Here is a 139,453-nt window from a genome sequence, read left to right as displayed (position 1 = left end):
TTACCCCTGCTCCTCCTGCCCCAGGCCTGTTCCTGTCCTGCAGCGGTCAGCCCCTCCCCTGCCTGCCTCTGCCTCTGCCTCTGGGCCCTTCTCTGTGGTGCGGAGCCGAGTGTGAGCAGCAGTGTCTGTTCTCCCCCTCCCAGGTCTCTGGCAGAAGGCAGTCCTGGAGGCTGCCTGGATTTCCCTGGATTGTCAGTCTGTGCTGTTGGGGGCCAGCCCCGCAGAACCATCCCGAAGAGAAGGTGCCTTCAAGTCCCCGGGCAGGAGTTGGCGGCAGCTCTTGGAGTCTCAGGGGACCAGACCCGTCCCTCCGGGGCACAGGTGCCCTGGGCTTCCCTGCAGCCCCGCACACGTGGGGAGCCCTTCCTGCCAGGGGTGGAGGAGCGGGAGGTGGGGCCCCGTGAGGGAGGGCGCGGTGGCTGCCAGGCGCACTTTCCGCACATTCCCGGCCCAGCTAGCTGGGGCACTTAAGGGAATGCAGAAAATTACTTTCCCTGACACAAAGAAGGCTGTGTTATTTAAATTTAAAATGACAACGGGGGAGGAAGAGGAACACAGGCAGCTTTATGGAGAACAACCAGACCAGGGAACAGAGCCCAGATTCCACCTTCTGAGACATCACTGGGGCTTGGGTGGGGGTGGGGGGGCGGTTCCTCCCCCCCCCCAACCACCCCCCTACCCCACACCTCGGTCTTCAGCTGTGACTGTACCAGTGAGAGTCAGGCACAGAGCTTCTCGGGCCACTGAACCCCGGACTCTCTGTGGAAGCATCACTTCTTTGTTTCCTCTCTCTGTCTCTGTCTCTGTCTCTGTCTCTGTCTCTGTCTCTGTCTCTCTCTCTCTCTCTCTCTCTCTCTCTCTCTCTCTCACACACACACACACACACACACACACACACACACACACACACACACACACCCCTCACTTCTCTCTTGTCTCCCCTGGTCTAGTTCACGTTTTTGCCTGCGGCAGACGGCCTGGAACAGCTGAAAGCAGCCCGCAACTTCCCTCACACTGAGGCGCCTCATCAGAGAGCGGCTAGGCCTGGCCTGGCGTTGCCCTGAGGGGCCTCGGCACAGAGACAACCCAGAGTTAATTAAAGCCTGTTCCTTGCAGGGGGAGGGGTGCCCTGCTGGGGCTGCCCAGCACCAAGGGCCTCCGTCCAAGGCATGGTTTGGGGGTCAGCCTCTCTCTTGTCCTCCACTCTGCTAGACCTTCGGGGTGAGGGAAGAGAGAACACAAAGACAGTTTCCCCTCAGGACAGGTGCTGTGGGGGGCACGGGTGCTGACTCCGGCTGGATTGGGGCCCGGCTAGCCACTAGCTGCATCTGTCACTTCCCCTGGCAGGGACAATGGATTCTAGTGTTCCCACAAGGGGGTGAAATATGGCTATAATATATTACCATAGCATGGTGGAGGTTTATGAGGGCAGTGGCCTCCCTGTCGACCAAACCAGCCCCATATCCAAAAGCACGTAGAAGGGATGGGCGGGCTATCCCTAGGCCCCAGTATCTCTCTGTGATGTACAGACTCGGCCTGACAGCAATGCTGATTGCAGGCTCTGGAATTTACAGCCGAGAGGGGACAAGGATTCCAAACACAGTGACAGCAGACCAGGGGGGCAGAATCGCCACAGGGCCACGTGTAAAGAGCAGCTGACCAAGTTAGGGAAAGTGGACCTCACCTTGTTGATCCACCCCAAAAGAAAGGAAGAAGCAGGGCTGGAAGAGATAGTTGCATGCCCACATTCTTAGCAACACCAGCCAAGGAGGGCTGGAAGCACCCCAAGTGTCCATCAGCAGGAAAGTGGAAAAACAAAATGTGGTATAACCTATAAGGGAGTTGCAGACAGCCTTCGAAGGGAAGGATATTCTCACACAGGCCACAGCACCGATGGCGCTTGAGAAGTTTGGGCCCATGACATAAACTCATCACAGGACAGGTGTGCTGTGTGCTTCTACTTACATGAATCAGATGGCCCCGGGTGGCCCAGCTCACCAAGCGTCTCATGGTGGCAGGCAGCGGCTGGAGGAAGGGTGACAAGAATTATTAGTTTCAGCTCTGCAAAATGGAAGCTTTAGAGATGGTGACAGTGGCTGCAAAGCAACCACTTAATGCCACACAAGCACTTGCATATGGGGAAGATGGTTCATTTCATTTGTGTATATTTACAAAAGTAATATAAAATACTTGTTGAGTCTATGTGTCCAAAATGTGGCCCAAGTTTGAGAGAGACTGGGGTGGGGAGGCAGCGGCTCAGCTTGTCTGGGGCAGACCGGGGTCTCCGTGCCTTTCTGCATGTGTTCACTAAAGGAAGGCCTGTTCCCGTGTGCACACACCTTACCTGTCTGCTCTCTGCACAGGGCTTCCTGCCGCCTCCTCTGCTGCTCCCCATATGCACACTGGTGCCTTTTCTATTGTCCCTGCAGAACTCAAGCTTCCCCAAGACAGAGATGCTGTTTTGTTCTCCGTTCTGTCCCCGGATCCTGACATGTTCTAGGCATTTACAGAAATTGAAGAACGCAGGTTCTCTGGCCGGCTCACCCCAGCTCCCCAATTTGCAACCTCCGCTGGCAGCATGTTCACTGCTCAACTTTGTCTTTCTGCATTTACGTCATTTACGTCTCCCAAGAACCTGGCCAGGAGGTGACATCCACGGGAAGAAGGGTGTTGAGGATCTCGTTCAGCGTCCCAGCTAAATAATATCTATTACCCCTCTCCTACCCTACCAACTTGGCTTTACACTTTCAATACCAGGAGTATGACAGATGGCGGATTTGGAGGGGAGAGTCAATTTTAGAGAACATAGAATTCGACTTTAAAAATAGAATCATGTTTCTTTATTTCCTGATGATGAGAGAGATCATTCTGTGTCAAAGAGTCATAGCGGGGTTGGGGGGGTGGGTTGTGGGGGATGACAATGCCCAGAGTCAATAGAAATGAAAATCAGGAGAACTGGTCTTCAGCAGGAAGCTTGCCACTGAAGGGAGGGGGAGGGCACGGGAGGGGAAATACTGTGGGAAGTGGTTACCTGGGAGCAGGAGCGTATGCTGGTAGGTGGTAAAGTGGCATGCATGACACTCTATCAGTGGCAGGATTGTAAACTACAGTGCCTACAGGAGGAGGTGCCTGACAGAGAGACAGGATGGGGTAAGGTACGGTGGGAGGGGAACTAGACCCTGGTGAAGGGCAGTGACACTGGTGACAGGATTGGTGTTGGAACATAGTATGTCTGAAACTCAATCATGAATCAATTTTGTGAATCAGTGTCTCAGTAAAAAAAAAAAATAAAAGTAATGGAATCATGCCATTTTTGAGGTGGAGAGGACAACAGGCTTGGGCTGTCTGATACAATCTCCAACACGGCGGTGTGGGGGCATTGCCCTAATGATACCCATCCTTGGTGACAAGGACAGATCTCTGTGGTCCTCTCAGGTCTGCTCCACAGAAAGCCAGGGCCTAGGAGAGGCCTCTACAGAGGAGGAGAAGGGTGTCACAGAGTCAGGGAGGACCCAGAGCAGAGACCCAGAGCACGAAGGCAGACACCCACGATGAGATGATCTTTCCTCTCAGGCCTCCTGGGTACTTGGCCTCTGGTCTCCAGTGTTCTCATGAACCAAATGCTCCCAATTGCTCCTATACATCAATGTGTTTGTTGAGAGGGAGGGGAAGGGCCCCATTCTGTGCTGCTGGGCAAAATTGGGGCATCATACAGTGCCAATAATTGGACAGTTGCACTCTAGCCCTTTGGGCCATTTTCCTGAGCTCAACAGTATGTTTTAAAGATTTAATTCATTCCTTTGTCTACATAAAGTCAATCCTAAAAAAACAATTTTGAGTAAGAATTCTATGAAAAAGCCAATTTCATAAGGAAAATGGCAATTTGATTTTTCAGGGTAATCTAGTTAATTCCCATGAAAAGTATCTCTGTGACATTACTACTATTTTCTTATGCTATGAATTCAACTGTTTGAACAAGAGAGTCTCCAGGATGGAGGTTGTGAGGCCAGCACCTCTACAACTGTGGGTGCAACCATTTTGCAGGTCATGAAATCAGTGTAGAACATGATCCACACTTCAACTTGCAATAGAGTTGAACTAAAGAAAATAGATGGGGCTGGAGCAATAGCACAGCGGGTAGGGCGTTTGCCTTGCATGCGGCTGACCGGGTTTGATCCCCGGCATCCCATATGATCCCCCAAGCACCGCCAGGAGTAATTCTTGAGTGCAAAGCCAGGAGTAACCCCTGAGCATTGCTGGGTGTGACCCAAAAAGCAAAAAAAAAAAAAAAAAAAGAAAAAAGAAAATAGATGTCAAGGGTATACAAGGCACTGGTTGGAATCTACAAGAAGAAAACATCCAACCCCATCAGAAAATGGGGTGATGTAATGAATAGAAACTTTCTCAAGGAAGAAATATGGATGGCTAAAAGGCACATGAAAAAATGCTCTTCATCACCAATCATCAGGGAGAAGCAGATCAAAACAACTATGAGATACCACCTCACATCACAGAGACTGGCTCACAATCAAAATAAAAGCAACCACTGTTGGTGTGGATGTGGGGAGAAAGGGACTCTCCTACACTGCTGGTGGAAATGCCGACTGGTTCAGCCCCTTTGGAAAACAGTGTGGATACTTCTCAAAAAATTAGAAATTGAGCTCCCATTTGACCCAGCAATACCACTCCTGGGAATATATCCCAGAGAAGCAAAAAAGTATAGTCAAAATGACATCTGCACTCAAATGTTCATTGTAGCACTGTTCACAATAGCCAGAATCTGGAAAAAACCCGAGTGCCCGAGAACAGATGACTGGTTAAAGAAACTTTGGTACATCTATACAATGGAATACTATGCAGCTGTTAGAAAAGATGAAGTCATAACCTTTGCATATAAGTGGATCAACATGGAAAGTATCATGCTAAGTGAAATGAGTCAGAAAGAGAGAGACAGACATAGAAAGATTGCACTCATCTGTGGAATATAAAGTAACAGATGGAAGACTAGCACCCAAGAATAGTAGAGATAAGTAGCAGGAGGTTAACTCTATGGCTTGGAAGCTGGCCTCACATGCTGGAGGAAAAGGCAGGTCAGTCAGAGAAGGGAACACCAGGTAAAGTGTGGTTCGAAGACCCGCTTGGGAAGGTAGATGCGTGCTGAAAGTAGACTATAGATTGAACACAATGGCCACTCAATACCTCTACTGCAAACCACAACACCCCAAAGAAGAGAGAAAACAAAAGGGAATACCTTGCCACAGAGGCGGGGTGGAGGGGATGGGGGGTTGGAGGGATACTGGGATCATCGGTGGTGGAGAATGGGAACTAGTGGAGAGATGGGTACTCGAGCATTGTATGACTGAAACACAAGCATGAAAAGTTGTAAGTCTGTAACTGTACCTCACAGTGATTCACTAATAAAAAAAAATTTAAAAAGAAAAGAGAAAAGAAAAGGAAAGGAAAGAGATCATGTGTGATGTGTAGAAAAGAGAAACTGCTCCTTCCATTGTACAGAAGTAGGTCTGTATCTGTTGTAATAGCAAATTTTGCTTCTTATTATGAGTCCTACACACACACCCTCCCAAAAGGTGAAAGCTACTCCCCTGGTCCATTTTCCATAGAGTTCAATACTCCTCTATCGAGCCAATGCTCAATCATTCCCTAATTCTTGAGTTAATTAAATGCCCATGGTCAGGAGGGCATATGCTGAGTCCTGGGGAAACAAAGATGAATGGAAGCCTGTGTTAGGCAGGATCCTGGCAGGAACCAGGTGGCACCATCTAAGTGGGTAACAGGAGGAGGGTTTCATAAAGGCGCCCTTTATCTTCTGTGTGCAGGGTATAGGGAAACCTAAAGAGATGGCTAAGTGCAGAACCTGAAGCTGTGGTTCAGCGGGTCACAGAAAAGTAAAGTTAAATATATAGCTCCGCCTGTCTCTCTCCCATTGTCTGGCCCATTAGCCCAGGGGCCCAGTGATGCAGTCCATGTAGGCTAGCAGGGTGCAGAGACAGGGCTGTGAGTTACTGCATCTCGGAAGGGCTTGACTCTAATTCACCCCTTTGTCCACATAAAGCCTAAGGGTTAGACTAAGGAAGGCTGAAAGACAGAAAACAGAGCACATCGGTCTAGCAGCCTCCCCTTTGGGAACTACCTTCCCAGCTTTCCTCCTTGCAGAGGGTCGGTCCTAAGTGACCCACCTCTCTTTGCTGTAGGGACCAATCAGAGCGAGCCTCTATTCCCTGGCCACAGTGATTGACCCAGGCCCTTAGGTCTTCTCTGAAAAGTGTGCATGATTTTAGGTAGCTGGGAGAACTGGAAGTTAAAATTATTGACTCTCTTCCCTCGGGTTTGTGTAAATGATCAACTTGTGGGAGGAAAACTGAGGCAGAGCAGAGACAATCTTCTTATACTCCTTTTGTTTAAGTTGGAAGGAGACAAATTCCCATCCTAGCATTGTCTTGAGATTGTATTATATATATAATATATGTAATATGTATTATATATACATATGTGTATATACACATACATATATATTAATTGAATCACCATGAGATTGTATTTCTTTATATATATAATAATTTTTTAATTGAATCACCATGAGATACACAATTACAAGGTCGTTCATAATTAGGTTTACAGTGTTCCAATACCCATCTCTCCACCAGCGTACATTTCCCACCACCAAAGTTCCCAGTTTCTCTCCTGACACCCTTCCTACCTGCACAGTCCCACTCCCCTCCTCAGCCTGCCTCTATGGTTGTATTTCTGCCCTAGGTCCCAGGCTGAGGAAACTTTGTGTACAAACATGAGGCAGTAAGTGCTTGAGATATTACAGGAACTGCTATGTTTATGGCTCAAGTGCTGGTCAGGAAGGGGTGCAGAATAAGGATCTATTTCTGGGCTCTGTCAGAGGGCAAGTGATCAAGGATTAGTTACAGATTTTAAGCAGGAAGTGACTTTTCAAAGAGATTTTAAACAGATGTGCCTTCTAGAGAGGTCATCTAGAAATCCATGCTCAGGGCCTAAGAGAGAGCACAGGGCTCAGACGAACTCTTGAGATGCAAGATACAGGGCTGGGATACAAGAGGTATTGAGAGGGCAAAAGTTAGTGCCAATGGTTTGAGTGAGAAAATAAATGATGGCAAAACAACCTCTTCCTATATTTTTCTATCTCCTTAGAGGCCCATTCACCATTTCCTGAATGTGGTTTGCCCATCTCACTGAGAAGACATGGAAGCCAGCAATGAACAGAATCATCCAGATGCGGCCTGGTTCAAGGAGGAGAGGGCCACACTTTTGTGAATGCAGTCCATAGGTCCTGTGAATCCTCTCGAAAATTATTTCACAATGATGACTCACATGGAATACATTATTGTCTAACTGAAGTCCTTTTTCACATAGGCGCTGACTCATTTTTTATGGGGTAGTGAGTATTTTTACAAGTGGGTAATTATTTTTACCCACCAGAAATGCAATGCTCTACCATTAAGCTTGGCAAGTTTTCCCTTTATCTAAAATCTCTACATCTCCCATCTGAGTCCAATTTAAGTTAAGTATGACATGAAGATTCTGGAGCAGATATTGTGGGATATGCAAGAAAAGGGCACTCTATTTTCTTTTCCTCCTTTCTTTGTTGGTGGTGGGTGGTGGTGGAAGACCAGATCTGCTGGTGCTCAGGACTTACTCCTTGCTGTACACTCAGGGATCAATCCTGGAGATGCTCGAGGGACCATATGGGGTGCTGAGGATAGAACCTGGGTTGACTGCATCCAAGGCAAGCACCCTACCCACTGTACTATTCTTCTGGCCCAAAGACTCTATTTTCAAGTAGTTTAAAATCCAGTGATTGAGATATAGATACATGCAGATGTGTTGCTTGTATATGTTGTAATGCAAGGTTTTTAGATCAATCTCTAGTTGTGAAATAGACATAGTAAACAGTATGGACTGTTTACTATGATTTTCACATTTCCAGAATATTTACCATGGCATTCACCTTAAGATTTTCATGGCTCAGCAATTCTGAAAGCTTTCACCATGCGAGTGTCTACTGCCTGTCTGCTGTATCCTGTCTGAGTTATTGCCCTTTCACCTCTGTCATCTTTGCCCCATAATAAATATGTTCCCTGGATCGATGAGTTTGTGCCATCCTCTCTTTTTTCTACTCTGCACTGGCATGTTATTTCCAAACTCTCACTCATTTCTACAGGTCTGACTTACAGGCAGCGTTTACACAAAGTTGATTTCCTCTCCAACAGGCCCTTCATTCTTTTAATGTCAGTTCTCTTAAACTTGCTCTTTCAGTAAACTCCCATCTTAGTTCTTATGACCCAAGATTTTCTTCCATGCTAGAACACCCATGCCATTAGCACCTTGCATTTCTCCCAAATTACCCTCTCAATCCCAACTTGAATCCCACCCACCAGGAACCCCGTCACCGGAGGGTACCCCCTCTTCTGGAGATCTGGGGGAGAACCGCAGCTCTCAGGACAGGAAATTGCAAAAGTGTGAGTTTTCCCACTCCACCCTACATCCTGAGCTTCTGCAGCACTCTGAGGAGGGTGGGGTCCAGGGAAGGTGCCTGGGCACTGGAGAGAAGAGAGACTCCATCAGAATGGGCCTGGAGGCCAGAGGTAAGAGTGGTTGGTGGGAGTGGGGAGTGGAAGGGGGAGCAGAGTTTCTCAGAGGCGATCACATCCGAGAGATACGTCATGTGAGGACATTTACTCTCTGATTAGCCCTCAAGGAAAACCTCTGTCTGCCCCATCTGATAGAGGAGAAAGCTGAAGTTTAAAGAGAGCCAGAGACCGGTCCAGGGTCTGGGCATCATTGCCTCCATCTGGAGTGTATTGCATCTCTCACGCCACTGACAAGATTCACAGATTCGACAGAGGCCGAGACCGAGACTGCTGTGATCTGGAGAACGTGGGCCCGCAAGCACAGCGGCATGTGCTGGAGACCCCAGTCTGGACCCTGAGGGTCAGACCGTCCTGCTGTGGCTGTGGGGTTCCCCCAGCCATTCTGACCTGGCCCTCTCCTCGCCTGCTCTGCACTCACCCTGGACATTGCCCTTACCCTGTTCTCCACACAGACTTGCCTGTGAGGAAGAGGGAAGCCTTCCAAGCCCAGCAAGGGAAGGACTAAAACCCGCCAGAGTGAGTGCCTTTCCAGCCACTGCCTTTAGGACTCTGGGACAAGCCAGAGTGATGATGCTGACCTACCATTTCCTTTTACAGTGACAAACACATTTCCGCTCAGAGACAGGGGGCAAGGGTCAATTGTGGCTCCAGGTTTCCTTACAGAATGTCCTATGTGGCATGAACAGGGTCCATTTGTTCATGGTTTTATTGGGGCTGCTCATCACATAAGGTGTCTGGATACATTTAAGAGAGGATTTCTCTTTCAAGGTTTTTAGCCCCAAGAATGTTCCAGCAACTCTTCTGCCTCAGCTACTCAGAAACAGAAATCTGTTCAGGGGTATATACAGCCCTCTCTGAGCCAATTCAACTACTCAGAAGGTTTCAGCCACCACTGAAGGACCAGAGAGATGCAGAGGTTAAAAAGCAGTAGCTAACTGTTCTTTTCAATTTGGTTAAGGGGGGCCCAGGGGATGAACACGTGGAAGACAGGGCTTCATGCTGTGGGCTTACTTCAACCACTCCACACCCAGGAAGGTAAAATCCTAACTCTGCTCCTTTCCAACCTTTTGCATCTAGGAAAAACAAAATGAAACCCAACAGATGACTAGTTCTGGTTGTTTTCCTAAGGATCTGAATCTTGAGAAATGTAAAAGCAAGGGTACCAATGAAGCCGCAACATTTTATGTCTTGGATATCAATAGTCTGGCTTTGGTGAGTGCCTCAAATGCCTCCCTGAGTCTGAGGTGTCAGAGTGAAGCATTACCATTCATGGTGGCGGACTGGGGCAGGCTGGAGACGCAGGCCAGCTCTGCAGGGCACAGTCCCCTGAATTGGTTGGCTAGTGTCAGGGGGAACACAGATATGAATGAGCAGAACATGGCAGTGCGTTTCAGAAGGAGGTCACAAATGAACCTTCTGCCCCATTCCCTCCCATCAACACCATGTAGAAATAAAGCTCACACAATAGTATCAGCACACACGAATATACCCAGAGCTAGTTCTGACCAGCAGGCATGAGATAATCACAGATCATCACTTCTGAACTTAGCTGCCCCTTACAAGTGGAGCTTCACAAAATGTCACACACCCATTCAGCACATCAATTGTCACTGCACAGAAAGCAGCAGACAGCTGTGTGGGGAAGTCCTTTTTCTCCTATATTCTTTTGCAGCTCCTTCAAAATCAACCTCAAAGACTGGCTCTGGAACACCCCCCTCTCCTCCCAACGTGCCGCCATGATTGGAAGCATTCTAATCCTCACCTACTCCCTTTGCTGCCCCTGGTTCCCATCCCAACCCAGCGCTTTATAACGAGCTCAGTTGGTGCATGGGGTGGGGGGTGGGGGTGCCAGTCAAATCAAAGGTCTAAAACACCCTCTGTCTGAGACACACTAAAAAGTGTCTCTTGTTTTCTCACATAGCAGGTCTGAGTAGTTCCGGGGAGGGGAATGGCCCCAGGGAAGAGGCGTCCTGCCCTCCATCCTTGTTCAAGCCCAGGCAGCGGTTGTGCTGTCCTCAGCATGAGGGGTTCAAAGGCATGGAGTCTCCAACCAGTTCGCTGAGGAGAAAAGATAAGGGTTGGTGGCTCCAGGGAAGTTTTATGAATCAGACTCGGAACCGAACAGAGAGCATTGCTTACCACCCCCAACCCCCCTAGCCTCTTTTTTTTTTTCTTTTGGCTAGGATTTGATCAGAGGACTTGCCCAGCAGCTAAGAAATCTGGGTGATATAGTCCATATGCCCAGGGAAAGATGTTAGGTTTCAAATATACACTTCATCCTCTTCCTCTCACAAAATTCACTCTCTCTTCCCAGAGGCAGCTGCCCAGAGTCCCACCCAGCTTCTGCTGCCTTCTGAGTGCCCAGGACCTCGAGGAGAGGCACACACCCTGGGTATACGGTTCCCACAAGTCTGGAACTAAAATTTTCTTCCTCTCTGCCAATAGTGTACAACGTGGGTGATGGGAAACACGGGGGAAGGCAGTGGAGCCTAAGGTTGGCACCAGTCCTCAGCGGTTCTGAAACTTGCACATCAGGCCTAAGATGACCCTGGATTTAGACTCTGATTTTAGACCGGATTCAGACCTCCTTGATTTAGACTCTGATTCGGCTCCCATGGAAGAAACTCCAGCACTGGAGCCCAGAGCTGGCTCTGGGTTGTTTGCCCTCCATGGCCTTGAATGAAGTAGGCGCAGGGGAGAAGGTTCTCTGGCACCGCTGCACATCTTAGAAGTCTCCACGATGGCAGCCAGCACTTGCCATGCAGGGACCTGAGGGCCATTGGAAGTTTCCACCATGTCTGGTTGCGGGTTGTTGTTTGGCTTAGTCTGGACCAGTGTTCTCTAACCTTGATACCTGAGGCTGGCCAGCACCTGATCAGTCTACAGGCCGGCATTTCTAGCCACATGGTAAACCAGTGGTTTTCAACCTCTCCAACCTGTCGACCAGCACTGAATCATGGGCCAGTGGTTGAAAAATACTGGTTTGAGAATGATTTTCTTGCCTATTCCTTTTCTCAGATACCTGTATTTCTTCCCTGTTTGTAGCTGATGGATTCCAAGCCATAGTAGAAAGACCCAAGATACTTTTCCCGAATGAGACTGTTACATTTTAGTACACTGTCTTACTCCATAGGACCATCCAGAAGGCACCTGAAACCTCAAACAGCTGTGCGATTCTGTATCCTCTAATTCATCTTTGCTGATGAAGTGACACCCCTGCTTTATGTAAAAAGTCTTATGGGCCTTGGGGCTGGAGTAATAGCACAGTGGGTAGGGCGCTGATCTGGGTTCGATTCCCAGCATCCCATATGGTCCCCTGTAGGATTACATATCCTCAGGTAGTTTAGGTTTATTGGGTTACTTCCATTACAGTGCTCCCACTCCTCTTTATTTGTAGTCTCTTTCTTAGTGTTCTGTTGACTTGTAAATATTGTTTTTCTCTTCTCCTTGAGTCCTTTGCATAGTTTATTCAGAGCCATGTCCTTTTTGTATGGACACAGGAAGACTTAGCAAATGCTATGCTTTTGTAACCTGGGAGTCATTTGACTCTACATGATAATTTCCTCCTGGGCATCTGTTCTCTCAACCTAAGCCTCAGCTGCCCTTACTTCCTATCACCCCCAAAAGCAGGGTCCTGATGAAGGAGGAGACGGACCCAGGGCAAGTGGTGAGTTGTGTGCTACCCTGGCATCGAGATGGGCCTGGCCAAAGTGCCTAATGCTTAACTATAAGTTAAGAGCTTGATCATGGACAAATGTTATCATGATCCAAACAGTGATAACTAGATTTGGACCCTGCTAGGGTGAGGAATAATTAATCTGGCCTGAGTGCTGTGGTCTGAGTCTGTGGCAAGATGTTGCCAGAAGAGCTGCCTTGCAAGCCTCAAAGTATCTCTTGCTATGTCCATACAAAAATAACTAGTATTAAGATGTTAATAAGTGTTTGGACTAAGGAAAGAAAAAAAAAAAACCTTAAGAGTCAGGAAGGGCTTTGGAATGCCCTGCCCTCAGGAAGGGCTTTCTTATGTTGATTTTGCTACCAGGCTGGGTGTAGCCTAGAGGGCAAGGTGGGAGAGAGAAGTAGGAGGAGAGACAGAAGCGAGAGGGGCTGGAGTTGATGCAGAGAGAGGCTGGAGCTGGGAGTGCAGGAGATGAGAAAGATGGAAGACTGAATATACGGTAACTAATCAGCAATCAGCTTGGTCCTCGTTCTTCCTTCGCCTGTCCTCCTTAACCACGGCCGTCCCGATCCAGCCCATATACAGCGGTTCCAGAGCACCGAACTCGGGCGGTGAGACAGAGCGAATGCACGCGCCCCTCGGTGAGCCATAGTTTTTTACAGTCCCCCAAGCAACGCCAGGGGTAATTCCTGAGTGCAGAGCCAGGAGTAACCCGTGCATCTGAGCATTGCTGGGTGTGACCCAAAATGCAAAAAAAAAAAAGTCTTCCAGGCCTTTATTGGCTTACTAGTCTTATTTCCAGTGTTTGGAATCCAGTTGCAGTGGGCTTCCCCAATACTAGCCAGCCTCAAATATCTGGACCTTTCATTTCCTTCCCTCTTCTTCCAAACTCATTCTTTTCTGAGATCACTTTTTCTTTCAAGCCTTTGCCAAGCACAATAATGAGCCACTGCTCCCAAACACTGCTCCTGTGAAAAACATATCCACCAGGCTCGTGGCGGCCCGCGAAGACATCACAGACATCACACGTGGGTCTCCGCTGCTCAAGTCTCCATCAGTTTCCTCACCAACCAACCATGATCAGTGCCACCTATCTTAGGGTTCCTGGCAGCAGCATTCTCCTTTCTGTATTAGCCTCGGCTGGCTACTGAAGCAAGAGGATTCTAAAATCCTGGGCAACTCGCATTCACATTCAGTGGAAGGAGAAGGAACACAGCAAATCACTGGAAGGAGTTTCTGTAAGGTCCAGTTTGGAAGTGGCTGTCCAGTACAGCCTGCAGCCCATGAACTAAACTGGGCTTCCTGGTCACACCTAACTTCAAGGGAGTGAGAGCTAACTGAGCTACTGTCTTGAAGGAGAGATGTGAAGTCTTTCTTTTTTGTTGTTGTTGCTGTTGTTGTTTGTTTTTTAGTGCAGTCCACAACGATTAGAAACCAGCATTAGGGATTGACTTTAAACTTGACTGAACAAATGTTTTCCCTGGAAATTTGTGGCATGTGTGATGTAACTTTGTAGCATAGGCAGTTGCTGTCCTTGTCCCTAAAAGAATCTGCTACAAAATTTATTTGTGTATTTGGGGGAGTATTACACCACTGTGACAAAAGTGCTACAGATTTAACAAAGAGTTCTCATAAGAACACCTAGAAACATTTCCCCCAAAGAGTTCATCTGAGGGGGGCAGCAGAGGGAGGATTCATGTGACACCATGTAGGGCCAACTCACCAGGGAACAAGGCACTGCCTTTACTTTAAACAGCTCCTGGGCTGTTCCGGGAGATAGGAGCAGTGGCTTGTTCATGGCCAATTCTGACATGGAGAAGGTACTCAGTGCTTTCTGGATGAATCAGCACAGGAGTTTTCCAGATAACCAGTGTCTACTTTCTCTAATGAAGAGAAGTGGAAACTTTCGGCCTGTGGACCAAATTAGCACAACAGGTGTTGCTTTTGCTCTGAGATACCTAAAATTCAGGAATTTTCATTTAGAACCTGGATTTTTGGATCTGGACCCATTAGAAGCTCTGGCAACACAGTGCCTGAATGCTTGCACAGGGACACACAGATGAGGGGAAGTGGACAGCTGTCCCACGAGAGGGAACACACGCAATGCCACTCTCTCTCTCCCACATGCCACTCAAGAGCTCCTCTGTCAGACCCACGAGGCTTCTGTGTCCAAAACACCTGGTTCAAAGCACAGGTTAACGATGTCAGCTAGCAGCAGTTCTGCACCTTTTAAAACGGCAGTAGCTGGGGCTGGAGCAATAGTGCAGTGGGTAGGGTGTTTGCCTTGCACGCAGCTGACTTGGGTTCGATTCCCAGCATCCCATATGGTCTCTTGAGCACCGCCAGGGATAATTCCTGAGTGCAGAGACAGGAGTAAGCGCTGTGCATCGCTGGGTGTGACCCAAAAAAGCAAAAAAAACAAACAAACAAACAAACAAACAAAAACCAAAAAAAAAACCAAAAAAACAAAACTAAAACAGCAGTAGTTGAGGATAAAGCCTGAACATTAATCCCAGTAACTGGACGTACAGCTTTCTTCCACAAGGAAATTGATAATTTTTAAGTATGGATTTATAAATCTAAGTATATCTCTGTATGTAAATATCTTCGTGTTCTGATGATAAAACTTTAGCATCTACCTCTCTTATAAATGATAACTCAAAAGCTATTGTTCGAGTGGGCACCAGTAACGTCTCTGATTGAGAGACTTATTGTTACTGTTTTTGGCATATCCAATATGCACGGGTAGCTTGCCAGGCTCTGCCATACAGGCTCCATACTCTCGGTAGCTTGCCGGGCTCTCCAAGAGGGGTGGAGGAATCGAACACGGTCGGCCGCATGAAAGGCGAAAGCCCAACCGCTGTGCTATCGCTCCAGCATTCAAAAGCTATTAGAAAATAAAAATGTCACACCTTTATTCCCCAAATACAAAAATATATAAACAGGAACAAAAGAATTAACGCCCCACAAAAAAATATATTCAGGGGCTGGAGCGATAGTAAAGCAGGTAGGGCACGTGCCTTGCATTTGACCAACCTGGGTTCCATTCCCAGCATCCCATATGGTCCCCAGAGCACCACTAGGGATAATTGCTGAGTGCAGAGCCAGGAGTGACCCCTGTGCATTGCCAGGTGTGACCCAAAAAGCAAAAAGAAAAAAAATTGTATTCAATGCCTGACATTCCTTGAATATTGCTCTGACCCATCCCTGTGCTTACTGCTTTACAGCATTATTTTGACAAAAGTCCTACACAGAGACTATGTATGCCCATATTTAGGGTGAGAAAAAAAGATCAAAGACAGCAACCTGTCCAAGCTCATTTTGCAAGTAACTGGAGGAGGCTTGGACTAAAATCGAATTAACCTGAGCCCAAGTTAAACATGCCAATAAAAAATGACCCAGTGGCCCCCACAGTTAGAGAGGTCATCACGAAAAGCAAGGCTAAAGACTGCAGCATCTGTCAGGGCCGAATCTTTGTGTTCTGATTCAACTCCTTACCACAGAGAGAAAACTACTCTTAGAGGCCAACCCTTCTTCAGAGCTGGTTCCTGCAGGACCAGGCTGGACAGACAGAAATCTCCTCCTTTAGTCCCAAACTCTTCTTCACATAATGCCACAGGAAACCCGCCGCACATTTGCTTCTCCATTTTCAAGCCATATTACATGAGATAGAGGAAACTTTATTTTCTTTGCCTCCAGTTCTTATCTCTGTGCCTCTGGTGTCAGAATGGATTTGAAGTTGACATATGAAATTTGGCCCTGATAACTTCAACTACTTAAACCTTACAAAAAAAGGAAGGGCAGGGTGGGATTTATTGACTTATTGTAATCATAATTATTAAGCCTTCACACAGTTCTTGTACAAATTCAAACTTGATTCTAGCATGGCATATTCATCCCTCATGAAAAATAAAATTTTGCTTTTAAATTATGCAAGAAAAAAAGCACACTGCTGAATTACAAATATTGTCAATTCAACAGAAGGCGGACATTCAATGAAGCCATATAAGATCCCTTCTGTTTCTTCAGGGCTGCCACTGATGATGTCATGGGTACCCAGTACTGGCCCAACATTCCATTCACCTTAAATTTCTTCCTGCTCCATCAAACACCAGGGCGACAGAATAATCCATTATATAACAACCCACAGGCCAACAAAGGCTATACAAGTCTGTGAACAAGCTGTAAAGTAATTTTTTAAGTTAGGATATCCTTACATATAAGTCAACCACTTAGAAACGTGTAGTAATTACTAAAACGAGGAACATGTATGAAAAGCATTTTTGATTTTAATAATTATTTCACATACAACATCCAGCTCCCAAAATGGCATGAAAGTTTCACATTTTTGATAAAAACAAAGGCCCAGAATTCTCTTAAATAATGGAAAAGGAGGTTCTCCATTATCTTAATGATACATTGACATGTAATTTCTCAAATTTTTCCATAATTAGCACCTTTGGTATTAAGGATCTTCAATTAAAAACATTAAAGATGATATGGCTAGAGATTTCTATTCACTATATATAGATATATATCTTATTAAGGAAATGTAATGACTACCTAAGTATCCCTTTATTTAAGTGAAGGTTATGTAACCTTCAAACTACTATGTCAAAGTATTTTTTGTTTTTATTTTTTGCTTTTTCAGTGTCAGGGGTTGAACCCAGTGCCTCATCCATTCGAGAATGAACATTGGGCCACATACCCTCCTTGACAAAGACTATTTTTTTTAACTCCTCCCCCCATGATCCCCAAACCATCTGTATGGCAACTGCCACCAGCCTATGGCGGCCAGCTGGCTCTTATGACAGCCACTGAGGGTTGCAGAGCCAGTGGTTTTGGGCTCAATGACGCGGGCACCTTGTCCAGTTCTTCACAGAAAGGGCCAGTGCTTCATTCACCTGTCACTCTCCCATCAGCTCAAGAGCAGAGAAAAAGAGAATTCAAGGAAAGTTAAGTCCTTGTCCAGCAAGGGCTTAAAAAACCTTCCAGCTCAGGAATGTGCTGCTTTCTCCCAGGTGGAAGATGCCGTTGCAGTATCCTGGGTCAGAGGAGCGCTGGCAAATCCACTCATCGGCTCCCCTGCTCTGCGGAGCTCTAAGTCAGAAGAGCATCCTCCTTCCCAACCTCCAGGCACCAATTTGCTTTAGGGCATATTTCAAATGCCCACCTATTCTTTTTAAAAACAATCTCAGGCATCCACGGGAGAAAGACTCCCTTCCTCGTCTGGGCCGGCTCGAATCATCTGGCTTTTGCTTGGGCCATCCTGGGAGTTGGAAAACTCATTCCACACCAGGAAAAGCCATCCAAGCCCAAAGTGATCAAGCTCTCAAAGCGACTACCATCTTGTCTTTCCAACCTCCATCTTCTGATCCAATACGGGCTTTTTGACCACACACAAAAACACACCAATTCACCTCTCCGCCAGTAAACTTCCAAAGAGGAGAGTTCTCGTGGACTCCTAGACTTTCAGAGTCACCGGAGGAAAGGGGGACTCTTGAGCCATCTCCTTCAATGACCCACGTCAGCTCTGAAGGGTGAAGCTACGGGTCCAGGTCACAAAACTAGCCTGAAGAACTAAGTTCGTGTCTCCTTCACTGTCTCTTTCCAATGTTGGCTGAAATAATGCAGCCAACCTCGAGTCAAGCCACTGGAACCCCTGCTTTGTCCCACTCTTTTAACTCCCCCTTCAGGATCTGCCTAGTCAAATTGAAACTGCTTTAACTTTACTTGGAAATAGTTGTGAAAATGACTGCAATTATGTTAACACTATAATGTGGAAACACTTGTTTATCAACATTTTATATGCTTTATTGAAAGTTGACAAGTGCAACAGTTAAATACAGTGACACCTTACAACTGTGTAGAGAACATGCACAGAAACATATGCATATAACTACTATACAGGTAATATGCAGAAGCCCCTACTGGGAAATTCATTTCATTAGCTAGAACTGATCATTTCTCAAAGTATTCAACCAGCTCAATCAAAAGACATCAGTGAACAGGGATTTAACTTCAAGATATTCAGCAGCTAGATTACACAAAGTGACTAACTGTGCCAAATTCTTAAAATTTCTTTAGGTGTGGCTTTCTTCTTGTAACATTTTTTTAAATGTAGATCTCCTATATAAAAGACACTTCACACCTTTTTAGACAGCCAATGAAACATCTAAATTTCAATCTGTACAACCTAAATAGTAGTTACAGGTCCTCTATTGTACAAAATAGTTACACTACATACACAAATATACAATAAGCAAAACAACCTTCATGGTAAGATAGCCTGGGTCCCAGCTACCTGTCACCGTGTAGTCACTCTAATAGTTTTGTGTCATCCACTATTTCAGAAAGAGGCACAGTACTATTTTTTTTAATGGGTTCTGGTGACAGTCGTCAATTTATACGATGAACTAAGGTTCCCCTCATTTTAGGTGAGACTATGCATCAGTCTTCACTTTCACCCCCCTTTCAAGTTCCTCCAGGGGGAAGAGGGAGGGGCCCCCACGGGCTTCAAAGCCCCATGTAGAACACTACATGCGAGCAGGAGGGAAGGCTTGGAAGTGAGGGTGGGGGGCCGGGAGGGGATGGAAAGGCACACAGCTCCTCAGCATGAATGAAACCATTTCTCACGTATTTGCCAAGCTGCATGAGGTCCCAGTATATCCATGCTAATTCTCTGCTTAACCTTTAAATCACCCAACTAAGAAATGTCTTCAAGCCAGAAGCATATGAGTGTTTAATACTGGAAAAAAGAGATAATGGCATATGTCAGTCTCACGTCTCTTTCGCAGCGAGCAATGAAATGGGTGAGTGTGGAGGCGGGCCGCCCCTAGTCCATCTTCTCGGTCGGTCAGTTCCGGTCAGTTCCGGCAGCAGCAGCAGCAGCTCTGCGGGGCATAGGCAGCTATGCGGTTGGTCCTGAGCCCTGGGATGCTGGCTGGGCGGGGGGCTGTGTGGTCCCCTGTGGCTGTGTGGTGGCAGGGGGGGAGCCAGTCTGCAGCTGGGCCTGGAACTGGGCAAGCTGCTCAGGACTGGCCAGGGTCTTCAGCAGATTGTTTTCCTGCTCCAGCTGGGAATTTTTCTCTATGAGTTCTTTGATTTGCTCTTTGAGGACCTCCACTTCCTCTCTCACCGCGTACATCAAATGGCTTTTCACCAGATCCTGAAAGGGAGAGGGGTGGGGGTAGGGGGTGGGAAGGGTTTTACTTCTTAGCTCCTCTTCCAAATTCTAAGAAAGGCATCCTTTCTGTTGGTCTCTCTACACCCCCGGCCTTTTGGAGATCATTAGGAGTCACTCGAGGGATAGCTGCTGCTGACAACTCCAACTGTATGACACTTCAGTTTAATGTCGAAGTGGTCAAGCTTGTTCAAAGGCTAGGCGTCCTTTGCAGACGCTAGCAATGAATGTCTACAGTGGGCCAAGAAAGCTGTGCTTTCTAAAATGCACAGGACTCGGTGGGGCAGGGGGGTGTCTCACCCCCTACCCCCACCCTAGGAACCTGGCCAGCAGCCCGCAAGAAGCAGGAGGCCAGAGCAAAGGGAGTTGCTTCCCCGCCCCCAGTCCCTCCCCTCCTCCCTCCACCCGCTGGACCGCCTCCCTCAGCACCGGCTGCAGCCAGTTCCTACAGAACATGTTGCCGCATTTTCCTCCCTCCACCCCGGCCACCCCCCCCCCCCACTTTTCGTGATTAAGCTGACATCACAGAAACCTGGGCAGACGTCGCAGCCAATGGGGGCTCGAGTTATTTATAGCTCCGAATTAAAGGTTCGGAGTTTGCCTAGCAACAGTGGGCAGAGAATCCCGTGAGAAGAGCCACAGGCGCTGCTCCAATAACAAAGAACGGCCAAGGCGGAAATAAAAAAAAAAAATCGGAGAAATCCAGGCAGAGGCAGAGAAGACAAAACTTTTCTCTGATTCTTCTTCATTGTGCAGCAGCCCACATCACTGGGGGTTCCGCCTGTGCTGGTACTGGGGGCCCACCCTCCCCCCACCTCACTTCTGCTGCCCTCCCCTCCTCCCTGGCTCCGGCTCCCCAGAAAACCCTAGGATTCTAGCGGAGTGCAACATCTCAAGATGTGCCCACGGCCACGACCCGAGTGTAGCAGCTTGGCTAGCAATTTGCTGCAAAAAGCGACCCGATCGTCTGTGCAATGGGTCTGTGAAAGAGAACTGTTGGTCCTGGGGCTGGCGGCTGGGGGCGGGGGTCCTTGCTCACCCAGCAGCCCTGGTATGTGGCTTCACGCTGGCAGAATGGAGACTGCCGGCATTTCTAAATGCATGGATAGCAACCATCATCTAAGCTGGGGGGAGGGGGGCGGGCACGGGTACCATCCCAAGGCATCTCGCTTTTTTGTACAGTGCCCACATTTAATACAAATGAGCTGGAATCAGTACATACCATAGCTTGCTCGATTTTGTTGTCAATAGCTACCACACTTGCACCAGAGGAGCTGGAAAAGAGGGGGAAAAAAATCGATAAATGGAATTTAACCATTCAAGAGAAAAAAGGATCTCCTAACTGTGGTGTTAATAAGCATCATTTCACCCCCTATTCTTTAGTGCTCTGTAATATATTACCCATCTGAACATACCAGTTCCTCGATTAACACATCTAGACATTTCCCTATTTTTAAGGGAGAGAAATTACATAAGGAGGCTAAAAGCCTGTTCCCTGAAGATATGTACAAAAAAGAAAGCTATTCTAAACATTTCAAAAAGCAACATCCATGTCACCATAGTGTCTCTGCAATGGACAAAGGAATTTGCCTTGTCTATCTTTTACCTGCATCGTTATAAGTATCTCCCGAGTAAATTTAAACTATCCCAGTTGACATTTACCTATTGTCAAGTCTCACAGACGCGTTTTCAGTCCCCAGCAAAGATGACAAGAAAGAAATTGAAAAATGCCTCAGTTGGTAAACTCCTAGATCCATCGCCACTGGTCTACACCATTGGGATTTCATGCAATTGCAGCCAAAAAAAAAAAAAAATACACACAAACACCGTCGCGGGGGGGGGGGGGAATAAGGGAGTACCGGCGGGCGTTATTTGAGTTAGATTAAAAAAAAAAAAACAAAAAACCAAAAAGAGATGTAGCTTTCCGCAGCCCAGGAACAGACAGAAACCGAGTCAGCCCTAATCTTAAGAAACCCGGGCTCCTAAGGTTGGGCCGTGCTGGGAAGATGCGGAGGGCGCCGCGGCGTGCGGAGAGGCCTCCTCGGGCTGCCCGGCTCGGCTCCACTAGCGATCCACCGGCACGCCAGCTCTCCCGGCAAAATATATGCAGCGAAGAGCCGCCCCGATTGGCCGGCCCGCCGCGGGACCCGCCCCTGCCTTCCCCGCCCTCCTCCCCGCTTCCCGGCCCGCTCCCTCCCCCACCCCCACCCCCGCCCCCAGCCTCGGGCCGTGCTCCGGGTGGGCTGGGCCGGGCCGCGCGCCACGGCCGACACCGCCGCGGCCCGCGCCCGTGGGACCCCCCGGCTGCCGCAGAAAACGCCAGGGGCCCCGAAGAAAGGCTCGGGGGACCCCTCCACACACACACACGTGCTTACGTTTCAGGGAAGCGGACCCTGGCCCCGGAGCTGCTGGTCCCCGCGGCGGCCGATGGGCGAAAGCTTCCTATTTGCAACCAGAACCGTCGGGAGAGCTACTGGGCATGCCCAGTCCCACTAACGACTCGCAGGAGCGCCAGTCTCGGTTTCAATGATCTGGTTCTTACAGGCAGCCGTAGGGAGGATTTTATAGGCGGTTTTATTTATAAGGCTAATGACCGCAATGCAAAAGTACTTAAAAAAAATAGTTTAAGAGAAAAAAAATCATTTGCTTTTTTTTAAAAAAAAAAAACACCAAAAACCAAAACACTAGTTTTCCATGAATGTATTGAAACAAAATCTTTATATATCCTATGCTAGGTTTACAGAAATCCACCACATGAAATCAAATGCATCTGCTCCCAAATGCCCCCAGAGCCGTTAGCTTTTAAAAACTTCATCTCCCCGTTTTCTGTTTATAGTTAGGAAAGTTCAATACGTATATTTTCAGCAAATCCCTAAAACAGGCTTTCTCAGTTTTACATTTTTCAGTTAATCCCACAGGTTGAGTAGACATTTTCAGTAAACCCCTAAAGCAAGCTTTTGGAAATTAAATGGCAATTCCTGTACGACGCAATCCTAAGAGCCTTCTGACATCAGAAGGATTAATACATTGTAAAGAAAGTATCTCACCTTGAAGGAATGCTGTAAAGTGTGGATTTCCCCCTGTTGTTTTTTCATACTAACCAAATTCTTTTTCTAAACCAATATTGTTGGTTGTTATAAAGTTATAAATAGCTAAGCCGTCACATAATTACTCCTCCTTATTTAAAATATTTGCAATTAAGAATCTATTGGGACGACAACACAATAAAATCTTAAGGCCTTAAATTTTCTTCTTATAGATTATAAAGTCTACAATTCAATACATTTAAGATTTAACCGCTACAACACTGCCCTCTAATGGTGTAATCTTATAAAAACAGACAAACTGCCAGAGATCACGCTAATTCAACAAGCCGTTATCATAAATAATTTCAACATAAAAATTAACCACAGAACATAAACATGAATATATTCTATTTATACACAGAGGTTTGTAGTTTCTCAAATAAGAATTCTTCAATATTTTCCTTTAATTTTTCAGATAACTGCCAGAGACTTTTAGACATTCTTTTAAATTGACCCAGATTTGACTGAGGGAGCATTGTTTACAACAAATGTCCAAAATTAATAGGAACCAAATCTTTTGAATATGGAAGATGGTGCAAGGAAATTCTATTTTGTATTTAAAACCAAGTCTTAACTATAAAGCAATATCATTTTTAAACTGTAAGGCTCATAATAGTCTCCAAATTCTAAGGTTTTGCTTTTGAATAAAAAAATATTCAAAATGCGTTATATGTTATCGTATTTATAACAAAATGTTCAATATGGATTATATCCTGCTCAAATTTTGAGGGCGGTTACTCTTCTTAGTAAAAGGAAACAAAATGCGACCTTAGAAATCATGATGTGGGAAGCAGGCTTGTAGCCCGTGTCTATGAATGCTAGACAGGATGAATACTTTTTCATAAATGTACATATTTTAAAAGTTGAATTTATCATAAAAGACCTATCTCTGTGATTAAGTCATTTACATATTTTAGTTGAGTGCCAACTGCATAGAAATAAGTTACTAAAAGAAATGCCATCTTAAGCAGTAAAAAGGAAATTTTAGAACACAGCTCTGTAGTCATGTAAAGAAATGAACTTAAGACTCCCAGCTGAAGTTTTAAAAGCTACTGGCATTGACTAAATTGGTTGCATTTTCATTTCATTCATTTTAACTGATCATTCATTATATTAGGCTATAGAACTCAGGATTGGGCGTAACTCCCCAAACCCCAAAAATATAATGAAAATAAAATAGAAACCAGTTTAAGCACCATGGTTGGCTTAACGCAGAGGTCTATGAACTTCTTTGGCCCTACAGCCTGCTTTACAAGAAAACAAAATCCTTGCACCCTCTAGAAATCTACCTTAAGCAAGCAATCAAAAGCACCCTCCAATTACACTCCAGGTTCCTACTACCCTGTTGACAAGTCCGTCCCCAGCTCCTGGACTTTGGGGAACTGGGCTGGTAACACAGGGGGTCATTATGGATATCTCCACTATATTTCTACTTTAAATGAAATTGCAAACAGAAAACTCGAATAATCTATCCTTGAACATCAGTGTGTACTGATCTGGAGAATCTGCCAGGCCAACGTATATGCAAACAAACAAAAAGTCTATTTATTTTCACATTTTTCATATAAGCACTGTAGCACTGCAGCACTGTTGTCCCATTGCTTATCGATTTGCTTGAGCGGGCACCAATAACGTCTCAATTGTGAGACTTGTTGTTACTGGTTTTGGCATATCAAATACGCAACGGGTAGCTTGCCAGGCTCTGCCGTGCCGGCGGGATACTCTCTACACTAAACTTCATGAAGACTGTATTTTTAATTTTAGATTTCTTTGAAACTGAAAAGATGTGTTTGGATGTATGGCAAACAAACTGAAGCAAAGTTTCATGGAAAAACCTGTAGGTAGGAAATGGCGCACACAGAACTAGAATTACTTTCAAGCATTTCTTTTTGCAAGACAAAACACCTCTGAGTCCAAGAGCTTAACAGAGACTACTTGGCAGTCAGAGATGTTCCCCTGATTCAGGAAAGCTCTAATAGACACCAGTGGTCCTGGTTATCTCTGCTCTGGGCAGAGATGAGGTCTCTCCAGAGTGGACAAAATGACACAAAGCAAAAAGCCTCGAAACTTGAGACTGGGTTGTCTGCTCTTCTTTTGCCTAAAAGCCTTGTTTTATTTACTTATATTTATTTATTTATTTATTTATTTATTTATTTTGCTCTTTGGGTCACAGCCCGCAATGCACAGGGGTTACTCCTGGCTAATGTACTCAGGAATTACTCCTGGCAGTACTCAGGGGACCATATGGGATGCTGGGGATCAAACCCGGGTCGGCCCGTGCAAGGCAAACGCCCTTCACACTGTGCTATCGCTCCAGCCCCTAAAAGGCTTGTTTTAACCTGGATTCCACTTAGTCAATTCTCCATCCTAGTAGTGAGCAAGCCAGGACCTGAGAGAGGGCCAGGGCAGGGCCTGCGTGCTTCTAATCAGTAACACTCGCCATTCTCTGGAACACCGTCGGACTACTGATGTTGTTACAGCCGGAGGCCAGCACTGCAGAGGATAACTTATCCCACCTCATCCCCCATCAAAACTCCTTGCAAATCTCTGTGATTCCAGTCAGGAAGCCTGGGCAATATCACACTGTACTTAACTATGTCCTCCTTGTCTAGGAACTTCCAATTCCCTCCTTCTTCCTTCTCTACTGGGAGGGATGCTGGAAACTGGTACCCCAGGTTAGCAAATGAAACCACAGAAATATCAGTTGAAATGGAATTATAGATAGACCACAAATAACAAGTTACTGTTGGGTTGCCCCAAACATTGTCAGAAGTGATGCTGAAAAAGACAAACAAGAATAAGCTTTTCCATTCAACAATGAGTTTCAGAGAAAGGATAGAAGTCATAGTTGGATAAACACAACAACAACAAGAAACAAAACCCAGAATAAAAGAGAAAGAGAATGCTGAGGAATAAATCTAGGCAAGTCAATGTCATAGTGGGTTCTCAAAACTGAGAGAAAAGTTATGGGAAATAATTTATGTATTTCCAGAACTGAAGGGCTAGTGTGCAGATGAAATGAGATGACTGTCACCACAATATGTGAAAGCACCTACGTCAGCGTACATTATGCTGTACAACCAAACTCCAGAGTATTCTGGGCTAGAGAAATGGCTCAAAGGGCTGGTGTAGTGGTCTTCATACTAGAGGCCTAGGTTCGATTCCCAGCACCTGAATACCACTGGGAGCAACCCCCAAGTCAGGAGTAGGCCCTGAGCACTGCTGGGTGTGATCCCACCCCAATCCCACCCCCTCAAACAAATAAAAACTAGAACAAAAATCCTAAACGTTCCAAACAGAAAAATGTAAATTACAAACCTAAAGAAACTAGTATCAGGGGCAGGAGTGATAGCACAGCAGGTAGGGCGTCTGCCTTGCATGCAGCTGGCCTGGGTTCGATTCCCAGCATCCCATATGGTTCCCCGAGCACCACCAGGGGTAATTCCTGAGTGCAGAGCCAGGAGTAACCCCTGTGCATCACTGGGTGTGACCCAAAAAGCAAAAAAGCAAAAAAGAAACTAGTATCAGAGGTGAAGGGAAGAGCAAGGTATACACCAAGACTATAAATGTTTTATACACTTATTTTAAACACTTAACTACAATATACTTAAAAAATAAAAAGTAAAACAAACATGTGATAAAAGTACAAGGGTCAAGGCAGTAGGCGACCCTGGTTCGACTATCATATATGGTCCTCTGAGTAGAGAGACAGAAGTAATCACAGAGCACTGCCTAGGCGTGACACAAATGTACACACCCCCAGAAAGTGTTTATGTGGAGGTGGGAGAAGGGAGGACACATATCCAGTGTGTTCAGACCTTACTCCTGGCTCTGCACTTAGAGATCACTCCTGTTGGGGCTCAGGGGACCATTCAGGGCGGCGGAGATCAAACCCAGGAAGATCTGCAACACAAACACCCTGCTATACTATCACTCTGGCCTGCCAAAAAAGGTGTCTAAAGTGATCCCAATCTATTAAGCGTAATAATAAAACATCTAACATGGAAATAGAAAGAAGAATGCTAAGATATTCACTGCCTTCTGGAAACACTGCTGTAAGGTGGGGAGAAAGAGAACGGACCTGTAGAGGCGGTTCCTCCATCCCAGACTGAGAAAAAGCCAATGGCTGCAGCAGGTAGAAGGAATCACATAGAGTGGGGAATAGGTGGTGTTCCTACCAGCCTGAGTGAAAATAAAATTTGTAAACACACTGCATCAAATATTCAGAGCAACATGACCAACAGAGTGGGAAAAAAAGTCCTTTGACTCAGGAATGTTTTGGTTTTATGGAAAGTAATTTAAAAGCAGCCTTGAAAATTGTTTCCAGGTAACTTAACTGTGTCCCCAAACAAAGCTCAAAGATGTTAAATAAAATACAGTTAGCATCAAATACTTCAATGTTTGGAGTCCAACGGAAAGCACCAGGCATACAAACCAGCAGGGAAATGTGACTCATAATAAGAAGGAAAATCAATCAATCAGAATGACCCAGATATGACAAAAATGATATAATTTGTAGAGAAGTACATTAAGATAATTATTATAACCACATTTTATATGTTTAAGAAGACAGAGGGAAACATTAGCATATTAATTAGAAATATGGAAAGCATCAAGCAAACCCAAATTAAATTTATTAAGATGAAAAATACAATGCTTTACGTGGGATATAAAGAAACATAGTGGGGGAAATAACAATTGCCCAAAGACAGTGGAAACAAAAATAAAAGAATGAGAACTGGTATTCAGCAGGAGACATGCCCCCTCAGGGGCTTCAGGATAGGACAGGGAGGGGACAATGATGGTACTGAAGGCAAATGTTCAACCAGAAGGAGAAGGTGGTGCTGAAAGGTGGTAAAATATTATGCATGAAACCTTATCAGCATCAGTACAGTAAACAACAGTGCAAAAACATATTTTAAAAAGTGTCCCTCATAGAGGCAGACTTGTGTATGGGAAGCAAATGGTGGGGTGGGGGAATTAATGGGCTGAAGTGAGCGCTGGTGAAGGGATTGGTGTTGAAACAATATATGCCTGAAACCCAACCATAAATAACTTTGTAATCTCACAGTGACTAAATAAAATTTTTTTCTTTTTTTTTTTTTGCAAAAAAAAAAAAAAAAAGAAAAATACAATGCTTGAGAAGAAAAATATATTTTCATGAGACTAGAGGCAGATTTGACAGAGCAGAAGAAATATTAATGCAAATTAGCAAACTATCAAAATAAAACAGAAAAAAAATGAAAAGAGGAACAACCCAATACAAAAAGAACAAAGAATCATTGTACAGCAGAACAGTACCAAGTAACTAATTATCTCTTTAGTAGTAAGTCTCTAAAAAAGAGAGAATATTTAAGAAAATAGCTGTTTTTTTTCCATTTTATTAAAACGCTAAATGCATAGATCCTAGAAGCTAAACAATTCTCAAGTGAGAGAACTATGATTTAAAAAAATATAACAAATGTATTCCTAATAGTCAAGCTGCTTAAAACCAGAGAGAAGGGGGAAAATCTAAAAGGATGCCAAGGAAAGACCTAGCTGATCCAGCAGCAACAAATGGGACGATGCAGACTTCTGCAGGAAGGATGAAAGCCACCTTCGGGCTGGAAACAACAGGAGGCAAAAACACGGAACGGTAGAAAATTACCAAGCCAACTAACGGTGCTGTGTCCAGTGAAAATATTGGTCAAAACTAAAGGCAATCACTCTTTGACAGATCCACAAAAGCTGGATGGATTCAGTAGAGGCAGACCTACACATGGAGAAAATTCTAAGTGCTTCAGTAAGAAGGAAAGCGACACACATGGAAACTGAAATCTACGTAAGCAATGAAGAGCTTCAGAAATGGTAACTGTGTGGTTGGATGCAGTTTCCTGTCCTCCGATTTATCTCTTTAATTCGCTTTTAAAAGCTAATGAATTGTTTAAAGCAAAATAATAAAAATGTGTGTGTGTGTGTGTGGGTGGGAGGGGTGGGCAGGGACTGGTTATTATATACATTGAAGTAAATCCAAGACAAAAGTAGAAGGCCAAGAGGGCCAAAGCAAAGTATGTTGTTGTATTATTTGAAAGAAGACTTGGATAAGTTAAAGCTCTACATATTTCTACAATGAAATAACTGAAGTAGCTAATATAGAGTTATCGCTAATAAGTCAACAAATGAGAAACTGAAATGGAATCATAAGAAAATGTACCAGCTACAGTATGGGAGAATAAATGGAAAAGTAGACTAAAGAACAGAATGTGAAAAAACAAACAGTAAGATAGCAGAATTAGACTATCGCAATAATCACATTAAAGTGAATGATCGTGAATGATATTAATACAAAGGTAGGTGGAGGGATAGAACAGGGGTTAGGGCACTTGCCTGTACTTCATCAACCCCTATTCAAATTCCCAACACTCTGTGCTGTGTCCCCCAAGCACAGAGCTAAGAGGATCCCCTGAGAACAGCTCTGTGTGGCCCACAATCCTCCCCGTCCCCCCAAAAAAAGTGTATGGAGTTTGACAGACTGGGACTAAAAAGAAAAAAGCAAGACATAATTATGCACTGCATTTAAACTATAAAAGTACAAATAAGTAAAAGAACAGAAGAAGATAATACATTTTAACAATAACCGAAAGGATGCCAAAGCAAATATATTGGTTGAAGCAGACTGCAGAGCAAAGGTCATTTTACAATGAATAAGAGTCATGCTTTCAAGCTGTCAGCAAAATAACACCAATAACAGAGTGTCAAACACACAGAAGCAAACCAGATAGAACTGTGGGGGGAAATGGGATAGTTCACAATTGAAATTTTTGTTGACAATTCTCTCTCAATAATTGAAAAAAATCAGTAAACAAAAATAAGAATGTGAAAGACTTGATTATTACTGTCTGCCACTTTAGTTTCAGTAGAACATTCTATTTAAAAACAGTGAACAATTCTTTTCAAGTACACAGATAATTTTCTCTTTACTGAAATAGACCATATTTTCAGTCATAAGTAAAGTCTCAATAAATTTAAAAGGATTCAAGTCATACAAAGTATTTTCTCTGAAGGCAGAGTAATTAAATTGGTGATCAATAATGCAAATTATCCAAAGTCTCCAGATATTTAGAAATAAATAAACATGTCTAAATAGTTTAAGGGTCAAATAAATAATCAAAAACAAAATTATGGCATATTTTAAACAATGAAAATAAAAAAAAAACATGACATATCCAATTTGTCCCCCAAAATTTAACAACATAGATGAAATGGAAAGATACCTAGAAAAACACAAGCTACCAAAACTCACTTGATAAAAAATAAACAATTTATAGCCTGAAAAGTGCAAGGATCCCAAATACCAGATTTTAAGACTTTATACACAGGTATTCATTCTCATTAAGAGAGTGTGGTATTCACCAGAGAATGCTCCAGAACCCAAACTGAGCCGATAACACCGGGGTGCCCCAGATGGAGAAGGTGCAGAATCCCCACTTTCTCCAGATGGAATCCTGGTGACACTGAGCATCTACTAACATGGCTCCGGTATGTGCGGACCAGGACTATTTCTCCAAACCCCAAAGCCACGCGCCTATCCCGATATATAACAAAATGTTCAGGAATGGCTCCTTCGCCCCTGAACGGCCATGAGCCCAGAGGCACACAAACCATTCTCAGAATGCAGCGGTTGCCGGCAGAAATGATCCTGGACCGTGAGTGAACTAAGCTACAGCCCCGTGCAGCCCCAGAGGGGATGGGTTTTTGTCCCTCGGCCTTTCCCCCTTTGCAGCAACATGGCGACTGCTACCTTTCAGAGCCAACTGGACAAAGAGGTAGGAGCTTGCAGTGATGGGGCACGTAGGAAATCTCAAGATGGGGGGAGTGGAACTGGCCCTGCTCCCCGCCCAAACAGGACCCCAAGCGGCCGCCTATGAACGGCGCCTCTGCTCCTGAACAGCCATGATCCCAGAGGCACACAAACCAATCTCAGAACACAGGAACACAGAGGCTGCTGGCAGAAATACCTCTGGACTTAATTACTAAAATACCATAATTCCAAAACTGTGTGGCCACTGTTGCAGCCGTGCTACATCGTATGCTCTTCATTATCAGCAATAGAAAACAAATGATCTAATGATGCCTTTTCGGCAGGTCTGACTCTTGGGAGAAAATTCCAAATAATAATAGTGGGTTTTCTGTTGAAACACTGAATGTAATCAAAGTAAAGAGAGAGTCAAGTAAACTGGTCTCACAGTGATTCAATTAAAAAAAAAAAGATAGTGTGGTATTGATAAAAGAGAGTCATCTACAGCAATAGAACAGAAGATAGATGTCACCAACAGACACATATGCTAAAATGATTTGACAAAGATATAAACATACTCAATTAAGAAAAAGTCTTTTCTATAACAGCGCTCACAGACATATAGCAAAAATAAATCCAATTTGATTTATCTTCCTTAGCATCCCACCAAGCACTGCCAAGGGTCACTCTTGGGCACAATACCAGGAACAGCCGCTAAGTGCTTCTTGGAGTGGCCCCAAACTCCCTTCCCTATAAATAACGTGCACAATCTATTTTTTTAAAGAAATATAATTTAAATTTACCAAAGACAAAAATGTAAAATGCAGAATGATAAAACTTTTATAAGAGCATCAGAGAAATCTTAAGGAACTTAGATTAAAAATTCTTAGCTATCACACACTGATCACTATCAAAATGAAAGAATTTGGTTTTTGAAGGAGTTATAAGAATGAAAAGATGAAAGCACAAACTGGAATAAAATCCTAAACATCACATGTCTGACCGAGGTCATCTATCTAAAATATACAAAGAACTCTTAAATCTCAAAAGCAGGAATACAAACAACCCAATTTAGTAAAAACTGGCCAAAGGATATTTCATCAAAGGAATTATATGAATGATCAATAAGCAGAAATGCAACCCAAGTCATTATGAAGTACCATTAATATCTACCTGAACAGCTACAAAAGTTTTAAAATTTAACTTAAAAATACACTGAAGAGGGGCTGGAGTGATAGCACAACGGATAGGGCGTTTGCCTTGCACATGGCCGACCCAGGTTCAAATCCCAGCATCCCATATGGTCCCCTGAGCACTGCCAGGGGTGATTCCTGAGTGCATGAGCCAGGAGTGACCCCTGTGCATTGCTAGGTGTGACCCAGAAAGCAAAAAAAAAAAAATACACTGAAGAGAATCTAGGATTATTAGAATGCTCACAATACTGAGGGTGGGAATACAAAATAGCACAATTACTTAGCAAAAAACAGTATAGCAGTTGATTATTAAGTTACACATACTTTCCATAAAAATGAATTATCCCAATCGAAGTTACTCCCCCAAGAAAAATAAAGGTGTTTATTCTTATAAAATCTGTTTTGTATGGCTCATAGTCACTCAAAATTTAAATGGCATCTACTGGAAAATGTATAAACTGTGGTACATATGTGAAATGAAACACAGTACTCATAATACTCAGCAATTAAAACAACAACATCCGGGGCTGGAGCAATAGCACAGCAGGTAGGGCATTTGTCTTGCATGCGGCCGACCCGGGTTCGAATCCCAGCATCCCATATGGTCCCCTGAGCACCGCCAGGAGTAATTCCTGAGTGTTGAACCAGGAGTAACCCCTGTGCATTGCCGGGTGTGACGCAAAAAAAAAAATAAATAAAAAAAAAATAAAACAACAACATCCAAACTACAAATACAAAAACAATAAGAACGAATTTTATTTAAATTGTGGTATGTCAAAGGAATCATACTCAAAAGGCTGCAAAGTTTGACTCCATTTATAGGACACTGTGGGAAAGTCTAATCTTAAAAGGGACAGAAGTTGCCACAGCTTTCCTGCACAAGGAGGGTATTTAGTGGGTGATGGAAATGATTCATACCTTAATGAACACAGATGATGTTTGTTAATACTTGCAGAACTGTGTACTATAGGGGCCAGGAAAAACAGTACAGGGGTTAAGTCGCTTGCCTTGCATCCTGCCAACCCCGGCTTGAATCCCCAGAACTACATATAGGGCCCCTCCCCACCTCCAAGCACCTCCAGGGGTCTCCCCACCGAGAACCCCCAGGGATCACTATTGAGCACAGAGCCTGGAATAGCCCCTAAGTAAAAAAAATTGTACTGTGTACCAAAAGAACAAATTTACTGCAGATATATTATACTGTATACTGTTATCCCGTTGCTCATCGATTTGTTCGAGCGGGCACCAGTAACGTCTCTCATTGAGAGAGTTATTGTTACTGTTTTTGGCATATCCTATATGCACGGGTAGCTTGCCAGGCTCTGCCTTGCGGGCTCGATACTCTCAGTAGCTTGCCGGGCTCTCAGAGAGGGGTGGAGGAATAGAACTCGGGTCGGCCTCGTGAAAGGCGAACGCCCAACTGCTGTGCTATCGCTCCATCCATTATACTCTTTAAAAATGAGAGGAAGGCCAGAGAAATAATACAGGGGTTAAGGGACATACTGCCCTTGTGAGACTCCAGATCAATCACCAGCACCAAAGGGTGCCCTGAGCCACACACACACCCCTGAGCACCACTTGTAACACACACACACACACACACACACACACACACACACACACACACACACACCAGGAAGAAAGAAAACCTATGACAGCCTCTAGGTAGCAAACTGAAAGCAAAAAGTTAATAAGAATTGCTAATACATTTTCTTATATGTTCTATTTGTTTTTTATACAAACACATTCATCTCTCTTAACTGTGGTGAAGCCATTATAGCCCATAACTGACCAATGTAAGTATTTTTCAAAGTAAATTTCGGTTGCCTTAAGGATTTCACATGTTGTGAAAACAGATTCCCCAGAATATTTTGACCCTGCAAATCTGAAACAATAGCTACAAAACAATTCCCCTTTAATCCTTCCCCCAATGCCAGGACCTACCATTCTACTTTGAGTTTCTATTAATGAGATCACCTGTACATATTTTATATTGATTAAAAACATTTTAAAGTAAAAGGAAAATAAACCATTAAAATCCAAGGAATTGGATTTTATAATCCATGGAACTGATTAATTTCAGAGACTTAAACATGCCTATTTTACAAATACTTCTTCGTAATCAGATGATATGTATATCTGGTTTAAATTTTAAATTATTTTTGTGCTTAAAGCTGTGGAGCTTACTGGTGGTTAATCTGCAAGAGAACAAACTCAGATATACTGATACTCCAAGTTCCTCAGGACCCAGACTAATGTTAAAAATAAGGACTTAGATATTGAATGGATTTCAAAAATCCTAATAAAAATGCAAATAAATTTAATTATAACCTTTAATTTCTTCATTATCCCCTTTTCCGTCCCTTTTCTACTGCTGTTGGGATGCCTGGGGTTGGCTCACTTGGTTCTAGTGCTGGGAATCATGGCAGTACCAGTGATCACCAGGGACAATTCGGGGCTGTCCCTCATGACTGGGACACTCGCCCTCCACCAAGCAGAGTATAATCTACAACTCCCCACACCTATAATCTTCTATTTTTTAATGCCCAGAAGGACACACTGTATATGTGTCTTACAAATGCACTTAATTCTATACTGTTCTCTATACTCTTCTCCACCTGTAGAAACCAGAAGTGCCAGAGTCAGCCTCACATATTCCAGGTATACATTTATCCAGTCATATATCCAGCCAGCATTACTTTAAAATCACTTATGTAAGTCTGAACCAACTTCTAAGTTCTCTCATTCCAAAAGGATGCTTACATGCTAAAAATGACTCAGAGCTTTAAGCAATAGGATTCAAATGATTAACGTTCTTTCCTTCATAATTTTTCACCTTTGAAAAATAGCAAGTTCCAAGCTATAATGCCCAAAAGTAGAGAGAGAGTGTGGGGAATATTGTCTGCCATGGAGGCAGGGGGAAGGCGGGAAAGGGGGGTATACCCAGGATATTGGTAGTGGGGAATGTGCACTGGTGGAGGGATGGGTGTTTGATCACTGTGAGATTGTAACCCAAACATGAAAGCTTGTAACTATGATTCAATAAAATTTAAAAAATTTTAAAAAGACAAGAAAAAATAGCAAGTTCCTTAAAGTCAAATTTCTTCAAAAATGTCTAATTGTGCTTGCTCATTTGTTGTAGGTTGTGAAAATCAGGAGTCATGAACCAAAAGGACATCAACATCGGACATCAGAGATGAGAGCTAAATGATACTTTACACAGAACATCTGAAGAAGTAAAACGTCATCCTGATTGTAATTTGCTATTTTAAGAAGCTCATACAGGTGTCACAACAAAAACAAATACTATTTTTGCATGCATAGCTATGGGAAGTAGATGCTTTGACCTCCTTCTTTTACTTTTTAAAAGTAGCTAGTTATGGTAAGGTCATTTTTCACGTAAAGATAGCAATGATAAGCATTACAACAGGTCCCCAAATGTCATTTCATTTAATGTTTCATTGTAATGTTGATGAGAAATAAAAAAAGTCCAGCAGATGTTGAAGGAAATGACATTTTCAAAGATCTGGTTTTGTTATTTATCCTTTTACATAAAGCTTCAGTTTTGATGAACCTATGTAGGACATTAATTGAGGAAAAATTCAGTTGGAAGTACACTGGCCATTATTCTATGCCACAGAACAACTTAGGGTCATTGGTTGGTGAGGGTCATTTAGCCTCTTTGGTGAGGCTAAAATGGCTCAAAGAAAAAGTTTAATTATGAAGGTAAAGATCTATTCTAGAGTACTGTATACTATTTAATTTCTAATGCAGTAGAAACAGGTAAACCATTTAACAAACTGGAATGATAACTCTTGAGGTAGGGACATAGTGTTTTGATAAAGGGAAGTATTTTCATATTATGATCTCTTTGGACACCAATTCTGTGACTTTAATAGGGCTGAGGTTCCTTTAATTGCTCTACTCAGAGCTAAAACAGACATTATGAAATAATCCACTTCTAATGTTCTTATTCTGCAAATTCAAAATGGAATTTCATTGTATATTTTACTCAAGATTAATCTAAATAATTCTGGAATGGAGCATTCACTGGGCATGGAGATCAGGAGTTCCAGGTTCATACTAGAACAAAATTAGTAACCATTTAAAGCCACCCATTTTCCCAAACAAATCTGAAAGATGGCAGTTCTTGACACTCAAGAAGTGCACAATTCATTTAATATAGTTAAAACTGAAACCTTTCCTAAAACTAGAAAATATTAGAGTTATCAAGGTCAGACAATTTGAGAAAATTTGTATTTTAAGTATAATGATTTGGGGATGGAGCCATAGTACAGTGGGTAGGGTATTCGACTTGCACACAGCCAACCCGATTCAGTCCTGAGCACCCTGTACAGTCTGCCAGGCTCTGCCAGAAGTGATCCATGAATACTGAGCCAGGGATACCTGATCCCTGAGCCAGGAGGAAGTTCTGAGCACAGCCAGATGTGGGCCAAAATGAATAAACAGTAAATAAATTAAATATACCTGTTTACCAGATTACTAGGCTTGTCTGTCTAGTGAAAAAACAAACAGAACTGCTAATTGTATGCTTTAACTTTAATAGTTTTATTATTGGTTTGAAGTTAAAATACAAAATAATTCATCGTGGGCTGGAGACAAAGTACAGGCCTTTGACCTGTACATGGCTAATACGGGTTCAATCCCTGACATGACATATAATCCCCCGAGCACTGCCAGGAGTCATCCCTGAGCACAGCCGGGTGTGGCCCAAAACCAAAACAAATAACCAAAAAAAAAAAAAAAAAGAGAACAATAACAACAAAATGACTCAGCTAATTGAGTCTAATGTAAAAAAAATGAAAGTTCATTCCACTGCACAAATTTACTATATAGACTTTAAAGTTAAATTTTGAACAAAGAAAGATGTTCTACGAAGGTCATTAAATGGTATCAGAGACAAAACAAGGCATAAGTTACATCTATTATATTAAGATAAACCTATAAAAAGTACATAAAACTGAATACCTCAAATGTATATTGTGAATAAAAGTTAATTATAAAAACATATCCTTTACTAAATAGGAAGCCAGTTAGGCCACATTACAAGATTAAGAAACAATTGAGCATCCTGGTGTGAACCCTACCAGGAGTGACTCTAGAGCACAGAGCCCCACCAATCAAGAATCCTGATGCTGGAGAGATAGTTACAGGGTTAAGGTGCTTGCCTTGCACGCTACTGACCCCAGTTTGATCCCTGATATCACATAATCCACAAAGCACTGTTAGGAATGACCCTCAAGTACCACAAAGTGTTTTACCCAAACCCCTCCTCCTTTTACACTGAAAAACAAAAATCAAGTTCTACCTCTTTGGATAATTTAACATACTCATTTGTCTGTTTCTACCTTCCAGCCATTAAAAAGTCAGAGAATACAGTTTTAAACACAAAATGACAGAATAAGAAGGAGGTATGTCAATATCAAGAGCCGTGGATGGCAATCATCACAATGAAACTCAAGCAAGCCACTACTTCACTAAGTTCAGAAGATCCATAATACACAATGAAGAACCAAATACTGCTATACCACATGCTTCTTTAGACACAAAGTTAGGGCACGATGTCAGTATATGTCAGACAAACTCTTATCCCATCCCAGTCTTACACAACTGAGTAATGAAGCAAGGCCAACATTCCTCTAATACAACCAACATTGATTTTTAAAAAGGGAGGTAGGAGGAGAAAATGTAAGGAAATGAGAAACTTTCAAGACCCTGAAAGATTACATGTTAAACGAATAAGGGAGAGAGTGCCATTTAAGCACACTAACAGCCATGATCCAGATACACAAATGAATCTTGGGAGGGAGCAGCTACAGATGTCTCTTCACCCTGAGCCAGGCTGATATCATGGGGGCACCTTGGAGGGGGACAGGTGTGTCCCTCTACCCGCCTCAAAAGAACCCCAGCACCTGCAAACTTCCCGAACCCAATTGCTGCTATGCTAAAGGCCGACTCTCACAGGCTCTCCCCAAGCCCCCCCCCCCCATGCATGATATTGAATCCGCTGAAATACCCACATACTCGTGACTGAAATCTCCAGGCTTCCTGAGTTGTGAATGCCGCCCCCCCCCCTCATCTCCCTGAACTTCAGCTTTCCTGGCTGTCATGCTCATGAACTGCCTCTGGACGCCATTTAAGTGCATTAACGACCATGATCCAGATGCACAAATGAGTCTTGGAAGAGATGAGCACACTACAGAGGTGCCTTCGGATTCCAAAATCACCACCCAGTTAGAAAAAAAACCCCACAAATTTAGCTGCAAGTCTAGAAACCTATAAAAAAAGTTTCGTATTCTTGGAGTGACATCTTATACAATTATGTCACTGATATACCAAGAAGTAGCACACCACATTTGATGGAGAGTAAGGTTAAAAACAACCAATCTTGATTAAAAAAATAATATATATAAGTACATATATATGTACGTAAACATATATATATATTTGCACATAAAACTCAAACCCTAACAACATGCTAATGATCTCTAATACAGGGACTTAATGGCTCCAAGATAAGATACAACAATTTTCACACACTTTCCTCTAAGGAAATCTCTTTGATCATTTTTAGTCAATTATTCATAGCAAGCAATAGCATCTGCTTTTTGGGCTGGCTTGGGTAGTGGTGGTAAAACTTAAAATAATGGCAAGTGGGACTGGTGCTGAAATACTGAATGTAATTGATTACTGTGAACAACTCCTTGAAAATAAAATTTAAAAAAATAATAAGGGATAATGTAATGTTGGAACATTATATGACTGAAACCCAATCATGAACAACACTGTAGCTGAGTATCGCACTGATTCAATAAAAAAAATAAAAATTAAAAAAATAATAAGGGAGAAGACAACAACATGGAACCAGGGATAAATACAAAAATTCCAAAAGAGCTCTTAGAAATGGAAATAATGCTTTTATGACAGCATGAAAGAAAGATCACTAGAATTAATCAGAAATAATGAATCAAATGAAATATATCAGAAAGCTAGAACAAAATGCAAAGGAAGGAAGAATAAGAAAAGAACAGCAGTTTGGAAGTTAGAAATAGAACTATCATATGGTATAGTGATTCCCCTCCTTGGTATCTGTCCCAAGAATACAAAAAACAGTAATCTGAATATATACGTATGTATATACATATGTATGTATGTATGTATGTGTGTGTGTGTGTGTGTTATACAGATGCCTTTATTGCAGTGCTATTTATAATAGCCTGGAAACAACCCAAATACCCAACAATGAAAGGATAAAACAATTTGCATATATATGCCACATATATATACACATATATACACACATACACATACATATACATATATATCCAGTTTTTTTAAATGACTTTTAATGGGAAAAAAAATCTCAGTTACATTAGTGAAAACTGTAGTGTGAAAGAGGAGGACTGAAATCAAGAAGACTGTACTGTGATGAAAGTGGCTTTTCAGCTAAGTAATGCTGGAGATGAAAAGAAGTGGATGAATTTGAGATCTCTGTATAACTGGTATAACTGGTGCAACTCGGTGATATCAATTAAAATATGAAAAGAAAAATTAATGGATCTTGATATTTGATTAAATTGTGGAGCTTTATTTTTTAAAACATAAATTTCTTGAGATGGTGGATCGGAGTGATAGCACAGTAGGGAGTGCGTTTGCCTTGCACACAGTTGACCCAGATTCTATTCCTCCATCCCTCTGGGAGAGCCCCGCAAGCTACCTAGAGTATCCTGCCCACACGGCAGAGCCTGGCAAGCTACCCAGGGCATATTCGATATGCCAAAAACAGTAACAACAAGTCTCACAATGAAGATGTTACTGATGCCTGCTCGAGTAAATCGATGAGCAACGGGATGACAGTGATACAGTGATACCCAGTCATAAGAAAAAAATCTTGCTTTTTTATTATAGTTTGGATGAAACTGGATGTTATCATGGATGTAGGTCATGACCTGATGTAGGTCAGAAAAATAAGAAAAATAGCAGACAGTCTCATTCATATGTGTATATAAAGAGACAAACTAAGGGGATAAACAATGGTCAACAAAAATAAACCTTTAGACTCTGTCAACCGAACTGAAGTTACCAAGCAGGGGAGGAGAAGGAAGTGCAGAGAGGAGGGAAGGGCAAATGAGAAGGGTGAGAGGAGACTAGCATTTGGGAGGGTACAGTAAGATTATAGATCTAAGGCCTAAATATTAATACTTTTGTCATCACGTTATCTCGGTTTGTAAAGAAACAGCAATGCTAACATATGATGGATCAGGCTGCAAGCAGAGCAGAGGGGAGAAAAGTATCACAAAACAATTTGAGAAAATTTCCTAGAACTACAGATCATTCTATTTTAAATTAAAAGGGCCTATCAAGTACAATCTGTTCTGTTAGAAGGCTTGTTTGGAAAAATGCAAATGTGTTCCAACACAATTTAAATGTTAAAGAACAATTTGAGCATAATGTGCATTTCACATTTTGCTTGTGCTGGGGCTATCAATCAATCCTAGGTGAATGCAAAAACAGCTTCCAGCTGAAGCGCGTTAACATACACACCTCTGCCTCAATATTCTTCAGCAAACTCTTAACTTTTCAATATAAATGTTGACTTTTCTCTAGAGAAACCCAAAAAACAAAACCATAACTCATTCAATGTCCCAAATGTCGAATTGCCCTGGTTCAAATAACGCTACACTGTAAGCATAGGAGAAGAGCTTTATGTATTGCGGTGATATAGAAAAAGACATTTGCCTTTTTATTTTGGTTTGGAGATCACACCCAAAAGTGCTCAGGGATCAATCCTGGCAGTGTCTGTGGGACCATATGTGGTGCCAGGGATGGAACCAGGATTGGCCCCATACAAGACAAGCAGCTTAACCCCTGTACTACATTTCCAGGCAACAATTAAGATATTCTGAAAAAAATGAGAGAATCTACAGAGCAGGGACATAAGGAAATCCACTGAGTGGACTGTTAAAGACTAACAAACAGATTTTTTTAAAAAAGAAAGAAAATCTATGATCACAGCAACTTCAAGTGTTCAAAAGAAAGGGAAGAAATGCAAGGACCGTTGACATATGGATGGAAGAACAAATCACAGCAAAACAACAGAGGCAGAACCTTTTCTTATAATGAGAAAGTATAATCTATATGTGGAAATAGCCAGATCCTGCCTAAGCTGCTTTAGTTCCCAAACACATTTGGCATATAGTTCCCTTTTCAGAAAAAAAAAAAAATCACTCAGCACCCCCTGTGCCCCATGTGTAAGTGAACAAACAGTGGCCCCAATTCTTCTATCACGGCCTGGACTGGTTCCAGTGACATTTGTGATTCCTGGTGGGGGTGTAGGGTGGCTCACCCACTTTAGAGAGCACTGTTTTTAAATATAGTAACTAGTTTCACAGTCAAATATTTGAACTACATCCCCCTAGTGACTGGCTTTGTAGTTAAAATATCTCTAGAACTGCCAAAGCCTGTAGCTACTGGGTAAAGCAGAATATAAACGAGAAAACCACGGAAGAACCTCCAGAACTGATATAGAAGGTGAAGAAGGCTATGTCCTAGATCTCATTTTCACTCTTCATAAATATGCACCTGTTATAAATGCAAATGATCTACTGACAGTTTTTGTTTTTTGTCTTTTTGCTTTTTTGGGTCACACCGAGCAATGCACAGGGGTTATTCCTGGCTCATGCACTCAGGCATTACTCCTGGTGGTGCTTGGGGGACCATATGGGATGCTGGGAATCGAACTTGGGCCGGCCATGTGCAAAGCAAATGCCCTACCCGCTGTGCTATCACTTCAATCCCTAGTGACACTGTTTTATATTATTAGGTGGTTAAGAAAACTAAGTTTATAAGAACTCCAAGATCTCTTATCAATATAGAGTTTTAGGATCTCTGCTCACTAAAAATAGATCGGCAAAGGCTTTCTCTCCAGCCACTACATGCCACGAAGACCCTCAGGCCACCCTCTGGAGGGCTCCACAGGGCCAGGAACTGAGAGATGTCCTGCCAACAGCCAGTTTAACAGAACACGCCTTCCAGGGAGCAAGTCTCTTAGAACTAGATTTTCCAGCCCACGGACAAGGCTTTGAGTGGCTGGAGCCCTGGTGACAGCTCGCTCAACATGTCATGAGACCCTGAGCCCAAATCAGCCAACTGAACCACTCCCAAGGTTTGACCCCCAGACAGAAATGTTGATTATGGTTTCAATCATTCTATTTTAGGGCAACTTGCCTCAGCAGCAATAGAGAACTATGTATTTAAAAAGGCAGTAATATTAATAACAATAACGAAAGCATTCAGGATGATGATGTGGGTGAAAGGATCAGGGGTGATTTCTTCTATTACTGTCTTAAGTTTTCAATCAGGTTCTTTCTTTCTTTGAAAAGTCCATGCTCGCATCCCTCACCTTTCCCACCACTGTTATTCAAGAGGCCCTGTCTCAGTCTTCCAGTCTCTGGGATACATAAATGTTTGCTGGGATGGGAAGTCAGTCATGGTCCCCGAGACCGTAGAGAGCTTCCATTCCAGTGGAAAGAGTGGTATTAACCAAGTCATGACACCAGGGAGTATTCTAGATGGACATCAACTGGTTTTTGTTAGAATGAGTTTCTGGAAAACCAATTAATAACTGAAAAAAAAAAAGGATGTCAACAGAATTCAGTGAGTTGATTTGGAGGGGTGGAAGAGTCCCTGGATCATACCTTCAGCAAGAAAGGAAGTCACAGCTGGACTGTGACTTCAACAGAAGGAGTCTTTCCATTTGAACAAAAGTGAAAGCACAGGGTCCCCTCCTTAAACCCAGCCCTCCCCCAGGCTTTCAGGCAGTGGGGCTATCGCTGCAGCTTCATTTTTCTTTTCTTTGGTGTTATCTTAGCTTCCTAGGCTCTAATAAAAATATTGTTGCTTTTTGTTATATTTTTTACATCAACCAGGAGAGCTTCATAGAGTGGAGCTGGTAACATTTTTTCTTTTTAATTTTTCTGGGCCCTGATTACAAAGCTGCTCAAGTATCAAGTGATGGACCCAAGTCTATTTTCCCCATAAGCTCTTTTCTTTTGTGCACACAATTTTGAAAAAGAGAAGCTTTTGGAAATAGATGCACCATGATATAAAAGAGATGCCTGCACTGTTAAGGATAATTTTACAGTTCTAGGGAAGGATATAATCAGGAACAACTAAACGTAATGTGGGAGTAGCATGTGCCAACGTCTAAAGCACAGTGACAGCAGTTCAAGGGCAGTCTCCTAGGAAACAACACGGGCTTCATCTCTTTCTCTCCCTCAAAGGCTCTGCCCAGCGGGACCGCTGTAGCTGCGTGCCTTTCAGATGGCTGAGACATTCCTTTGTCTAACTGGACTATGGCATGGCGAGGGGGAGCCGGTGGATCTGACAGTGAGACTCAGCTGAGTCAGTGCTGCTCAGCCTTAGCTAAATCTTAGACTCCCAAATGGGTTGTTTTTTACAGAAACAGTAAAAATCAGGGCCTTGCTGATTTGGTCTGGAGCATGGGCACCCTTTTAGTTTTAGAAGCTGCTTGGGTGGTTTCAACGTGAGGTCAGGGCCAAGAACCACTGGGCCAGAGCAAGACAGCAAACAACAACCAGAGGGTTGTTGAATAAGTTTCAGGAAAGACAGACAGACTGCTCAAAAATCCAAGCCAGACAGTACTTATGCATTTAAAGATTTGCCACTGAAACTAGCAAGAAGGCATATGCATGTCTATATAGTTACAAATTTATGTGTGTATGAATATACATATATATGTATATATATATTTCTGGGGACAATGAGATGACTGCAAATAAGCAAAGCTGGAGTAAGCTGGTCAAGAACACAAGTACACAAAACATGGCTTCTCAGTGAAGCATCATATAAGGCTGGCATCTAAGGGGAGGTCCCAAGAGCCTCGACTCCAAGAGGAAGAAGGTGGGAGAGGTGTGAATTGGAGGAATTTTCATAGGGGTCTTGGTAAACTAAAAAAAAAGGAGGCACTGATCTAGCACATTGAGACAGTAGCCACATGCCTTTTAAAATACAACCATTTTCTGGGCCAGTGAGACAGTATAGTAGGTAGGGGCATTTGCCCTGCACACATTTGATTCAGGTCCAATCCCTGCCCTCTATATGGTTACATAAGTCAGAAGGATAAAAGTGGTTTAATAAAGGATTCCTATTATTCAGAGGCAAAGAAGTGGAATGCAGTTAAGTTTTCAGATTTAATCATCAGAGTCCCAGGAATGTTTTTAAAAATTCCTGATCTCAATGCCAAACATATAATCAAGAATGTCCAGAGACAGGAAAAATGCTGATTAATACTAACAGCGACTCTACTTATTCAGTAACTATGTGACAGGTATTCTTTGTAGAATCATCTGATTTTTGCTCTATCACAACCCTAATGGTCAACCAGGACTGAAAGAAGCCAGGTAACGTGCCAATGATAAAGGCACTAGGTAATGGTACTAGGTTTCAATCCTACAGGCCTGTGTACATATAATCTGTGCTCTCAACAAGGCCATTTCCCTCCTTTAAAATCCCCTTCCATCTACAATACATCAAATAATTTTGAGGCTGCTAAACCTGTTAAGTATGACCTCTCAAAGCCATCTTTAGCCATATCATTCTATGTAAGTAGATCAAAAGTCAACCACATTTTCCATCGCTGGACTTCAAAGAAAGTTATCTCCTTTGTTATAAATATTATCTCCTTTATTATAAAGAATTCTCAATTATGCCAAATGTACACAAATAGTTTTCCCATGTAAGACAAAAATAAAAATTGGACGCAATATTTAGCTATGCATTGCCATTTCTTCTGATAGCGATGCTGCCTCTGACCTTTTCTAGTCCTATTGCCACCACACCAGTTCAGACCCCTACCATAAAACTTGCAGACTACAGCTCTATTATTCCATTTGGACACTGACTCAAAACTCGATTTAGCCACATCAAAAATAAATTCATCCCATATAATATGCTTCAAAGCTAACTGCTTTTTTTTTCTTAGTGTTCTTCCCTATCACTCATTCAATTATACAAATCTGTGATTACAAACTACTATAGGAAAAAAAAATCCCGGTCTTCACATGACTCTCATGGTTTTTAAATGCTACTTGCCCACTTGACCCTTGACCCTATAATCTTTTTTCTTTTATGCATCGATGACACATTTTACTGCAAAAATCATTATTATCTTTTGGCTTTGGGGCCACACTGAGCAGTACTCAGGGCTTACTCCTGACCCTATGTTCAGGGATCACTCCTGGCAGTGCTCAGATATGGTCATCTGAGATAGAACACATGTGGTCATCTGAGATAGAACCAGGATTAGCCACATGCAAGGCAAGCACCTGAACACCTGGACTCTCTTTCTGACCTCAAAATTCTTCATCAAAAACAAGAATTAAATATATTTTACAATTTTATCTAAAATGAGGGGTAGGAAGTTCCAATGTGGATTAATTTTTTAAATTCTTTATTGTTTTTGCTTTTTGAGTCACACCTGGCGATGCACATGGATTACTCCTGGCTCTGCACTCAGGAATTATCCCTGGCAGTGCTCAGGGGACCATATGGGAATCTGGGAATTGAATCTGGGTTGGCCGAGTTCAAGGCAAACGCGCTACCTGCTGTGCTATTGCTCCAGCCCCTGATTTTTAAAAATCTTTTAAAAATATCCTAGCTATGTCTGACTCAAATGTTCAAATAAATTTTTAAAAATAATTTACTTTTTGGATTTCTTTTGTCCACATCTGTGCACAAGAATCTTCTCTGGCAGCACTAGAGGGACCATATGTAGTGCTAGAGATCAAACCTGGGTCAGCCGCAAGCAAGACAAGCGTCTTACCAGCTGTACTATCTCTCTGGCCCTAAATGTTCAAATTTAATACTTCTTCCAATGAGCTGCTTTTACTCATGATTCTTAAACTTTTTGTAAAAAAGAGTAGAAAGATGTTCTTAATACGGTCAGGTTCTCGAATCTGACCCTTCCTGTGATCTCAGAGTAGGAATTGGTTTAGTTTCAGTGGGTTCAGTTACTTAGAAACTGCCCCAGAGTTAGCCTGTTCCTTAAGAGCACAGGTATTTTATATAATTAAAACACCCGTCAGCAAATCTTGAAGAATATTTTTTTAAACATGAAAAACACATAGCACCTATGTACTTACATAAAATGTAAGTACGTCCTAAGACTAAGACTACAAGCTAGGGAAATTGATCCCTCTGCTATTATTGGTTAAAAAAAAAAAAGAAGTTGCAAGGCTAAGAATTAAGAAGAAAAGATCAAAGGTCTGTGCTGTGGGATTCATTTCAGGTAGAGCTAATATATCAGCCATTTCCCATAGCTGCTCTGGAGCTCTTTTAAAGTGCTCCGAGACACCAGGAGTACTGAGTGAAAGAATAAAAATCTTTGTAAGCTGTTGATTTAAGTCACCATCACTTAAAATTTGAAGAAGCAGGAAAGTGGCAGGCAAGAGGAGGAACACCGTTAAAGACCCGGAGAAATACAAGGCAGCCTACGTCAGAAAGTCTAAATTTCTCTGGTCTACTGGTGGCTGCTCGAGCAAATCACTGAACAATGGGACAACAGTTGACAGTGCTACTATCTCTTTAAAAAAAAAAAATTAATAATTTCCTGTGTCCCCCTGAAAATATAACTTCTTTAAACAAACAGAATATTTACTTAAATGCAAATGCATTAGTCCCCCTAACTGTTCCTGCAGCCCGCCCGGGCGCAACTGCCCACTTTGGGAAACTGCCTGAAACCAAGCCCTTGTCTTCTAACCAACAGAGCTTCTTAACCAATACAGCTACACTTTGCTCTGAACACTGGTATGGGTTAAACTGATTCCTTTTGAGACTTGGTCCAATGACTATGATATCTAGTATCTTTTAAAAGATTAGAAAAAAATGCAATAAGAGAAATCTAAGAAGACTATAGAGAGAAACTTCTCCACAGTCTAGTTTTCCTAACAGATTCACTAAGCAATCATAGTGCTGGAAGTATCTGGGAGAGGCAAGAAAGGCTCTAGCTAAACAAACAAACAAACAAACAAACATAAAAACAATATCCACAAGTGAACAAAGTGAGAACTCCAGGTGATGAAAGATTTCACTGATTGCCTGTATCAGCAATCAAGGCAGAAATGCTTTGAGGTAGATGTCCAATAGATCAGGAAATACACATTCACCAGGGCAATGTATTTATAACTAACAAGACCTCACTCATGCATATTATGCACAATTCACAGTCTAAACAACTAATGTAGGAAAGGTTTTTCAAGTTGTTGCACAAGTAGTGACCCTTGTTTGTAATGTGTCTCCAGAGTCCTACTCCTTGTGGTGATGGGGTGCCTTCACCAGAGTATACTTAGAGGAAAAATGTATAAGCCCCAAGGCTTATAAATGAAGGCTTATAAAAAAATTTTTTTCCCCTCATTTTTCCTTCCCTTGAACAATGGACACTCATCAGAGCTGGCTGCTTCCCCACCAACTGTCCTCACTAATCAATTCTGAAAAAAAAAAAAAATCATGCTCTGCCAACCTGGGTCTGGCCCTTGACATCATTCACTTCCCCTTAATAGAGAAAAATGCAGATAAGCAAGAAGCAGGCTGACGTCAGAGCCAGTTTTAAGTGCCCAAAGTTCAGTGTGTGCTGGGCTCGGTCCTCATTCCCTTCACACTACCTTAATCGCTTCATCTTAATCACAAATCCAATAACTGGCATTCAAATGGCCCATTGTAAAGATTAAATTCTATTCTTCTGCTTAGGAATTCAGGAAAGCATGGATGTGGTTGGGAAAGTTTTCCATTGGAAAGTTAAAATTTAAAAGTTCTAGCATTTTAAATGCTTAGCAGCTAACCACATAGAAAACGCTTGATTTCAGATAAATGACGCTTTGCCACGCAGCAGAACAAAATGGATCTTCTAAACTACAGCCCTGCCACCTTGTGGTGCCTATTCAAAAGTACTTCACGAACAATTTTTTACTTGGAAATAAATTTTGGGTTTTAAGATACGTGTATTTAGAAAAATACTGAGATAATATAATCATTTAAAATCACAAATACTGGTGTCCATGTTCACTGTAGCACTGTAGCACTGTCGTCCCATTGTTCATTGATTTGTTCGAGCGGGCACCAGTAACGTGTTTACTAAAATTCATTAAGTTGCATCCATGTTTGGCTTAATAAAATTGTTTTTAAGATCAAAATAAATTTCTGTCTTCTAGGTGTGAGAGGTAGAACAAAGGACATGGCACTTGCCTTGCAATCAGCCAACCTGGGTTTGATTCCTGCCAGTACATATGCTTCTCTTAGCCCTGCCATGAGTGAGCACAGAGCCAGGAGTAAGTTCTGAAACACCACCAGGTATAACCAAACAACAACAACAACAACAGCAAAAATGCGACAAAACAAAACCCCACAAAATAAACAAATTCTCTCTTCAAATAAAAGATGTTGAAATACAATTGTGAATAGCTGAAACTCGCATACATTTTTAGCATCAGTTACAGACTAGTTTCCACTCCACTGCACAAAAATGCAATGCCCAGTAGAGAGCATTGCTTGATCAACTGAAATTATAAAACACAGGTTCCCAAACTTATTTAGTTTATTAACCATGTTTCAGCAAAAAATATCAGTGCCATCTGAAAATATTTATCTTCTTCAAACAAATAAACATAAAACACCAATTCCACTAAAGTTCCTACAACCCCCCAGGATGGGTCCAATGGCCCACCCCCTGCAGAGTCCCGACTCTGGGCAACACTGCAGTGTTTCTCACCTTTTCCCCACCTTCCAACCTTGTTTCCTTTCTGTGCCCACCTTTTCCCACACTAAGTCCCTAGTCTTCTGCCAGGACCCTTCATTTGCCCCACTTTCACCTATGTCTCTCTTGGGATATGGAGAGTGGGATGCGGGCACTGATCCAGAGGAGTTATAGCAGCTTCCGTTAACAAATGTTAAAAAAAAAAATGTTGCTACAAAGCATGGAAAGTTTCTGCAGTACCCTACCCTTATTTATTGCTAGATTGTTCAAACTCTTCAGAAACCTAATTAAAGATTTAGACAATTTCTCAGCATCATGCTGACATGAAAGAAAAGATTACTTTTAAAACTATGGATAAAAATAGAGGACCGTTTGATATTGTTAGAGTACTGGCTGTATAGCAATTTCTTTTAGAATATTCTTAAGGAATGGCTGTCTCCTTTGACATATAAAGGACTGGAAGTTTACGGTGAAAATAGGAACAACGGTAAAATAAAAATAGAATGATAGTAACCTCAGGCTGAGCCACATAAAACTCCTATTCATATGTTTTATTGTTCTGTGTAAAAATTAATGTTTATTAAGAGCAACTAAAAATCTGTGCTTTACCTGATCTCATTTAATAATCCTCACAAGCACTTCCTGGACCGAGTGCCTAGTTATTATCCCCATCTTACTCAGAGGTCATTGAAATTCAGCATCCAATGACCTCCCCCCAGTAGGTTTGAATCCTGTCTCTAGAGTTTTTACCATAATATCCAGTAGAACATTTATATAAACATAAAAAATGCTTAGGAGCCAGAGCCATAGTACAGCAGTAGGGTTTGCCTTGCATGTGACCCGGGTTCGATTTCCAGCATCCCATATGGTCCCTGAGTACTGCCAGGAGTAATTTCTGAGTATAGAGCCAGGAGTAACCTCTGAGCATGGCTAGGTGTGGCCCCAAAGCCACAAATAAATACATAAAATATGATTACAATGTTTCGTAAATATAATTAATTATATGTTCTGGCTAGTTGCTTTCTTTCTGTTGATAATGACTTTTAACAGTATTTATGCTTCTGTCTATGCTATAAGCACTTTCAATAGAGAGGGCAAGAGACACTATTGCTCTTGCAAGAGCATGCCCTGAATTTAGTTCTTCTGTTTAAAACAAACACTGGTCATCTCTTTTATCTCACCAGGACTTTTGTAACGCCAGAACTGCTTCCTGACTTCTTTCAGATAAAACAACATTTTTCACTGTATGCTGATATCAATCCATCGGATAATAATGACCACTGACAAAACCAACTTTTCTGTCCCTTCACCCACTCATCCATTTAAAAGTTACTTGAGAACACGCTTGAGGTGCAGAGGACAAAAATATGGAAGATATCATCATTTTCCTCAAAACTATATTTTTGTAAGAGAGACATAAAGAAACTGTGTCAGTATTTCTAGAAAATTTATGCATTGTGTACAGAGGAGCTGTGGAAGAAAGGTAGCTTAATTTTGAGGTATCCTTTTTGTTCACCACCACCCTCCTCAAATATGGTCTACATTTAAGTACATGTTTAATTTTTAGTATTGTCTTATACTGCAAAGAGTAGAGGTTGACAGAAAAGACATACAAAACAAAAACAAAAAGCTTTGTCAAGGGCTAGTATGCAAATAAATACTTACAACCTTCTAACTTTTCTGACCATAAAGTTAAAATTTCTAAGTAACCCCTTAAGTGCCTTCAAGATAATCAAAAAGATTAGTATTATCTATCAACTGCACAAGTGAATGTCAAGAAAAGGTGAAAGAAAACTAAGAAATAAGAACTTGCAGGCTCATTTACTTTAAACTCCATTATTTCAACTAAGCACCAGTTTTTAAAGCTCTCAATAAATCTTTACTGCATTTCCCTTCCAGCATTTTTGATAAAGTTTTCTTTCTGAATGTCCTTCAAATCAGATTTAAGTTTCTCTAGAAAATCTTCATTCAAATTTGGTTAAATATTAGATTTTAAATTATCAGTAAAATGTATCAGCTAAATACACATACACACATGAGCAAAGATTGCTTTTGAATGAAAAATCAGGCAATTCTTTTATCATATATGAAATATACATCAAAATTTGATATAAAGAATTTGTTAAAAGAATCAGGAGCTAAAGGACTATGGCCTCATCTGGCTGACTAGCTATGTTTCCATAAACATAATCTCTCAACTTAAATTTCTTTACTATAAAATATAGGATAAAAAATTGCTTTTTGGGTCAGCATGATAGTATAGCAGGTAGGGCTCTTGCCTTGCACGCTGCTGACCTGTGTTCAATCCCTGGCAACCCACATGGTCCCTGTATACCACCAGTAGGAATTCTGGACTTCAGAGCCAGGAATAACCCCTGAGCACTGTCAGGTGTAGCCAAAAAGAAAAAAAAAATGCTTTATCTTCACACAAGTAATTCCAACCATCCAAATGAAATAATGCATGTAGAGCACCTACATTTATTAAATTGCTTCCGGAGCCAAAAATCAGTTATCATATAAAACAGGTATGCAGATACTATTAAATTTGAGGTAAAATTCACCCTATCTATCCAAAATATTGTCAACGCACCATTAATTTCAGTTGTATACTTATATGTAAATCATAAATTCTATTTGGTTTAATGAGGGTGTCTTTTAAAAGCAATCATCACAAATTCTTTAAACATTTTAGGTTAAGGGGCCAGACATATAATACAGAGAATAATGCATTTGCCTTACACAAGGCCAACCTAGGTTCAAACCCCAGCACCCCCAATGGTCCCCTGAACCCACCAGGAATGATCCCTAAGCACAGAGTAAGACCTGAGCCCCACCAGGTGAGCCCCTCACTGAATATTTATCTTAAACAGTAACCCCTGTTTGTCTCTTTGTCAACAGCTAAATAGCTAAATAATTTGAATCCATATTTTTAAATAACCTTTCATCCAAGGGTGTAGTGTTGGAATAGTAGGCATGAGAAACCACTATTAACAGTATTGTAAACCATAGCATCTGAATTAAAAAATTAAAAAATAATCTTTCATTCATGACTAATTATGAAAACAAATTATTTGACTATTAATAGTCAGATATTAAAATATTATTTTCCTTGCTACTCTAAAATTCTGTAACTATCAGAAGGTTTAAAATACCTCAGGGGCTGGAGAGATGCTATTGGGTTAAGGACACTTGCCTTGCATTTGGCTCACCCTGGTTCAATGCCCAATATCATATATGTGGTCCCCTAAGCACTGCCAGGTGTGATCCCTGAGCACAGAGCCAGGAGTTAGCCTGGAGCATTGCTGATGTGACCCAAAACAATAATAATAACAAAAAAGAAATACTTTAGGAACCCATAAATCAAAAAGACGAAATGAGTTTTTCACTAGAAACAATGAGATAATTATGCCATCACACACAACGATTAGATTAATTTAGGCACAAAGGTTACTCCTTTAAAATTCAAGAATCTCATTTCTAGGAGCCAGAGGCATAGTACCACAGCCCACCCAGATCAGATTTGACCCGTGGCACCATTTATGGTCCCCTGAGCCTCACCAGGAATGATCCCAGTGTAGAGCCAGGAGTTGGGGTGTGGCCCAAAAACAACAACAAGAGAATTTTATTTCTACTTACTAGAAAATTTTCTGATTTGTGATTTTAATTCCAATGGTTGACATATCCTTTTTTAAAAGAAAAGAACATTTAAAGAGGTCTTTCCCAAGCAGTACCGAGAAATCTGGGGATAACTCGAAACTTTCCCCAGCAGTACTCGAAACTCACTAGGCCTCGGCCCTGCAGAGCTGGGGAGCTGGGGCCTTCAGAATGGACTCCACGGCCTCATACTTGTCACACACAGGCCCTACTGCTTGAGCTATGCCCCTGGCTCTGATGGTTTTTGATCTTTGATTCAAACTATTAACACTCATGAATCTACAGATCTAATCAGAAAACACTTAGGTTCAATTTGCTCACTCTCTTTTGACCTACCTCCCCTTACATGAAAAAAATTATAAAAGTTAAAGTAAGCTAACCATAAAATCCCTATCACTACTTTCTCTATGTATTGTAGTCACTCCAAGGATACATTGGATTCTTTAAAATCATAAGCCAAAACTAACTTTTAACCCCCCAAATTAATATCAGCTTGATGGAAACTTCTAAAGCATTTGCACTGTCAATCCAGAAGGACGTCAACCAGGGAGTCTAAACAAATGTTGAAGGTTTTTAAGACCTAAACTAAGAGGCCGACACCATTTATCTCAGCTATACACCTGAAGGAAAAAATCCCTCCCTTCCTAAGTTCCAAACAATTCTCCAACAGGTGTGAAAAACAGTTTTTAAGATAATGCCAACTAGGAAAAAACAAACATGGCTGAACTGAAGCCAACTCCACCGTCCAAGATGGATATTGAGCAGCCAACTGCCTCTGAGGAATTCAATGATGCTGCGGAAACCCAGCGACAATTTCTCCATTAACTACCATCAGGTACTCACATCGGGTCTCTCACTGGACTACAGAAAAAAAGTCATCATCACACACACTGGGATGCCTTTCTTAGGGCCTCTCTTCCCACTCAGGCCCAACTGACACTCCAGCTGGACCAGGCGCTTCAGGAAGTAGCCCCAAAGTTCCACTAGCCCCTCAAGGCAGTTTCTATTTAAAGGGGCAGTGACTCAATTTATCTACCATGACTCTCTGCTTTGGGGAATCCTCGAAATACAATGGATAGGCCATTTGCTGATTTTGAAGGGATTAGAAGAGTACCAGTACCGGGGATTTTCTTTAGGTTGTCTTAGGGTAGAAGAAATCAATAACATAGGGCCGCTATAATTTCTTTCCAAATCAGGAGCAACTAGTGAAGTTTGTTCAACTTTGGGCCAGTTTATAGAGAAGGAAGGCGATCAGCAAGGACTAAAGAAAAGAAGGGGGAGGTTCTAAAAGCAACCAGCGCTGGCGAGGATGTGGGAAGAAAGGGACCCTCTTTCACTGTTGGTGGGAATGCCGACTGGCCCAGCCTTTCTGGAAAACAATATAGACAGTCCTTCAAAAACTAGAAATTGAGCTTCCATATGACCCCACAGTACCACTTCTGGGAATATATCCTGAGGATGCAAAAAAGTACAGTAGAAATTACATCTGTACCTATATATTCATTGCAGCACTGTTTATAATAGCCAAAATATGGAAACAACGCGAGTGCCCTAAAACAGATGACTGGTTAAAGAAACTTTGGTACATCTACACAATGGAATACTATGCAGCTGTTAGGAGAGATGAAGTCATGAAATTTGCTTATAAATAGATAGACATGGACAGTATCATGCTAAGTGAAATGAGTCAGAAAGGGAGGGACATACATAGAAGGACTGCACTCATTTGTGGAGTATAGAATAATATTACATGAGGCTGACACCCAAGGATAGTAGATACAAGGGCCAGGGGGATTGCCCCATAGCTGGAAGACTGCTTCATGAGCGGAGGGGAGAAGGCAGATGGAATAGAGAAGGGATCACTAAGAAAATGATGACTGGAGGAAACCAGTTGGGATGGAAGATGCATGCCGAAAGTAGATAATGGACCAAACATGATGACCTCTCAGTGTCTGTGTTGCAAGCCATAATGCCCCAAAATAGAAAGTATGGGGAGTATTGTCTGCCACAGAAGCAGGGGGAGGGTGGGAAGGGGGGGTATACCTGGGATATTCAGAGCCAGGAATAAGCCCCCAAGTACTGCCAGTTATGGTCCCCAAACCAAAAATAAATAAAATTGCCTCAATGGGCCAGAGAGAAAGTACAGTGTGCAGGGCAGTTGCCTTGCAAGGAGCTGGCCTGGGTTCAAAATCCCAGCACCACATATGATCTCCTGAACCCCTCCAGGAGTGATCCCTGAACACAAAACCAGGAGTAAACTCTGAGCATCACCAAGTATGACACCCAAATAAACAAAAACAGATTTGATGGGGCCAAAAAGATAGTAGAGGGGGCAGGCACTTGCCTTGCATGCAATATACCTAGGTTTGATCCCAGGAACCTCCTAAGGTCCCCCAAGCCCCACAAGAGTGGTCACTGAGCACAGAACCAGGACTAAACCCTGAGCACTGCCAGGTGTGGCTCAAAATAAACAAAAAGATAAGGATAGAGTAACAGCTCAACAGGCTAGGCACATGATTTGCCTATGGGACACCTGGGTTCAAATTCTGGTGTCACATATGATCCTGTGAGTACCTCCAGGAGTGAAGCAGGAAGACAGGGCTAGGAGTAGCCCCTGAGCACTGCGAAGCACTGCCCCACTCTCCCTACTTCCCACCCCACCCCCACAGTCCACGTTTCAAATCCCTCCTCTATCATTCATTAGCTCTAAGACCATCAGTGTATTTCAGTTCCTTGACAAGCCTTTCCTAATAAAACAGGGACAAAGGGGCAGGAGCACTAGTAGAGCAGATAAGGCACTTGCCTTGCACACAAATAACCCATATTTTATTCTAGCATCAACCTATATGGTTCCTTGACCCATGCCAGGAGTGATCCCAAAATACAAATTCAGGAGTCAGCCCTGAGCACCTCCAAGCCCTTTTTGTGGTCCCAAAACACAAAAAGTAATGGGTCCACAGAGGTAGTACAGCGGGTAAGGTGCTTGCTTGCAGGTTCAATCCCCAGTATCCCATAGGTTCCCCTGAGCACCATGAAGAGCAATTCCTGAGTGCAGAGCCAGGAGTAACCCCTGAACACCACCAGGTGTGGCCCAAAACTCCCCCAAATTTGGGTAATTTGGGGTGAAATTATATATCCAAAATACTATTTTTAAAGTATACAATAATACTATAAATTACCATAGTATTTATGGCATTATAAATACTATAATTTACTAAATTTATAAATTTATAATTTATAAATTATAAAATTTATACTAAAAATTGATTTACTAAATATATGTATCATGAACAATCTTTGATATGACCTCTAGATAGCTAAACATCAGTCTGCAGATGTGCCTGCCACAGTATATTTAAATCTGAATCCAAGTTCCTTCCTAATTGTTAGCCTTTCCTGACCTCGATGAGATGAGCTGAAGTCTCCCCATCACACAAGCCCATCAACTGCAACCCACTGCTTGGTAGAAGGCAACCACCCTCGATTAGAGACAAGGAGGTCCGCAAGAAGCCCCGGTGACACACTATGCACAGAGGCAGGGAGTGTGTGTGCTTCTCGCTCTCAGGGAATGTGTCGCCCCAGTGCTGCTTCAAAGTGAGACATGACTGAAGGACAGAAAAGGAATGCTAGAGAATACCACAAGTATCACTCCTACTTAAGAATAAAATTCTTGCATGAAAGTAAAATGACCTCACCAGATTCCTTGTGAAGGCTAAGACAGAACTTAAAATTTGAACAACTTTAAATAATAAAAATCAGGACATTCCTTTAGAAACACCAGAAGATTCTAGAAGTCTTATGTGTGAAGAAATTTTATCTCTAATGTTACCCACAGGAGTCGGGTGGGGGAATCAAATAACTAGCAGTACCACCCTTGAAGTTACACTGTCCTTAGTATTTGGTTTGCATGTTATCCATTTTACAGGCAGAAAGACTGAAACACAGAAGGACAGGAATAAGTAAATAATTTTTGAGTCAAATGGAGTCAGGAAGCATAATGTCAGAGTGTACATACTTGATCTATGCTCTCATAGAGAAAAATATGACAGCTCAGACTTTGAAAAATGTAAAATTATAGGATACATTTATGGGATTTCCCCCCACATTTTAGACTGTCCAGCAATTCTTTATATAATGAAAGCAAATGCAGCAAATTTACAACACATTCCAAAACAAGCTTATGAAAAACCCACACTTTGTTTCACATATCTTAGCAAGGTATATAGTTTTCCCTTTTATATATACCACCCAGCAATTTAAAAAAAAAAAAGCCTGTTAGATCTAAATACCATGTTAGATGAGAATTCTTGCAGTAAATTAGCAACAATTTATGTGTGAGCATATCAACATAAATATCTATTTGTATAGTATAGATGTAAACACAAATTTCCTGTATGGCCTTCACTGTCACTGTATTCACTGTCATCACTGTATCACAGTCAACCCTGTGCTCATCGATTTGCTCTAGCAGGCACCAGTAATATCTCCATTGTGAGACTTGTAACAACAAGTTACTGTTTTTGGCATATCGAACACACGATGGATAGCTTGCCAGACTCTGCCATGTGGGCGGGATACTCTCGGTAGCTTGCTGGACACTCCAAGAGAGGGCGAAGGAATAGAATCTGGGTCGGCCGTGTGCAAGGCAAACACCCTACCTGCTGTGCTATAGCTCCAGCCCTGTAAGGCCTTTCTCAAGATTTATATTCTCTGAATATTATTGCAAGAGAAAGAAATAAAACCCTTTTACTTTGCCTCAGAGAGATCTATGAACAAAAAGAAGCAATGAAACAAGCAAAACCAATGCATTTCACAAAACACCAGAACACGAGTTCAAAACACGAAGCATAACTGACCATTGGAAAAGCTCTGAGAAAGCCAGTACACCAAAGCAACCAATTGTTTCTTAGTTATAACCCTTGAGGAGATTGTACTTTCTTTGTATCCTTCTTAAATTTCAACTGTACTCTTTCCACTGGAAAGGGTATATAATGCCTAGCTGATTTAAACATATATAGCACAAACCAAAACTATAGAGATACATGCCCTTGTATTATGCAGTAACTGAAAGAATGCTGTGCTGTCAGCCTACTAAGCACCAAGACAGATGGATTTATACACACCGTGTATAAATTTAATAAAAAAAAAACATTTTCAGGTGAAGAAACTGAGCTTTAGAGAGGGTAAATCATCCTGAAAGTTGGTTACACTGGCACCTGGGCCAGAAGCCAACAGGCCTTGTTCTGTCCACACTAGCACACTCTCCTCTACCCTACCGATGCGCAGAAACAAGCAGTAAACATTCTAAGCATTCAATTTCTTGGGCTGACCATTTTATTTTTTAAAGTATTCATTTACCGACCTATAAATAACTTTCTTGAGGGAAAAGACAGTACATGCGTTGCTTGGCAAGCAGCGCTGCATATGGCCCCCCAAGTACCACCATGAGTCACCCCTAAGTACAAAGCAGGCGGAGCTTCTCAGAACTCCCCCCTCCCACATGTGAGCTGAAATACTCTGCATTTACAAGCTAATAAAAATACTGACCAAAATAATGGTAACTTTTACTGAACAGTTACTATATGGCAGGATCCATACCAAGTGCTTATAAGAACTATTTTAATTACATCTCACACTTCACCTAATAGACATTATTATTCACATTTATAGATGAAAAGCTGAGGCTCAGAGAAGTTAAATTAATGGTCTTTATGAGAATACATAGAAAAGTAGCAATACTTAAAACTCAGAAAACGAGCTTTGAAGCTCACGCGCTTATCAGTGCATTGTGTAAAGCTATTTTCTGCAATATTTTTCTTTTAAAGAATTAACTCAGGGCTGGAGAGATAGTACAGCGAGTAGGGCATTTGCCTTGCATGTGGCTGACCCAGGTTCAATTTCCAGCATCCCATATGGTGCTCTGAGCATTGCCAGGAGTAATTCCTGAGTGCAGAGCCAGGAGGAACCCCTGTGCAACGCCAGGTGTGACCCAAAAAGAAAAAAAAAGAATTAACTCAAAGAAAATTATGTATTTATACACAAGTTTTCTCTAAATTACTTAAATAACATGGTGTGCAGTTTTGAACATTCAGTTGACTAAAGAATAAGCAATGTCTCAGACGGTTTTCCATGGCTGGTATTTAACATGACATTTAATTTAAACTCTACTTTTAAGCCAGTTTCTTTGTAACTGCGATCAATCAATCAGAACATTGTAAAACAAAGATATAATATAGTCAGTTAGCTTTAGTTTAAAATACTGAACTCCCAAGAAATTCGTAGGAAATAAGCTGCTGCTTAGTTGAGAATACTTATGAAGCGAACTGAAAAAAAGGTCAGCCTTAGGCAAAGAAAAATGTCAGCTTAAAGAAATCAACTAAGTAAGAACACCTTCGGCTTTTGCCTTGGATTATGGCACAGAGCAAACTCCAAATGTACATCAAGATGATTTTTATTTAACAGTAGATGGCGCTCACACACCATCTACTATTTTAAAATAACTAACTCCTTACCAGAACATTTTCACATAGGCAACCCAGGCTAGTGTAAGTAAAAACCCTACTTTTAACAACATTCTACACAACTCAATTTCCAGCCTAATTTTCAAGCACTGAATTATCTCTCGCCCCCCGTTTTGTACGGAAGTGCTGAGAACTACAATGTCTATGACAGTTGCATGCATACAACACTCTACCCCTTTGCCCGAGGACCCTTTCTTCCCACGACTCCTCCTTCCCTGCTTCACTGCCCCCCCCTCCCCGCCCCAACTCCACCCTGAAGGGAAGCTCAGTTCTTCAGACCAACTCAGACTGAGCTAGCTTAAAAACAAACCCGGGCCAGCAAGAAAAACAAAACAGGTATTAAGCACAGAATGAATCATTGCAAATGGAGTGGCTGGAGAGCGCTCAGAGGGCTGAGCACCTGCAGGAGGCTGCATTCATCTCCAGGCCCAGATGGTGATGCTGAGCCTCCCTGGGAGCAACGCTGAGCACAGAGCTAGGAGGAGCCCCTGACTTAAGCCAGATGACACCCCACCCGTCAGTTATAAAATTTTTAACAAATGAACAGACAGGCATACTATCAATAAGTTTGAAAAGGTGAAGAAGAAAGAATACGTGAAAATAACTCAAATGCTATATCTGAATGTTTTGAAGTTACAGCAAGTATCCTGAGAATTTGAAATTATTTCTATAATTGTAGCACTGTTGCACTGTCATCCCATTGTTCATCGATTTGCTCGAGTGGGCACCAGCAGCGTCTCCATTGTGAGACTTGTTGTTACTGTTTTTGGCACATTGAATATGCCACGGGAGCTTGGCAGGCTCTGCCTTGTGGGCGGGATACTCTGGGTAGCTTGCTGGGCTCCCCGAGAGGGATGAAGGAATTGAACCTGGGTTGGCCTCGTGCAAGGCAAATGCCCTACCCGATGTGCTATCGCTCCAGTCCATTTCTATAATTTCTATAATTAACTAAGGAAAAAGATTCCTCGAGAATCTCCAGTATTTACAATAATGAAATTTTCATGTCCCATTACAAAATCCTTTAAAACTATGCAGAATATACTAATAACTAACAATATACTAATGACTAGCAGAATATACTAATGACTAACACCCACTCCCATCTGCTTTCATTTTCTATACATTATAACATCAATGTATATATACATATTCTATATACTCTATATTCTATATAGAACGTACATTCTATATACACACATATGCAGGAAAACTAACTTTTAAGAAATCACCATTTACAAAAGCAATAAAACAGGACAATCCAAATTTAAGATACACAGAACTTTACTGAGATGGATACTTAAGTAAATAATAAAATATATCCTTATATAAAACACAAACTTACATAAAAACCAAATAAGTGAAGACAAGATCATAAACTGATAAAATAGCTTCTGTAGACTCAGTGGCATCTCATCAAAATCACAAAATGGTTTTATGAGAACCCACTAAAATTCTATAAAACAACAAGAATCCCATAATAGCCTGTCACTGTCACTGTCATCCCATTGCTCATCAATCTGTAATAGCCTAGGAATCTTTAAAAATATGACAGAAGAAACTAATTTCCCTGATTAAAAAAATTTTAGCAATAGCCTACTGAAAGACTAAAGACAGCAACAGACCCTGTATGTATGAATTTATAACAAAGAGCACTACAAAAAGAAAGAACAATCCTTTCACTCACTTGGATGCCCTTGGATAGGGAAAAAAAATTGGTCCAGATCCCTTATCTTACATCATACTAAAAAAGCAAATCAGAAGCCTATAGCTATAAATATGAAAGGTGAATCTGCTTGTAAAAGACAACATAGACTACCTTGGAAATAGGCAAAAATTTCTTAATTTGGACACAAAAGCTTTAACTATACAGGAAATGATGAAACGCGGAATTTATGTTCATTAAAAGAAAATAACAAGAAAATGAAGAGATATGGAATACTGTAAGAAGAGTTATTTATTATTCATCAAAGAGCTTGTTTCAGGAATATTTAAAAATCAATAAAACAACCTAATGGAAAGTTGGACAAGAGCCTTGAACTGGCACTTTACAGAATAACATATCCAAATAGCCTTTTTGTTTGCAAGTCTATTTATCTTTATCACCTATCTATGCTTGATCACATTGGTAATAAGGAAAATGCAATTTAACACAACATAGCACTAAGATTGCTAATATTGGAAAGATTAACAAGTGAGCTAAAATAAGGCATAAATGGGATGTGGCACCACTGCAGCACTCCTACACAGCAGGCAGATGTGAAAACATGCTTTGGAAACCAGGATATCCAAACCATAAACCAACCAATTACTCCTGGAAATATACCCAACAGATATATAAACAAGTGTGTACCAATTGACATATACAAAAATATTTGTAACTGCATTATTCATAAATCTTCAAACAAAATGACATAAATAGCTATGAAAGGAATGAAAAATCAAAAATAATTTTCATAACTATTTAGTATTTAATTGTGCAAGTGAATATACTTCTATTGAATTCAACAGTATAAAAGAATATCATAAACTTAATGCTGAACAAGGAAAAAGCAAATAAAACCCAGTAAAACATACAACATTTCTACAAAGTTCAAAGCAGATAAAAATGGTAGAATTATTAGTATGTAGAATTTTATCTTTAGGGAGAAAAAATGGAATAGTAACTAAGAAGTAGCTTGAAAGAGGATTTTAGAATACTAGTGGTGCTCCATTTTAAAAAATCTGAATAAAATGGTCCAAGGACACAGTTCAATGGTCTAACCGGTGCTTGCCCTCAATTCACCTAATCCAATTTCTGCAGAAAATGGCTAAGCAGAGAGCTAAGCCAGGGTTTCAAAAACACTGAAAGCTTGGAGCTGGAGGGAGAGAGTTCAGCAGGTAGGCCACTTGCCTTACCTGCGGCCAGTGCAGGTTGGACCCACAGCATCTCATATGACTCCCCAAGCACTGCCAGGAGTGCAGAGCCATGAGTAATCCCTGAGCATTGCGGGATGCTGTCCAAGGGAAACAACCAAGCAGAATCTAGGGGCTAGGATGATACATTAAAGGGCTGGAGTGCATACTGGACTATGGAGGCCCAAAGTTTGATTAGGGGTACTGCATGGTCCTCTAAGCATCAATGGGCTGATCCTGGGAATACCCACATATCTGGGTCAAGCAGTGCCAGACCAAGTAGCACCAGAAACTGACTCTGGGTTGCCGGAGCACTTTTGGGGAGTGTCCAAGGAGTGTCCCCCACCCCTGACAAAAAATTATAAAATTCCCAGAGCAAAGCATTGAATGAGTTTTCATGAACTTTGATTTGGCAATAGATTGATGAAGTAGCAAAAGCTCAAAAAACAACAGGGTTAAAAAATTTTGAAAAATTAGACTTAATCAAAAGTAAAACTTCTGTGGATTAAATGACATCATCAAGAAAGTTTCAAAATAACCTACTAGCTATAAATTGCTTATCAGATAAGGGCCTGAACCTACTGAACAGATCTTCGGGTTATATATCTGGAAGTGGAATCAAGACACACAATTGGCTAACAAACACCGGAAAGATACTCAACATCATTTGCAATAAGAGAAATGCAAAATTAAAACCTCAAGAAGATATCAGTTTCACACTCACCAGGATGCTTTTAATTAAAAATACAGAAAATTAATGTTGGCAAGAGGGTGGAAGAATTAGAACCCTCACACAATGTTGGTAGGAATATAAACTGTAGAAAATATAAACTATAGAAAACAAGTTTGTGGCTTCTCAAACAACTCAACCTAGAAGACTACATGACCCAGAAATTCCACCCTGAGGTGTCAATCTAAAAGAAGTGAAAGACAGGTACTCAAATACCTGCTTATGTATGGTCAGATCAACACAACTCACAATAGCCCAAAGATGTGAACAACTCAAATAGTTATCAACAGATGAACACCACAAATGAGGTATATACATAAATGGGATATTATTCAGCTATTAAAAAAAGAAGTGCCTAAACCAGATGGGATGGAATGTAATATAGAAATCAACCAAGCTCAACTAACAAAAACATTAACACAGAAGCCTTAACTTGCAACAACTTAGTAAACCCTCAGACAAGGAGAGACAACAATTTTCCCAAATTTTGTTCTAAAGAAATAATTTTTGATCATTCCAATAGCCATTCAATGGTAACAAGCAATATAAAATAAAATATTGTGGGCCGGCTACAGGGGAAGGTAAAATGGAGACAGTGGTGGAGGGAAGATGACAGTGGTGGTAGGATTGGTGTTAGAATACTGAATGCCTGTAAGAAATCATTATGAACAACTTTGCAAACCATGGTGTTTAAGTATAGTGTGTGTATTTGTGTTGGGGAGGCGGGGAGAGGGAGGGATAAATAAAATAAAGGTGTAAGAACACCAAAAAAAAAAAATAAGTGTCTATGCTATAATGTCAATGGGTCTCAATAAAAGTCAAGTAAAAGAAGAAACATATAGGCTCTTGGCATTCATGAGATATTCAGAACTGGTAAACACATAGAAACAGAATATATTAGAGGCTTGCAAGAGTCAGGACGAGGAGCAGTGTTGCTCATGAGTAGTCTTCTTATGGGGTGATGAAGATATTCTGAAACTTGATTAGGTAGTGGTTCCAGAGTAGTGCGAATGCACTAAGTAATATCAAACTGTATCACTGTCATCCAGTTGCTCTTCGATTTGCTCAAGCAGGCACCAGTAACATCTCTAAGTGAGACTTGTTGTTACTGTTTTTGGCATACCGAATACACCACAGGTAGATTGCCAGGCTCTGCTGTGCAGGCAAGATACTCTCGATAGCTTGCCAGGCTCTCCCAGAGGGACGGAGGAATTGAACCCGGGTCGGCTGCATGCAAGACAAACACCCCACCCGCTGTGCTATCTCTCCAGCCCACCATCAAACTGCATATTTTAAAATAATTAATTTCAAGCTGTGTATGTTAAATTCAATTTCACTTCAATTTAAAACAAAAACCCATGACCCATGTAAAAAAAAAAAACCCATAAATTATCTTCCATCCCCTTTCCCCAAATCTCTCACATCTCATCTGATGCTGAGTCAAAGTAGATTCTATCTTTACTTTAGAATGCCTTTCCTTTATTTTGTAGTGCATGGAATTAAACACAGAGGCTCACATCTAAGGCAGGAGCTTGACCACTGAGTCCCATCCCCAGGCCTATCTGCCCCTATGTCATATCACCAGCCAATTACAACAATATCTTGGGGAATCCTGTTGCCAGCATAAACTTCCTTTTCTAAATTGTTGCCAGATCCAGTTTTTCAAACTGCAAATGGCTCCTATTTTTCTATTCAAAATCCTTCCAAACCTCCCTACAGCTCTTAGGATAAAATGAAATTCCTCGTCCTGCACAAAGGGTGCTATTCTATTTTCTATTCTAACCCATTTCTACCTTTCTGCTCTTCTACACTAGTCTTAACCTGCTTCAAATATCTAAGGCTCCGTACTTTGAACTGGGAGATACTTGTTCAAGGCAGTAACTTTAAAACTCAACCAAAACTCTTAGCCCTTAGAAGAGGTTAATTCCCCAATCCTGACTATTTTCAGAGTAGACCAAGAATGTGTTTGAGCATTTATGTGTAAAATACTTAATTGTATTTTACACATAATTTTACAGCAATATAACTGGCCTACTTTCCTATAGGCTAATGCCCAAGTAGACAGTAAAGGCAGTGTATTGTGCATCTAATATACCCTGCTCAGCAAAATATTCACCCATTTGGATCTTCACACTAAAAAAATAATTCCTAAAAAAAAAAATTCCTAGATCTGTTCTTGCTTTGCTACTTGATCATCAGGTCTTTATGCTGGCCAATATCTAAGAGAATAATTAGTGAAATATTTGTGCAATATTTCTGCTTAGCAATTCATTCCCAAACTAATTAAAACTAGGACATCTGATTTGAACAATGCATTTAATGCATCAAAAAATCTTTCTAATTCTTATTAGAAGGATATTCACAGCCAATCTAAAGAAATATTAAATATAATTATATATGGCGACATTCAAGACATAATCCCTTCATTAGTTTCAAGATGAAAAACCTAAAATATAAAAAATATAACCATTCTCTCCCCTACCAGAAATAAGATTCCCTTTTGGTTTCTGGAGTTAGATACAGTTATGCTCTCTCCTGTCCCACTATGCCCAGAGACCCGCTCCTCAAGGCATGCCACCATGCTCTCTGACTGAAATCATTTGACTGCTATTATATAACAGCCTGGAAGCCAGATTCTTTCAGAGTATTTTTCATAGATAGTTTTCACTATTTTTCCCTTCTAATTGCGTCTACAGAGAACACTTGACATTTGAGATTATTTTGACCATCTGAATTTGAACGCCCTCAAGTAAGCCCAAGATGAACTGGGTTTTCTCCCCAGAGAGCCTTTATGGTTAAGGGTGAACCGATGTTTTGAAATATCTATAATTTGCAATTATTGCTCATAAAATAGTATACTTGAATAACAAATTATGGTTATAAATTTTCATTGTCTATGGAGTTAGTTTCACTCAAATTGCTTTAATTAAGTTGGCTGTGTCAACTTGACACCTAATTTTTTTAAACTTCTGAAAGAATGGAGTACACATCTTTCCTGTGAGACTAAAGCATAAATTTCTATAAATTTTTTTTATCTTTCTTATAAACTTCTTTATTATCAAGACTAATATCTTCTCTTAGATCTCTATCTGCTGACCCATGACACATTCTTCATTTTCATTAGTTAATAAGTTCCCAGAATAGGCAAATATGTTCTCGATTCTAATAACTCTTGTGTGATGCCTAATTAACTCCTTTGTTTTATATGTTAACAGCATTGGAACCAGCAATTATCACTTGCTTCTTTACACTGGCTGCTATAAAGCTCACATCTAATTTTTGACCCATTTCTAGACCTCCTCATATTCCAGCTTCAGTATTATTCTCATTCTGAGCTTCACCTAATTCTTAACCTTTTAGATTTTATCTCCTATATGTTTCACTTTACTTTGCCATGCCTGATGTACCTTTTTATCAACTGCTTTAACTCCTTGTGGAATATTATCCTCAAAAAATTGTTATAGATATTTACATGATATTTACATAGATAATTACATGATAGACATGATATTAGCCAGTTTGCTTCTAGGCCTCCACATTTTATGAGATCTAAGCATTATCAAATTTATTCCATAGCTGTTTAATAATCTTATACTCATTGTTGATTGATTAGCTGGCTACTCTCCATATACCATTACTGGATCAATTTTTTTTCATTCCTTTAGAATCATTATAAATTATCTTACCATCAACAGGTAATTAACTAAATTCCCTCACTTTTCTCCCCACACCCTACCTTTGAAGTTCTATAATATAGTCTCAGTCAAAAGAAAGCAGTCCATATGGGATTTTAAAGCCAAGACTTTCTCAGTTGCTTCCTATGGCCTTTATCTCAAATAGTTAATGGCATCGACACAGCTGGTTGCTTCCTTTTCCAGAGAAGCCTCAAACTTTACTCTCTGCCACTGTCATTTTTCAAGCAGTGCCAGTCAGAGATTCCCAGAGTAGAACTGGAAGGGATATGATTCAGCGTTAGAAACTGGGAGGCAGTGAACCAAAAAGTGTCAACAAATTTAGCAGTAGAAAACTTAAAATCCTGCCAGGTAATAATTAGGTAAGTGGTTGGTACCACAGAGTTAGAGTATAAAGTAACAGAGACATCAGAGATATCCTCTTAATTCCAATAACAGCTTTAGGCTTACAATGCATGTATCCTGCAGAGAAATAAAAGTAACCCAGGAAGCTGAATTAGGGTACAAAACAGGGAACTGATCATCAAAAGAAAACAGTACGCCAACTAGAAGTTCTGAACAAAAACTGTCAAATTAGCAACTACCCCTACTGCTGAATGCCCCAGAAATAAACTCTTTCATTCCACATCCGGTTACACTTAGTCACAAAGGCTGAGCTGAGAGCAAGTGAGCATAATGCATATTGGGAGGTCAAGTGGAGCAGCTGAGACAAAAGGATCATAAGAGTGACCTGCAAGGTAGACTGAGTGTAGGATGACCAGATAGTAATCTATTGCAGGAAATAAAACCCCAAACCAAAACTTAATAAGCATGAAAGCCAGAGAAAGGGTAAATATCATTTTAAAACTGTACATATTTGAGGTGGGGATGGGGAAGCAGTGATGCATGCTCCATGGGTGATGAGCCATTAAAACAGCTCTCTCCCAATCACACCAATGGCTTTTATTCTCAGTCATTTTTAGAGCTCACCCGACCTAAAATTGCACTTGCACAGCACTACAGATCAAATGAAGTGTCTCTCCATCTTCCCTGTATATACAGCAACACAAAATATAACACAAACACACATATACACGATTTCACACACCTGACAGTATAGTTCATTTACATTTGCTATCTCTTGCTCTAAAATTTTTCTTTCTCTCATAGTTTCAATTTATTTGTAAACTTCTAAGACTTTGATACAGGTAAGATCTTCTTTTTACCAAGAAGCATTTCCCCCCCATGCATATATCCTCCCTTGAACTGCTCCATGCTCTCTGAGTGACGTCTTAGAGCTGACTTTCCAGAGCTAGTCTTGGTTCCAGAGACACAAAGTAACTGGACACTTGTTTGAAATGGAAAACACTTTCAGATAACCTTTAACTTCTCTCAGGCTGGAAATACCCTTTACCTCTGATAAATTAAATCCTCTTCCTTTATCAGAGTCCAATAATTAACACTTTAATCACCGCCCCCCTCCCCAATTCCACGTGATTTCCTATGTGGTGATGCATTTAATCCTTGACTAGGCTCCTCAGTAGAACCACTGCATACAGTCAATGATCGAGTATCTATTTTCCTCAAATCTCCCAAGAATGATTCCTGACGAGGGTTATTTAAGTCACCTCATTATATACTAGAGATGACTTTGGTCATGATTATGGCTTAATATTTTCAAAAAGTCTAAAGTTGAGAAAGTCCACGCCACAGGTCAAGAATCACGATATACTTCCCCCCTTCTCCCCACCTCCCCAGCCCCCCACCCCGCATGTGTAACTGGTAAATTTCACTTTACTTTCACTTTACTTTGATTACATTCAATATTTAAACAAAAAACTTCACTATTATTGATTTGGAGTTTCTCCCCCCTAAAGTCGATCTGCTGAAAAGAAAGCATTTGGTAATTTGTTTTCCATTGCTGAGAATGAAGAGATATGAGGTCAGGAGTCCTTTTGCCTCTCTAAGTCTAGTCCTACTACTCTGAACCCACTGAGCTCTTCTTCCATGAATAAGCTGTGCCTTCAGACCTAATCTTGAATGCCTTTTAAAATCTTTAAAAATCATACAATTACTCTATACACATATTTTCATAGGCTGGAGTGATAGCACAGTGGTAGGGCATTTGCCTTGCACACGGCCGACCCGAGTTTGATTCCTCTGCCCCTCTCGGAGAGCCCAGCAAGCTACGGAGAGTATTCCACCCGCATGGAATATAAGTCACAATGGAGACATTACTGATGACCGCTCGAGCAAATCGATGAACAACAGAACAACAGTGTTACAGTGCTATAACTAATTACCATAAGAAACAAAGAATGGATTCAAGCAGACAAATGCTTTCATGACTTTAAGACTTGCCTGAACCAAACTGTAGCCATAACTATAGATAGGATCATAAGTACAGACTGAGCAAAATGAAGTTTGATGATAACTGTACAGGCTAAGATTTATATAATTTCTATTTATTGACTATAGTTCTCAAATTATCATATAGTTAGCTACTAACATGAAAGTTACTATTTCCTCCATTTTAGTTCCTAGTTCCTCCAAGGTTTCTCATGTCGCCACTCTAACACCATGAAGCACTCAGGAAAAAGCAGAGAACGGAATGGTGATACTAATGAGTTTAGTTCATCTTTAAATTGTTCATCTTTACAATTTTTAGAAAGATGGAAAAAGTTCTCTAGAAATTTCAGAAATCTGTTGGGGAACAATTTCAGAATATACAAATTAAAAATTTAATATTGTAGAAGGGAAAGGAAAAGAAATGCTACTCACTCAAATTCCAGAATGCTAAATATAAGTACCTTTGAATTTTCCTAATCATCATTGTCAATAGGTTTGTAAATCATCTACTTGCCACAATCACTTCCTTCAATTTTTTCCTTGGAAAGTGAGATAAATATAAACAGATTTTTATATAAAAATATTCAAATTCTTAGGCAGAGAGAATAGAGAAGGTCACACATAAACTCTCAAATGTTTCAACAGAAAGGCTGCGAAGACAAATGAAACAGAATCAGAGGTAAGACCTGGTAAGCTGATGAGCGGGTCATTGTACAGCTAATAAATATTTTATCATATTTACTTGATACCCTTCCTCCTTTTACTGAAATTCCGATCCATTAAAAAACTAATTTTTAGAATCTTTATTATACTTGTATCTAGAAGGAAAGACTTGTAACAGAAATATTTTGAAATTTTCAAATAAATTTGTGACAAATTAGGAAACATTAATAAATCTTATCGCACAAAAATATTCAAAATATAAAAATTAAGTTATCTACTCTTTGCTAAATATGTAGGATAATATACCTAAATTTTATTATAAATAACAACTAAAGAATTTTACCTCCTAAGTTAATAGACATAGTAAGTGCGTCTTTGTCAGGTATTTCAAAGCTCCTATAAAACTCAACAGAAGGGAGAAAAAAAAAACCCTACTCAATAGCATGAAATGAAATGAAATTTTAAAAAGAGAAATACAATTTCAATTTCAATTTCTTAGGCTGCTGAGGTTTGTGTTTATTGGGAAAAAAGTAAACTGTATTTTTCTCTTCTTGGAGTCAGAAAAATTATCCCCATACCTAATGGACATTTATTCCATTTTTTTCCCATGAAAACCAAAAATTTCTATATTTTCCCCTCGTTTTAGAGCTATTCTAAGTCCCAACTAAAATTCACAAGCCAGGGAAGTGGCTCAAAGAGAGCTCTAGGTTCAAGTGCCAGTACCACAGGAAACCAAGAACTAAGGGAGTAGATCCCTTTGCTGTTGGGTAAAGCCCCAAAATAGAAAGTTTCAAGTAAAAACATACAATTTAAACCAAATTTCTACCTCAATAATTTTTTAAACTATATATTTATGTATATGTAAAACCTGCTACCTTATACTATGTGGAATATTAAAAGTCTACAACATCACTACTACAAGATACTGTATTAAAATTTAATATACAAGACCAACTGTTTTATACACACACACACACACACACACACACACACACATATATGCGATAGCACGGCGACTGAGTGTTCGCCTTTCACGTGGCCGACCAGTGTTCGATTCCTCCGCCCCTTTCGGAGAGCCTGGCAAGCTACGGAGAGTATCGAGCCCGTGCGGTAAAGCCTGGCAAGCTACCAGTGTGTATTGGATATGCCAAAAACAGTAACAATAAGTCTCTCAATGAGAGACGTTACTGGTGCCCACTTGAACAAATCGATGAGCAACGGGATGACAGTGACAGTGACAGTGATACAAGACCAACAAAATAATCTTGGCCAATTTTTTTCAATCACTGTATCACTGTCATCCCTTTGTTCATCAATTTGTTTTGAGCAGGCACCAGCAACATCTCCACTGTGAGACCTGTTACTGTTTTTGGCATATCGAATACACCATGGGTAGCTTGCCAGGCTCTGCCACGTTGGCGAGATATCCTCATACTCTCGGTAGCTTGCCGGTCTCTCTGAGAGGGGCGAAGGAATTGAACCCAGGTCAGCCATGTGCAAGGCAAATGCCCTACCCGCTGTGCCATCGCTCAAGCTCCATTATTCACCCCACAACCCACCTGGAGTGACAGCACAGCGGGAAGGCCTTGCATACGGCTGACCCAGGTTTGATTCCCAGCATCCCATGTGGTCCCCCAAGCACTGCCAGGAGTAATCCCTGAGTGCATGAGCCAGGAGTAACCCCTGTGCATTGCTGAGTGTGACCTAAAAATTGGGAAAAAAAAATCACGCCCCCTCCCCAAACTATGTTAAATACTATATTTTAAAAGGGTACATATTAAAAATGTCACAAAGGTGCCTCAATCTGGCACTCCTGAAAGAAACTTACAGATCCTAAGTGCTCAATTCCATGCTGTGACACTGCACTTAGAAGGCTGTCTCTATAGCACGCCAATCAGTATACAATTAATTGCTGGTTGTTGCTTATTTCTAACACCAAAACTTCTGTTTTAAGTATGTTAAGTGTCCAAAGGTTCACGCCTTCATAATCTTCATATAATATTGCTTAAAATGTATTTCTAAACAAAATTGTATTTCTAGCTACAAAATTGTTTTCTCCCCAAAAGCCCTATAATTAAACAAGGAAGAGTATACTCAAATATTAAATTATACAGAAAAAAGTATGATCTCACTTTAATTTTGTTAAAAAGGTGTTCTGTACAACAATCATATTTCAAAACCAAAAATATTTAATGCTTATTAGGCAACTGGGTTTTTTCATAAATTTCAATTTCACTCAATAGGTGTTCATTAAAAAGTCTACTAAGCATACGGTCCCATGATAGACTAAAAAAATATATATACTCCCTACCTTTGAGAAAATTAGGAAAAAAGGAGATATCTCATTTTCACTTGCTTTGTTTGGGGGCCACAGCTGCAGCTGTGGTTCCTGGGTATCAATAGGTGCCAGGGAAGAACCAGAGCCTTCTGCATGCAGAGACTGCTCCAGCTCACTGAACAAACTCTCTCAGATCTGAGGAGGCTTATTTTTAGCAGAGTAAGAGCAATACCTGTATAGTACTAAGTAATGTTTTAAGTACACACTCATTTATTACTCACAGAAGTCCTATAAGATGGGCAGTATTACTACTATCGATTTGTAGGTGAGGAAAATGAAACTCAGCTTCAAATACAAAGGTAGGTAAAGGGGGTCCCACGAAACAGTAGAGTTGGCCTTTTGCACAGCCAACTCACATTAGATCCTCAGCATTCCCCAAGCAGCACCAGGAGGAATTCCAGAGTGCACAGTGCAGAACCAGGAATAACCCTTGAGCATACGCACCCCCGCTGGAGTGATAGCATAGCGGGCAGGCTTTGCAGAGTGAGAGGAGGGGGCTGACGGTGGGGCAGTAGGAAAATAGATAATGGTAGAAATGAAATGTAGGAAGAATGGCTCCCAAGCCTACATGTTTTACTTTACTATTCTCTCCTGACTCACAAGAATGAAAGGAATCAGAGAGGAAGAGGGGAAGTTTTTTTATTTTAAGTAGATATGTACATATATATAAATATATATATACATATGTATTTTTAATGCATCAGGTAGGGCGTTTGCCTTGTACGTGGCTGACCGGGGTTTGATTCCTCTGCCCCTCATGGAGAGCCCGGCAAGCTACCGAGAGTATCTCACCCGCAGGGCAGAGCCTGGCAAGCTACCTGTGGCATATTTGCTATGCCAAAAACAGTAACAAGTCTCACAATGGAGACATTACTGGTGCCTGCTTGAGCAAATCGATGAGCAAAGGGATGACAGCGATACAGGGACAGTGATTAAGTTCCCAGAAGATTATGTCTGACCAGGAAGTATCTTAACTGTGATTGCAGAATAGGTGGATTTCAGAGAAAAAAGAAGTGAAATGCTGCTGGGTAAAGAGACTACATCAATAAAAGCAAAGCAGTACATAAAGGTAATGTTGAATGGACGTGTAAAAAGTCAACTATAAGTGAACAATAAGAAACTACTCAAGAATGCTGAGTTGGTAAGTGTGAAGGAATAATCACTGTATGGTGGGGAAAAGGGAAGACTCGAATGCTGGAAGGGTGGGGGTCAAGAAAGTGTCTCCCAAAAACACTCCAAAGAAATAAAAACAGCCTAGACCAGTATGATGATAATGGGGACAGGAAGAACAAAAAGAAAACAGAGAATAGGATTACAGAATTGGGTAATCCAGGGTGTGTTATGTTCCAGAGACTGGGGTCTCAGGAGCACACATGTGCTGGGATGAGAAAGTAGAAAATAGCTACGCTTGAGTCCAGATGACCAGAAAACCGGGGCAAACATTAATAGAAGCTACAGATCAGGAAGAAAAACTCAGTAAAATATGAGGCAGCTAGCTGCTAGCAAAGGGAAAGAGGGCCAAAACTGGAAGTGAGGATTTGCAGCCATCTGCAGTGTTGTGTTCAAGAACAATTCACAAGTGAGCTCAGAGAAAAGAAATAGAACCAGAGGGATACTGGGAACACTGGTGGAAGAGAATGGGCACTGGTGGAGGTATGTAAACCAAATACAAAAATGAAAGTTCTTAAGTTTGTAATTGTACCCCATGGTGATTTACTAATAAAATTTTAAAAAATCTACCCAGTTAACATTTCCCCCCATTAAGCTCTTGGTGCCTTAAAATCAGGAACCATCTCATTTTATCTCAAACATCTAGCATCTAAAGAGCTGACAGAGAATACTTGCTCAATATGCCAATAAGAAAACACCTACCCATCTAAAACCTCAGCTTTCTGAAAGCAAACAGAAACAGAAATCTATTGTTTTTAAAATCAGGAAGCAGCCAGTCAAGCCCCACAGCCAGGAATCTGAAATGTGTTTCATTATAATTAAACATAACTTCTATCTACCAATAAACATCTTTTTTTTCAATTTCTACAGAAAATAGTAGAAATATTTTCCTAATGAAAGCAGTTTTTAATTCAAATACTGAAAGGCAGATAAGATTTCTCTAAGAGGAATTTGAAAAGCAATTGAAAAGCAAATAACTTGCAAGTGGGTGCTTTCAAAAGTTCTACCTCCAACCTGCTATTCACACTGTACACACCTTCAGCACACACCTCTACTCTTCTGGCTTTAATTATCATTTTTATGAAGTGACAGCTCCCAAATAAGCAGCATCCTTTTAGTCTTATTCCAACATTCAGACTCAAACTTGAATGCTGGCCATCTCTACTTGGGTATTTGTTTCAAATGCAATATACTTATAAAAATAATTAAGACTTTCCTTAGTGTATGCAGTCCTTCTCTATTCTATAACAGACAGAATAGAACCAACTCCCACTTAGCGCACCAGGTAATTCTTTATTCCTTACAAGAATTCGTATGCTATTTCGAAAATCAGTCTTTCATTCTAATCTTCAAAGCTTCTACGTTAGGACTGTGTCAGCTCCTGACTAAATCCTGAAATCATCTACTAGATGATCTCTTTGACACCAGTCCTAACTCATATCAATCCTCTTCAAATCAGCTTATGTCAATTACTAGACTCAAAATGTGACAAATCACAGTGTCCACTGCCTTCCCTGTCCTAATGCTTTTGAAAGTCCTTAATAATGATTGTCTACCTATTAAACCGGTCTCTACGTGAGGTATGGGGCTGCCTCTGTCATACTGTTTTGATATATTCATCAAGGGCTGTTATACTAAGTGTGCAGGATTTATTTTTTGACTAAAGACTGTCTGGACTGTGTATATCTTAAACATGAACTCCTTCATTTTTTACAAATGTATGTAGGTGTTTTTGTGACTAGTACCAATTCATGTCAATCTTTCTGCAAAAAACAAAAGTGGATTTTTTTTTGTCGTATTTTCCCTTAGTCACCATATTAAAAAAACAAAAACCTTTGGGGAAAAAAATTAGTACTAGAAATAGACCTCACTTGAAAATGTGACAAGAGGACTAAGATGAGAGTAATCTACAAAACTGAGCAAGGTATTTTAACAACCCCTAAACTATGAGTTCACTGGGGGAAAGATCAGCTTTTAAAATCTGTTTTTTTCTGTTTTGACTGTTGTTTTCAGTTTTAGTCAGAATTTGCCTGAGTCATCAGAAACTTTAATAGCTAACTGAAAAAAAAAAAAAAAGGACAGTCCTCAAAAATCACCATCAGCACTATTGGCCAATGCTATGCTGGCGATAGAATTGATCATCTCATCTCTCTCGTCCTCCTCCTCCAAGTCTGCACTAAATTATTAGGTATTTGGAAGAACCCAGATAACAAGTTAACAGGAATGAATAACCCCAGACCACAGCTAAAATAGTTTTGATAAATCCTGAAGATGTTCTAACACTAAACATATCCACGATTACACTGCATTATAGCTGTAAATATTTGACACTCCTGGTCATGAAAAAAAATAAGTAATACAAGTAAAATACTATTTGTTAAACTAGCAAAATACAGAAAGAAATACTCAAAACACTCCATTAAAAATCCAGTGCACAAGAGATGGGATTAAGATATTTGCAATTAGCCTCTCAAAGACAGGATTTTAGAAGTTAAAGTTTTGTTTCTATAACTCCCTTCCTTCCTCCTGTTTCTTGAAACAACACTTAAAAGAGAAACAAAACCCTTTTAGCAAAAGTCGAGTGATCACGTCTAAGACAGGGATAGCAGTCTCTACCCCATTATAATCCTGTTGTTATGCATCCACTCTTTTCCTGTATCTCTTGATTTGGGAACACTTTATAGTATGCCAACAACTCTTTAATAGAAGGGGCTGGGGGTGGGGAATGGAAAGCAGCCTACAATTACAACTGCCTGATGTACTATCCTCTATTCTTATCTGGAATCAATGAAATGTTCATGAACATACACGTGCATGTGCACATGTACTTGTGTTCACATATAAGTACGTTGGATATACTAAGTAATTATAATCACATCTTGTTGTATATATGTATAAAATAACACATGTACACACAAACTTCTTTCAAATAACCAGAATACCTGAAATGATAGCCAACTTTCAAAACTCTTCACCTTATGCTACACAGTCCTTTGCACAAACTACTATTCAGTTCCTTACACACTGTTCACTAATTTATGGTGATTACATCTAAAATACAAGAGAGCGATGGTACTATTACCATTATTATAAAAAATTATCTCCAATGCTCTAAAATATTAGTAAAAATTGGAAAAATGAAGGCAACATAAAATAGAACATGTCATGGGAGAAATAATTATCTTCTATAATTTCTAAAGTACATCAACTAAAGAAAAGAATCATTAAATTTTCTAACTTAAAATGTGCAGGATCATTTACCCTGACCTAACAAAATCTGATCAGTTTAAATACATTTTCAGAGTAATACAGCTATTTTCTTCTGAAGTCTACAAGTTAAACCAATCTCAAGGATATGTCTGCATGTTCAAAACTTTGACAAAGAAAAGTTGAAAATGGTAAACAAACTAATATGTCGCTTGAATGTGAAGGTAACAAATTATGTTAAGTTAATTATGTTATGTACAAAGAGAATCTGTAATTAAACAAAGTACTTATCTACTCAGAAGGGCAGGTTAAAAATATTTTACTCATATAGTCCTAATGACAATATCTTGCTCTCAAAGCGTTGTGAATGAGCTTTCATCAAACTTTGCTGCAATATTTATCTAAGATAGCACAATTAATTCAGTAAGATTTCAATAACCTCAGAAATAAAAAAAAAACTATGGAAAAAAGTGTTAAATACGGCTGGAATTTATTTTCACTGGCATACAAACCACTTTGATTTTGAAAGAACATGAGAAAGAAAAGTCCATTAAAAAATGCTCTATACAAGTAAAGTCCAAGATATTTGGTAAAGAAAATATTAAAATTGTGAGTTCTGTTGATATTTAATGTATGAAAACGTGCATGTGCTCACTCCATCCCTTGCTTGGATGCATCTATCAAGTATAGTGCTTAAATTGCATTCCCATTAATGTTTCTTAGGTAGGAGCTCTACGAAGGTATACAAATATTCAGTAACACTCTTATTTGTTTACTTTCACTGTTTAAAATTTTACAGCTTTCTGGACATTGATTTTTATTGTTATAGTTATAAGTAAAATAAGCCCTGCCAAAAGAAGCAGTGCCTTTACAATATGACTGTAAAGGTAGGCAGTATTAAAATATTTATAATGCAAGCAGATGAAAGGAAATGGCAGCACTGAAAACTTCTAGTTGCACAAATACCCTATTAACTAGATTAGTAGACCAATGCAGTATCACGCTTATCAGATCCCCACAATACTACCAAGAATTGAACTTGAAATAGACATATCTACTAATAAAAGTTACAAATTCCCAAATACATATTATGCTATGAGTAGTAAGACCAGAAGCCAGCATTATGAGTAAGACATCTAAAACTTAAATATCCGGAACATGAAGACAAAACAAAGTTTTAGGTTGGGGGTCATATCAGGCAGTGCTGGGGTGCAAGAGGGAGGTGTCTCACTCCCATCAGTGTACCATACGGTGCTGGGGAATTGAATCTTGCCTCCTACATGCAAAACATATTGCACAAGCTTCTCCCACTGAGCTATCTCTTTTGCCTAAACATCTGTCACTGTCATCCTGTTGCTTGAGCGGGCACCACTAACGTCTCCATTGTGAGATTTGTTACTATTTTTGGCATATGGAATACGCCAAGGGTAGCTTGCCAGGCTCTGCCAAGCGGGCTGGATACTCTCGGTAGCTTGCCGAGCTCGGCGAGCTCTCCGGGAAGGATGGAGGAATCGAACCCGGGTCGTCCGCGTGCAAGGCAAACGCCCTACTCGCTGTGCTATTGCTCCAGCCCTGCCTAAACATCAGTATTTAAAAAAAAAAAATTTAATGCCAATACATTTTACGATAGTCGCTAAATATTACTAGCATACAATAAAAGTTCAGTTAGGAAAAGACTATTCTTCCTATGGCAAAAGTGAGCAAAATAATAAGGCAGCATGATGATGAGGTAAAAAGGCAGCTTAAAGCATGAAGAAGTATTAGAGAAAATGATATAGTATGAAAGTGGGATAGAAATCACATCATATGGACATATAGATAGATGGATGTATAACTATATCTAGATACATATTACAATCGATATTTGCTTTTATACCAAAACGAATATTTTATGTGTCCTGAAGCATTAAGAAGTTTTACTGTTGAAATATCATCTTAACAGTGGTATTTTTCTCTGATACATTGTAGCTTCAGAAAGAGGGAAAAGCTGTAACTGAGAAAGGGTTTTCTGATGAATTTACAGAGATGCAATCATTAATCAGAATAGTCAAGATTTTGCAGCAAAGACACTGAAATGAGTACACAGTATTATGTTCCAGAACACAAATGCAGGCAGGGAGGGGTAGTTTTAAGTGAGAGAACAAGATTTGAGGGAGGGACCCTGAGACAATGATAAAGGGAAATGAACACTCTAGAGGATGTGGTGCTTTGTTGTATACGAGACAGTATCATTGGTAATATTGGAAAATTATATACCACAATAAGCAACATTTTTAAAATTAAAAAAAATTAATGCTCCAGGAATTCATCAATATGGTTAATTTTTTGAGACTTTTACTAATGGAGGACTAGGCTGTGTTTTAATATGGGGAATGGCTGAAAATGATTTATTTCCCTCTATCAATTCACTAGGTATCTATTGCAAAAAATGTAAAAGTTAAAAATTTTTAAATGGGCTGTGAAATCTTTTTTTTGCAAAAGAAAGACATTCAAAATTTGTTGACTTCTGTGATAACAGGAGAAGCAGCTCCAAAGCACAATTTTCCAAAAAATTCACAGACTGAACTTGTGCCTTCTGGTAAAAAAGTCACTGACTTTATGGTACTGGAGTGCTTCTGCAGAGTAATTTCTTATAGGAATGGATTTTAAAGATGGGTGTTTATTCAATTATCATCATTTTGTGATTTGTACTCAAAATATTGCACTCTAGCACTGTCGTCCATTGTTCATCGATTTGCTGGAGCGGGCACCAGTAATGTCTCTGTGAGACTTGTTATTGGAGTGATAACACAGCAAGTACGGCGTTTGCCTTGCACGGGGTCAACCCAGGTTTGATTCCTCCCTCCCTCTCAGAGAGCCCGGCAAGCTACCGAGAGTATCCCACCTGCATGGCAGAGCCTGGCAAGCTACCCGTGGCCTATTCAATAAGCCAAAAACAGTAACAAGTCTCACTCAAACTATTAAGGGGAGAAAACTTTTAAAACACTCTTTTACACAATCAAAAGACTGGAAACAATTTATAACTTTCAAAGCTGCAAAACAGTGAAGTGGGAAAAGAGGAAGACTTGGAAGATGTTGGTTAAAAGACACAAACTTCTTGCTGCAGGGGCTGGAGCAATAGCACAGTGGGTAGGGTGTTTGCCTTGCACGAAGCCGACCCGAATTTGATTCCCAGCATCCCATATGGTCCCCTGAGCACCACCAGGGGTAATTCGTGAGTGAAGAGCCAGAAGTGACCCCTGTGCATTGCTGGGTGTGACCCAGAAAGGAAAAAAAAAAAAACCCTTCTAGCTGTAAGATCAATAAGTACTAGGGATGTAAAGTATAGCATGTTGACTCTAGCTAACAATGCTCTCTATATGTCAAAGTTGTTGATAATCCAAGTTTCCATCAAAATGGAAAAAAATCATCTCTTCTTAGCACTGTACCTAAGGGATGATGGAAACTAATGAAATGTATTGTGGTAGGTAATCATTTATTTTATATATATTATAAATATATTATATTTATAATGATACAGCAATTATTATACAGCAATCTGAGTCCATTACAGCTCAACAAAACTGGGGGAGGTGACGGGGTTGGGGGAAGGGGAGAGATAGGGTTTGAAGAAGCCTAACAGGATTTTAGTCCATTCCCCATGGTGATAGAAATTTAAATATCTGGGGTTGGAGTGATAGTACAACAGTTAAGGTGCTTGCCTTGAACACAGCTGACCCAGGTTCGATCCCAGTACCCTATATGGTCCCCAGAGCACTTCTTGGAATGATCCCTGAGCACAACCAGGTATGGCTCAAAACAAACAAAAAAACAAAAAAGAGAAATAAATACCTCCCATTAGATAACAAGAACAGAGAATTAACCAAGAACTACTCAACCATGATTTTAAAAAATACTGAAGTATCTTACAGATGGATGTTTAGAAATATTGCCATCATTTGTGATTTCTATTGAAGTGTTACGATGTTTTTAAAACTTGCTGATTCATAGACAGACGAAGTGAACAATAAAACACTAATATATAGCAACTCTGATTCTACATTTCCTATCAGGCCAAATTTAAATTGAAAATGAGATGCCTAAAATCATACTTAATAAATATATCCAGTTTCCACTAACAGTTTATAAAGTTAGAATTGACATATAAACCTTTTTATTCCTTGTGGAGCTTTCAGATCTCAACAATGCAATCCACATCCAAAACCATGAGGCATGTTAAACAACTAAGGAACACCTTTTTTACATTATAGTTAACCTTCACTATAGGTGACATATTTAGTGGACTGGTAAAAAGGGTGACCAAAATATGCTATGACCAATATGCTATACAGTAAATGTACTGTAGGAAAATGAACGTAATATTTGAACAAAAATAATAGTTTTTATACTTGAAATATCTGAATAAAAATTACTTGAGAAAAATCAATGAACGATTACAATTAAAACTCTGGAAATTTTATGAAGCAACTAGTAAGCTATTTTTGTACAGATGTAGCTTAATTAGTGTTCTGATAAAAGTGATAATGATTGGCATATAACAGTTAAATAAGAAAGTTACTTTGTTTTTAAGGCAATTATGATAAATTTAGAAAATAGTTTGTCTTTGCAAAAAAAAATAAAATGTATCTTATTTCCCTCCCCCCACTTTCCTCTAAGTTTTAATATACTGGAAGTAATGCACTATTAATTCAAAATACATATTTTCTCAAAATAAATCTAACTTCCTCAGCAAAGAGAGATAGTTCTATTTTCAGTGTACTTTTTGCTCTACAAAGGACATTTTACCATCAATTTGATTAGCTGGGAATAAATGTTTTACAGTCCAGCAATATACTTAAGCATCACTCAATTTTCAGAATATGTATGCTAATCTTGTAAGTGGCTCAAAACTGTTCTAAAGAACGTTAGGAGATTTAAGTAAAAAGAGATATAATGTACATTATTTCAAAACAATGACTCACCATTAATATGCATTTTGGGTGATTGTAAAAGACTGAAGTGACTAGTTTATTCCAACTATGAAATGCCAGGCTACCAGCAATGTTTATTATTCAAAACCCTACAAAACACACCCTAAAATTATTTTTTTAAAAAAAGATTTTTTTGATAGAGTTCTAACGTTTCCTTTGTGGAACATACAATGCAAACTAAAAGAAGCATAAACGAGTCAAGATAAAAGTGAAATCGCTCAGGAAATGACCGCTTAGAACACCAATAAAATGATACTGAGAACTCACTGATCTGAGGTTTAGAAACACATACTGACAACGCTAATCTTCCTATGAGAAACACTGGGTAAGTTACTAAAGAGAGACAAGCAAATAATGGTCCGCTGTATATACATCACACTAAATATAAAAATTCTTGTGACATTCTAAAATACAAATTATCACTAAATGTCCCTTTCCAAAACAATTCCAAGACAAAAGCAATCGAAACTGTACTTAAACAGCCCCAATGAAAATAAGCTAGAGTACTGTTCTTCCAAGGTTAGAAGCAAACCTAAGTTTTTTCAATTCTGAAAAGCTGGAGTAGTAGTAGCATTATGGTACCCCCTCTGGCTAAAAATCCCCAAGAGAACAAGGATCAGGCTTACTATTTTCTGTACTCTTAAGGGGCCACCCATATCTTTCTTTTAGTAATGAAAAAAGAGAAAGAAAAGGAACCAAGAAAAAGATAAGTTCACAATAATGCTAAAAGGTTTTTATATAAAAGCCGAATTAATCATAATTTCAGGGGCTGGAGTAATAGTGGGCTGGAGCAATAACACAGCGGTAGGTCGTTCGCCTTTCATGCGGCCGACCTGTGTTCGATTCCTCCACCCCTCTTGGAGAGCCCGGCAAGCTACCGAGAGTATCGCGCCCGCATGGCAGAGCCTGGCAAGCTACCCGTGGTGTATTGGATATGCCAAAACCTAACAAATAAGTCTCACATTGAGAGAGGTTACTGGTGCCCGCTCGAATAAATCGATGAGCAACAGGATGACAGTGACAGTGACAGGAGTAATAGTACTGGAGATAGGGTGCTTGCCCTGCACATAACTAACTTGGGTCTAATCCCAAGCAATCCTTATGGTCCCATCAGGGATGATCCCTGAGTACAGAGTCAGGAATAAACCCTGAGCACTACTGAATATGGCTGTAAAACCAATAATAACAAGAACAAATAGCAATCATTTTAGAATTATGCCGAGCTCTAGATGCCAACAACACAAAGCAGAAGGAAGAAAGTCTGTTCCACAAATGATGTCGGGAGATCTGCTCAGCCACATGCAAAATAATAAACCTTATATCATACAAAAGGACTACTTCAAAATGGGTCAGAGATCTTGGTATTAGAAATGAATCTACACAATACATCAAGGAAAATACAGGCAGAGCCTTACATGGCACAGAGTGTCTTCAGTGATTCGGCCCCAATAACAGCAAAATTAAATAAACAGGAGTGCATCAAACCAAAAAGCTTCTGCACTGAGGAAAACACGATGGCTAATACAACACCTTATGAATGGGAGAATACTTGTATGGTATACACCTGACAAAGGGCTAATATCTAAGCTACATAGCAGCCTAAACATTCAACAGGAAAAAATTAAAAACTGGGGAGAAGGGTATTGAACAGATATTTCTCCAAAGACAATACAGATGACAAAGTCATATGAAAAAGTGTTTAGCATTACCAAGTATAGGGAAACAAATTAAAATGACAATCAGGTAGTACCTCACACCAATAAGAATGGCCTGTATCTAAAAGGTCAGGTACAACCAATGCTAGCAGGAAATGTTACCATGAAGGAACCTTCATTCACTCTTAGTAGGGCTACAATCTGGGCCAGAGTGTATGGAAAACAGTTTGAAGACTTCTCAAAAAAAAAAAAAGAAAGAAAGAAAGAAAAAGAAATCAAATATGTTACGGAAATTCCACTCCTTGGCACCTATCATGAGCAAAATCACTAATTCAAAACACACACACACACACAATCTATATAGAGAAATGTGTGTACACATTTGTTCATTGCAGTGCCATGTGCAATAGCCAAAGATGAGTTGACTGTGAGACACACACACACACACACACACACACACACACACACACTGAAATACTACTCAATATGAAGTATCTTGCCTTTTGTACAACCTGGATGGTACTGGAGGATATCATGTTAAGCAAACTGAGTCAGAAAGAGGACAAACACTCAATGATCTCACTCATGTGTAAAGTACAGAGAAACAATGCAAGAAAAGAGATAATGACCAATGAAAACAAACCCTGAGATTCTATCAATAGAATTGAAGTTGCCAAAAAGGGAAAGCAGGAGAGGAAGGGGGTGGCAGAGGAGGAGCCTGGTTCAGTGATGGAGGGGTACTGGCACTCGGGTGGTACAGTACAGTAGCACTGTAGGTCAAAAAAATACTACCAAGAACCAAACCTCAACTGACTTGGTGATGAGGTAATAATCTTAACTATTAATATCTGATGGATTTATTAGTAGATAGAAACAAAATGTCGGAGTAGGCTGACAGGAAAGTGGTTTTACAGATACAGAGCTAATGGTACATTATTTTTTTAGATTTGGATAGAAAAAGGTCACAGCTTTTTCTTCTAATTGGAGACACTACACCATGTTTTGTACATACATTAAGGAGGCAATGAAGTAAATATAAAATGGATGAAAGTAATCTTAAGACATCTGAAAAAGCAGAGGTCATATGATGTAGACAAAAGTTAAGAGAAGATGCTGAAAAGGTCCATATATGTTTGCTGTTGGGAAAGTCTTGCTCTGTACAGTAGGTCAAATGCATATCTGTGGGAAAGCTGTAGTTTAGCAATGTAATAAAGGGTTAATTCACTGAGCAGTCCTTTATAAAGCTTTTTTGTTTGTGTGTATTGCAGAACTGATATAGCGCAAATGCCTTACATATAAGTCCATTTGATCCTCAAAAACTATCTGGGAGACACACTTGCTAGCTCCCACACAGATGGGAAAACAGGCAAGACATTAATGAACTGCTCAAGATGAGCGGCAGCATTGGGTGTTAAAAGGGAATTTCTTGGTGGGCTTGAGTTAGACTCCACAGCACCCACATAATCACTGTATGTTCATAGTCTCTAGATACCTGAAAGATCCTAAATCTGGCATTGCTGGGACTAAAGCTACATTGACACCTCACTAATAAAAACACAAATTATTGCTAGAATCCTGTGGCAGTAAGATTCTTACATGGACCTCTGTAATCATTGGTTCACAGTAATGAGAAAAGAACCCAGGGAGCTTTAAAAAGGTCTTTCATCACTTATTTTCTGGGACTACAATAACTGTCCAATGTTTACTTATTTGCGTATGAATCTCCATCACTATATTTGGACATTTCAAAGCCCACTGATATCTTCTTCATTGAAATATTTCTTCAGTGTCTACTAGGAGGTAGTTAACAGTGCCAGGTGCTAAAGGTATATATGTATGTATACATGTAATTATACAAAAGCTATATACAAATATGCAAATATTTATATATACAAACATTATATACATATATAAACCTTTGTAATTATATAGAAATATATACACACACAAGATAGATCTGATCCCTGACCTTCAAGAAGACATTTACAAATATATGCTTTTAAGCTGAGAAAAATACTAGGGAAGAATAAATATAATGGAGAATAAAATCTTAAGTATAAAACTGAATTTTTAGATAGACGATACCTCTGAAATGGTATCTTCTGAAATATGAAATCAACACACTAAAATATGAGATCAGCACACTAGGAGGCATTCCAGTCACTGGGAACCTCTTACAGTAGAGGATAAATGCTTCCAAAATGCAATGGAATAACCCAAGGTTGGCTGGAGAGCAGATAGAAGGGTAAAGATGGAAGGCAAAATAAAGATGATTTAGTCAGATCTTACAGGTTATAATAAAGAATTTGGATTCTGTTTATATAAAGAAAAAAGTGAACAGGAACTTCATTGTTTATGCTTTAATAAGGGACAGAGATGTAGTTTAGCAGCAGAATGATTTGCATGTATGAGGTATGAGGCCCTAAATTGCGTGTACACACTTGTATACACACACACACATATACACACGCGCGCGCGCGCGCGATAATAAACTGAATTCAGTGAAGAACACAGAAGAACACAGGCCAGAAAGGGATATTGAAATGCTTCAGGCAAGAGATAGTGTAACTTGATATAACAGCATGAAAGCTGATAGATGGAAATAGTGAGAGAAGGAGATATGTAATAAATGGAAGAGATTTTGATTAAAGTCTTTGAAAAAGAGGAGCAAGGGCAATTCTAAAAAGGATAGTCTTCTTGGGGGCTGGGGTCAAGGGAGATGGGTTTTAAAACAACTGGATATCCAATGCAAAAAAAAAGTAAAAAAATGATGTTATACCTTTTTCACAAAATTAACTCAAACTAGATCAAAGATCTAAATGTAAAACTATACAGGCTATCCAGCTTCCAGGAAATAACATAGGAGAAAATCTAGGTGACCATGGATATAGTAATGAGTTTGCAGACATAATACTAAAAGAAAAAGTCATTAAAGAACCAATGATGTAAACGTCATTAAGACTTCTGCTTTGTATAAGACATAAGAAAATGAAGGGAAAAAAAAGGGGAGCAAGAGGGATGGCTAAAGAGCCAGGAGCACAAGGTGGGTATGTATGAACCCCCAGCTCAATTCCTGGCACCTCATGGTCATCCAAGCATTGCTGGCTGTAGCCCTGGGGTCCCAAAGTACCACTGGGTATGACACAGGTACCCCCAAGCATCTCCAGGCCCAAACATTGAACCATTGGGTCCAGGTTAGCCCTGTATCACCATAAGTGACACCTGAGCTCAGGTGCTGCTTGGGAAACTCAAGTAATAAATTGCAGAAAAAACAAAGAGATGATGGTACAGGAATGAAGGAATAGCTCAGTGCTTCAGAGTACCTGCAATAAGGAAGGTCCAAGGTCAGTCTCTGGGGATTCTGCACATGCAACTGTGACCTCTGGCACTGCAGGCAATTTCCTACTATACCACAGCAAGGTGCATCAGAGCACTTTGGCTAAGAGAACGTAACTCCCCAGTGTGCACTAGTAAAAGATGTTCAGGCACTGAGGCTAGGAAGCCTAACTTTCTTCCACAGTGGCTGTGGATGTAAGCACCCTTACGAGATCTCCCTTGGCCTCAGCAGCAGATCCTAATATGATCAATGTGTGCAAGCACAACTGAGGGAATGCAACCATGGGGAGGTGGCATGGACTATGTGCCAGGCTCAGTACAGGACAAATAGCCCCTGTCAAGAGCCACAGTGATAATGTATTACCACAGCCATGCATGAGTACGAAGATCCGTCCTTACAACAACAAAAGCAAGAAAAGGAATAACAACAACAAAAAATATTGGAAGGCAGGAAGGGAGGGAGTGAAGATAAGCCAGAATGAAAGAAGAAAATATTTGCAAAATACTTACCTGGTGGTAAAGAACAAGTGTCAAACTGTACAAACGTCTCCTAAAACTCAACCACAAAAACTTGTTTTTTTTTTTAAATGGGCAAAAGATCCCAACAGACATCTCATTAAGATAATATGGAGATAAGATAGTATCAGATGTTGGAGAACTTCAAATCAAAACAATGAGACATCACCATATACCTACCAGAGCAGCTATAATCCGAAAGTCAAAACACTTAACACCATCAAATGCTGGCAAGGAATGAGGCAGAGGTTTCCAAATTCTGATGTCCTATCAGTCAGTGACCACCGGGAAACTTACCTTCTTTAAAGAAATGAACAAAAACCTTCCCCCCATGTTGTACCTGAGACTACTAATGCCTCCCTGCAACCTGTCTAAAGGGGTGCGGATCATCACCCACTATGGGAAACACTGAGAGCAACAGAAACTCACTCCCTTTCACTGTGTGTAGGAAAGCAACACAGCACAGCCACTGTGGAAGAAAGTTAGGCAGCTTCTGACAAAGCTAAGCATAGCAGATAAGGTCCAACACCAACATTCTGAGACCATTTTCTAAATAAATAGAAAACCCATACCTAGGGGAAGAGAGATAGTACAATATAGTCTGTAGGGTGCTTGCCATGTATACAGCCAATCTGGGTTCGATCCTTGGTCTTCCAGATGGTACCCTGAGTCCTCTAGGAGTGATCGCTGAGCAGAGGAGAAAGAGAAAGAGAGAGGGAGGGAAAGAGGAGGGAGGGAGAGAGCGAGAGTGAGAGAGCCTATTTCCACTCCATAGTTTTGCAGGTGGGAGGCCTGGGGTCAATCTCTGACATACCATGGTTCCCTGAGCACTGAGACAGGAATAGTTCCCAAGTACTGCTATTTGTGGCCTCTCCCCCACCTCCAGCAAAGAAAAGCCATTAAAACAAAAAACAATCGAAATTGAGATGTAAGAGAGTCAGAGTAGACCTATGCAATAAAAAAGAAATCTACTGGGGCCGGAGTGATAGAACAGTGCATAGTGCACTTGCCTTGCATGCGGCCAACCCAGTTTTTATTTTTACCGAGTCTCGGCAGGTTGTAAGGGATGAACACATAGACAGACTACACAGTGAGAGTAAAGGCTGTGAAACCTTTCTCTTAACATCAAATTGAAGACATTACATAATGCATTTAGCAAAATCTGTAGGGTTTCTGAAAAAAGAAAAAAGAGGTCATGAAAAAGAGAATGAACTTTAGTGTAAACCAGACTTGAATACAACCCAAACTTGTTCAACAGCAACAAATGTACCAATCTATTGAAAGATAACAATAGGGGATAAGAAGGAGAGGGCAGAGGATGGAAACTCTACTTTCTACTCAATTACTTATTCTGTAAATGTAACTTCTCTAAAAAATGAAAGTAATTTTTAAAATCAAGTAGTCGGGCAAATAAATGGCTTATATGTGGGGGGTCGGAAAGACAACTACAGTTTTTGACAGGATGAAATGAAATCAGACAAGGCCAACTAAGAGAAAGGAAGTTCAGGACCGAAAACACTAACTTTTTAGTTATCCAACCGGATAACAAGACTAGAGCTTTGAGAAGGTTTTGAGCAAGAAACAAAACTCAGGGATTTTTTTTAAGCATTAAGTTATGGAAATAAATAACTGAAGTATAGAAGAAGAAAAATGAAAGGAAGAAGCTCAAGAACTATAGTCCTTACTTGGGATAACCAGCAATGAAAACTAAGAAGGCTGGGGGGGGGGAAGCGAAAGTACACAGTGTTAAGAAACTCCAGGAAAGGGTGTTTCAGAAGGCTGGAATATTTAACTACACTGAATTCTTCTGAAGGAGAAGGGAAAAGGGGCTAGTAGGTGCCCAGTGGATTTGGCAGCTGGGAGGCCTGCATTATTCAACAAGAACATTCATAGCAGTCAGTATTCAAGGCAAATGTCAGATTGGAAAGCAGTATCTGAAAAATCATACCAGGACTAAACAACTCCTGGTAATAATGCAAGCAGAGATGACAGTAGCCATCAGAGAATGGGGACAGTCAATATGGTTTAAGATGAAATCTAACAGCAAAACAGATGCTTAGTGAAATGATCTAGTAGAGGTGGATGATCTAGTAGATCTACTAGTGGAAAAAAAATATTAATGCCATAAAATTCTTGAGAGCTAAATCCCTACGGAGAGATAAGACTGTGGACATGGGTGGGGGGGGTGAAGGGAGCATACATTATGAAGTAGGTAAATCTGTATTAGTTTTACTAACAAATAAAAGGCACAAATAATAATTAGAAGTGAGACCATCACTACCTATCTCAAGGAAGACAATAGGGTCAGAAGTATGCCCCCAGTTTATATGAATCCTCTGAGCACTATCTGGTGATCCCTAATAACCTCCAATCATAACTAAGTGCGGCCCCTAATGGCACCCGAAACCACTGGGCCCAAGAATTGAAATGCCCAGCTCGGTTGGACTATCACTCCCCTAGATCCTCTGAATAATGCTGGCGCCCTGTTTGAAAGGGGTAATAAACAATATTATGAACAACCCTAACCTCACAAATTTGATCACTTAGGTGAAAAGAACCAAGTCATTAAAAGATACAATCTACCCAAACTTATACAAAAAGTAAGTTTTTATCTATTATAGATGACACTCCCAAACAGCGCCAAGAATTAACAACAACATTCCCAAATAGAACCGAATCCAGATGATTTCAATAGTGAATCCTACTAAGTATTTAATAAAATTATAGCAATTTTCAACAATCTCTTTCAGAAAATAGAAAGAAGAAATAATTTTGAACTTATTCAATGGGGCTAGCCTAATATCTAAATCATTACAAGAAAGGAAAATTATAGGCCAGTATCTCTCATTATCATTAACACAAAAATTCTTGACAAGATACTAACAAACTGAATCCAACAATGTGTAAAATAGAATTATACACCACGAGAAAATTTGATTTATTTCATGCATGCAAGGCTGATTTAATATTTAAAAAAAAATCAATTCACCTAATCCATCACATGGCCAGGCTAAAAAAGAAAACTCCTATGATTGTGTAAGTTGATATAGAAAAATCATTTCGCACATGCTAATATCAACTTGTGATTTCAAAACTCTGAGGAAAGCTGGGGAAATAGCTTCTGGGCTAGTGTGCATACATCGCATGTCAGGGGCTGGGGTTGAACATACAGCATTCATGATGCCTGGGCAGCACCAGATATGGCCCAAAGCATAAAAACAAAAACTCTGAGGAAACTAAAACTGGAAGCTCACTTCCTCAATATGATAAAGAATACAACAAAAAAAAATTGCAACATTAAATGCAAGTCAAAAACTAGATAAACACACACACTCTCACTATTCCTATTCCACAGTCATCAGAAATTCCTAGCTAATACAGAGGAAAGGAAAAGTACATAAAGGATAAGGGATGGCTTTATCTGTAGATAACATGAATGTACCTTGAAAAATCCCTTAAGAAGTCAGGAAACATTAATAATAGTCACCTATTGCTTAGGTGGCCAGATACAAGCTAAGTTCACTGTTTTCTTATGTACCAACAATCAAAAAGAAATTTGTAATTAAATGCACATCACGGTGCCAAAAGAAAAAAAAAAACACCAGTATAAATCCTACAAAATATTTATCTCTATGAGGTAAATATAAAATATAAACTATAAAATGTTGATGAGATATTAAGGATATTTAAATAAACTAAATCCTTATTTATAGTTAGGAAGACTAAGTATTATCAGATGTCTAACTGAATCAATTGCAATTCAATCAAAATCATTAAGCCATCTTGTGGATATAAATAAATTTGATACTAAAGTCTAAGAAAAGGAAATAGATCCAGAATAACCAGCACTATATTGAATAACAAAATCAAAGCAACTGTGGCTTGAGAAGTAGTACAGCTGATGGGGTGCTTGCCTTGCAGGGGGCCGACCCAGGATTCCTGGCTTACCATATGGTTCCCCCAAGCCCACCAGAGGTGATTCCTCCGCATAGAGCCAAGAGTGAGTCCTGAGTATCACCAGATATGGCCCCAAAACAAACAAAACAAACAAAAAACAATCAAAGCAAGTATCCAATTTTAAGACTTACCCAAAAGCAACAGTATTTAAGACAACACATTGGTACTGGTGAAAGAAATGATAGTTCAACCAAATAAAATAAAGGCCCAGAGACAAACAATATAGTAAATTCATCTTTGAAAAAGAAACAAAGAAAATTCAAAAGAAGAGTCTTTTTTTAAAATGCTGTTAAAACATGCCATCTATAAGCAAAGCAAAATAAACAAAAAACTCTAAAAATTAACTTCATACCTTTCACAAAAGATTACTCAAAATAAAATTATGAGTTTTCTATGGACTGGGTAGTGGCATTTTAGATAAAACATGAAAAGTACAACTCATTGTAGAACTTCACTAAAATTTTTTAATTTTTGCTGTTAAAAAAGTGATAAAATTGAGGGACCAAAGAGATACAGGGGGAGAGAGTAATCCCCAAGAACAGAGCCTGAAATAGTCTCCAAGCCACTACCAGGTATGGCCCAACATCCCTGACCCTTCCGCTCCAATAAACAAGAAAATGAAGACAAGTGCACACTTGGGCGAAAACACATACAAAAATACTTAACCAGTAAAGGGCTAGTATGTAATCTATACAAAATTTTCCTAAAACTCAACTAAAAAACTGGTTTTTTCAGATAGACAAAAATCTTATAGACCCCTAACCAAAGGCAGTACACAAATGAAAAACAAGCATATGAAAAGATGCTCAGAATCACATCACTAAGGAAACAAAAATCCAAACAACAAAGTACAGTGGTACACCTATCAAAGCAACGCCAGTCCACAAACACTAACACCTTATGCTGGCAAGGCTACATAGAACTAATCTCTTCCTTGAAATCGTGGCCCAATTTCTTTCTTTGAGATAGGTGGTGATGGTCTCACTTCTAATAATTAGTTATGTGTCTTTGTTAGTAAAACTAATATTGATTTATCTATTTCATATTTTATGTTACCTACCCCCCACCCCCGCTGGACAATCCACGTATATACTATAATTTTCCTTTTCCTGGAAGTCGAACTCCCCTTCACTGCTGGTAGGAACGCAAAACAGCACAGCCATTGACTGTGGAAGAAAGTTGGGCTGTTTCTTAAAAGTCTTCAAAGATCCAGCAATAGCACTGAGATTCCACTCCCAGTAGAAAACTTATGTCCATACAAAACCTGCATCCTGAGTCGTAAGTGTAAAAATCTGAAGCAATCAAGATGCCCTTCAAAGATTAATGCAAAACTGTGGTAGATCTCGATAGCATGTAACAGTTAACTGATAAAGAAATATGAAGTCAGAGAAAAAGTGAAAAGCCTGTGCCTATCCAACTATAGAACATTTGGGCAAAGACCAAACTATATAATATAGAAAGAGAACAAGATCTGAGGTTGCCATGCAGTGGGAAGGAGTAATGAAATAAACAGGTTGAGCACAAGTCACTTCTAAGTTAGTAAAAATGACTGTATGACTTTATAACTGTTACAAGAGATTGTGTATTTGGCAAAATCCACAAAAATCTGACAGAATAACAAATCCTAAAGTTAACTGTGGATTTTAATGATTTCAATAATATTACCTAATTATAACAAAGGTAACAGAAAAGCAAGATGCCAGTAAGGGAAACACTATATGATAATAACTGTACCTTCTGGTCAGTTTTTCTGTAAAACTAAGACACTCTTTTTAAAAAGAGCTTAAAAATGTATGCTAATTATAATTTCCCTTATATCTAATTTAAACACAGGTTCTATAAGAAATCTGCGAGTGCAAATTGGGACAATAGAATTCATTTTATTGTTGAAGTCTTTAAAATATCACCTTTTGCTGGAACTCTATATACCTGAATTATGTATAACGAACAATTTTGTAAATAATGGTGTTTTAATAAAAATAAATTATCAACTTTGTTACTAATTATGTACCCTTGGGCACATTTTATAACCTCTGGAAATATCCGTGTAAATGGAAAGATTCACAGGTCATCTAGATTAAATAAGATAATTAGAAGTAAAACACCTAGGGAACCATGCATTGAATAGGCATGTAAATTGTTTTCTTTTTAAGTTTTTGGGCCACACTGACTCTGTTCAGGGTTCATTCCTGGCTCTCAAGTGTTAAGATTCTGGGGACATATGATTGAACCCAGGCTGTGCATGGGTAAACACCCTAACCACTGTATTCTCTCTAGCCCTCTTTGTTCCTTTCACCCATTTGTCCTAAAATTCTTTCCCACACCTACCCATGCTAGTTTATTTTCTAATTAAAGGAAGGTAGAATATACTCCCTATTTAAAACCAGTGTTCCTCAAAAGTATTTGAATCCAGAGAACTACATGCAACCATCAAATAAACTCCTTACGACTTCCTAGAACTCAATTTAAGATTTGGAGATCTTAAGATCCCACTGGTAAATTAAAATGCTATCACCTCAAAACAATATTGCTATATTACTTGTGCTGTGGTTCAAAAGTTAATAAAAGACCATTTTTGATTAGAACTCAGGCCACTTTTTCCAGGGCTATTTTTTTCGCCATCTTCTGTCATTTAGTATACATTCCGCACCTTTCTACTGAAGCACTGCCTTTCTTTTCTGATTTTAATTTTGTTACTGAACACTGGTTTATTTTCTCTTGTCAGTCAAAAGTCAACAATTTAGCTTCAACAGGTTTGATTACCCTTAAATTAGCAAGGACAACCTGAAAAATAACATGCTAAGTTATACATGTCATTTCAAATAGAGCTTATTTGGAGCTAGTATGGGCTAGTATGTAATCTATACAAAATTTTCACTATACAAAATTATACAAAATTAACTTACACTAGTGAAAGTTAAGCAAACCAAAAATAATTGAAAGACTGTACTGTATTGGCAGGGGTGGATCTGGGTCATACCTGGCAATGCTCAGGGATCACTCTTAGTGGTGCTGGGGATTTAACCAGGGCCTTCCATGTGCAAGAGCATACCTGTGTTCTCTCTCCAAACAGAAAGATTACTAAAAATAATGCTTTCTCAAGATCTTAAATATTACCTCATGTCAATGTTTTCTTTGACATTTAAATGTGTATATTAGTCTGCACACAAATATATTACCTAATTTTAATAAAATATTTTATGTATTACTCTCCTGCGCCCCAAAAAATACAAAATGCATACAACATGCATACCTGACCGGAAAAAAATAAGGAGGCAAATATTTCAAGGCTAACCACAGGAAATATACACCTGCACTGTGCTGGTTTAGTGTTGAACTTTAAGAAAGACAGTGATAAATTATTTTCAGAGAAGATTCATTCAGTGTTTTAGAATCTTTAAAGTTTGGTATATGAGGAGGCTGGAGCAATAGCACAGCGGGTAGGGCGTTTGCCTTGCACACGGCCGACCTGGGTTCGATTCCCAGCATCCCATATGGTCCCCTGAATACCACCAAAAGTGATTCCTGAGTGCATGAGCCAGGAGTAACTCCTGTGCATCACCAGATATAACCCAAAAAGCAAAAAAAAAAAAAAAAGTTTGGTATATGAATGGGGTTGTAAAATGGAGGTGCTTAGCTTGCAAGAAAAAACAACCCACCAAAATCCTTGGAATTGATGGGGTGTAATAGCGATCTTTATCTGAACACTGTCATCTTTGAAGGGAATCAGACTTGCTGTATTATACAGAACTGGGATCATCCTGAGGAGGCAGACAGACTCAAGTACAGCTCTCTATGAATGTAGCCAAGAGACCTAAATCCTACAATTATTTTGTCTTATCAACAGCAGGATACTGGAAATGTATGATAGATCTAGACAGCAATCATCTTCTAAAGCATTATTTTGGATCAGGTGGGCTGGTTCTCACAGATACTCCAAGACCACTGTCACTGTCATTGTCATACCATTGCTCATCGATTTGCTGGAGCGGGCACCAGTAACGCCTCCATTGTGAGACTTGCTGTTACTGTATTTGGCCTATCAAATATGCCACGGGTAGCTTGCCAGGCTCTGCCCTGCGGGCGAGGTACTCTCGGTAGCTTGCCAGGCTCTCTGTGAGAGGCGGAGGAATCGAACCCGGGTTGTCCTCGTGCAAGGCAAACACCCTACCCGCTGTGCTATTGCTCCAAACTATGTTTTTTTTTTTAACCATAGGTAATTATAACTTTCAATTTAAGGGGCCAGAGTGATAGTACAGTGGCTAAGGCAGTTGAGTTTCACACGGCTGACCTGGGTTCAATCCCTGATATCCCACCTGGTTCCCTGAGCCCTGCCAGGAGTAATCCCTGAGCACAGAGTCAGGAATAATCCTTGGGTACCACTGGGTGTGCCCCAAAACAAAAATGTAACTTTTAATTTTAAAATGACATGCAAGTGGTGCTGGATAGTACAGCAGGTAGGGTGCTTGCCTTGCAGATCATATAGGGTGCAGGTTTGATCTCCTGCACCCTGTATGATCTGCCGAGCATCACCAGGAGTGATTCCTAAACAGAGAGCCAGGAGTAAACCCTGAGAACCACTGGGAGTGGCCCTCAAACAAAAAAAAATATATATATATACACATATATGTATATATGTGTGTATATGTATAGATAAACACACATATTTTTAAAGGACATAGAATCAAATTCTGAATCATTTATTAAGAGTATTCTGACCATGGAATTGGCTACTTTATGAAGTAGTGAGTTCCACAACCATTTGCTCTACATATAGGCAAAAGAATGATAGTACATTAAGCAAAGGCCAAATACCATCAACCTGGTGCTTTTGTAAAAAGAATTAAGAACAAAGATTACAGTTCTTTATGATGTCATTTATTAAGTAAACTATACTAGTAATTTAATTCTATTAAAATCTAAGATTCTAAAAAAATCTTGTTTGAAAAATTTTATTTCCCCTGCTTACATATATTGAGCAGTGCATTTCCTCTATCTAAATACACTAAATACTGTAACAGTTGGCTATTTTGTTATTGTGTATGTACATATATATACATACACAAATATACATATATAAACATACACACACATATATTTGGGGGGTGGGGGAAAGCAAGCTCAGGAGTTACCCTTAGCAGTGCCTTGGGGATCATATGCAGTGCCAGAGAATCAAACAGGGATCAGCCATTTACAAGGTAAATGACTTAGTCCCTGTACTATCTCTCTAGACTCATACTTGACTTTTTAAATCTAATATTCCTTAGAAGATAACGGTACAACTTCCTTTTCTGACAGGTTTTATCTACTAATCAATTATATTAATTTTCCTTCACAAGCAGCAGTGATTACACCCAGCAGAGATCACATTCTGATGAATTTGGAAGACCATGTGGGGTGCCAGGGGACCAAACATGGGTCAGCCATGTGCAAGGCATGTGCCTTATCTGCTGTACTATCTCTGTAGCCCCAATAATATTATTTCTCAATTACTAATATAATCCTTGAATTGATATTTAAGAGAATGCGTATAAAACAGATTTGTATTTCTCAAGCCAAAGTAAAGATTACTAAGTAAAACTGTTTCTCAAATTCTAGATACCATTTAATAATAAAAAAAAAATAGGTGTACACAAGAGGGAAGAGGAAGAGACACTTTGGAATATAGATGATCAAGTACTGTCAGCAACTGTTTCTAAACATCCTCCAACATAATACAAAAACAAGGATGTGGGTTTTTCCATTTCACTTCTCTGGGGAACATTTTAAGAAAAATTATTTTGTTAATTTTATATCTTAGTTTAACATCAGATAATACATTGAACACATTTTGATAATTTTTTTAGCCTATGCCATACCTTACCTCTTGAGTAGAGATCCCTTTGATCACAACTCTTGAAAACGCCAATGCATACATTTCAAGGATCCCTAACATTTTAGTGCAGTAATATAATTATCTTAAATGTACATATTTGTGGAGAAATAAACAAGCGCAAATAGGTGCTGCTTGTTTGGAACACAAATCTCTCACATTTTAGGGCCAATGAAATCTTTCTTACAGAAACTAAAAGTGTATAAATAAAGAGCAAGAAATTTCTTAGATCTACATAATGATATTTTGCCTATTTCAACATACCAAAGTAAAATAAAGTCTGTGCACGTATTTGCAATCAGCTATAAGGCTGATATTTTGCAGTCACATTGCTTATGTGACAGATTTCTCAAGTTTTACGTAAAACTTTGTTTTCTTACTAGAAAACAAATACAAATTGCACACAATAGTTAATCCAATGCATGAAGGTGAAATAAGCCTACGGTTTTATATCTTCAAGATATAAAGGTAAGCCAAGTTCAATATTCTGTAGAATTTTTATTTTGAAGTTACTGATGATGCAGGAAAGAAACCACGTCATAAAAAGTAATCAAATTGTTTTAAACTCTTGTTTCACCATTACTTTTGTAGTATATTTGAAGTTTCAGGTGTAATATTTTTAAATAACCCCTCCACCATTTTATATACATATATAGTAACAGTTCCTAAATTTTTAAATCTTTTTTTATGTATTCAAGTAAAATAGTTTCCACTGAAATATACCTTTCTGTAGTTTTTAATTCTAAGAACAAAATATTGTCCATAGAATATTTTTCACACTTACCAGCTAAAAAAATGAAACATTTAGCTTCTTTTCCCACTTCCCAAATGCAGAAGCTATTTATACCATAATTTCTTTTATAATCAGACTATAGTTTCTTTGGAGAGTCAAATTACTTCACTTTAATCACAGTAGTCATGAAATAAATTTTTATTTCTAGCTTAGGACCCTATTATATATTTATTTTTTGGAGTCCACTTCTTATATGTTTTCTTCAAATCAAAAGGGAAATCTTCTTGCTTCTAGCAGACCATGCATAGATAAGCTATGCAGCTATAAAGACAAAAACCATTAAAACTAAATTCTATTTGTTTCCATGTAGTCTTCATGAGAATAAAAGCAAGAAACTCTTAAGAGTTCTCCAACTGTTTAAAAAGATCACTAAAACATATACCATTTTTATTCTTCTGTTATAAGATTTAGTAGGAGAGTTTATAGTCATTCTTTTCAAATGTTCTTTTTCTGGGAAAAACAACTGTTCTTTATATACTGTTTCAGAGGGGTTATATTCTGATCAATCTCGTTTTAGAAGATTTTACTGTACTAGTTAATATTTGTAATTAACACTTATAATATTAAGTAGTACATTAAAGCTAAAATATACAATATTAGCTCAAGAATTTTAATGTTTTTTTAAAATTGATATCTAAAAAAAGACAGAAAAATCCAATTCCAGAAACAATCAAATATGTGGCCAATCAAAAATACATAAGAACAGATTAAAAGAGATCACCTATTTAATATATTTAGTAGTTGGTGACCTGGCAAATATTCATTTTAATAATCAAAAATCTTTTTCTCAAAAAAAGATTTAACATACACAAAGAAAAGATATATATTTAGAAATATGTAAAGGAAGACACATAAAATTAAAATACACTTAAAAATATTGTTGTGGTTTTCATTTGCTACTCCTGAAACAGAAATAAACCATTTATCAGTAAGTGCATTTTTTTATGGAGAAAATATTTATTAGTTTTCAAATGATCACATAATACAAATATTACACAGTTAATCATTCTGGAAAAAAGCTCATTAATATTTATAAAATAAACACTGAAAAATATAAAACTGCATATTGTGACATGAATATAAAAAATCTGAAAGAAAATTGTATCAAAATAAAAGTTTAAACAAATCAGTTCACATTAATATACAAAAATGTTCACTTTTATATAGTTTTCAGTGGCATGAGGTGAATAGAAATGCACTTACATTTCTTTTGCAAACTTTAAGGAACAGAGCTAAAATTTAATCAAAGCATGGATCAAGAAATTAACTTCATATTTAAAGCTGAAACAAAACGCTAAAAAAATCTCACAGGCCATAAAATGGTTTAGATAACTTAATTTCCAAGCAAATTTCACCTTCAATTTTCCCTCAAGTTCTTTCTGAAATACTACTTTTTAATTTATACCAATTTGTAAACCAATAATCTTACTAACAAACAAATTTAACAAAACAAATCAAGAATTTAAAAGCTGTAATTATTTATGAAAATTTAAGATTCTAGGGAAATTTTAGTTCAAAGCTACCTTTAACTTTTAAGCACTACATATACAAATATGCATTTGGTATTAAAGAAGAAATAGGTTTCATAGCCAAGACAAATTAAGTTAAATTTTAGCTAATATGGCTTCTAAAACCTTTAAGCTAAAAATATTTCAGATGCAAAAAAAAAAAAAAAATTTCAGATGCTTCCCATATTAATAACTCTAGAATTTCTATACTTGAACTTTATACCAAATAAAACTGGTAGCATCAAACAAGTTTTAAAAACCTCTTTAATAGCTTTTAACTGATTAGCTACCAATGAAAAATAGAAACATTGATAACTACTTCTATCAATCAGTAGTCTGGGGAAGTATTTTGGCAATAGTTATTCACACATAGAGGTTTATCCACTAATTGCCTTTGCTCTAGAAAGCACTGCTTTATTCCTGCATCGTTCAAACTTTATATATGCCTTCAATGCAGAATACCATAATCTTAATAGGTATTTACTACTTCACAAGACCTACTCAGCTATTTTCATCTCAAAAGATGTCTTTTTTTGCTTCTGTACTGGAATCTTTACTGACAAATAAGAGTAGGGCTCAAGACCAGAAAAAGATAAGAGTATATCTTAATATTAAAAGTAATTTGGGATTAATTAAGAAGTTCACCCTTTACTATCAGTATCAGGCAACAAAAAATTCATTATTTTAGATGTCCTATGCAACTAAAATGTTTGCCTGATTCATTTCTGGTGATTTTCAATCCCATAAATCTTAAGTGGGATAGACACAGAGAGCCTCTTTTAAAAGAAAGGAGTCTCTCATGCTTCCTCTATTTCCATTTAGAATGGAATTATCTCATGGCCATGTAAAATTCCAATCAGAAAAAAAAAATTTTCATTATTTGAGCCTTTCCATTTTCAGACCAAGAGTACACCAGAGTAAATCTTAAAGTTTATAAATGACAATATCAGGTGGCTCTCTCATCCTGGTGTCTTCTAGATATATTGCATGGCTCCGTTCACCACTGCCTTCCAAACTGCAGGTGCTGCATGTGTGACAGATATCATCCATGAAGGCTCTGCTAGAAGAGTTCCTTTTGCTGAAGAAGCATGATGTTTACCAGTTGAAAGAAATCTGGGCAATTAGAGAACAAATAAACCGGTCTCCCATTATCAAGATACCTGGAGTCACAGAAGGAATCTACCAAGGAAAAATGAAATCTTGCCAAAGACACTAAGTTCAAGTACTACCCATTGTAGATGATAAGAACTTCCTAGAATCCTACCCTTGGCATTCAAGAAACTAAAAGAAACATCTTAACGATCTGGGGGAAATCTCTTTTTACAAGGCTCTTTCGCCAGAAATAATATTAATCCTAGGGACTAAAAACTTTTCAGTACATTTAACATAGCTTTCATGGCTATCATATCCTGAAACTTAAATTCATTCATTTTAATCTTACTAAAGAATGAAGCCTAGATTTGACAGCAAAACCATAATATCATTCAATATTCTAGGAGATCTAATTAATATGAAGTCCTAAAGTTTGAAGTAGGAAAAGACCTAGTGCTCTCACTAAAACGGTAGTATACAACGTGGACATCAGACTATGTAAATTAGGAGAGTCCAGATGTCTCACTTATCCAAAGATGAGTACAGAATCTTCTTAATTACTGAAAAATAAAAGAGCACTTAGAAGTCCGCTAATAACATTAAAGGCTAAAATGGGCAAAATTTTCCTGTTTGAATTCCTGTGGATTACACAGGCATTCATCAAATCAAGTGCTCCAAATCATCCACTGCTTTAATTATCTGGAGAGAAAACTAATAAAATTTGGGTCTCTTTTTTGAATGGGCACTAGGTTAGCATTCTTAGAAAAACAAACAGATTGCAGCCCCACTTGGTTCTTTTAAGAACCTAAGGAGTTTACCAATAATGGGCAATAAATGGAAGGACACTCCAATCTATAAATAAACCCAAGTAAATAATGGAAAGCACCCACTTGTTTATTATCCTTTCCCACTCTCTCCAGAAGCTGGATATTCTGCCTCCAAGGGTTCAGTGGAGAAAGTGGACCCCTGACGTCAAAAGCTCTCCGTGGTCTTGGCTGTATCTGTGGTTCTAGGATCACTCCTTGCACCTCTGGTAGGAGAGAAGCACTGAAATAGAGAGCTGAATATAGATTTAAGAAAAAATTCTTATTAAGAAATTACATTCTCTGATCAATTGAGTTTGTAATGACTTATCCTCAGGATAAAAAGGAGCTACCTTTGGGCATACTTTCTTTTGTGCCTTCTTAATTTGAATTTTAGAAGTCTGTCACCACAAATGATTAATTTCTCAGTAGCTATTAAGAAAGGACCTACTTTGGTCTAAGCCATAACACCCTCTATGACAAACCACTCAAAACTGAGTAGAAGACCTAATTTTTTTTTAAAGGCATACGATTAGAAACAAGATCATAGTCTTAAAGGGACAGGGAAAGGAACTCAACCTCTCATATATCATAAAGAAGAGTTCCATTTAATTCTTCTATCAAAGAGTGAGAAGATGGATTGAAAACGTAGAAATAGAAAAATCAAGCACATTAACAGGAAAACTACTAAACCTTGGGAATTGTATAAGAAGTTGAAATTGCTCTTGGTTTTTAAAACTCTATAACTAAAGAATTAGACTACCGTCCCATGTGATAGCAAAATAAAAGCTAAACCTGAATTTTATCAAGCTATGATTACTGTCACTGAAAAAGATTTTATGATTTACTGTTAAAGGACTTGTCTCTAAGTGAGAGGGCAGAATCGGGGACTTAAGTTAAATAGACTCAAAATCTTTTTAACATATATGATCATTTTGTTTGGGGTCAAGAAAGACCAGGAAATAATCATTACTGGCTACAATGCAGAAATTTAAAGCAGTAAGATACGTCCAAATAATAGATGATGATAAAGATAATGGAAAATAGTTTGCTTTATCACAGGAATAAGGTAAATAAAGAGAAGGAAGTTCAAAGCACATAGCATCTGATCAAGGAAAAGCTGAAAGGAGAGTAAGATAGGCAAATATGTATTTAAAATATATGGGGACTGCGGACAAATTTCAATAATGAAAACTGATCAATTATACTTTGTGGTACAGAGTGATATATCCCTATCATATTTCAAATCTCATTCTCCATAGAAAGGTACAGCATATCCCTGCTATAAAGAACAGTCACACTATCCTATTTCAATGACAAGTTGTATTTTGAGATAAATTAAGAAAAATAATTGCTATCACATAATCTCTCACCAACTAGATATCACAACAGTTCCTTACCTGTTAGTGGAACGAGGATTGTGTCTCTTGTTCTCTATCAATCAACCAACAAAGGTTATATAGTCTCAGCACTAAGAAGGTAGCAACCAACCAAAGTTAGTGTTTTAATGCCTTCACTTCCTCCTGGCTTTGCCAGCCAGTGTGGAATATACCAAAAGCTGAAAAGGAATGGTTATTCCATTACCTAACAACATTTAGACTAATTTTTTAACAACTACAGATGAAAGAACAAGCTTACTCTTTCACTTTAGGAATATTTTTAATTCTGTACAAGTGAAAAAATAAAATTTGGACTAAGAAAATCTACGAATTTAACCATCAAATATATGTGTTCTAAACACTCAAGAAATAAAAACAGAAATCTAAAAGAAAGTGATAAAACTGCCCCGTAGCAAGAGGAACCAAATAAGTAACTATGAAAGTACTCTTTTGATCAAAAATGAAAGCTGTTTTCATTTTAAGTTCCTGATAGATTTTAAATACTAAGGTCTAAGCATTTTTAAACTATCTTTTAAAAAGCATTTAATGATATGATCATATTGAGGAGATATATGAGGTATAACAAGAGGAAAGGAACACAAATTAGAAAAAGAACTAAATATTCAATATTCTCAAGAAATGTACTAATTATGTTATTTCCCAGAGTCCAAAATATAAAGTAATTAACAAATTATTACACCATTAGAATTCTTAAGAGGAGGCTCTTTAAAAGACGAGATCTTAAAAATCACACTTTATTTGTACTTTCATTGTACAAATATGGTGTAAACAGGTGCTAACAAAAAGACGGGCACTCAAAAAAATTATTTATAAAACAAATTATTGTTGAGTCCTTCCTAATCATTTGGAAAAAAAATTCTCTTCCATGTCTAATATTTCTATATAGCCATAAAAATTATTAAAGATTTCCAAACTAATAAAATCTCAGTCATACTTAACTACTTCAAAATACATTTAACATTAAGAAATATACACAAGATATGATTTTGTATATTTCCAGATTCCCTTCATTTATGAACAGTAATAACAACATATCTGACTAAAAACACCTATCAAACAGGGAACATCCATTATGAAACTGAAGACATACCTAGAATATTTTTAAAGTTTTATAGTCCACATCACTTTGAAAATAAACAATTCCCAAGAAAACCTAACAAAACTTAAAACTTTTTTGTTCAGTTAAAATTTTTCCTTTAGAAAAGGAGTTTGAAGTTAACCCTCAAAACTTGATACATTATACACCCCCATATGTATAAATTAAAAATACAACAAACTTTAAAATAAAATAAGTTCTTACTATGGATTACAGAGCAAGTTAAAGGATAGCTAGATAAGAAGTAAATCTATTTATAACTTCTCCCAAGTCAGATTATTTTCATAATGTAACTTCTTTATTTTGCCTAAAGTACCAAAACCTGTAAGCTCAACATAGTTCTACTAAAAAATGAATAAGCACTTTCCCCCAAATAATAGGTAATTTGAATCACTGAAGAGAGCTGGTATCTTTCTTCTTCAGGGGTTAACAATTTATAAGAACTGTTTGATAACACCATTTACAAGAAAACTGTAAAGAGGCTTTCAAAATGAGCTCATCATTCAAATGAGAGAGAACAACCTTTGCAAGACTATTGATGGGACTCATAATGATAAGTAGGAAGGACCTTACCCAATTATATTTTAATAGACAGCATTTCTTCTATGTGATATCTCCCAAGTAGGGGAAAAAATAAATATTTCCATGCAATATTTACATTTCAACTACTAGAAAATAAAGCCATAGCTAACAAAATCAGTAATGTGAAAATGCCACAAAGAAGATAAATAGGTATAATTAAGCCTATTAACCTATATTAAGAAAACCATTTCCACAAATATTTAAACTTTTATAGATCCTTACTGAAAAATCCAATTATTTTCAAATAGAGCCAATTTTAATCATTTTTATCTAAACGCCACTGAGAAATTTTTTTCTGAAATGTTCATCAAATAACTAGTTACAATATTCTCAACATTATATTAAATAAATATATACTGCTTATTAGTTTTAAGAATTTTTAATTGAAGAAAGCTATACCTTATTTTTAAGTAGTAAAATTAAAGATAACATGTTTCTATAAATACTATGTTTTTAGTCACTTGTGCTTGGTTAGAAGATAAGCATACTAATTCACAAATTTATAAGTTATTCATAAAATAAGATATTCCACACTGTTGGAAGCAAGATATAAAATTTTTCTTATACATCTTTTATCACTCACTATTATAAGTTATAAAGCACTTCTCCGAAGAGAGAGAACTTCATACAATCCCTCCAATGGTCTAAAACACTTCCAGTTGGCGTTAAAAAAAAAATAAAGGAACATCCCCAACAGAATCAGTCTCTGTTAACACCAACCCTTAGACGAGTGCTTGGCACACTAAGTATTTTCAAAGTTTTAAATTAAGACATAAAGAAATAAAAAGAAAAGGAATTTTTAATAAGTGGCTAATTAACATACAAAACAGACACCAGTCAGTTTAGTTAACTCTAATGGAAATAAAAGCCTTATAGAAAGTATTGCTTTCATAAACTATCATGGATCTCTTTTTGAAATCATCAAAGTATGATCAACAGAAACTTCAAAGGTCATTATCCCAAGATGATACAAATTTAGCTAAATTCCAACCATGATTCTAATGTACATTTCTAGATTTAAAATTACTAAGGAAACAAACTTGCTTGCTTCAGAACATTCCATTTCAAACTTTGTATTCGAAGAAGTGAGCGATTTTGCCACCCCCCCACCAAAACAAACAAACAAAACAATAACCAAACACAAAAACTCTGATTCCTTATAACTAATTAGCCAAGGTGCTGTATTTCCTCTGGTAGAAAAGAGTTTAAACCATAATTCTTATCAGTATTATCAAATAGAATATGCCTTAAAAACAACAATAAAGAAAGCCTGAAACATTCAACTAATCATGGAGAGCAATTTCCTAAAAGAAATTTGAAGTGAGAATGGAAAAACCTCTATCAGAATGTTTTACAACTCAACAGCCTGAGAGACAGTACAGCTGGCAGGGCGCTTGCCTGGTACACAGGTGATTGATTTTGATTCCCCAGCACCACATATGAGCCCCCAAGCCTTGCTCGTATGCTCCTGAGCACAGCCAAGGGTAAGCACTGTGCATAGCTAGGTGAAGCCCAAACCATGCAGCAAAATTCCAAGATTTGTCGATATAGTTTCTCTTCATCCTTATGGAAAATATATCATCCAAAAATGTTATTCGTATTCAAGTTACTTTTCTAGACCTATTATGTCAAGTATCTGCTAAAAAGATAAATTAAAAAAAATAACTAAACTGTGTCATACTTGGCAGAGTAAGGTATTAGATGAAGTAAAATAGAAAAACAACAAATACATTTTAGAGTAGTTAAGCCACAATAAAATAAAAGGCAAACAGCATTCTTTAAAAATAAGATTATTTACTATTAAAACTTTAACTTCAGGATTAAGAAGACAAAACAGAAACTCTTAAATTTCTGACTGCTTCCTCTGAATTAAAAAAGGCTTCAATATTTGACAAAAAAAGAAAACTTTATTGAAAGTAATTTTAAGAAAACTATTCTGGCAAACTCCACAATTAACCTGGCCTGTACTGTTTACTTCTCTAGCGTCTTTTTGTTGGTTGGGGTGGCAGGGAGAGGGCGGGGATGCTGTTACAGCCAGCAATGCTCAGCTGTTCCTGGTGGAATTCGGCAGTGTGGGGAATTGAGCTACATGAACTCAACTTGTTGAGCTTTTAGCTGATCCTCTAACATCCTTTTCCCTGTTTACTTTGTTAATATAAAATATCTGGCTTCATTCAAATAATAGTGAGTATATATTAAAATATATGGCACTGAAAAATAAAGGTTTTTTTAAAATGAAAGTTATTACAGGATCTTGTATTATGCATGTGTATAATGCATGTAGTGAAAAAGAAATGGGGCCAGACCAGACACTACCTCTGGTGCCCTGACCATTAACAGGGGTCACTCCTGAGCACAGAGTCAGAGATAGTCTTGTGAGCACCACAGATGTGGCCCAACCACCAGCCCCCCAAAAGGATACAAACTCTATTTTACTCATTAGTCTACCTTTACATTGATTCTTTGGGGTTCTCATCTATCTATAACAGGAAAAAAAATCTGTCAGTCCAAAAACAAAAGATGCCAAATGAATTAAATGTACACAGTTCTGATCAAGCAAGAATTATCAATGGAATACTGCAAGTGTGAGGAGAAGCAGGATATTTACATAATCTCAAACTATCTCCCCCCCTTTGTACTTATCACAAAAGAATAAAGAGCAAGTTAACAATGTAGAAACCTAACAGTCACTTTCTTAACTGATGACCAAATCACTAGTGATATGTCAATTTAAACAATGAAGAGACTGTGAAGAGACACATAGGTAAGATCACTAGTAACAAGACAATTAGTATGTACTCCCTGTCACTGTCTGCTGGAGTGTGATGACATTATCACTCCCGTGATACCACTTTTTGTCAGGTGTCTCTCACAAAAATGCATATAAATACTTGCAATCAGACCACGAGAAAATACCAGACACATAAATGAATGATATTCTAACTAGCAAATACTTTCAAAATGTCAAAGTAATGAAAAACAAAAAGAGAATGATGAACCAGTCCAGACTGAAAAAAAAAAAACAGAAAATAAGACAATGAAGTACAATGAGAACAGAGATTGTACTTCAATATAGTATAGTATAGAAAAGGGTCAATCAGTCGACAACAATCACCATTCAAACAAAACTTAGAGGTTAGCTAGTATTAATTTTAATTTCTAACTTCTATATCTGCATTGTATTTATTTAAAGAACAAATGTTAGGGAAACCTGAGCAAGAGCGTATGGGAATATTTGTGCAAACTTTAAGTCTTAAGATTATTTTAAAACAAAGTTAAAATAAAAAAGTAAAACAAGTTCTGTCCATTGGGGATATAAAAGTACATTTTTATTGATATGACAATATTATTCCAATTAATCTGAAAACTAATTCTAATAGAAATGATAGGATCCATGCTTTGTACTAATCAAAAAATAATTAAAGTGGTAACAGTTTTAAGATTTTCTTTAAATTTCTTGGGCTGAAGAGATAGCTAATGATGACATCTCTGCCTATTCTACAGGGCTATCCATAACACAGTTCCAAAGATCCCTATACAAAGATCCCTATGCCAAGATAACTATATTGGCAATACTATTTGAACTTCAAAATCTGACACATACAAATATATTCTACATTTGAAAATAGAATAAATTACATTTGAAGTAATCAACTCACAGGACAAACTTTTATTAACTTCCCTATATTCGAATGTCCACAGAGCTACCTAGTTCTGTCCCATTCACACATTTTCCCCCAGAAATGAACTAAATCAGATGATGTCCATCACTAAGGTCTGCAAACCATTTACAAAGATGGGGCCAATTATATGAGGCTACAAATATGTCAGTGCTATACTTGTCAAAATGAGTTCTTAAAAGTTCTACCAGATGGTCCTCTTCATTTATAGCCTCACATGACAACAATTACACTTTTACTTCTAATATAAATCAAATAAAGGAAAATAGGGTGGCATTGCAGGAAAGGAATTGTTAGGGTAAAATAACTGTAAAGATGAACTCTATCTGAAGCTTGCCTTCATTTAACTCTATGACCCCCCCAAAATCATATTTTAAATGAAGTAAGTTAACATTTCTCAATTGTGTGTTACAAGAAGTACTACTTCTATAGTGATAATGAGAGGTAATACATGACCAGAAAAGTCTGAAAGTCAATAAAATGAATTTGTGTCTAAACTGCCATAATATCAGAGTCTTTAACAAAATACAATATCAGCCTCTAAGATGCAGAAAACAGAAAGCATTCTCCAAAATTCCTGGGTTCTAGAATTACTCCTTTCCACTTGAAAAATTAGAATTCTAAAACTATAGTTTTAAAATGTCTATACTAGATTTCAAAATCCAGTTCAATGAATCTTTGAAAATGAAAAATCAGGTACTGACTCATTATCTTATTAAAAACAAACTGATTAATTCCATTCATCCTAAGACAGACTTCAGTCCCATGTGGAATAGACTATGGAACAGATGGCCAGGGCATTATGCCTGCTGAAAACAATCTTCAGAATGAAAAAGTTTTACGAATCACTTGGTTAGGGCACTAGTTCTCTAACAAACTGCTACATGACCCCAAATTCCTTCAAAGTATCCCCTCTTTGAGAAAAAGGGTAGTAAGGAGTGTTTTGTAATAACTTTTGTTACAGAAAGTTTAATAAATTTTAAACATCTCTAAAATAGCCAAATGACAGTCCACACTGCCCAGGATTCTGTACAAGAGCCAATCCTTGATGCCTCCATTGTGTATGATACATTCTCTTTTCCCTGATGTATCTAGAATGATGATACTAGATAAATAATACTCATAGAACTGAGAAAATAGTCGCTCTTTTCCTGTAGAAATTCTATCTTATAGACCCAGCTAAGAAAACCTATACAAAAAATGTCAGAGAGACACAGAACCACAGGTTTAGAAAGTTTCAGTAAGCAGAAAATATCTAAACGTATAGGCAAGCTTTTAATTTTAAATCTACAATGATTAAAAGAAAGGAATCATTCTTAATTGGCATACCAATTAAAGCAGTAACTTTATAAATTTCCTAAGAACTGAGCTAGGCACACACATTTTTACTATTTTAATTCTTCCAACAAAAGTGCCAAGAGTAGCTATTACACCACTTGACAGGTAAGGAAATTGGACTTAGAGAGGTTATGTCATTTAACAAAGGTCACACAGGGAAGAGGCAGCATAAATAAGATTAGACATTCAATCTGATGTAAAGCAAATACTCATTAAACTCCACCTCATTACACTCTAAGCTCACTAATCTATATTTTAATTTACTTGAATAAAAAATGTGTCCTGAATACCACCATAACAATCTGGATAATTCTGAAGATCAATCAAGATCTTATCATGCTTCTTCAAGGTACTAAGTAAACAAGATGTTTTGCATGCCTGTGTGTATCTTTAATACCTTTGATTAGTGCTAATGTACATAATTGGTATACAATGAGTATTTTTTAAATAAATCATCACAATACTAAAAAACAACAAAAAAATATGTGTGTGTGTGCGTGTATGTGTAAAGATTTTTTGGGCAATAGTATAGGGAACAGGGAGCTTGCCTTGCAGGCAGCTAACCCATGTTTGATCATTGGCACCACAAATGGTCCCCTGAGCACAAAGCCAGGAGTAAGCCCTGAGCACAGCCAGGTGTACCCCCACCCCCACCACGCAAAAGGCTTTTAAGCTTATATAGCTATTTACAGATACAGGAAACAAAACTGTTTAATAAATTATCAGTTTCCACTAGATCTTCTCATTCATTTCTCTTAGTGATATTCTACTCCCTTACTATTTGTTTCCTGTTCCTTACTTAAGTAACATTTAGGTCTAATATTCGTAAGCTCAAATATAACACAACTTGATTTTTGTTAGGCCGGAGCATTCACTTGTAGAAAGCTTTTATTTTACAGATTCGATCTGTACCTTAATAAACAACTAGTAGATCTTCACAGATAAAAAGTCTAAGTACAAGTGAAATGAAACCAAACCTTCAAATAAAGAAAACAACTCAAAGAGTGTCTCCCAATGAACTGTGGCCTCCAAGCACAGTTAGGTATGGCCCTGTGGTCCTCTGAAACAACAACAACAAAAATACCCTAACTATGTATATATGTAATTACCTATATATATATATCAACACACTGATATATATATGTATATATGTAAAATGTCTAGGAATGCAATGGATCAATTTGCATAAAATATTAAGTTACTGGCTTTCAGGAGCTTTGGCTTTCATATTAGCAGAAAATGAAAATTATTGAAATATAAATAAAAATTATACTATATTTCTGTCAGTATCTTTTAAAATAGATCTGTAATCTTTAGTTACAACTCACTGAGTTCCAGTGAATTCTTTTTACTGCTCTAGTGTTTGTAAACTGAATCAGAGAAAAAAGCAAAGGAAATTATCTCCACTATAAAAAATAAAAATAAAAATAACTACTGCAATTACATTACATGAAAAAATAAACTCCCCATGCTAAGATAATGAGCATAAAAACAAGGTAAGTACTACTATCAACTTAAGATGAAAGAGTTCATATAAATTAGCACTAATAAGTGATGGAAATACAAGTTCTAATCATTCAAAATTAAAGAGTAATGTTCCATTATGATTCAATTGATTAATTTTCTCCTTTTCTTAAAAAAGAGTTTTCTAGTGTAAAAAATACTATAGGGTCCAAAGAGACAGTACAGTGGGCAGAGCCCTTGCCTTGCATGTGGCCAACCTAGATTCAATCTCCAGCTCACATGTAGTCCCTTAAGTTTCGCCAGGAGTGATTCTGGAACACAAAGGCATAAGTAAGCCCTGAGCAACACTGGGGATGGTCCAAAAACAAACCAAAAAAAGTAGTTTAACATAATTTGATCACCTTATGCTAAAAAAAAATGTTCCATAAGTATCAACAGCCTGCAGCAAAAGTTTACTGACACAATGGAAGACTACTGACAGGATATATTTAAAATACTCATGTCATAAAATTATCTCCATATTACTTTATTCTTTAGAAATTAGATTCCACTTAAGCAAATTCCCCAAGTCTAAACTACTCTTTAGCAAAATTTTGAAAAACTCGATCATTTGTGTAGAAAATCTTTCTAAGCTGTAATAAAATAAGTACTTATTTAACAAGAAGAAATTACCTTAGGAACACCAGTCACCTCACAGCTCTGTAGAACACTGCCACAAAGTTTAAAGGCCACATGCTTCCTTACTCGTGGCCTAAGGATGGCTTTCTAGTTGTTAGCTATTACCACTGCTACTTGACAATGGGTCTAGGCAATCTCCAGAATGGTTGAACAGAGGCTTTGCAATAAAATCACCTAATGAAAGACTGGTGCCCACTTGAGCAAATCAATGAGCAACGGGATGTCAGTGAAATGAAAGACTATCTCTATCACTTAGTAGCTAAGTGATCAAGTCGCTTGATAACATTTAATCTATAGTAATATATGAACCAACAACAATAATTCTAGAATTATCTCTATTACACAATCCTCAGGTCCCCCATGAAACTCATCAATCTTATAAAAATGTATTAAAAAGAAATAAAAAGAGCTAAAGAGGGACAGAGTTCAATAGGTTGGAGAATTTGCAGGAGGCCTCGTTTGATCCCTAGAGGGCCAACCCTCTAAGGTGCCAGGAATAAAGAACTGAGCCAGGAGTAACACCTCCCTCCCCTCCCTTCCCCAAGCACTACCAGTTGTGGCCAAAAGCAAAAACATAAAACAAACAAACAAAAAAATACCTTTTAGATTAAACACTATGGCAGAGCCTGGCAAGCTACCTATGGTGTATTCAATATGCCAGAGACAGGAACAACAAGTCTCACAATGGAGATACTACTGGTGCTCGCTCGAGCAAATTGATGAACAAGGGGACGATAATGCTACAGATTAAACATAAAAAATATCAATCCAAAGATCATATACCCCACATAAGTATTCTTCTTGTTTCCAAAACTTGCAGAACCACAATTTACTAATGAAGGATTCCAGAACAGAGACAAGAAACTAAAAAGATATTTAAGCTGCACACACCCCATCTTCTCAATCTGATGTACCCTAACTGCCATAAAATAGGTAAAATTGCTAATAAAATACAGCTGGTTTGCAGTTATTCTTTGCTGTCATTTCAGAGAATAACAAGTAAATAACAAAATTCTTGGTATTCCCACAAAAAAGACAATAACAACGGATATAAAAACAGCTCAAGAGTCAGTCTAATTCCTTATTCAGATTCTATAATAACATGGAACATCAAGCAACAATAAGACATACTGGACTCGAAAAGAGAGGCTGTGATAAATTGCATTGAAAGAGATTTTTAAAAAAGAGAATAAATAAAAGAGCCAGCTTTTTTTGATAGCTATCAGCACCTGACCAGTGGACAGCAATGTAATCAAAATCAGGGATTTACCAATTCACCTCATCACCATCACCTTACACCCAAAATACACCTGAAGAAACAAAAGTCATATATAAAGAATAAAGCACTTTTCCCCAAAATAAACTAATAAGTTTCAACAATCACCATTTTCAAAAAGGAATTTTTAAGAAAATGTGTATTTCAACAGAAAACCAAATTATCATAACTGAAGATACTTTATAACTGTCTGAAGAACACAACCAAAAAATAAAACTAATCTTACAAACATTAATCTCCTTATGAAAGAAAATAGGTTGGGATGGCCAGTTTTTTAAAAACAGCTGAAATGAGAAATCAGCTTCAGTTTCTCTCCAGACAGCTATCTGTTCTGTACTGAGAAAGGTAACTAATAAAAATACTTAAAGAAAAACTTGAGGGAGACAAAACTATAACAAAATATCTAAATACCAACAGGATGCCACACAAAAGGTAATAGTCTTTTTGTTGATACTGGTTTTTTTCCTGGATCAGAGCTGACTGCACCTCCTAGAGGGGCTCAGGAATTGAATGTTGGTTCAGCTATGTGCAAGGCAAGCAGCCTACCCACTGTACTATCTCTCTGACCCTTAAGAGGTCAGTTATTACAAATTATTTCACTAAATCAATGATTTAATATAAACAAAATCAATAGTTTGTCAAATCACAGCTTCTAATAGGGACTTTAACTTTACTACTGAAAATATTTTTTCTGTTTGGGGGCCTCACCCGGTGATGATCGTAGGTTACTCCTGGCTCTGCACTCAGAAATTACTCCTCGCAGTGCTCAGGGTATCATAAAGAATACCGGGGATCTAACCCAGGTCAGCTGTGTGCAAGCAAGTGCCCATCCCACTGTACTCTCTCTTTGGCTCCAAATGTTCTGTAATTTTTATCTATAGATGTTGAGCTTTACTAAGTACCAGGCCTATCAAACTTCTCTGAAATGTCAATTCCTTCAAAGCTAGTGATCTTTATAACTGTGATGTCCAATTCTGCTGTTTTAGTGTCTCTAATCACAGTCTATCTAAGTAAGCATGTTTCCATTTATACTTGCATTTAAAGTCATTCTCTAAGATGTTTCAATCACATTTACAAAGATAAAAACAGTAATTTTAAGATAAAATAAAATTAAAATGTATGAAAAGAGCTGAAAGGATAAAAAAAAGGTCATCCTATACATTAAATATGGATGCTATAAATTTACCATTTTCTTTCATGCATATTACGTGCATGTACAAAAGCAAATACATATACTTGAATTCAACTACTAGTTTTCCTAAAGTGCTGTACATTTATTCTGCATATATTTATTAAATAAGATCCCATCTGATACCTATAAAATGATAATCTAGAAGATAATTTTAAAATGTCTTTAAAAATTAACTGCTTCGCGGGGCTGGAGCAATAGCACAGCGGGTAGGGCGTTTGCCTTGCACGCAGCCGACCCGGGTTCGATTCCCAGCATCCCAATATGGTCCCCTGAGTACCACCAGGAGTAATTCCTGAGTGCAGAGCCAGGAGTAACCCCTGGGCATCACCAGGAGTGACCCAAAAGGAAAAAAAAAATTAACTGCTTTGCACGTAGGTCAATCCATAAACATTAATATATTCTCATACTTTAAAAATGATGAACATAAAATAAAATAAAATAAAGTTTTAATTATTTTATTAAAAAAAAAAAGATGAACATAGTGGGGAAAGGAACCAATACGGAACAGAGTAAGTTAGTCTTGTGGCACTTTAAGATTTCAATTTAGAAAAATAATGAAAGAAAAAAAGAAAATGTCAATAAAATTATTCACACTTAGCATTAATGATAGCACCAATGCTTTCCATACTTTAAATAAAACTATATCATTATCCTTTAAGTAGAGCTCTAGGAGTGCCCTGAGGATAGGTGAGAAATAATTCCTCCTCTTTCCACTTGCCTGGAAGAAACCAACAACGGAGGTCTGGTTAGTATAAAAGAAAGCTGACTAAACTCTCCATGATCATTTGTGTAAAGAACTAATCCTAAAACATTAGTTCAGAGGCACTTGTACTTATTTATTCTCACTACTAGCCAAAATGTTTGCTTTGTATTAATGACACAAAACTTATGAAAACACTAAACTGCCACACGCACAAAAAAAAACCACCTAAAGTTCATAACTACTCATCTTTCCGATCTTTAAAATTGTAGCTATAAATAGGTTTTCTGGGAAATTATCTTTTCCTTTTCCATAATGAGATGAGAAACACTCTTTGGAGAGAGAAGCTAGGAATGTGAAGACAATATTTTATAAATAGAAAAATCTACTAAGCAAAGGGTTTGCCTATGGAATCATTATCTCCCCCAACTTACTTTCTTCTTTAATAGATAACAGAAAAAAATTTCACAAGTCCATCCATGCTTGCAAGTGTATGCCCCACTTCAATCCAAACAGTACCCTACAGACTTCTTTTCTTAAACATAATTTACTGAACAAGTGTTGTGGTCCAAAATCACTCTCCAATTCAATCTTCAGTCACTTCTGATCATTTCTTTGGTGATAATTACTCTACTAAGTCCACCTGTTGCCTGACACCCAGAATATTATTTCCTCTCATTTAAAAATGTTTTTAACGTAAAGCACGATGAATTACAAGTCATTCCTAGTTAGGTTTTAGACATACAATGTTCCAGCACAGATCCCACCACCAGTATCAACTTCCTTCCACCACTGTTCTCAGGTTCCCTCCCCCCATACACACACCTCCACATTTCATCCCATTTTTAATATTCTTATGCCTGAAATTCACCTTCACTCCAAATTTTTCAGAAAACCATTCAAGTAACATTGTTGTCTTGACCTACCAAAGATCAATTCCATGCCGTCTGTAACCTTTAATGCAATTTCATGTGTCATTTTGGAGACTAGGTTATAGCTCGTTTGTCTAAGAAACCTTTTGTAGCACAACCTCAAAGAATTCACTTAACCTCTCTGAATTTGTCCCTCCAAATATAAAAAGATTTCAACATTTCCACTCTAATTTTTTTTCTTTTTGGGTCACATCTGGCGATGCACAGGGGTCACACCTGGCTCTGGACACAGGAATTACTCCTCGTGGTGCTCAGGGACCATATGGGATGCTAGGAATCCACCCTATCCACTGTGCTATCACTCCAGCCTCCCCCACTCTAAAATTTTTAATTTATTATTTAAAACTGTTAGCACAGTATACTACATAAAACTAATAATCACATAATTTCCACCATTTATCTTATGGATTTCTTTAGGATAACAATTGTTTGGTTATTTATCTATCTTAAAAGATATCAGGGGGAAAAAAAAAGATTGGGGCTGGAGCGATAGAACAGCAGGTAAGGCATTTGCCTTGCACGTGGCCGACCCGGGTTCGATTCCCAGCATCCCATATGGTCCCCTGAGCACCGCCAGGAGTAATTTCTGAGTGCAAAGCCAGGAGTAACCCCTGTGCATTGCCGGGTGTGACCCAAAAAGCAAAAAAAAAAAAAAAAAGATACAGGGGTACAGCAACATCTAGGTGATCTCTGCTCCCAAAGAGCTATGCACATAAACGGTAAAAGGCATTAGACAACAATTATATACCTGCCCTAGATGTTTGTTCAACCAGTATCATAACTTAATATTGGCGAAGTACTACTGAAGGCACAGAGAATACAAACTACTAAGTAAGGTTCTTTTTCAAAGGAGCTATTATTTTTAGTTAAGAACAAGAGTACTATACCCAACCAAAATTCCAAATTCAAGATCTGGGAAGGGTTAGATAGTTCAAAGGGGTGGGTGCATGCTCTGTATATTGGAGTTCAGGGTTCAGTCCCCGGTTCTACATGATTTCCCAAGTACCACTGGGAGCAACCTCTAAGCACTAAGCCGGGAGTAGCCCCTAAGCAGTGCTGGGTATGTTCTGAAAACAACAGTAAAAAGACTTTGAAGTAATGATGAGCTAAGAAATAACTGCAGTTCCCAGTGTCTTCCAATGCATTTATCAGAATTTTTGATCATTATCATATACCACAGAGTTTATAGAGCAAAAAAATCATTAAGAACATAAACTATAGGAGCCAGAGTAATAGTACAGAGCAGATGGTAGGGTGCTTGCCTTGCATGTGATCAACCCAGTTTCAATCCCTGACATTGCATTTGATACCCTAAACATCCCAGGAATGATCTGAGTGCAGTCAGGAGTAAGCCCTGAGCAGTTTGGGGTATGGCCCCAAATCCAATTCCCTACACCCCCAAAAAGAATAAACTATAAAACTTGACTGCCTGGATTTCAATTCTACCTCTCACTTATTCTATGGCCTTGAATGAGATGCCTCCATTTTTCTGCCTGAAAAATAGGAATAAAAGTAATACTTACATCTCATAAGACTATTCTGAAAGCTATATGTAAAATGCCTAAGACACTCTTACACATAATGAGGGCTATAACTTTCAACCACTATTACTACTACTACTGCTAAACTGTAAAGCATATGAACAAACTGAAAATATTATAGGCCTTAGGTATTTAACTATTAACAAATAATGAACTGAGACTCAGTTTCTTCCTCTGTGAAAATTAATCAAAAGCATCCTATGAACCTTAAGACTGTTGGGACTCAAGAAGAGATCATTTATTTCAAAGCACTCCGTTATAAACCACCAAAATAAATCACACAAGAGTGGAGTTTTATTAGTATCACCATTAGAAATATACTGTGGATAAATAATAAAAACTTAATGCTACATATTATTTTAATGTTATGTTTACACCTTTGAAACATACCAAATTAGTCAATAGTTTTTTTTTTTCCATCTTGCACCTTTACACTAAGAAAGTACAATCTAAGAAATTAGATAACCAGGTGACTTGGAAAGAATGACATCTCAACAATGAACAATTTTATAATCCCTCTAAAATTTACTGAGAAAAAGAATGCCCAGGTATGAACATAGAGTAGTAGGAGTTCCTTAGTGAGTTTCATGAAAGTTTCTCAACGGCTGATGACACAAAAATAGTACAGAAAGCCTGAAAATATAAGATGTTCTCATTTGTCTTATCCATTACTCACATAAAACTTAAATGCTTTGTTATGACTCCACAGAAAACAAGTCACTATCATTCACCATGATCTAAAGTTAATCCGTAATAAAAAATAAAATCATGTAATTCTCCTCTCCGATCATACAAACATGGTTTTAAACCAGACAACCAGACAGCAACACTGGCATGTCCACAAATAGGACATGAAAACCTTTAGACTCTGAAAAAGAGTCTATGACAATCATTGCACTACAGCATCAGTTCTCACCATCTCATCCTTTAACGCTCTTTTTAAGTGAAGCAAGATAGTTTTTATTGAATGAAACTTGCTTAGAAAGATGTGAGAGGAGAGAAGGAAGGGAAATATGTAGTCAAAGGAGAACAGGAGCTTCTCCAGAGTAAAAATAAGCAAAGAAACAGAGACAAGCACTCGAGAGTTGTATCCAAGGGATTGAAGAGCAAGCCCCCTTAATGCTCTTAACTCCTATTTAATGCCCATAATCAATCAAGCTTGGTATTAATTCTGATCACTTCCAAGCTTTCCGTATGGTTCTCCATTTACATAACCCTTAACTTACTGCTTTAATAACAACTAGAATAGTCACCAGGAGCACCAATCAGTTAAGAATTTTAAGGAATGAGCTCAGTGCTCACTAAAATATTTAATAAACTCTCCTAATATAAACAAGTTAAATGTTTATAATTTCAACAGCTGAAATTTTTTACCTAACTTCCAAAGTAATGCTTGAAGACATTCAAGAATCATTATATATGCTAAACGGCTAAAGAGCTAAAAGCAGGCAGAGAATACTGATATTCTAATTATGGAATAAATGAAACAGTTTTGTTTTATTTAAGTTGGAAAATTTATTGGCATAAACAGGTAAATACAAAATTAGAATTTAAACAAAGTATATATTGCAAGCAATAACTAAGTATTGTCCTGACTGACACTCAAAGCAAAATATGGTGAATTCTCAATCATTTCTATTGAGAGTAGTGCTATTGCAGGATCAACTACATAGAACTTATTTACCTTTAAAATATATTAAGTGGAAAAAAAAATAAAAATAAAATATATTAAGTGGTTTGTAAAAGATAAGCTCTTTTTGTCTTATGCCAATATTGAAGATATCTTCTTGGAGTAAGGCAAGATACTTCAAGGGATTAAAAACACATGTCTGGCATGCATGAAGTCTTGAATTCTATTTCTAGCACCACATGTGCATACCTGGGACCACTGGGCCTGAGTATTGATCTATCAGACAAGGATCACCAGAAGTGGTGCCTGGGTCCACTGAGCACTGCTTGGAAGTCACCCAATGCAGAAAAAGAATTATTTTTTCTTTAGTCATAACACAGCAGGCAGGGCATTTGCCTTGCATGCGGCCGACCCAGGTTCAATTCCTTCGTCCCTCTCGGAGAGCCCGGCAAGCTACCGAGAGTATCCCGTCCACATGGCAGAGCCTGGCAAGCTACCCATGGCATATTCGATATGCCAAAAACAGTAACAACAAGTTTCACAATGGCGGTAGTATTGGTGCCCACTCGAGCAAATTGATGAATAACGGGACAACAGTGCTACAGTGCAGTGCTTATTAAGTAGATTTTTACTGAATATCTACTACCAAGTAAGTACAGAGGGCATCTGACAGCATTGGAATATATTTTAATGCACAGTCACAAACCAAATATCTTCAATTTCAAAGTTTAAAATCAAACAGGTAATCACACATACACACAAATAAACAACTGACAAAGACATTATAAAAGAACAAGATGCTATAAAACAGCATTAACAAAGAAACGGCATCAGAAGGCCTAGCAAAAAGTAACCCTCAACATTTTAAAGGAGGAACAGAGGATAAGTGCGATGGGAATGTGCAACGTAGAAGTAAAAGGAAGACTGGATAGTGACTAGAGAAACTGACAGGAGGCAGCTGGAACACAAAAAAGGGGAAAGTGGCATACCAGGCCTGAAGTAAGCAAAAAACACTAAGTAATTGTCTTAAAAGAAATATGGCTGTCAGGGTTTTGAGCTCGAGTGATCGAAACAGATCTTCATTTTAAGAGTATCATTTTGTCATTTTGACTACAAGATATACAAGAGACAGGCAAAACTGATGCAGGAGGCTAAGTGAGAAAACTACTTAAGAGAAGAATACAGAAGAGTGACTTTAAAGAAGTGTGGGGGGAGAGATGAATTTTAACTGAATATACACAAAAGGTAATAGGACACAAAAGAGTTGGGTCTGTCAAGAGAACTAGAGTAAGAAATGATATGAGAATAAATGAAGGAGAAGAAAATCTGAAGAGTTAAGTTTTATGATCTGTTAGATGGAGAGACCTATGAGAATGCAAGTTGAGATGTTAGGATGAAAGATGACTAACAGTCTAAAGCTAAGAAGGGAAGTATGAGCCGGTGATATTGATATGCACAGGAACTGATGGCCTAGAAGCAATGATTATCTAGGAGGGGAAAAAAGGTAGTGGATGGGAAAAGGATTCAGAAATCCAATGAAACTCTAACACTGAGAGTCTTAGAGGTGATAAATCTGAAAGAGGCTGAAAGGAATGGCCAGATGGATGGGAAGAAAGGAAGGCTATCACTGAAAGCAAACGGGTGTTTCAAGAAGGGAAAACAAAGGTCAACCAGGCTTGATGAACCTAAAAGGTCAAGTAAGATTTACTGGGCAAGCTGACTGGTAAGGACGGGGGAGGGGCAGTATGGCACCTAAATATCTATCGAAATCTAAGAATGACTAGGAAAAAGTCAATCTAGAACTAAAATGCATTATAAATGATTGCTTATAATAATATAAATCTGCTTTAAATGTTTCTTTCATATTATTTCTTTTAATAAACTATTAAAGCATATTCTTAAAGTGACATATTCAACACTAACAGTGACACAGCAGAAACCAGCTATCAGGGTTATAAGATTGCAGCCTGATTCTAATATTGCAGCACCAAAACAGGTCCTCCTTTGCAGTTTCACATTTTTTAATTAAACTTTTTATTAAACAAGAAACAAAATCTACTTGTTTTGCAACTCTGAAGCCAATGTTACTAAGTCTGAATTCAAATTATTAGAGAATTAAGTTATTAGAAAATTAAGTTATTTCTTAAGATAATTTTTATATAATTTTCCCCAAAATAAGTACATTTAAATTAATTCATATTAATGGGCTTCAGTCTAAATTCTTGTTCGCTTTATTAGTAGTATAAACAACACAGTTTTCTTGGTTTGGTTTTTGGTTTTAGCCACACCAGGCAGCACTGGGAAGAGGAATGTTACTCCTGATTCAGTGCTTGAAGGATTATGCTAAAGATCAAACAGGGGGCTCCCAAGGTATAGGGTATAAGAGTTCAAGCTCAAGCTCTCAGCTCTATGCTCCCTCCCAGAATCAGATTTTAAATTGGAAAAATATAATTAAATTCTAACTATCTGCTTTATAGCTCTATACATAACCTAGAAAACTTTGCCTTCTAGTAAACTATGTAACTTTTAGTTTGCTTGCAAGTATGACAAAAAGAAAACCTTAATTCACAAGACTGAACTGATTATTTGAAAGAGGCTGAAAGTAAATATTAAGGCTGATAGTAAATATTAACTAAATCTAACCTAACATTTTTAATCACTTCTATAAACTGAAAAAATGAGTTACATACTATTTGTACTTCTGGTAAATGTAAGTCAAGCAATTCTACTTCTAAAACATATACTCATGAAAGATCAAACTTTAGAATGTCTTTATTAAAATCAGCATCATTCTTTTTAATAGCACAGAATTCTACAGTTAAAATAAGTGTCATGATATTAAACAAAAGCATCTATATCTTCACGCCAATACTAAAAGGACAAAAAGCAAATTAACTTTTTAAGATATACAGTCAACAAAAAAGAATTGAGAAGGGGGAAAAGACAATAGCAACAAAAATTTGGAAGCTGGAAAGCAGATGGTTGAGTGACAAATGACTTAGCAAACACTAGAAAATCAAATCTTTAGCAAACAGTGGAGAAAGCCAGGAACAAACCCAATTTAAACTGTAAAATCCCCAAAAGACTCAAGAATTGGCAGTACCACATACATCTGAAATGGGAGATGTGGCGAGGGCGGGGGGAGGGGGGTGCTAAAATAAGACTATTCAAAAGTTTGTTAAGAAGCAACCAGCCTCAAAGATCCCAGCTACTTCTCTTCAACCTTAATACACACACACACACACACACACACACAAAAAAAAAAAAAAAAAAAAACAACCCTTGAAAATACACTGGAGAATTAAAAATACCAAGATCCTAAGGATCAAGGGAAAAAAAGATGGAGAAACTGATATTAAAAGTCCTCCAACCAAACATCCTAGTTGGGTTACCATACAGTATATCTACCAAGACTCTGGAATTTTCTAATCAGCATTTTATTCCTCTAGCCTTTTCTATCTGAAGAAAGATTATGATATAAAAGGTAAAGAGCAAGCAAATCAAAAGAAGATGAAAATCAGAGTACACAGATCAGACAGAATTTTTTTTTAAGTTTAACATTTATATATGCAGACAGCTAGGAGAAAGTACTGTTATTAGAACAGAATACTTTCAAAAGAGCAAAGAACAAAAGCAAATCCTCTTGGAATTAAATATATCATAAAGATTAAATAAAGCAACAGAAGCAGAACAAAAAGAGACAAAGTGTGAGAAAATCAAAAGGGTCTAAAAGGTTCTTTATCTAAATAGTAGGAGCCTGTGAAAGAGAAAATGCAAAGAAATAATCAACAATCTCATTCAAGAAAAAGGCCCAGAACTGTTTCCAGAGTGAAAGGGCATACCAAGTACTCAGCAGCATAGATGAAAAAAAGAGAAATCCACACAAGTACCCATCACTGTAAAAAAATTTCTGAGCCCTAGAAACAAATGCGATCTTAAAAACTCACAAAGATGTAAGAATTAGAGAGAAAAAGGTAATATTTTGAAAAAGAGGAGAAAGATAAAGGAAAAGGAGAAAGGAACCCCAAAGAGGTCAAAGATAATATATGAACAATCAAAATGGTGTGTTCGGACTTCTCAAAAAGGTCACTAGAAAATGGTGATGAATTACTGGACAAAAGAATGGGAATCCCCAGGCTAAGAACTATATAGTAAATCTAGAAAGCAATCAGTCCAGAACAGAGGTCAGAGATATGATAGGGATTTATTCAGGAAAAAGAAACTGGTAATGTCTACTCTGCCTGAACATCTCAAGAGACATGAAAAATTGAATCACAGAGAGAATAAAATTAAGCCCAAGGTGGGGGAAAGGTGAAGTTGTCAACAAACCACACTGAGAACTTTTCCTTAGTCTCTTACACTGAGCTCTAAGCAGAAAACCATGAGTGACTAGACATGTGAAGAAAGGCTCCATCACAAAATGCAAAACCCCCAAAATACAAAACCTGGGGACCTATTACCAGTTATGCTACATAGTATGTAGTGCCTATGTTAGCTAGTATATATAAGTATATATACTCATATCCTGTACATACTAAGTGAGCTGGGGTGCAGCGGTGGGAAGAGGGACTTACACACAGCTATTAGAAGGGGTAGTGTATTTAGAGAGGTGAAGCAACTGAGTAGATGGTGACGAGTCAAAACTTCGTTTTCTATCTACTAAGTTAATAAAGCTCAAAACAAAAGCAAGAAATACTTGACAAGTTTCTTATACAAAGTGCAGGAGTTAGACACATTTCTAAGGGCTTTCTAAGTTCATTTCCTATAAACAACTCTTCGAGGTAGGTACTATTATCCCCATTTATTAAAATGGGCCAAAAAGGCATAGAGAGTTTAAATAAACCAATGCAATGACAGAATATCAAAACCTAAGCATTTGAACTGAATTCTAGAGTCCATTCAAATGCTAACCATTTAGCTATGTTGCATATGTAGTAGCATGCTATTTAGAGCCTCATAGGCATTTAGTGAAGCCATTCCCTAAAGGAGGTAAAAGGGATTGCTCTGGGCAAGGAAAAATAAAAAGCAAAGGAGCAGGAATCGTTTATTTTGATAGTCATGTATTATCTATTCAACTGCTCATGTACAATCTAAATAAAACTTAAAACTTCTTAGTATTTTACCTCATAATACATCCTCAAAAAGAGGCAAAGTTATATTATCTTTTTAAAAACAAAAAATTTCTCATTCATCTTTAATAAATATTTGAATTACTTCTATGTACCAGGCACTTTATTTAAAAGATTGAGGTACTCAGACATCAAAGCACCTCAAGCAAAAAGTTAAAAAGCAAGTCTTCCTACTCACTCCTTTTAATTTTTAATTTATTATTATTATCATTATTATTATTATTATTATTGCTTTAATGTATAGGTCCCACTGTTCTTAGGTCAGAGGCAATCTAATTTTTTAATTATGATTCTTTCAAATCATGAAAGGGTTTTCTCATTAATTCATTCAAAAATTACTCAGTTCTTGTCCTTGTGAAAATTGAATGTGTACAGTGCCTTAGGAAACAACATTCCCTCAATGAAAAGAATGCTTCAGAGGAAACGGCTAAGTTTTGAAGGATAAATAGAAGCCTGACCAATTTCACTTGAGAGCGAGCTCTATTAATCATCTCAACCCATAAAAAACCATAGATCAATGTAAAAGAAATATATCTTTCTTGTGTTGTATATACATTTATGGTAGAGGCAAACATAAAACATTTTTTAAAACTTTTTAAAACAAGATAATCTTATTTCTTATAGTATTGTAGTCTTTTCCAGGAGTCAACTGAGTTTTCCACATGACTAATAGACATTTTAAAATGTTCACTTCAAAAGATAATATTTCAGAATCATTATTTCAAAAGATAAGCAAACCAACCTTCTTTTGTCCTACCACCAAAAAGTTACATTGTTATCATGTTTTCTGAGTCATAGTACTGAAACTATAATAGTCCTTTCACTGAAAGACTAATGGTAATCATGTCTGGAAGATGCAAGTGACAAGGAAGTTTTGAAGGGAAGAAAAGATTTTTTTTTAATTCCTTTTTATCGATATCATTTTTTTCTCTTAAATATCTTTTCAAGGGGTATTTAACTTCTTCAAGACACTTTTTTCAAAGTACACCAAAATAAAATCCAATATGTAGGGGAAAAAATACAATGAAGTCCTTTCCAGGTTATTTTAGAGATAAACACTTTTATTTTTCAGAATCCAAATGATAGCTCTGAAGCAAAAAATTTCTGGTTTTGATAAGTTTTACATAAATGAATGTTCAAATATGTAGTAAAAGTCAAGACAGGTACACTCTGAAGGCAAATTACTTTATTCATTATATTTTTTATATTTTGCCCTTAAATTTCAAGTCTTTGGGCAAAATTTGCCCCTAATTAATCCTTATCTCAATTCTCATATGGAAAATTTTGTTCTAATATCTGAAAATTGGAATTCTTTTTCTACAGTTAAAACCTACTTGTAAGTAGCAACATCTGACTTTAATTGTCTGCAACAGCAAACTGTGAAAAGCCTCTCATGCCCTACCACCAGTAGAGCCAAAAAAAGACTAAAGTCATGCCAGGAGACCATAAATGGTAATTAACAAAAATCATGGCAGGTTTGAATTCAATATGGGAGGTTTTCACTTGATATTTCATATCTCTCAAGTCTCTGATAAGATCAGTATCCATACAGTATACTTGATTTTAGAGGGGCTACATTCAGAGCACGGTATGTAGATTTAGAAAATAGAATTTGGTACATCAATTTTAATGATCTTTAAAATTATAGGTACTAACTAGCCTAAACAGGTGAGTACTTGCATCGTGTGGTAAATCTAAAGGTTTAACAATAAATAGGGCAATTTTTTTAAAAGTCTGTTCTTAAGAACAGTTCTGTATGCATTATAATTTGTATAGGTTACAAGATCTGAATTACATAACTATTTGAGAAATAAAAATCTTGAAAGATAAGATCATTTCTATTAACCATGCCTTTAAATAACTTTTAAAAAATCATAAAACTTCACTGAAACCTTGGTTTTTGTTTCCTTTTTCTAAAATTGCAACTCTTTTGAAAAAAACGCTCTCATTTTTTTCCTAAGTAAAAAACTCAAACACACGTTTAAGAATATAAATGTTCCAATGTGATGAAAATTCAATTACAAAAATCTCCAACTAATACAAAAATAATTAAATGTTTTTCGAGCTTATCCAAAGTTCCACAGTGAAAATGAATAGCCTTTGTCTTAACGCCTATGATAGTTTCATCAAGGATATTTTCAGAAGGCAAATTTGTGTAAAGAACATTCCTTTAAAAATCAACTTAAGTTTAAAGCAATAGAATCATGAGCAGTCAGATTAATGACACAATGTGATTCAAAAAACATAATTAGTGCATTGTTTCCCATCCAATTCTGGAAACACTGGCTTATTAATGTATTTTAAACGTATATATGTATATATATACACACACATATATAATATGGGGTGGGGCTAATTGAAGAAGAGAACAGGTGGAGTAGACTGACAGAACAAAGTCTTAGTTTCATGCCTATAAATTCAACCCTCCCAAGACTTTCTTTACGCTTTAAAATGGCTACCACCTTGATCAGCTATGCCAAAGAATAGCTAACTATGTGGCATACTACTAGCAAATAAACTGGTTATTTTGACAGTATGCGCTCCTACCCCACAAAATATCTTTTGAGATTCCTATTTCTTGACTGTTCAGATAAAAATGACCATCAAACTATTCACAAAACTTGGTCAACTGCAATCTGAGGGCAACTATATAACCCAGATTAGGTCATCATCCTTATGGAGTCTGACTTGGAAAGCAGGTTTGCACAGACCAAGATCAAACACAGTAGAACTGAAAAGGACTGTTTAGTGTAGCAAATTAGAAACAAACGGTGGGAACCACAACCCGCCAAGAGATGATCAGTGGGGTTTTGGTAATTCAAGAGCAGATCACCGATTATGCGGGTTAGCAAAACTTAAAAGTTCCCTTTAGTGATTAATCTTTCTAAAAAGCATTTTGTAACAAAATCACATAATACCCCCAAAACTATTAATGTTCAACAGTTATTATGACAAACACTATCACAGATGACTTATACCATTTCGCATCCACTCTGAAACCGTTCTTGTCTCTAAAGGAAACTTAACAAGAAAATGCATTTTCAGTACAAAAAAAGAAAATGAACATATAATGCTTTAGGCTAGTTTCTGGCATTTATTAAGCCATAGATTAATTTAGGATCTGTGGAATGTGTACAGAAACATGACATGATCTTACCTCTCATCCTCGCCATCCACCAGGGGTGTCGTCAGCGGTAGCACCTTCAACGGGAAAAGAGAAGCAGAGGCAGCTAGGCTGCTGCTACTCCCATCTGAAACTGCTGACATTCCCCCACTGTCACCACTGGTAGTCTGAGGTAAGCCAACTAAGGAGGGTTCCATTGGGCGCCTGGCATCTTCAATTTGGCTTCCAATTGCCTGAGCTAATGATTGTGCAGAGAACTGAGAACTTAGTGGTATCTGTTGTGCCAAAGGCAAATTTATATTAGTTGCTATCAATGGAGGTTGACTAACACTTTGAACCAAATTACCATTTTGGGTGGCAGGGGTTGTTTGTGCTATATTCTGTGGTGGAACCAAGTTTGTTGGGGCAGAAGGCATTCCAGAAGGACCAGTTGAACTAACCTGATTAGAAACAGAAATACTACTAGCAGAGGGCAAAGGACTAACTGCAGGCAACTGCTGCGAAACAACTCCTTGAGCTACTGATTCTGCTCCTGGTGGCTGGGGAGGCACAGTTAACAAGGTACTTTGGGGTGCAATGACCAATTGTTGAGGAAGGCTTGAAGCACTGGTTGGAACTCCCTGATGAATAACCGCAGTTTGAGCAGGAGGAACTATTTGTGAAGATGGAGGAGCACCTTGCTGAATAACTGAAGGTGTGGCTTGGGTAGAGGGCTGCTGCACTGCAATAGGTACGTTCGCTTGTTGACCAATATTTGCAATTTGACTGCCAGAAGGTACAGCAGACACTGCTGTCTGAGCCTGGCCAGCAGGCTGGCCAGATGTCCCTGCAGGTTGTGCTTGGACTGTTGCAGGCTTCAGTGGCAGCTGGACACTCTGTGGTTGAGCCATAGGAATCACTGTTGTTCCTGCTCCCACTCCTGCAGAACTGGGCTGTCCAGAGGTAACTGCTGTTTGAAGGAGCGGCGGCTGTTGTACATACTCAGAAGTTGTAGGATTTTGTGTCACCGCTTTACCATGGCCCGGGGTCATCTGCGTGGAAACCGTTGACTGCTGTTGTCCATATTGTAATTGTTGGGGTGATGCTCCTGGAAGAGGGGTTTGCACTGGAGGAGCTGGCTGAGAATATGGCAGTTGGGGTTGAGCCAAACTAGAAATGGAAGGTTGTGGACCTAAAGCGGAAGTTACACCTACCACATTAACAGGGGATGGCTGGATACCAGTTGCAGCATTAATAGTGGCTTGCAGAGGTACTGGTTGAAAACCTTGCTTTTGCTGATAGCTCAGTTCTTGAGACGGCAATTGTACTTGAGAGATCTGTGACTGTGAAATACTCTGCGGTATACTAACTGCTGAAATACTCTGTGGACCAGTGCTACTGAAATCCATCTGTTGCAGGGCCACACCTGGAAGGGCTGGTGGCTGTTGCTGCTGCACCACCACAGCAGGGGCTCCCATCTCTCCACTTCCCACACTCTCCGTGTAGTGACTCAGTGTGCTGACACTACTGCTCACTGAACTCCCACTAGTGCTCTCCCTCTCAGAAGTCACTTCCACTGGGTTCTGTCTTACAGTCTCCACCACTTTATTGATCACGACACCTTCGGCAGCAGGTACAGCATTTTCTTTCTCATAGAACTCAGTGCAAGTCCATCTACCTTTTTTAAAGGGCTCCGAACTAGAATCTAACTTCACAACTCTGAACCTTGACGTGTTAACTGTCGGCTGCTGCTGCTGCTGCTGTTGCTGCTGCTGACTGGAAAGTGATCCCCCAGTTACCCCTGCAGCTGCATTGGGGACACTGTTAACAACAGCAGAGGAAGAAGTCGTACCATTACCCATGCCGCTCAACATATTCACATTAACACTACTGCCAACTCCAGGCCCAACACTCACACTGGTAGCACTAGGAATATTGCTTGCATTTATATTAGCATTGCCAACCACGTTGCTTGTCACATTAGGATTAAAATTACCCACAGCAGTAACGGTAACATTATTCATTGTATTGGCGCCAGTAACAGCGTTGATACCCATACTGCCGGTAGTACTCGGAGCACGGATATTAGTCATTACAGATGCAGGTGAGCCACCCGATGATACAGCAGAAGTTGGTGCAGCTAATAGAACACTTTCAGAGCTTCCAGTTGTAGAGAGTTTTCTGGACACTGGGCTTGAGGGTGGTACTCCAGCGATGGATGCGCCAGCCACACCAGCATGGGATGGATGGTGGTGCCCATGGTGGAGGTGGTGCCCATGATGAATGTGATGGTGGTGATGGAGGTGGTGTGGATGAGCATTCCCATTGATCACAACATTCTGTTGTGGAAGGTGAGGCAAATGAGGCTGAGGAAGGTGGGGCTGGTTGGGAGACACAGCCCCAGGTGTCTCAGCTTCCTGGAAGTTGTTCAGAGTCTCTTCTGATGAGCTTCGTTCCGGCTCCCCTAAGTCTGTAGCCCTGGAAAGTGACACATCAAGGATCTCGGAAGAAGACAGATCTTCCGTGTGCGATTCATCCAGATCGTCGTAGCTCTCAGTGTCCTCTGCTATACTGTTGTTGGAACTCATGCTGGCAGAGATCTGAGCCGGGGTGACGCTCGTAATCTGGAAGCCACTTTTCTTCTTCATCTGAGTTCCTCCTGGCACGAGAGGCTGCGCCTGCAGCTGAGCCTGCGAGTGGAGGTTCAGGCTTTGTGGAGGCGGCGGCTGTGGTCCCGATGAAGAGGATGCTGCAGGAGGTGGAGGCTGGAGCAGCGATGGAGGCGGTGGAAAATCCTCGGAGGCTGTGGCATTACTCCCGACGCTGGTACCTGCTGCATTGGGAGCAGAGGCGCTGCCACTACTGCTGCCCCTTCTAGGGAACATAGCCGGGTGCGCCATCTTCCTAGCACTAATGTCTGCAGCGGCCGCGGCGGCGGTGGACTCGGGCGGCTGGTGCATTGTGTTGGGTACCGGGGGGCGGAGGAGGCGAGTGCAATTTCCTTCTGCACCGTAATCTTTGTATTCAAGACGCCGGGGAGGAAAGCGGGACCTGACGCTCCGCCCGGCGCGATTGCTCCTTCTCCTCCTCCTCCTCCTCCTCCTCCTCCTCCTCCTCCTCCTCGGCCGAAGGCGCCGGCCACTCCTGCCTTCGAGGGCTAGCTTCGGGAAGGGAGGATGAACGAGGGTGAACTGGGCGGCCAGGGACTCGAAGGGGGGGGAACCCCTTCAGTCCTCCGCCATTCACTTTCCCCTCTAGTCTCACACCCCCCTTTATATCCCGCTTCACGTGGGGTGCGGGGCGGGAGGGGGAGAGGAGTGCAGGGGGAGGGGGGAGAGACGGGGAGGGGGTGGGAAAACCGAGAAATGCCCACCTTCTCCGGCCAACTCGGAAGCCCCCTCAAGCCCTCCGCCCGCCGCGGCGGCGAGGGGCTGCAAAGCCCTCCCGGTCGCGCTCTCTGCACGAAGGCAGCGCGGGGCGAGTGTCGCCTTCCCCCCGGCCACCCCCGGCGCCGCCGCCACCGCCGGCCGAGCCCCGAGCTCAGTGTCGCTCAGTGTCGCTCAGACCTCCCCTCCCGGCCCCGCTGGCCCCGCTCGGCCCTCCTCCCCCCACGCCCCGCGGACCCTTTCAAACCCCCTGGGCTCGCGGCGGCTGCTCCGTGAGGAAACGCTGGCCGCGGCGGGGGCCGGCGCGGCGAGGCTCGGAGCGGGGCGGCGGCGGCGGCGGCGGGGCGCCCGGTACGGTGAGCCCAGCAACGAGGCGCGGGCGGGCGCGCAGAGACGCCGGGTCCTCGCGGAGCACGGCCGGGGCGCGGCGGCGGCGGCGGTGGCAGCGGCGGGAGCCCAGGGACCGCTCCATCACTGGCAGCCATGGAGCCCGAGCATTTTCCTCCCTCGGGGCAGGCGCCGCGGCTCGCCGCCCGTCGGCGGGGAGGAAGGGGGCCGGCGCCCGAGCCTCCCCGGAGGGCGGCGGGGACGTGCGCTAGCGCCGGGGGCTGCGAGCGGCTCGCGTCCTCCTCGTCGGCCGCCGGCTCGTCCTCAGCCCGCGGCGCCCGCGGCCGGGGCGGGAGGGGGCCCGCAGACGGCGGCGGCGGCGGCGGCTCCTTTCTCGGCGGCGCTGGTGGCCGGACGGGCTGGTGCAGCGACTGCAGCCGACGCCGCTCAAAAGAACGAAAGGTGGGGTTGGTCGGTGTCGCCAAACGGGGCGGGTGAGTGGGTGGGTGCCGAGGGAGGGCGGCGGGCGGGGAGAGGGGGCTGTGGTGGTTGTTACTAGTGCTCTTCTCCGGCTCCGCCGTATCCCCCAGTCTCTCGCGGCATCGGGAGAGGAGGGACCAGCGCCCGAGCGCAGGAGGAGGAGGGGCGACCGCCGGCGAGAGGAGGCGGCGGCGGCGGCGGTGACGGGGAGGGAGGGGGGGAGAGGCGAGGAGAAGGAGGGAAGATGGCGTCTGCGCATGCGCCCCGGCGCCGCAGACATAAAGCCGGGGCTGGCCGAGCCGGCGGCGGCGGCTCTTCGGGCCTTTCCGGATGCCGGGTCTTCCCCGACGGAAAGAGCCGAAGGCGGGCCGAGGCGCCCGACGCCGAGATGGGGGGTGGGAAACTGCGGTCGCGGGAGCGAATCCGGGTCGGCGGGCGAGATTCGGCCCGGGTGGGGGTGGGGCCGGGTGCGGGGCGCGCGCGGGTTAGGTGTGTCCGCTCTTCCCCCCCCCACACCCACCCTCCCCCCAGCCCCCGCTCTAACGCGGCGGGGCGCGCGCACGGCCGCGGGCACGCGAGCGGCGAAGGGGCGCGGCGGGGAGGGGCCGGCCGAGGCTGCGGGAGCCCGGGGCTCGGGTGTACGCGCCCTGGGTGGTGTCCCACCCCCACCCCCCGCCCCGCCTCGCCTGCGGAATGGGGAATGAGGCTTTTCTCCGCAGCAACAGCATCACGAGTTTTCCGTTCCCAGGAGCCCGCCGCCGCCCGCCGCCACGACATGAGTCAGGCTTTTCTTCCTCGGCGAGCCCCCTCGCCCCCGCGCCGCACCTGGGCTCGCCCCCGGACCGCGCCCTCAGACACCCTCTCTGCCCCCACCTCGGAGGATGCCCCAGCGCTTGAAGCAGCGGGGACCCGGGGGCCTTCTTTTGTGCTGGGAGGTCGGGGCTGCCGGGCGCACCCGCACCCACCGACGGGCCAGGGGCGAGCCCACGAGGTTGCGGCTGGTTGCAGTTAACTGCCCGGGCTCCTCCGGCGCGGGCTCTCGTCTAGGGGCCAGGGGCGCACGGCAGACCCGTCCACCCCTGGGGCTCTGGGTGCGGGTAGAAACCCCCGGCCCGCCCCGCCGCGCGCTCACCCACCCCAACAGGTGGAGCCGATCTCTGGCCGAGATGTCATTGCACGAAATCGTCCCAGCTGGAGACAATTTGGTGGTTGCGTCGGGCGGCCACGCCAGTGCAGCGCCAGATGCACACGCTTGCCTTTTAGGGTGAGAAAGGGGAAAGCGGCCATTCTGCCCCCCCCCACCACCACGACACCCCCACCCGCCCCCCCAAATCCACCTGAGTCTAGTGCTACAGAAATAAAGTTGGATTTGATTCTCCAGGCGTATAGCGACCGGGCATCAAACTCCGGTTAGGAGTAACCTTCTAACCATTGTTACCAGGAGGATACACGTCTTGTGCCCTGGGATTAGAAAGCCACATAGTGAACCCAAGCGAGAACTCCCCCCCCTTTTTTTTTTCCTTTTTCTTTGTCTTTTTTTTTGGACAGGATATTGCACTAAATCATTTATGATTAGAAACCTCAGGTTCAGGATTTTCACAGACATACACACATATCTACATTCTCAGATCTCAGTCCTGTTTTAGGAATTTTTTGGAATCGTAGATCTTTGCATCCGGACAGACATATCCTTGTCCAGGCAACCTATTAACATTTAGGATTCTCTGAATTTCCCCCCTCATTCCAACCCGGAAAAAAAAAATCACCGTCATCCTTCATTACTGAATAGAAATGCACCATCACCACCCATATATAGCCTGAATCAAAGTTATGATTATGTATTGCCTTTCCTGGCTTCTCCCCCAACTTAAACCCAAAAGGTGGACTACATTTTTTATTTTTTCCTTGCTTTAAGTAAAATGCTGTGCTGGCCACAGCAAATATTGAAGGTAATGTAATAAAAATAAAATACACTTGACAATATCGTGCTTGTTTTATTATTTTAGTTCAACGATTAACATATGAGGGAGTGTGTATTTAGATACTGATTTTTTATGTATTTTACCAAAATAATTTTTTAATACCAAAGGAGCTTTAGTTGCAAATGGCTAATGGCTGTCCTCCATTGTTGAAATGCAAATCGGACATGCTTTCTTCAACATTTTTTGAATGGAAAATAGAAACTATCCTGATTGAAATTGCTGTGGAATGTGGATGGGCAGAATGTATTTCTTTGGACTTCGGTGTGAAAGAAAGGCTCTTGAGCTCTCAAAATGTTGCCTTAGGTCAAAGTCTAAAATTACCCCCAGACAACAGCTCAACATCCTTTGGTCACTTAAATACCCTCTGAGACTATACAGATATAGTTAGGAGCAGAAAAAAACATAATATATTCAAGACTTATCCAAAGAGAATAAATTGTTAAGATAACCCTATAAAAGCAGAGATTTGTTATTTTTCAAATGTGTATTTATTGACACATAAATCTCTCAAATATAGAGATTTTTTAAATGTCGTATCCTGACTTATAAAGTATTAATATTAATGTTTCAGGCATACAGTGTTACTGCACCTTGCCACCTCTCTCCCTGGGGCCTTTCTCTGGACACCCTCTCACTTTTATTTCTTCAAAGGAGGAGCCACAAAATGTCTGATCTGTGAGACTCCACACAGAGCAATGCACTGTAGACACTTGTTCGTATAAAGAGTATTGTTTAGGTGTTGGAGAATGGCTCTCTCTCTCTCTATATATATATATAATTTATAATTTTAAGTTTTTGTTTTACTTTTTTGTTTGGTTAGAGGATCACACCCGGCATGCTCAGGACTTCCCTCTTTTTTCTTTCCCCCCCCTTTTTTTTATTTTTTGGTCACTGGCAATGCTCAGGGGTTACTCCTGGCTCTGCACTCAGGAATTACCCCTGGCAGTGCTCAGGAGACCATATGGATTGCTGGGAATCGAAGCTGGGTCAGCAGCGTGCAAGGCAAACACCCTACCCGCTCTGTTATTGCTCCAGCCCCTCAGGACTTCCCTCTGGCTGGGCAGTCTGGCCCTGCAGTGCCAAGGACTGAGCCTGGGTGGGCAGTGTGCAAGGCAGGCATCTTACCTGCAGCGTGATCTCTCTAGCCCCATACATTTTTTATTGTCTTCTGTGGGGGGAGTTGTTGTTGTTGTTGGCTATCTTTGAGTCTTTGAGTGGGTAGTTTGGGGTGGATTTTTTGTTTGCTTTGGGGGTTTAGTTTGTTTAAGTTTGGTTTTTTGGGTCTGGTGCAGTGCCAACGATTGAACCCAAGGCTCCAGTCTTTTGAGCCATATCCCTGACCTAAAAGAAAGTTTTTTAAAAACTGTTTTCCAGGAGGATGTAAGACCTCAGAAAACACGGTCTTTTCAAATGTGTTTAATTTTGATCTGCCATGTCACTTTTGAGACTTCTTCAGACTGTATCAAGTCTCACAAGGACATAGAGAGCAATTCTGCAACTGGAGAAATCTTGAGTGTGAGACAAAAGCCTCCCTTTTCCCACCTCTGCTTCACGCTCCACTACTACCACCATTTTCATGATTAACAACACACACACATTTCTTAAAAAGTGAGCGTATTTTTTTTAAAAAGCACTTAGATAGCCAATTTTAAAAGTTATTTTAAAAGTCTGGATTTTTATAACATCAATATTAAATGCCCACTGGTATATGTAATGAAACCATTAAATCCTTGAAACCAGTATGTAAAAGTTACTCTTCCCCTCATGAGAGACTGAATTTAACCTGTTTTTATTCTGAAGGTGTACCTGTGAATTACCCTCAATTGACTAGAAGATTAGTGTGTAATACACTGTTGATGTAAATCTAGTTATTGCAACACATACAACTAACCATGGATATTTGACTAGGTTTAATATATTTTCTACCATAAAAGAGAAAAAATTGTTGGCTATTATAATACAACTTGCCTATTGGAGAGAACTGTGGTATAATTCAGTATTTAAAATAGTCTTCAAATTGAATACCCCCAAAGAGCAGGAATAGAATATTTAAACGCAGGGAAAGACTGCCAGTGACAGAAAAGGATATTAAAGAGACATGTACAGGAAATATGCCACTGTTTTATTCTTATTCTAGCAAACCAAACTTATAGTCATGCAATAATATTACTTCTCTGTAATGTTCTAATGTCATCTGGAAAAAGCCAAACTTTAAATGTAGGGGAAAAAACACTATGAAGAAACTGTCATATGTTTATAAATCAATTTGCCTTCTAGAAAATGGAAGACTAGGAGTAATATATTTCTTTTGACTTTTATAAAATAATGAAAAATGCTAACTTCAAACTTTATAAAATTTAAGGGAGTACAGTTTGTAAGTGAGCATTTTTCCCCACATTTGTTAAATTTTTAACATACATATATTTCTGTCTAGTTTAACAACTTTATTTCCTCAAAGGAGATACCCTTATGAAACAAAAAAGTGCAGAGAATCCATTTTATGGTTCAGAAGGCACAGTTACACATTAGCTCATTTAATTCTACCCTTTGAGGGAGGAAGCGTTATTGTTCTCAGTTAAGAAGTGATCTTAGGGACATTGACTAACTTGCCCAACAGCCATGCCTCAATCTGGACATTCAGCTCCTCTTTGTTTTCCCTTCCCTTTTGTTTCTTCTGCAGTGACCACCTTTTGTTTATTTGTGATGCTCCCACACACAACCATGATGCTCTGGAGTTGTCCAGATGTTTGCCAGGGTCATGTACCTGGCTACAGTGCTTATATACCTTTTAAATAGCTGGGCTCACTGGGGTTGCATACTTACTTGCAGTGCTCAGATAGTACACTGGAGATCTTACACTCCGTTGTGGGCTTAGGAGTCGAAACAGCAAAACTACCAGGACCTAGCGAGGAGTATGTGGGCAGTTCAGTGCATCATACTCTGAACTCACATTTCACAAGGCACATGCCTTTTGCTACTAAATCACCAATGGGTTCCACACAGGTCCTCTTAATTTTGGATTCTGTCTCTCTGTATTGAGGGTTTTTTTCGTAAAAGCAGAAACTAGTATTTTTCAAAACTTTCTTGGAAATTAATGAGTGTTCTTTATAATGCTATTGAGTACTACAGAAGATGCACTGTGTATATACATATATTATAAACATACACACACTAATTGTATATAGTTCTCTGACATGAAGAAAGTCATGTTCCCTTTTTGAACCAACGTAAATACTGCAGATCCTTCTACAGTCTTGTCTGAATTACCAATGTGCACACTGAGAATTTGCACACAATTTGAAAAGTCTTTAGAAATGATTTTTTGTTTCATTTTTATTTCATTTCATTTCAAACCCTGAGGCAACACTGTAAAAGAGTGTAATTTGTTAAGAAATGTTATATATCTGTAATCTAATAACCCTTCAAATTGCCCGATGACAGCTAAAATTTATATAATACTACTGTATACTACACATTGTTCAAATAGTTTGCCTCATTTAATCTTCCCAAACTTGAAGTATAGAATAGATACTATACTTACCTCATTTTCCACATGAGGAAAGTGAGGTGGGAGACCCTGAGTCTTGCCAGTCAGAGAGTAGCGAGAGGAAGAGGCACTTCCTGCAGGCTAACCACCCCTTTACAGCTGCCTCCAAGAAATGTTGTTCCCTCAGGCTCCTGCCAACTCCAGCTCCCTAATTACATTTTCACAGAGTACTCATGTTTTAATTTTTCCAATTAGACATCTCCAAAGATTCAGTGAGCACCATTTTCTCCTGATGTGGGGAAATTGAAGAAAAAAAAAAAATATATATATATATAAGTTTTAGAGACTTTACTATGACCACATAGGAACTGGATGCAAATGAATAGAATGATTTGATAAGTTGGATGATCTTTCACTGATCAAAACTATGTCGAATGCCTGAAAAAAAGACATTAATCACACATAATTGAGGAATGCTATCTATACAGGACAAGATAAATGTTTTCCCATTTTCAGTAATTAGCATTAATGAACATGAAAGTCTGTGGAATAGAGACAACAATAACCTAATCTTTCCAGTGTGCTCCAAGACCAATTTATATTGTACATCTATTTTAATATTTAAAGTTATAGAAATAAACACATCATATTTGTTTCTAACATGGTTCTAATAAGATATATGCTCTTCATTATACATGAACCAAAAGCAGATCAAAAGTATAAACAAATCACAGCAACTAGTATTTCTTTGTATTTAAAGTTTCAGTTGTGGTGGGGGCTGGCCAGAGAGATGGTACAGGGCTTAAGGCATTTGTCTTGTATGCCGTCAATACTGTTAGATCTCCAGCACTGCCAGGAGTGATTCCTGAGCACAGAGCCAAGAATAAGTCCTGAGTACTACAGGGTGTGGTCTTAAAACAAAAAATAAACGAAAAAAAATTTAAAAGGTTTGGTTTTCAAACAGTCAAGTCTCAAAACTCAAACAAAAAAGAAAACCAATCCCGATATATTCCTTCCTTGGAAATTTCCCTTTCATCATTTTCTCCTCTGCTTTGATTATCTTTTAAAAGGAGAAGAAAATGTATAAACTAGCTGTTAGTAACTAATTCTTAAATTGACATTTCCAGATAATTTTACTGTAGCAGCAGAAAAACTAGAAAACAGTACTTTAATGACCAAAACCTTTTTTGAGTCTTACCCCTTTAAATAAAGAAGAGTATAAAATTGTGGTGCATACAAAGCTAAATTGGTATTAGAAGTGAAAGATAAAACCCTGGTAATATTATGATCACAGAGTATTAAAGGCATAGTACTGTTTACATTTGGAAGGTGTTTACGAAACCTTTTTATATCAATGATAAAATTAGAATGGTTAAAGAGGAAATGCTGTGATTTTAGAAAGGAGCATGAGATGGATTTCAGGAAAAAGAAAACCATCAAAATGTGTTTATTACATGCAGTATGTAGACACTTGTCAAATGCAAGAAAATTGAACATGTAACTGACTCAGCCTTTTCACTGAGTTAAATATAAAGTTAATTGCAAAGATGCCAACAAAACTTTCCATCAAAAACTGGAAGAGAAGTTCCAGGTGCTTTCTTGCCCAAGTTATTTATAGACAGGAATGAGACCACATGATAATGCCAACCAGTGGTTAACTTTGATGTCTCTGAACCAACCTTCTTATTTTGTCACTACTCACATATAAGAAAATGGTTGTTAAATCATACCGATATCAATATATACTTTAAATAAAATGTTGTAATATTGTTACCTCATGTTAATCCCAAATTATTTAAGAAATGAAAACAAGAACTTTTTAAAGGAATATTCTAATTAAAAGCATCTTGAAAAAGGAGGGTTTTTTTGTATTCTGTCATACATATGTTAGGAACTCTTGTATTAGTGAAGAATTTTTTAAGTCCCCCATTTTCTAGCAATACTGTAGCAAAATTGATCATGTCAATTGCATGATGAGACTTTTCACAAAATTTTTCTAAACATTGTTAAACTTGGAAATGATGTTAGAAAACAAGCTCATTCTTAAAATTTTTGATCAAGGACATCCAAGGTATTGTACTTCCTTCTTTGTTCTTAATCTCTAACATCTTCTCTGCCCAGCTTAAACCTATAACAACTTGCTGACCACTGGTTTTCAGTAGAAAATATGATAAGAATATAGGAATTGAATCTCTATATCTCCACCCCCACTTTTTTTTTTTGATAACTTTACATTTATTTAGGGACAGAGCTTTGTGTTAAATACTGATCAGAACTGAATCCTTAACTTTTGTAGATTAGGGAAATGCCTTCCTTACTCCAGACTTAAGGATAGGAAGAATGAACTTGATTTGTCCGTCACACCCAACGATGCACAGGGGTTACTCCTGGCTCTGCACTCAGGAATTACTCCTGGTGGTGCTCAGGGGACCATATGGGATGCTGAGAATCGAACCCAGGTCAGCCGCATGCAAGGCAAAAGCCCTACCCGCTATGCTATTGCTCCAGCTCCCAGATTCAGAATCTACTTTCTAACAAGTCTATATTAGGCATTTCTAGTCACATAGCTCATACAAAGCCTGCAATGAACAGTTGTCTCAGATAAAATAATCTATTCTGAAAATCTAGTTTCAGTTAATATGTCTAATAAATCACCTCACTGTTTATGTCAATTTCTACTTTAAAGTATTATAAAAATTAAGGTTCTGCTATTGTTTTACAACAGTGTAAGACATGGAATCCCCAAACTTGGTATATTAATTTAGGGAGAGAGACTGCTACACCTGGTGATGCTCAGAGCTTACTTCTGGCTCTGCTCAGGGATCACCCCAGGTGGTGTTCAGGGTACTATATGCCTGTACCAAAGATGAAACTATGGTTGGTCATAAGCAAAGCAACTGCTTAAGACCTTGTGTTATCTCTCTAGATAGTAATCAAAGTATAATGATTACTTGAGATACAGAAATAGCAAATTCAGGGAGAAACTTTCACTAAATTTATCTTACCTGCCTGAAGATAGACTCTACAAACAAAACTCAGTTGTCATCAATTCCTTCCCTAGAAGTTTCATCAACCAGTGAATTTATCACAGAATAGACTAGAAGTCAATGCCATACTCAAACTTTGGCACAAAGTATTATACCTCCTATATATTCTTCTAAGAGCCCATGTTTCCTAAATAAATGTGTTATTTCCTAAGAAGTTTATATCCATTTCCTCCCCTGTTTTTCTTAGTAAGAGGGAATATCATCTTGAATTTTAAGCTATCTTGAGATCCACTCATTTTTCCCGGGTATCTCCCATGTATATATGAGATATAAATGTTAATCAACATGTCTGTTTTTTTCTCTTATCTGTCTTTTGTTATGAGGTCCTCAGTTAAGAACTCAGAAAGGCAAAAGGAAAGTGATTTTCCCTTCCCTACAATTGTCAGAGCAATAAAAAAAAGTCTATTATATAATTAAAATAAATAAGATTACTTGCTGATTATCATTGATGGGTTTTATAAATTAACGCTGTAGCACTATTGTCCCGTTGTTCATCGATTTTGCTCTAGCGGGCACCAGTAATGTTTCCACTGTGAGACTTGTTGTTACTGTTTTATTTGCATACCGAATATGCCATGGGTAGCTTGCCAGGCTCTGCCATACAGGCAGGATATTCTCAGTAGCTTGCCGGGCTCTGAGAGAGGGACAGAGGAATTGAACCTGGGTCAGCTGCATGTAAGGCAAATGCCCTACCCACTGTGCTATCACTCCAGTCCCTTTATAAATTAACACATAAATTAATAGAATATAACTGCCCTGAGCAGAGCTCCTGCTGCTGAAGACCTCCAGAGCCCAGCCACAGCCATGCTCAAGGCCCCACTCCACATGTTCAGATGAGCCTCACGCATGAAGAAACTGGCAGAGGAACCCAGGTGTGTGGGACCCAGGGCTAAGATCTCCAAGCCTGTTCAGATCGGGACTGGGCCTCTTCTACCCAGATCACCCATTTTCCAGTAGCTA

At 39.4% G+C, this 139,453-nt stretch overlaps 1 protein-coding gene and 1 long non-coding RNA gene across 4 annotated transcripts; both read right to left on the bottom strand.

Annotated features, from left to right (window-relative positions):
- Positions 1-18,107: 18,107 nt before the first annotated feature.
- Positions 18,108-129,393, bottom strand: TSC22D1 (TSC22 domain family member 1). 3 transcript variants are annotated; one of them, XM_004604584.2, is made up of 3 exons: positions 125,839-129,393; positions 20,724-20,775; positions 18,108-19,486 (listed from the first exon to the last, which is right to left on the bottom strand). In XM_004604584.2, the coding sequence occupies exons 1-3, from the start codon at positions 128,742-128,744 to the stop codon at positions 19,229-19,231; spliced, it is 3,216 nt and encodes a 1,071-aa protein (XP_004604641.2). In that variant the 5' UTR covers positions 128,745-129,393; the 3' UTR covers positions 18,108-19,228. The 3 variants fall into 3 exon arrangements, with proteins under 3 accessions (XP_004604641.2, XP_054985322.1, XP_004604643.1); XM_055129347.1 differs by lacking the exon at positions 125,839-129,393 and adding an exon at positions 21,877-21,977; XM_004604586.2 differs by lacking the exon at positions 125,839-129,393 and adding an exon at positions 21,164-21,583.
- Positions 97,593-102,037, bottom strand: LOC129402512 (uncharacterized). The gene is made up of 3 exons (XR_008628682.1): positions 101,444-102,037; positions 100,131-100,300; positions 97,593-99,261 (listed from the first exon to the last, which is right to left on the bottom strand). It is a non-coding gene; the product is annotated as an uncharacterized LOC129402512 (long non-coding RNA).
- Positions 129,394-139,453: the final 10,060 nt, after the last annotated feature.

Source organism: Sorex araneus, chromosome 1, assembly GCF_027595985.1.
Source record: "Sorex araneus isolate mSorAra2 chromosome 1, mSorAra2.pri, whole genome shotgun sequence".
NCBI lineage: Eukaryota > Metazoa > Chordata > Mammalia > Eulipotyphla > Soricidae > Sorex > Sorex araneus.
This window is presented reverse-complemented; position numbering and strand designations above follow the sequence as displayed.

Excerpts from the sequence above, each read along its gene's own strand:
- TSC22D1 (XM_004604584.2), bottom strand. The coding sequence starts at position 128,744 with ATGCACCAGCCGCCCGAGTCCACCGCCGCCGCGGCCGCTGCAGACATT. Across the intron at positions 20,776-125,838 it reads GTGGATGGCGAGGATGAGAG|CTCCTCTGGTGCAAGTGTGG; the intron begins GTAAGATCATGT and ends CCTCTTTTCCAG. Across the intron at positions 19,487-20,723 it reads ACAAAATCGAGCAAGCTATG|GATCTGGTGAAAAGCCATTT; the intron begins GTATGTACTGAT and ends TCTCCCTTTCAG.